At 38.5% G+C, this 144,179-nt stretch overlaps 3 protein-coding genes across 4 annotated transcripts in view; 2 read left to right on the forward strand and 1 right to left on the reverse strand.

The window, feature by feature from the left end:
- The first annotated feature begins 7,715 nt into the window (after positions 1 to 7,715).
- col11a1b (collagen, type XI, alpha 1b) lies at positions 7,716 to 89,524 on the forward strand. The gene is made up of 67 exons (XM_084911862.1): positions 7,716 to 8,129; positions 14,273 to 14,437; positions 17,818 to 18,031; positions 19,677 to 19,839; positions 27,758 to 27,886; positions 31,039 to 31,119; positions 31,492 to 31,590; positions 33,395 to 33,697; positions 34,815 to 34,880; positions 35,701 to 35,742; positions 36,103 to 36,165; positions 38,480 to 38,554; positions 38,930 to 39,013; positions 41,107 to 41,163; positions 41,613 to 41,666; positions 41,750 to 41,803; positions 42,182 to 42,235; positions 42,342 to 42,395; positions 43,114 to 43,167; positions 43,272 to 43,316; positions 44,056 to 44,109; positions 44,200 to 44,244; positions 45,220 to 45,273; positions 46,345 to 46,389; positions 46,580 to 46,633; positions 46,729 to 46,773; positions 47,420 to 47,473; positions 47,567 to 47,611; positions 48,509 to 48,562; positions 48,662 to 48,769; positions 49,717 to 49,770; positions 51,961 to 52,014; positions 52,940 to 52,984; positions 53,257 to 53,310; positions 53,854 to 53,898; positions 54,275 to 54,328; positions 54,465 to 54,518; positions 55,279 to 55,332; positions 55,599 to 55,706; positions 56,258 to 56,347; positions 60,313 to 60,366; positions 64,240 to 64,347; positions 64,438 to 64,545; positions 65,266 to 65,319; positions 65,824 to 65,877; positions 69,582 to 69,689; positions 72,977 to 73,030; positions 73,801 to 73,854; positions 73,990 to 74,043; positions 74,309 to 74,362; positions 75,510 to 75,617; positions 75,799 to 75,852; positions 76,127 to 76,180; positions 76,522 to 76,575; positions 78,661 to 78,714; positions 83,014 to 83,121; positions 83,248 to 83,301; positions 83,576 to 83,629; positions 84,203 to 84,310; positions 84,570 to 84,623; positions 84,711 to 84,746; positions 84,833 to 84,886; positions 85,241 to 85,496; positions 85,638 to 85,750; positions 86,021 to 86,089; positions 86,470 to 86,703; positions 87,935 to 89,524. Exons 1-67 carry the CDS (start codon positions 8,015 to 8,017, stop codon positions 88,079 to 88,081), a joined length of 5,454 nt encoding a protein of 1,817 aa, XP_084767988.1. The 5' UTR covers positions 7,716 to 8,014; the 3' UTR covers positions 88,082 to 89,524.
- Positions 89,525 to 98,017: 8,493 nt separating this feature from the next.
- LOC146367923 (noelin-3-like) lies at positions 98,018 to 108,070 on the forward strand. Its single transcript, XM_084913015.1, has 6 exons — positions 98,018 to 98,562; positions 101,229 to 101,372; positions 102,688 to 102,843; positions 103,725 to 103,944; positions 104,886 to 104,992; positions 106,265 to 108,070. Exons 1-6 carry the CDS (start codon positions 98,494 to 98,496, stop codon positions 106,940 to 106,942), a joined length of 1,374 nt encoding a protein of 457 aa, XP_084769141.1. The 5' UTR covers positions 98,018 to 98,493; the 3' UTR covers positions 106,943 to 108,070.
- A 22,019-nt stretch (positions 108,071 to 130,089) lies between these two features.
- The window catches only part of LOC146367924 (retinal-specific phospholipid-transporting ATPase ABCA4-like), a 47,755-nt gene continuing 33,665 nt past the window's right edge, over positions 130,090 to 144,179 (reverse strand). For both annotated transcript variants that reach the window (XM_084911312.1, XM_084911311.1), the window contains 19 exons: positions 143,257 to 143,538; positions 142,994 to 143,026; positions 142,754 to 142,859; positions 142,589 to 142,663; positions 142,133 to 142,302; positions 139,408 to 139,585; positions 139,170 to 139,285; positions 138,821 to 138,968; positions 136,141 to 136,264; positions 135,224 to 135,353; positions 134,964 to 135,084; positions 134,206 to 134,268; positions 133,820 to 133,926; positions 132,982 to 133,123; positions 132,560 to 132,694; positions 132,164 to 132,267; positions 131,872 to 131,964; positions 131,480 to 131,729; positions 130,090 to 131,004 (listed from right to left, as the gene is read on the reverse strand). In XM_084911312.1, coding sequence (XP_084767438.1) covers positions 130,888 to 131,004; positions 131,480 to 131,729; positions 131,872 to 131,964; positions 132,164 to 132,267; positions 132,560 to 132,694; positions 132,982 to 133,123; positions 133,820 to 133,926; positions 134,206 to 134,268; positions 134,964 to 135,084; positions 135,224 to 135,353; positions 136,141 to 136,264; positions 138,821 to 138,968; positions 139,170 to 139,285; positions 139,408 to 139,585; positions 142,133 to 142,302; positions 142,589 to 142,663; positions 142,754 to 142,859; positions 142,994 to 143,026; positions 143,257 to 143,538 — 2,494 coding nt within the window. In that variant the 3' untranslated portion in view covers positions 130,090 to 130,887. The remainder of the gene's footprint in view (positions 131,005 to 131,479; positions 131,730 to 131,871; positions 131,965 to 132,163; positions 132,268 to 132,559; positions 132,695 to 132,981; positions 133,124 to 133,819; positions 133,927 to 134,205; positions 134,269 to 134,963; positions 135,085 to 135,223; positions 135,354 to 136,140; positions 136,265 to 138,820; positions 138,969 to 139,169; positions 139,286 to 139,407; positions 139,586 to 142,132; positions 142,303 to 142,588; positions 142,664 to 142,753; positions 142,860 to 142,993; positions 143,027 to 143,256; positions 143,539 to 144,179) is intronic.

Below are 144,179 nucleotides of genomic sequence, written 5' to 3' on the forward strand. Positions count from 1 at the left end.
GGGGAGGGTCAAGTGCATAACAGAAAAGAATTGATATTTCTGGGCACTTTTGCATTTTCTTTTGGTGCTGTTTGGAATTGGCCACTTATATTTTCAGGGTTGGACCAATCTTTATCTTTCTAGGTGTAGGAATAACTGTGATGTTTAATATTAGCAATTATGCTACAGTAAACACCTTAATGCAAATATACAGAATTGGTGAATATATATACACATGTGATATGTACAACAGATTTGTAATGAATTATAAAGAGAGCACAAATAAACTGAAAACTATAAACAAAAACATTACAGTGCATTGACGCTGTTTTTTATAAATGTACCAAATACTTATTAGTATAAGTTTAAAGAATGCTGAATGTTGCTGATCTGCTGTTATATGCTTTGAAAGATTTATAGTGTATTCCCAGACCCCATCCCTCTCTAAAGACTGATCTACAATTGCAGACTGTTTATGAGAATAGTCTCAATCAAAACAGCTGCTATTGTAGAAATGTCAGAGTGAAACTGAATTCTGTAAATAAAAGTTTTAAGCAAAGGATCAAAGATGACTCGGAGATTTATGTTTGACCACAACAAACAAAAGTAATGAGAAACATTCATGGCCTATGAAAACAGCGACTCTAAGTGCTCTAAATCCAAAGAGATTCATGATTTCAAGCGTCTTCGTTGCACAAGCCATGTATGCACATGTGCCAAGTTCCCAGCATTGTCATTATTTTTGGCTCTTCTTATTTCTTTTACTTTATTTCTCTTGTCTTTTCTCATCTTTTTACAGCATCGTTTCAGTTATTTTTGAGTGTGTTATTGGTTGTAATGGCTTAGAAGTCTAAAAAGCCAAAAGTCAGTTGTTGCTAAATAAACTAAGCGTTCATATTTTTATTTTTTTTCCCTTGAAGTATAATAAAAAGACATGACTTAGCAGTACAGTAGAGTTTTTTTTTCATTGCCAAGCTACGATTATCAGCCTCTACATTCAGTGTCAGCCAGTTCCTCTCCTCTATCGCTTTTTACTGCTGTCAGCCAGAGAAAGGCCTCCAGGAGACTTTTACTCATGAAATGTGAGCCACTTCAGGCATGTTTAGATTATTGCAGACCTCTCCACTTAACTAGCCATAACACTCTGTTGACTGCTGAAAGCAGCAAAAGCATTCATCACATTTAGTTGACAAGAAACATGAAAATAGGATGGCCTCTGTAAATATCGAGTAAACTTGTAGGTTGACTTCTGCAATAACTGGATAAGTCTAGAGTGCAACCCTTTTATCATGGTTTTTCCCTTTATACAGTAGATTATGATGCACATTTAATATGAGCTGCAAAAGGGTCAGTTTTACCGTCTCAGCAACTATGACTGATATTTTGCACAGTCTGTTTGTGGTGCCCGGTGGGTGATTAGATTTTTTGCATAACACAACCAGCATTGTCTTATCTAGTAAAATGTCCTACATTCACTAGATTGGTACAAAAATGCACTTACACACATGAAAGCAAATATGTAAATGACACTGGTGTCCCACAGAGAATTCCTCTTTGCTAACAGAGAAACTGTTATTCTAGCCGTTCTTCTGTATGGTAATCATCCAGAAATCTGAAGATTTATTTTTAAGCATCATGTTTCTTCTCACAGTACTGCTGTACATTATCACCATGCAACTACAGCATAAAATTGCAACCTCAGCGTTTCTGCAGTAGACTTTTAAAATATTATTTTCGATTTGTACAGATGTTATGATCAGTATTGATGATCTCCTTTTTAAAAGGTTTGCAGTAAGAGACACTATTAGCCTGTAATGACTTTGCAGTTTAAAATAGGTAACTTTACAACATTGGAAACTGAAAGTACACCTTCCCACAACTTGACAATCTCCCACTAGGTGAAGCGATCTGAATGCCACATGAAATTATAATAAACATGCTCAGACAAACATACATTCCACTGAGTGGTTATGTGGTTTTCAGCATCTAGCATGCCTCCCCCTCCACCCCCATCCAGCCACAGAGGGCTTTCTAGCTGGATAATTTGTAGCAATGAGAGGCTTGACGTTACATCGACTTAGTCTGGTAGAGAAAATCTAAGATAGCTTCGTTCTTATTGCAGGTTTTGGCTTACTTATGAAGGCAACTGTGATTCAAAGCCTCCTTGTCACTCCAGGTGAAGTAACTCTGGGTACTCACTGAAGTTCTCCATGAACCAGGGTTGCTGACTGCAGAAGAAAATTAGAAGAGATTTCATTAGAAAATGTAGATGTATTTTTCAATCAGACATTTCCAGGACAGCACAAGATGTTTCATGCCTCCAAAGTGAAATTTGACTGTATGAAAGTATGTTAGGCCCTATTTAAATTGCTTTGTCATTAGATAGCTGTATGTTTATAATCAAATGAACAGTAAGAAAAAAGTAGGTCATGGGGGTCATTTGTGAGAAGGATTCCTTGGCCACGTTGGCTAGAAGTTACAGACTAGAGCTTTCATAAGAAAATAGTTCCAGAGAAAACTATAAACACTGCAATGTGTGAATTTGCTGTGCTACAAACTAAATTCCTTTCACAGGCATTGTTTTTGTAAAATTTCAGTTATATATCTTCTATTAAATCTACCTGTAGCTTTACAATGGTTCCAGTAACTTATAGGCTCTATATGATGTCTTACATCTTATCTAATTTTTTATTGACCCAAATTACCTTGTAAGTTCCATCAACCTAGTGGCTGCAAATATTTTTGTGATTAGTTAACAAAATTGTGAAATTACATCTAATAATCTACTGTATTTGACATGCGACTTAATGTGATTCTGTAGAGGTAACAATAAAAATAAAGTGCTCTGATTTAGGCTAAAATTATACATAAAATCACAATGGCATGTCAGAACACACTGTGATGCACATAGAACAGCATGTGGAATGTAGAAATGTTTGAGTTGAATTTGGAGAAAATGTATGCCATATCAAACTGCTAATGGTCATTTTATTGCAGTGTGTCATGGAGAGAACTTTGGCCCACGCCTTGGTTTCCTCACTCTGGGTATTTTCTTCAGGCTGAGAGCCCATGAAAAAGGAGCTATTTTCCAGCAGTGCAGGAGCCTTTGCAAATCACGTGTCCTGATCCTTCAGTGTGTGGGTCTACAGTTTTATACTTTATTAGTGAAGGTGTTGACAAACTTTGTGTTACCATAACTGGTACCACCTCATTTTGCATCATTTAAAAAGCGCATCTCGCATGACTGTTTTTGTGGTCTTCATTATCTGCAAACCAATTATGTGGAAATAACATTTTCCATCTTTAGTGTATGTTAGAGAATCCCCTCTAGTGCTCACTGCCAGTGTTGGTTCACCGATTTTTCCAACATTACAGAGATGGTTTGATCTGTGTCTCTAATATTCCAAACATCTCTAACAAAAGTGATGTTAATTTTTTTTGCAGTGTATTTTGCAGTCACTGAAATGTACATTTCTTCAAAAACATCTAAAATGAACACACTGTGTATTTGAAATAGCTTTGATTCTTAGACTAGAACTCACTGGCTGAATATCTACTCAGAGTGGCGTCTTTCCAATCCTATCTGTTTCTGGAAAGCAGAAAGAATAATTTGAGTTTGAAACTTGAAAGTACTCTGATTAAAAGCTGCTTTTGATAGAAAAACAAAGCCACAGGGGAACATTTTCAAGACATTTTTGTTTTTATAGCTGCGTTGGGCTGAACCATGCATAGAGTAGAGACTTATTATAGAATAATTATACAATGTCATCTTGGTACACACTGGTAGCAAATGCATCAGTTGTAATAATATGGTTCCAGCTACAAAGAGGCAGCTCTAAGGCTAGGCCTTTCTGAAAATTGTAGACTGCCCCAGAAACTAGGACATATAAGGAGCAACTGGACGTCTCTCAGTACATTTTGTCAGCTGGCCGAGCCAGTCTGTTTGAAAAGCGAAGCTGAAGACATTAGTTTTGGTTGTACATGTTTTCAGTTCCAGTGGAGGGCTACACGAATTAAACCAAACATTTTGGGCTAGAGTCCCAGGAAGCAACATGAACAAGAGGTTATAACATTCTCCACCAAACAAGTTGAAAGAAAAAAGCAAGAGGAAAAAAAGGGCCAGCCATCTGCCTGAAACAAATATGCATAGTTTAGCAGGCTGCTTTCAAATAGGTTTTCCACTGCTGAGCAAGCACAAGGTCACAAGGCTATCAAGCTGGGTTATATTAAAATACAGTTAGGTTCATATATATATATATATATACATGTATATATGGACACTGAAGTAAGGTTTTTTTTGGGGTTTCTTTTTTACCTGCTTACTTAAACAAATTCCAATTATAGTTATATAAAGGACATGGAAATTATGTGTAGTCTCTCAGCTTTCATTTTCTACAGTATCCACATTTAAACTGGATGAAGGGTTTAGCAGTTTCACCTCCCTAACATGTGCCACCCTCTTTTTAAAGGGACCAAAAGTAAATAACTCAGAGGCTATTTCCTGGGCAGGTGTGGGCAATTCCTCCATTATGTCATTATCAATTAAGCAGATAAAAGGCCTGTAGTTAATTTGAGGTTTGGTAGTTGCATTTGGATTATTTTTCCATAAACAGACAACATGCAGTCTAAAAGGCTCCCCTTGCAGGTGAAACAAGCCATCCTTAAGCTGTAAAAACAGAAAAAGCCCATCCGAGAAATTTCTACAATAGTAAGAATGGCAAAATTTACAGATTGTTACATCCTGAGAAAGAAAGAAAGCACTGGTGAACTCAGCAACACAAAAAAAGACTAGATGTCAATGGAAGACAACAGTGGTGGATGATCGCAGAATAATTTCAATGGCGACCCCCCTTCAACACAGCCAACCCAGTGAACAACACTCTCCATATCGATATCCAAGTCTACCATAAAGTGAAGACTGCATGAACGTAAATACAGAGCATTCACTGCAAGTTGCAGTCTACTGATAAGCTTTGAGAATAAAAAAGTCTACATTTGACTTTGGTAAAGAGTAAATAAATCAATAAAATAAAAAATAAAAAACAGGTCTGGAAAAAACATGCTTTGGACAGATGAAACCAATATCAACTTCTACCAAAATGATGGCAAGAAAAAAATGTGGAGAAGATGTGGAACAGCTCATGATCCAAAGCATATCACTTCATATATGGCCTCTGCTGTGTTTTACAAGCACTAGTGTTTGTTGATGATATGGCACAGCACAGAAGAGGTCGAATTAATTCTGAGGTGTTCAGAGACATACTGTCTGCTCAAATCCAGCTAAATGCTGCCAAATTGATTGGGTGGCATTTCATAATCTAGATGGACACTGACCCAAAACATACATAGAAAGCAATCCATGAGTTTATTAAAGCAAAGAAGTGGAATATTCTTGAATGGTCAAGTATTAATCCAACTGATGATGCATTTCACTTGTTGAAGACTAAACTTTGGAGTGAAAGGCCCACAAACATACAGCAGCTGAAAGCTGCTGCAGTAAAGGCCTAAAAAAAAGTAAAAACCCAGAATCTGACGCTGTCCATGAGTTCAAGACTTCAGGCAAGATGTCATTTCCCGCAAAGGATTTTCAAGTATTAGAAATGAACATTTTATTTTCAGTTATTTCATTTGTCCAATCCATTTTATGCTATCTTTTTGGCCAACCCACTAAATTAAAGTGAAAGTCTGCACTTCAACTGCATCTGAGGCGTTTCATTTAAAATTCATTGTGGTACAAAACCAAAATATAAAAAAGTTGTCTCTGTCCAAATGTTTATTTACTTATCTGTACCTACCACAAACAATTCAGACAGCATCTCATCACAAAATTAGCCACAGACCTAATTCAGTCAAATGTGACTGAATTAGGTATGTGGCTGTTTATATTTCTTTACTGCTTATATTTCATTCTTGTAGGATAAGATTTACATTTTATGAAGGCTGTTTCTAAGAATTTTCTTATTTTTTCATTCTTTAATTAATGGTTTATTTTCTAAATGTATACTTTCTTGTACATCGTGCATTGGCACTTTGTTGCAATGTGCTTCTGACGGCTTGACTAAGATATGGCAGAGTGATTTATCATGAAGTTTGTTATTACTGTTCAGAACTACATCAGGTGCATGTTTGATACATACTTTTAATATTAAATTCTGTCTCATATTTCCCAGAGCTTAATGACACTGTTGATTTTTTGACTTTCAGAGAAGTCAGCAAGGCTTTTTTCTTTTTTCATAAAATATTTCAGCATCAACTAGGCAGGCATGAAAATTTAACTGAACCTTTAGGTACCTCCATGGATTTGATATTTTTTATCCCAGTTTATTGTTTTGGTAATTGAAGGATTGCCATGGAATTTGGCACAGTAATTCCTGGGAACGTGAGGAAGAACTGGAATGATGTTACTAACCTTCCCAGTTTTTAATTGTGCCTTTTAAAAAAACTACAATGGTGGTAGTGTTGGCTTAGGGAACATCTTAAATGCAATGCACATTCAAACACAGGATCCAGAAGGCCATTCCATGTATGGATAGATGAATACTTTTTTAGGATCCAGAAGACAGGGGTCAGTGTAGAGTGGACAGGTATGTGAGTAACCCACAATTCCTTTTTTGCAAGAACAAAAAAGGCAGATGAGTCTGATCCAGAGGGAAAGCTCTTTGGCTGATAGGATGAAACTACTTGAAACCGAAAGAGATGATGTTGGCACAGGCAGCTTGCAAAATAACACAGACAAGCGCATTAGAGAGCCTGATTAGTGCAACCATAGACAACAAACTGGCAGAGAATAGTTGTTTGAGATGGTCTTTAAGTGCTGTTGAGTTATGATTAGATGAAAAACAGGTGCATCAGCTAAAGAGCAGAAAAACAGGTGGATCCAACAGCAGGCATAATCCAGGGTGGAGCCTGCCCACTCCCACCTGAGAGGAAAGGAAAGATCAAATATATGAGCAGAGAGGGCTCTTTGCCTTGATCGAGGTTAAAACAAGGTTGAACATTCTCGCCGATAGCTCTACTTCCTACATTGTGATAAGTAAATATTTGTGCTGACAAATGTTATAAAATGTGGTTTCTTCAAGAATGGTTTCCATTGTACTGTTAAATCTGTCTGGCACACAAGAAAAAACAAATCAGGAGGGAAACTATAGTTTCCACCTGTGCTCCCATTCCTTGTTCCAGTCATCGTTTGCCATTAATTATCAGGCAGCAGGAAAAAAAAAACCCCGAAAGAAAATCTAAGTGCTCCGGAGGAAACTCCTGGAGTCTGGAAAATATTCCATTTTGGCCACTGAAGCTTTTATATTAACCATTGGCCCATGCTGGAGCTATTCATACTCTTTTCACATTCTTTTGCTTTCAGGAAACGTCTAAAATAACAGCTCCACCCCACAGCTTCATTTGCATTTAGTGCATCCACTTCTGTATCTCCTACTCCTCTATCATTAATATAAACTCTTTTCTTTCAGGTTAAAATTTAGGAAATGAGGGAATTCTCCTTATTTGCCGCTTTTTCCCCCTTCTTTTTTTTCCATAACTCCATAAAGTACAGTGTTTAAGGATGGATGCTACTAAGACGGTCGGGCTGTAGTATCTCTAGGGCATGTACTGTCTCCTATAATTAGTTTGCACTGGGATGTAGTGATGCTCTACGTGCTGCTGTTTAGACCTCATCCAAAGCACAAGGGGCGGGCCCCGAGACAACTTTCCCAACTGGTGATTTGATGAAGGAAGGATTTTCCAATGTCAGTATCTCAGAGCCGGTTCAGGTTCAGTGTTGCGGCGTTAGTCCAGCCTCCTCACGGTGCACAACTCTCAGGGAACGAAGTGGCTTGCGCTTTTTTCATGAAAGCCCTTTGCCACCAGTGCGAGAGCTGGGCTAAAGGGGAATCGGATCTGAAGGGCCCAGTCTGGCTGTAAGAAGCATCCTTGTACTTTCCCACATGGCGCTGTAGTATAAGCACATTTTTGTGGACTGTCGACGGGATCAAATTGTAAAGAAAGTCGCCCGTTTTCCGTATAGCTGGGGGCGCTCACCATGGAGATGCAAAGATGGACCACCAGGTGGAAAACGAAAAGGTGGCTATGGGATTCAACGCTAATCGTTACGGTCACAGTTATTTTAATTCTCCAGGCTGCCAATGTCAGAGCAGGTAAGATGCTGTTCCTATACACCTCAGTCACTGTGCCGGGTCTAGGGCATCCCTGACAGTTTGAAAGCGCCTCATGCTGGCAGGCAGCCCAGATGCCAGTAGGCTTAGTCGGTAGCTATAAACGGTCTCAGCTTTCATTTCAATTAATGCCCGGGCGCCATCACTTAAACTCACCTTAACTCAGTTTATATACATTTTTAGTTGCCAAGTAAACATTTTCCATCTCGTTGCCTGTTTTGTTATTTGTTTGTTTTTGTCAAAGATATTATTTAAAAAACGTAAATACATTTGTCAGAAGTATCATAAGAATTCCAAAGATTCTTCTTTTCATAAGCATGCTGACACCAAAATGAAGCTGTATCATGTGACTTTCCAACATATTCAAGATTTCAGAATCTTTAAGGTGGTCTTCCCGGTCACATGTGTCTGAACTTTGTATAATTATCTAAAGCTACATATAGAGAGTTATATAGTTTTAGTGAAACGACTTTAAAGTCATCAACAAAGCTATATATCATTCAAGAGCGCAAGTGGTATAGAGTGGATTCTTGGCACAAATAGGCGAAGATGTCCCTTTCCTCTGAGTATGTGAGTGAGTGATGGATGCCATCCAGGTGTGGTCAGAGAGGGCTCTTAAATCCTTCTTCAGACAAAATAAACTGCAGGTTTTACGCAGAAATTTTACGCTCGACTTTAGGTAGTAATGACCAGGAGCCCACGGATAATGCTTTAAGTTTTTACAGCATAAATATGTAGCAAGAGTCCAATGCTTTAATCAAATCCACAAAATGGTTTAAATGTGTGAAAACTTTGGTTCTTTTGATTGATAAGCTGTAGCCTACCATGTTTATTTCACAGTCTGACCGCTGTCAACGGAGTTTACAGTAGCACAGTATAATTTTAAACATATAGGTTTTGTGATGGGTTTTGTAAGTTTATATAATAACTGGGCACGAGACTGTGGAAATCTGGGAGGGAGACTCATATTCTGGCCTGAAGGATCACCATCTTTCCACATTATCTGGGCTCCTAGTCCAAGGAGGGGGAAAAAGAAGAGGGAGGGGAGGGAGGTGGAAAAAAGAAAGGAGTATTTTTCTTTGTTTTGAAAATACATATGTGGGTCATAAAAACGATGAAATTGAAGATCAAATGAAATCACATAGGTATTCATAGTGAACTGTGGCTTTTGCCAAGATAAATTTGTGTGTGTTTCAGAACTATGCATCTGTTTGGGTAGACTTATTTAAACACTTGTATTATTTTGATACCAGATATGTGATTATTGATCCTTTCAGATGGCGACAGAAAATAAAAATGTGTCTTAAGTGGCTATATAAAAATGCTAATCAGAAGATGATATATTGTAACACGTAATTTTGGCTAATTTATGCTAACTGGACAAGCCCACCACTGTCTAAATCCATCATCATTCATCATTGTTTTTGTGTACTGTGATACACAACAAAGTGATTCAGCAGAGGGAAAATTGCAGAGAAGCAAAATGAAAAGATTATGAAAGCAAATATCTAAGTGGCACAGCTTTCGCACTGCCCATCTTCCTTCATTCTGACAGATATTTAAACTCACCATAATTGCATGATGTGCTAGCAAACATTTACAGGGTTTCCAGTGTACACTAATTGCTGCCTATGCTGCCAACTCTCAGTAGATGGCAGTGACACGAAAAAGACCGACAAGTCATCCCAAGATGCCGCTGCATGACCACAGAGCCACAAAAGACATTAAGTCAGAATGTCACAGATTAAGTTAATCACAAGTCTAAACTTAAACATCAAAATGTATTGCTCTGAGAAGTTTTGGGATGAGGAGAGTTGGACATTTTGCCAAAAAAATGTATTTCATAGTGTTAGAGTCTGCTGGTTAAAATGCTTTAATGAATGTAACAGAGGTTTTTCATGTTACTGCACGCTTTATTGCCTGAGGAAGAATCACCAAAGTTTGTTATGTTAGTAGATCGTTAACATGACAGATAGTATATCACAGGTCCCAGACAGCAAATAAGAAGATCTGTCATTAAAAATCATAGAGACCGACAAATTACCCCTCAGACTAGACTGTGGAGAGTCTGAAACTGCGTTGGTACCTTTAGCACGAGAGAACTGTCTTCTCTCTCTTGTGGTTTTACATCCTTATCATTAGAATATGGTTTATTTCTTTTTAGGGTGGAAAGATGGGAATCTTTTTTCAGTATACGCTATGTTGGCTCGACCTCCTTGGTAGGATGAAGCTGTGCCCACTCATTTGGGATCTTTAAGGGTTTTGGGATATTGCCCGTTTTTCAGGGCTTCTGTGAAAGAATGGTTGTGGAAGGAAAGGAGCTGAAAAGTTTGGGGGAGGACAGGGGGGTGATGGGATGCTGGTGGGTGGGTCTGTGGGGGGTTCCTGGCCAATTCAGCACATCTGGAATATATGAGGCCTTGAGGTATGCAGTAATGCAGAAAGGCATTCTGAAACTCACAAAGAGACCTTTAGTCCAAGCTTTACTTTTTTCAAGAACCAGTAGCTCTGTACTTGGGACAATACTCAGAAGAGCCACAGACTGTATTGCTTTTTATGAGGCATTTTTTGTGAGGTTTAAAACCTGGCAGTCAGTTCCTCTTTTTTTTTTTTTTTAAGTATGTCTGTGTTTGAGTCAGAAGTCGCTCTGTCTGTTAAAGTGCTTTTTGTGCAGTGTCAGCAAAAATAAAAAAAACTTAAAAAAAAATAGATTTTCAGTAGAGCAGCTTGCCTAACACATGCTCAACAAATGAAATTCAAGAATTGTGCACTATGGCACCAGATTATCTGGAGCAATATCAGCATAAATGCCTCGAGGAGCAGATCTGGAAAGCTTCGCGTGATCTAAAATTTCAGACCCGACCCCTGAGCATGAGCGAGTTGATTCTCCACTCAAGTTGTTATTTTTCTGGTCACGGGAGAAGTAGCTACAGGGATGGGGCCTTCTCACTTTAGTCTCGTGTATGTTTTAGTTAGGGGGGGCTACAGGGAGTGGTGCCAGTATAAAAAGCCATAATGGTTTCAGCATGTCGACTTATAGCACCACCCATTAGACCTTTTCTTGGTTCCTAAAAGTGAACAGGAGCTGCTACATCAGCACTTCCTGTCTTTTTGTGCCACATGACTAAAAAAATGGAAAATGTACAGCTGAATATTTATATAATAATTCCTTCAGCATTATGTTTTTATGTTTTGAGAAAAGCCACAATCTAAAGGTATGGTGAAAGGCCAATTCAAATTAGGCTGTGGTTTGCCTAAAAAATAATAAAAAAACAACAACAAATGGTTGTTTTTATGAAACTTTACATTAAAGTTATTGAAATATGATGTATGTGCTATTTTGAGCTTTACTTCATATGTTTTAACCAAATTTCCCTCCCATGTCATAGAGTTTAGCTGAGTAGTGTAAGTTCAATGAGGAGACTTTCGGCACTGTAAACTTCATGAAAGGCTTTTGTCTGATCCCCTTTAATAATTTTCCCACAAAGTTTTCTTGCCAGTATCAAACACATTAATCTAGGCTTTTTTCCTGGCAAGGGAGAGTTCCCTTTAAGCCTATTATCTCCCTTTCTTTAAAGTCCTTCTGGTCCCTGTGAGATTTTAAGCTGACCATTCAGACATTGTTTATCATTACTGGGCCTTTGAAGAGGACACATCCGTCTCCTTCACTCATTCAAAAGACAAATGTGTTGTGTGATATCTGGACACAGTTGTCCTGGTTTTTATTTCTGTGGTTTCTGTAGCTGTTAAAGGAAAGTGTATATACTTGGTTTGTAATGACCATTCAACTGTGCTGAACCTAAGTTTAAAGGGGACCTATTTTGCTTATTTCAACCTATGCGCTTTTATTCATAGAGTCTACCAACTATCAGTGCATGTTTCACAATTTGCTTAGTTTATTCAGTATCTGAAACAATCTGTTTGAGCTCCTAAATACTTCCTTAGACCAGCTATTCTTCGTCTGATTGGTTGGCCCTTCCAAGGTGTGTTCAGCAGAGGTTTGGGGCATCTGTGCTTACAGCAAAAAACTGTGCACCTGAAATGACCATATTAGGCAAATCTGCCCGGAGTAGAAAGAAAACCATATGAAATGGAGCTCCTGGAAGGTTGTGCTTTTGGCTCATAGGGATTACTTGCAAATACCTCATTGTAACACCCACTATAACAACACATACAAGACAGAAAATAAGCAAAAGCACGATAGTCCCCTTTGAAAATTAAATATCCACTTTTAATGTTTCATTAAGATTTGGTTAAAAACATGTTTCTCGCCAATACTGCAGAACATTTGTAGCGCTCAAGTTTTAATTTGTCTCAGCAAACTAACAATTACTGTGCAGAGATTATATAACATTTGGTGTGTGTCATTAAAAAAAGCTAAATTATGGGAAGTGTTTGATATTTAAATTTTTGTGAAATGCTTGCATATTATTAGCAACTAAAACTTCAAACGTAGCGCTAGCAAACATATGTTAAAAAATCAATCATAGCTTTATTACTGACTTCTTATATAAAGCCAGGCTATGTAACTTTTGAAAGAAAACAACATATTTAGGACTGAAACATTAAAGCTGTTCCACTACTTTCGGGGGTTTTGTTGTTGCTGGTATGGTATTACCAGTAGCTAATGTTAGCTAATATTACCTTCAAATAGCTTCTGTGTAACTGGTTGGCACCTGCATTTGAAATTTGAGCTGTCCATTACCAGCACAAGATTGATGAAGTCAGGGTGTGATGGTAAGGGTAATATTAGCTTTTTGTAGATACGTCTTGAGTTTTGTGTGTCAGTCTAAAATACACTATGTAAGCCAGCCTTAAAAACACATATCGTTGTTTTAATACGGTCAGAAAGTAATGTTGCAGTATTGAATGTCTGTAAAATGAATGGACTGCATTGGTGCTGATAGGCCTACACATTTCTTCCATTTACTTTCCCATGCAAGACAGCACTCATAATTATCTTTGAATGCTGACTTATTCTTACTGTATATTTTTCAGCAAATGCAGCCTCGGGCAGATATGCATTAATCCACAAATTACGTTCTTCTGGACGTCAACCCTTCCGTTTATACACAAACCTTAAAGATAGACTATTAGGCTACCTAAATCCCCTGTAATTACAGTGTAACTAATAATGTACCTCAAGATAGGGTTTTAAGAAGAAAAACAGTTTGAGAAGGAGACATGCGAAAAAAAAAGACTAGGCTGGAGTAAGCGTTTGATAATTGGAGGAGAGAGAGCAAATGGGAAATAGTTTTTATAGCTGTTCTGTGCAGTTTCACCTCTGACTTTCAGATCCATTGATAGAAAAGAGCTTAGTAGTGTTAAGAAGCTTGTAAAGCTACCCCTTGCTGTGTTCTCCTTATTCCAAAGACCCTGTGATCAGCAGCAATGATTTTTATCATCCCATAGATGCTGTGGCTTTTAGCTGTGGGGGTAACCGGGGAGGTAAGGAGGGGGGCAATTATGTCTGCTGGTTCCTAACATTTTTATTGCTCCTCTGCCAAGGCAGCTCATAAAGCAACAACTGGTTGAACTGACAGGTTTGGCCAAGAGTACTTGAAAAAGCAAGGGGTGTAATGGGTGTAAATGCTGATTTATCATCAAAATGCCAAGTTGAATTAGACTTTCTGTTAACTATGCTTATAGTGTACTGTAAAGTTACATGCAACATAGACACTAAAAACATAATAAAATAAAAATTCAATTAATCAATAAATCAGCTCAGCTTTCATTTTGTTCAACTGGTATTTTATGTAACTACTTATATTTACATAGCAGCAGCACTTAGTATAGGTTTAGCAATTGGCGATATGGTCATTCAGACTGGGGACTCACTTATTCACTCAACTTTTAAGAGTTGCAACTTTGTAACAGTATCTCATTTACAGGGTAGCTTCTCATCATGGAAGTAGTTTTATTTACAACTACTAAAATTTACAACTGTACATGAAAATCTGACATAGATTTTGAGTTTTATTTTCACATTGACATTTTAGAGTCTTAATAAAGTAATGATTTTATTTTTTGTGGTTGCAAAAATTGTGTTTTAGTGCATTACTAATTGTTGTATAAGAAAAATTGTTGATGATTTTTTATCAATTCATTGTTCTCTCTCTCTACAGCTGAACCAGTGGATGTACTGAAGGTGCTGGACTTTCAGAGCTCTCCTGAAGGAATAAGGAAAACAGCAGGCTTCTGCACAGTGCGGAGAGGATCCAAACCCGACGTAGCTTATCGAGTGGGAAAAAGGGCTCAGCTCAGTGCTCCGACTAAGCAGCTTTTCCCAGGTAAACTCCTCACTTCTCAGCATTTACACTGAAACTGAAACAGTAGTACAATAGTAGGTCTTCCATAAAGCAGATAAACAAACAAACACTCCCAATTTTAAATGCTAGAGACCATAGAATGATTATAAAATGAATCTTGAGGATTACACAAGTTGTTGAGAACTTTATTTTATTGATCATATATGTTTGTGGTAGTGTGGAATATACACTTTAATTTGACTGTTTTTACATAATTTGACCAGTTCATTTCAGATATTAGTAATGGAAATTGCCATCATATTGCATAAAACCTTTTAACAGAAACTTGTACAGAGAGGCACTTAAAATAGCCTTCCTGTCAGATAAGCTACAACTAACATTGTACAACAATACTAGATACTTTGTGAGGCTTTCTAGACAACTGCTAATATTTGCATTGTAAAATTATTGCAATTGAAGGCATCAGGTGATGTAAAGTGTAATGTAAAGTGTAATGTTAAGTAAGTAAGGTTGAGTAAGTAAGGTTGATTTAAAAAGTTTTGGTGCTTTTAGGTCAAAGGCATTGTAATTCTGACCCAATTTGGGGGTGAAATGTTGCCAAATTAGCAGTTTTTAGAATTCATCCAACGTGGAAAATAAATGAATGTATCATGGAATTTCATCCAATGCTGGCATAGAGATTTTAGCCGAGAAAAAAGTGTTAGGGTGGCAGATATCTGTGAAGCTATGGTGCTTGCATGGCTGCTCAAGGCAATTGTTGTTTTGATTAAACTATGATGATTAAGTTTTATTTTCTTGAACCACTGAATAACAAAGTTTTAAAAAAAGAGTTAAAGATGATTGTATTTCACAAAGAAATAACAAAGAATGATTTGATAAATGACTCATAAAACCCTTTAGTGTTAAAGTCTGTCATTTAAAATCCAGTGCAGACTTTCCAGAATCATTTTCTAGAGGATGCCAATGAATTTCAGTTTGCTCCAAGAACCCATAGGGGATGGTAATCTACAATGGTGTGTGTAAACACATGGCTAAAGTAAGTGGAGCAGCACCAGATTTTTGTTATTTGATATTTTGGTAAAACTGACAAATCTGTTACAAAAAAACCCAACAAAAGCATGTCTATTGTTTTGTACACTGATCTTGTCCAACAAAGTGTCTTTCCTCAAGTTTGATTGCTGGCAGATGCGGATGCTCAGTCTGTGGTTAAGGTAGTGAAATTTAGAAGGGTTTTTCATATTGTATGTGCATTTGGAGTGTGTTGCCCTTCTGTTTTTGAGAGGCCACATTTATTTTATTAGGAAGTAGATTTTAAACAAAAGTCGGCAAATCCCAATTTCAGTAATCAATTGCAGAGAACAAAACCTTTTGTCTACTACCAGAAGCAAATTTGCCAAATGTCAAATTTTTAGTTGATTTTTTAAGTCTGAAATATTAGAAAATCATGGTGTTCCTGTAAAACATAGGACAACCTATGGGAGAGAGAAGACAAAATGTATTCACATGCAGGAGTGACTTATAAAAGTATGGAGAGTGATAAGGGGAAGCGGAAATGCTCAGTGTATCATAGGAAGTTCCCCAGCAGCCTGAGCTTATAGCAGCAAAACTAATACGTGTGTTCTAGTTTCCCCATCTGCAGGTTTACTAGGCCTCTCTTGGGTCTGAGTGGCATAAATTTTGTCATCAGTTGGTGAACAGGAAGCTCTAAGCAGACATCCATGTGCCTGCCACTTTTTTGTAACCATATGGACTTGTTCAAAGAGACTTTACAATGCACCAACCTACACCCTGTCACAGGGAAGTGAAAGGAGTCAAATAGGAATGAATCTGGGCTAGGGCCACAGTGTCTGTTTCCACAATAGAGTATCTCCAATGAAGGGATCGTTCACTTGATTTAGACTTAACTATATCCTTTATCAAAAAGCAAAATTTAAACTGACTTTCAGAAGTAGGAAGTCTGTTTTTCAAACCCAAACTGGAAGCTTGGTGCAGGAGAACCATATGTTGAAGCATCTGCCTCCCAATCTACCTTTGCAAGCTTGAGGAACCACAAGTAGAGCTGCACACTGAGACCTCTGGATTTAACAGGGAGGCAGTGAGGAGAAGCTAATCTGGAAAAAAATATGAGATCTCTTTCTAGTCCCCCAAATTATAATATACCACTGCTGCTTGCATGGCTGCTCAAACAAATCATGCCTCCCTTTGCGGCCTGTTATTCATTTACTACTAGGGCAAAGTTTAGAAATGGTCCCCAGTTGCTTACTTACTCAAAATGGACTTCCAGCAAAGTGAGAGAAATTTATTAGGGATTCATTGCTGTGAAATGAAATGTCCCAGTCAGTGCAGTGTGTGTTACTCTTTTTGAATCTGGCTACATTTCAAAGAGCAAAAAGAAAGACTAAAATGCAGTAATTGAAGGAATTAGAAAATAAGCCTGTGTAATTTTTGGCTTAACTGGACAGCATGCTCATGTTCACTAATGGAAACTTGAGTAATATAAGTGAGCCTGAGAGGTGAGGTGTTGGAGGTGTCATGAAGTAAAGTGTCAAAATGTCCTCAGTCAGAATAATTGGACTTTTATTTGGCTAGTATTAGTTATTTTTTCATTGAACCAAACTATTATGTTCACAAAAAATATGACATTTGTTTGAGTTGCTGTATTTATAGCCCTTGTAAAGTTAATACGGCTGCATCACCACTACCAAGGCCTTTCAGGACATGCCAAGGTTTCGTTTAACTTCCCCAGTAAAACGGACTCGCGTCCAGTGGTCTAGACTCTGTGGGTTAATCTGAGGAGAGAAAGTTGGAGCAAAAGCAGTTCTCTCTACTCATTACAATACAATTGCCCTAGTTATAACATCAGAAGAAGGTTTGTAAGACAGGGCACAAGGTAAAAGGAAGTCTCCAGTAGCACAAATGCTTCTTAAGGGAGGACAGTTTGAAAGTTTTTAATTATTACTAGCAAAATACACACTCTTTGCCCATGAGCAAGTAAAAACACTGACATGTTTGTTAATTTATCATGTCCTTCTGTTTATGTTCATTATATCATTGTACACAGTGAGATGGCAAAAAGAAGTGTTGATAAACACCAAACAAATGAAATAATAAAGACATATATTGTTCTTCTTTGCCAGCTAGTCACTACACTTCATTTGATTCAGAAATGAAGAAAACCCTCCTGGCCAAAAGTTCCATAAGAGATATTTTTTATTAAACTATTAAAACTATCTTAGTTCTGCTATGTAGCTTTCATGTCTGCTGTTTTATCGTTACATTGCTCTTAATCAGAATATTGGTGTAAAACATGTTCATTTCAACAATTTTAGGACTATATAAACTCTATATTCATCTTTACTAATGTGACAGCCCACTATTTCTCTTACGTGTTCCACCTTTAGGGGGGGTATTCCCAGAGGATTTCTCTATAGTGTTTACCATCAAGCCCAAGGCTGGCCTCCAGTCCTTCCTGCTTTCTGTGTACAACCAGCAAGGCGTGCAGCAGCTTGGAGTAGAGGTGGGCCGTTCCCCTATCTTCCAATATGAGGACCAGCATGGCAAGCCTGTCCCAGACGAGTACCCTTTGTTCCGTTCTGTCAAACTTTCTGATGGCAAGTAAGTGACGGAGCGCTTTAACACACTAGAAGAGAAAATGTAGATGAAAGACTTTTGTGTCCCCTAAATAGTACCTTTTCTATGCCACGTGCAGTTATCCCATTATCTCAGCGATATCTCAGAATCTGGAGTTTGTTTGTTATGGAAATTGTGAGGTTAGCTCACAAGCAGTACATTTAGGGTAATTTTTTCTATTTTAAAAGATTCAGGTTATATTTTGTGCTAAGCAGAACCGCTCTGTTAAAACTATTTTCTCAGGCACTCTTGCATACTTAACTCTTCCAGCCTGGTAAACTGACACGCAGCTCTGCACATTTATTATCATCATATGTTGTTCAGTCATTAACACCATATGGAACAACTCAGACAGTAATGGCAAATAAATTGCTGGCAACAATTTAATGACAGCCTTTCTAAATTATTTACAGCTACACTGCTATACACTGATATGCAGCAAAGGACAGGATTCTCATAGCTGTCCAATGAAGCTGAAACAAATCATTGTTAAAAGTTGCCAGCAATCTTTCATATAAATGCCAACAGAAATGCCTTGCAGCGATTTCATGAGTTGTTCTTTGTTGATGATAAATAGTGAAAATATACAGCTCAATCAATGTGGATCAATTCGTAGGACTAGTCCAACTAGTTTGAAAATACTCACATGCTCTTCTGGCAAAAACTGAAGAATACTTTCATAGTTAACCAAAATCAACTTTTGCATGTACTTCTTGGAAATTTATGCATAGCTCTCCAGATGCCACAGGGCAAATAGCACTGTGCCAGTGCAAGCTGGTACATTGATGCCAGGCTAGCTGTTTTATCCTTCTACACATTAGACTAAGTTAAGCTAAGCTACATACGGTCATCGGCCACTTTGTTCAGTGGACCAGCTCAACTGCTTTTGAACTTCAGCTAATCCTGATAAGCTGTTGAAGTTTAAAATAAGCATAAGAATGGAGACGAAAGGCAGTGTGGTTGTAGGTACCAGATGGGCTGGTTTGAATATTTTAGCAACTGTTGATCTAGTGGTATTTCCCTATATACAATAATCTATAGGGTTTAGAGAGAATGGCCTGCTTTGATCTGATTGGAAGCAGCAGCATCATTTACAAGTGTTGTTGCTGACCATTAGTATCCCTTTATGATCAATGTGTATGCATCTTCTGATGGCTGCTTCTAGCAGGATAGTGTGTCACATCACAAAGTTCAAATAATCTCAAATGAGTTTCTTGAACAAGTGAATAAGTTCACTGTACTGACCTAAAGATCTTAGTCCGATAGAGCATGTTTGGGATGTAGTGAAATGTGAGATACATATGATGGATGCTGTCCTAGCAATATGGACCAAAATCTCTGTTTTCAGCACCTTGTCAAATTTGTGCCTCAAAAGAATTAAGGCAGTTTTGAAGGCAAACAGAGGTCTAAACCAGTACTAGCTTGATCTAGCTAATAAGTCCTGTGACTGTATTTACCAGTATAATCATATAGAGCTTCAAATCCAACTCCAGATGTGATAGCAAATACTGGTAAGCGTTCCCACTTCCTAAACTAAATGTTAACTATTCCCTTAGCCGTGGACTGAAGCAGTTTTCCTAAAACTCAGAGGGTCATTGTTGTATTTCTGATGTCCTTCTTTGTTAAACAGATGGCATCGCGTAGCTATCAGTGTGGAGAAGAAGAGCGTTACCATCATTGTGGACTGTAAGAAAAAGGTGACAAGACCACTCGCCAGAAGTGACCATGCCATTATCAGCACAGAGGGCATCACAGTCTTTGGCACCCGAATCCTAGATGAAGAGGTCTTTGAGGTATGACGGCCATATTGAATATCTTCTCACCTGAAGTATTTTCTCTGTGTGGTTGGTGGTGTTTATGTTGTGAAATGATTTAAAAGACCGTTGTCAAATTTGGGACTAATTTGTTTTACAGCAAGCTAGACGATAAGACAAGAGAAACTTATACCATGTGGTGTGTGAATAGCTGCAAGCCTGTTGCAGTCATATTGTTGCTTTAATGCTTTCCTAGGCTGGATCTGGGCAGAAGACTTGAGTACAGTTTTTTTTTATAGAGTATGATCATTTTTATCGAGTTATGGGTGTACAAAGTTTGCAAAAATTCAGTGCTATACAGGTAAAAACCTGCTTACACATAATTCCAACAGGAATGTCTTACATATGTGTAATGTAGACATTCACCAATAGATTGCATTCATTATGCCTTGAAACTATTACAGAAAACTGACCTAGATGCCAACAATTTCTCTTTTCTGTTTAAGCTTAATTGCACGCACATTGTGAGTATTATTCTCAATGATTTCCATTTAACGCTGTGACAATTTTAGTTTGTAATACTTAGAGTCCAAAAGCTTTAAGGCCAGACATTTTATTTGCCTTTCATTCTGTGTGCATATATATAATAGGGAATTTTATTGGCCAGAACAACAATATTGGCTTTGTATACTTGGCAAGAGCCATAGGCAATGTAATTGTGAAGGCTACTCGCACAGTGTGCTACTCAATGTGTTTTTTTTTCTCTCAGCACTAATTTGATTTGGATATTTAACTACAAAGGAAATAAAGGGGTCTGTTCGATGTCGACTGCCTAAATTATATTATGCTTTTTTATGAATTAATTGTGTCACAACTGATCAGTAACTGTGAGAAGCAGAATCAAAATTAAGAGGACAGTGATAAAATGGTTCTGGGAACTGGTAACTTTGTGCTCAGCAGCAGATGTGAAATAAATGATGGCATGAAACGCATTAGGCTTGCTTGAAGGCTAGCTGAATGTAGAATGCTTGCTAAGTTGGGCAGTCAGCAAAAAGTTTGCTTCTAGGTCAGAGATGCCTTTCCACAGTGAAACCACTTGAAATTGTGATGTTGCTTCTCTTCACTTATATTTTTTTCCCCATGTCAATTTACAGCTTTATTTTTATGCATATGTCATTAACTATAATGAAATAAATTAGTTTTAGGTCATAATGAATGAATGAATTCCAGAGTGATTTCTGGTTAATATAATTAAGGTGAATAAGATTAAAGGGGATAAAGTGAAAACTTACCACAGTCATTCTTTTCTGTTTTTAAGTCTGATTTAATAGTTCTCATTTGGCTTGTGTGAGTGTTCTTTGTTTCAAAATACAATAAGCTAAATGATATTAAATTACAGAGCAATTTAGGATGCGCTCTTTGTAAAACCTAGAAAGAAGAAAATGATTCCTTGTGTTCCAAGACGTTTTTTATGATTTGCAAGGTGTTTTTGATCAGTGCATCACACAGTAAGCTCCAGCTAGAATTGTATCTTAAGCTGTAATTATTTCCACTTCAAGTGTAATAACATAAGACGTGTTGATTTTAAAATTGCTACTTGTGGGCAAGCTGCACTGTTTTTGGAAAAAATTCTTACTGGCCACAAAGATGTTTGTTAGCATATTCCTATAGATAAAAGCGTGTTTGAAAGTATATGAAAGCCATGTGCTATGTTTAGAGTTTGCTCATTAAGTTGTGCATTGGGATTCTTTGTAAATTTACAGTTGTTATAGGCATATCACAGAATACCTTGTAGGCTGCGGAAACTTTAAGAAGACTTTCCGGACTATCTCGATAAATGTATTGTGAAAATTTGAAACAGCTTTGCAATCAGCAGACCAGTTCTTTCATAGTCTTTTATATATAAAATGTATTCATGTTAAAAATTTGTGGAGGTACACCAAATATGATGTTTTCACTCTAAAATGTTGAATTCATTTCAGTTGGATTTCTATCTGACTTGATTACATAGCTGGTGGAGAAGACGTGTTTTTTAAAAAATGCTTTCACTCTAAGAGGTGCCTGATAACATTCATGCCTGTATACTGAATACAGAGCTATGAGTCATTCACCTTAGTGTAGCGTGACGGCTGGGAGTAAGAGTTACGCCTGACTTGCTTTGAAGTTTTAAAGGATGCCTACCAAATCCTCTAAAGCTTCAGATATAGATAAATTCATTAATTAACTTTCTCGAAGTTGCTCCACGTGTTTTAAATAGATAATTTGTTCATAAAGAAACAGAATGTAATTTGTTTCCATTTATTTAAAGTTCTATTAAGCTATGGTGTCCACGTTTTGGTCTCACACTCACAAAAAGTGGACACCATAGACTCACACTTAGTTTACCTGCAGCAAACCTTCAGATAGGTTAACAGATTTGATAATGTGCAATTCTAAGAAACAATCTTCTTAGACTGAACAGTCTTCTTCAATCTAAAATACTAATTGTGGCTGTTGAGCAAAAAACGCTTGTGTTTATGTGTAATTACACTGGTGATGCTTTCTCATTCCAGTTACTGTGAGTAGGTTACCTTACTGCAGTAGATTGCATAAGCAGGTGTCAAAGCTGGAAGCGCACCGAAGAGTGAACGCTAGGGGAAAATATGATCAGTGTGTGCTTATTCTTGGCTAGGATTGCACAGCTGTTTAAGAGATATGCTCACTGACCGGGTCTCCAAATGCCTTTTCCCCCTCTCTCTTCTTTGAAATAAAAGCCACAAGATATTCAAAGTAAAATCATCTCCTCTTCTTGTTTTTACGCAAATCGACTTTTCAGACTTTAAAGGATTCTTTGTTTGTGCCAGATGTCTGTCTCCGTGTTTACGTTTGTGTTGTTTTGTGCGAAAAAGTGTGAGCGTTCATGTGTGTATGTCGGAGAGAGAGAGGCGGAGAGAGGTGGAGATGGTTTGTGTATGTGTCTGTCATTGCTGCACAGGGACAGTGTTTCATTCCAAAACACTGTCCCTCAAGCAGGACAGTCCTTGGCAGGGGAATATAACAAGAGTCTGATGTGCTCTTAGGCTTAAAGTGAATCATTGTTTATGACTGGCTTGAGAGAAGTTGAGCGCTGTGAGTGTTTCTCATCTACCTCAGTCATTTTCACCCTCTAATATCTGTCACAAAATGTTTTGGTAAAGATTGTGTAATAGGAATGTTCATATTTAATGTCAGGGTTGATGAGAATGTCATCAGTCACTGCTTATGTTTTTTGTTCACTGTGATTTGTAAATGAGAACATTTTTGTTCTGTAGCATTTTCCCTATAAATTAGCCCTAGTTACATATATAATTGCATATAGTTCAGTCCCACCATTTGTTACCTTTGTATTTTGAGCAAAGTAAAAAAAAAGAACTGCCTGATAGAAAAGAGCAGATCAAGGAAAAAGTGACAGAGAAAGAAGTGAGGAAAGTGTGGGCAGAAAGGCAAACAGATGGTTCAAATAGTTCAACAGTTTTGTGAGCTACTGGCAGGCAAAATGTTTTAATATTTGACGGGTGCAAGACATTTGTATGCCCCCAGTGCTTGAGAAGAAACATTATCCCTGCGCTGACCACAGTGGCTGCATTTGATGAAATACTGGAAGAAATCTGGAGAGTATTATACACTTTTCCTCCTTTGTGCTACTTGGTTAATTGTTGTACTTGTACAGTTTTGAAATTCCATTTGTGTATTTGCTCTTTCAAGATGTATTCCCTCCCCAGAGTTTGGAAAAATAGGCGTTGCATATGATCAGTATGTCAAGCTTGTTCCGAGGTATGTGTGAGAAGTTAAGTAAAGAAAATACTCGAGTGAATTACTGTGAGAAAAAATAAAATAATTATATGCAGTGTCTATTTAAAAAGCTTTTTTTAATTTAAAAAGATAAAACATCTGTAATAACACCTATGCACGATGGACATGGTGCCCTCAGAGGTTCAGCTGCTGTTTTATTGAAGTTTTATTTATTTTATTCTACAAAGTAATTCCAGTGAAAAGTTTTATTGGCTCAGTGAAATATTTGGAGCACCCCAAATGTTATGTTAAGTAAGGCTAGCTGTTAGCTTACATAGTGTTTTCATAACTATGTGTTCTCTGTGTATTAATTTTTCCTCCACAAGTCAAAACTACCTGGTATACCTGTCCACAGGCAGTAACATTTAGTGTCATATTTACCTACTTAGTTGCTGTCATAGAGGAAACTATGGATCATGTCTTAGCACGCTTACAAGGTCAAGTCTTTTTGTGTAAGTGATTGAGCATATGGTGGTAAACTCAATCCCAAAGACAAAGAAAAATAGCCTGTCGTTATATTGACTAATCAGAACAGATACCAGACTACATCACACTACATTCACATCTTTATAGGACAGGTCTTTTTCTCTGGCAATAACTCATAAATTAAGTTGAATTAAGTCTATGTTTTAGGATTGCAGTTCATTCTAGTTTTCATATTTTTAAATACTTTAAATACAAACAGATTTCTCTTAGAAACTGTGGACATCCACCTTGAATTTAATATCCTGCACAGCCTGACTCAATGTCATTTTATTTAACCAATTGCGGATATACACAGTCTGCAGGAACAAAAATCAAGGCAGTATTACGGTTAAGAGTAAAAGTCTTCACAGTCTTAAAAATATATGTGAAATGAGAAGGAATAATGTCTAAAAGGATGCACAATGAAATTAAATAAATAATGAATGTTGAGACTTATGGATGAAGAAATGCGTGCTAATTATCAAATATCATCAGAATCAACACCATACCTGTGTTAAAAACAACGTGCTTTATGAAAAAAGAGAAGATATTATACAAAAGAGTAACAGTTTAAAACTTCAAAGCAGGGTAAAACATTAACATAAACAATTAAAAAAAAAAAGATTTCTGAAGCAACGTAAAAGGGGCACACTGATTAAAAACATTTTAAATAATGCAGCTAATATTACAACTAATTGATACAAACCCATACAATAAATCTGAGGTTTAAAAGGGACTGGAAAGAGGCCAATCTTTAGCAGGAGATAATTCAAGATGTATCTGTAGCACCAAACTTTATGGGGAAATATAGGTGGGTGTCATCTGCATAGAAAAGAAAGTCAGTTTTAAGGGCTAACATTTCTAGGAAAAGTAAATATTTCATAACAAAAAAAAGTAAGGATGGGTTTTATAGATAAGAAACAAACCGTCCGCCTGCCTGTAATTTTCCATGTGCAGTTCTTTTTCCTTGTTAGCAAGGGCGACTACTTGAAGCAGATGTTAGAATTCCCTGGTCATAGACCCAAGGACATCTTAGAGTGTCTGTCTGCTGTTTTATCCCTCTTTGCTTAAAATCAAATGTGAAATGTGCACATTTAAGAAACAAAACAGCCCACATTTATTTTCCTTACTCTTGTGTAAATATTTAGTGAATTAAATGGTTTTCCTGTGCATTAAAGATAAATTTGCAGAGCTTTTCTTTGATTAGTGGCTCATCCTTTTTTAGTTTTCTTAGTGTCTTGTTATGTCCTGCTCTTTGGTTAAAGTTTGCTGTGAAAGCAGGAGATGACAGTTAACATGTGTCGATGCCGTTGTTTTACACACACATGCACATTGTCCGCGGATCCATTCATTGATTTATTCTAGTGTGGCTTAGACAGATGATTCATCCCATTATGTCCATGCCAACTCTGAGGAGATCCACACCATTGCTGTGGATCATTCCTATAACTCTGAGGAAGAACTAAAAAATGCCAGAGAGCTGTGCAATGCAATACAGACACTAACATCAACAAATGCACCAAGATGAAGACAAGGAATAAATCCAGGGTGGAGTAGAGCAGGAGGGCAAGGAATGAGAAGCTGATTGTGGAATTTGGGGGTGACTGAATCACTGTCAGGCTTCATAAATGGGCCAAGTGTGTGTGGTCTTTTGAAAATCCCTGGGTGACATTTTTGGACTCGTGCATATTTTCTTGTTATAGTAAATATATTGTTGCCTTGTCCAGTGCCATTTATTTTCCTTGTGATTAAACATACAAACTATGCTTAAGTGAAGGAACTGGGAAAGCATCAAATTGAAAAGTTGCTGTCTACTCATAGAAGAAAGAGAAAATAAGAAAGAAGTTCTGCTAAAATCAGTATGTCTGTGTTATTAACTGATTTTCTACCATTGAGTTTGGATACATTTGTAGTAAATTATAAAAAGAACAAGCGAGCAGCTAGAGTATTAGTTTGAGGGGGGACTTGTCATTGTAGCTTTTGTTGTTCCTTTCAGTCAGTGTTACAGCAGGTGCAGGTAAACTCTTTCTTTCCTATTGCTTTACCAACATTTACCACCAGCACCTTCTTTCTCTAGACAGGTTATCAGTCTTTACATGGGAAATCTATGTATGCATATGGAAAGATGGATTTTCAAATGAGTCATAGGCAAACATAATTATGATAATTGTAGAATAAATGGCACATATGCCATTAACATCCTTTCATTAAGCCATATGTCAAATTTATTTACGTATGTTAGTTGTTGTTTTGGTTGTTTAATAGGCTGTTGAAATATACTGGTCACATATGATGGGAGCACAGGGCGGATAGTCTCTAATGTGTTCCAGAGATCTAAGCTTATACAGATGTTGCCTCTTGTAATTTAATGCAATGTGCATGTATGTGCTTCCTCTTTAGGGGCCACCCTGTTTGTGGCCTCTCTTCACCTTCATGCAGCACTCAGGTTATGTTCCTTGTTTGTTTGTCCACTGTATTTCTTAGTCCATGTGGATTCTGAAAAAGTCAGCTGAGGTGCCCATATGGTAGATGGGTATAGATAGAATACTTCATATCAGTAGTAAAGCAGTTCCTGGTTTAGAAATTCCTTCGGAGACGATCATGGAAAAAGAGCCTTTGGCTGATGAAACAGTTGGGAGCGGGGATCTAATTTCCTTTTCCAAAAGCTCATGAAAAACAGACAGCCTTAGATAAGTACAGACCTTGGTTATTTATCTGCTGTGTAAGGGGACTTGCCGTCCCTCACGGCTGAGTTGGGGGGGAACTGTACAATAGCTCTTTTTAAAAGCTTACAGACTCCCCTAAAGCCTTGATTCATTCCATAAAGTTGCAGTTAATTAATAGTCAAGAGACTACTGCCTCTGGTACTGCACAACATCTGCCTTGTTGTTTTATTGTCACATTTTATTATCACTGTGCTGGTGTAAAGCTGAAGAAATAGGTGTATGCTACATGGGCGTTAACATTTGGTTTCTATTTGTAAATGTGGGGAAAAAAAGACAAGAGAAAGAAACGTTAGTGGTGTCTGCAAAGAAAACTCTCTGAAAGATTTGACATTAAATTTGTTTTTCTTTCCTTTTTTTCAATAAGCTTTATGTGATTGACAAAAACAAATGATTGAAAGAAAAGGGATTATTGATTGAAAAGGTCCAAGATGTAATCCTGCAATGGGAAACGTGTGAAAAGCAAAATCTTAAATGCAAACCCCATGGAACATTAATTTATTTAAATTCTCTTCTGTACTGTTTAGAGACCTGGACAATACAGTTAAACTTAGTGGGCTGGATTCTGGATTAAATGATGATAGAATAGGCTACTGTGCTAGGGCTTTTTGTTTCCAGCTGCAGATGGGAAGTGGTCTGTTCAGCTCTTTTTCATGCCCCTGACTAGCTTCTACTCAGCAGTGTCTGAGGCTTCCTGGTATTGGAGCAATTTGCCAAACCAAACTAGAAAAAAGCTGCTTTCGCAGAAACTACACTGAACTAAATAGCACTACTGGCCAACTCATATAGTATTGTGAATTATTCAACAGAACGTTTATGTTGAGGGACACACAGAATAAAACAAAAGTCTGGTAATTGAATTTGCAGCAGGGAAACGTGCATCCTAATTCGTGACTCTGTCGTCTTAAAACTTTGTTGACTTGTCTTTCGCTGAAAGTCTTCTTCTCCTTTATTTCCAGGGTGACATCCAGCAGCTGCTGATAGTGGCAGACCCCAGGGCAGCCTATGACTACTGTGAACACTACAGCCCCGACTGTGAAACCCCCAACCATCAAGACACCCCACAGGCTCAGGAACCTGAGTATGAGGTCAGTACTGGGGTAGCTTTAGAAACAGAGATCAGGTGGGAGCACTATCTCTTGCTTAACTGAAGCAAAAAAGAAAAAGAAAGCTGGGAGAGAAGAGGGGGAAGTAGGGAGGATTTTATAGAGAAGAGGCAGGCAGAGAGAAATATTTGTGGTAAGTGAAAGAATTAAGGAAACAGGAAGGGAGCAAATATGTTAGTAGTAGCAGGAATTTAGAAACAGGGTTTTATTCTTTGATGTTTTTAATAAGAGAGTCAAAGATGAGTTAAAAGGACAAAAAAGGAGACTGGGATAAATGACATTTAAATTTGTAAAATGGGAAGAATTGAAAGGCTGGGTGTAAGGTGTAATTACATACCAGGTGTCTGTGCAGTTTTGCATACTTGCCCTGGTTTAATGTAGCTCAGTTTCAGTCTCTGAGAAATAAACCAAAAAAAAAAATAATAATAATAATTTCAGCAATTTGTGTGGAAACTTTTTACAAACAGTCCTCCATGAATAAGAACGTACGTGCACGGGTTTCTGTGTCAACTCTAAATCTGTCATTTTCTCCACTTTGTGTTTTACTAGTGGAAACATGCTGACATATCAAAATACATGGTTTAGTTTGAAATGCAAGTTTTATTACCACTGGCTCCCAAATACCACTTGTTGTTTCTTTAGCCAGATTTCTTAATTGAAATACAGTGCTTTGTGTCAGGACTTCTTTTTTTTCCATATTCATTTTTTTGTTATTTTGCTAGTTCAAGCTGTTCTGCCGGCTGACATTTTCCTTCAGTATTTCACTAAATAACTGATGAGCTCACACTGGAAACCTTTCTTTTTTCTCTGCCACAAAGTCTGAGCCCACTTTGGAGTGGCCCCGTGATTTATATCACTAACGAGTTCTGCAGGCTCTGCCCAAACTCCCAGGGAAATTTAAGCTATCCCTTCCCCAGCTAGACTTCCAGTACCTGGAAAAGTCGACTTTAGATTCTTGGTTTTTAAGAAAAAAAAATCAGGAGCTGATTCTCTATTCAGAAATATTGGGTCTTGGGTCTTGGAAAATGTTGCTTCATCATCAGGTTAGTTCTCAGCAGCAACACAAGGAGCTTGTCAATTCAAATAGACAGCAGGGAATGTTTTGGCTTTAAGAACCTTGTAAATCTGGTTTATTCATTGTTGGTTTCTGTACAGTTATAACAAGAATGTTCTTCGTTCATTCCAGATCAGTATTTAAAAAAAGTTATGTACTCATGCACAACTGAAAAACATTTCCTGAAAATGACAAATCACTGTTGAAAAGGATATTTTTGTGATCTTTTAGCCCAAACTGTTACATTTACCTTTGTTAGGTGAAATGATTTTGTCCTGAAGCAAGTGGTCATGAACCACATGTTACCAGCTTGGTTAAAAGAGCAAGCGGAGTGATGGAGAAGGAAGCTGGGGGGAGTGCTCTTTTTTTATAAGCACCCCTTAGTATTTATGTCTTTCATCCATGCCTGTGGTGAAGGCCTTCAGCTCAGCCAAGCACTTCAACACCATAAATCTTTATAAATTATTTCTTCATTCTCTATCTCTATCTCTCCCTCTTTCTCTCTCTCCCTATTTCCATCTAACCCTGTGCTCTCTCTCTCTCTCTCTCTCTCTCTCTCTCTCTCTCTCTCTCTCTCTCTCTCTCTCTCTCTCTCTCTCTTTCTCTGTCATTTCAGTCAGTCTGGCCAGAACTTCTCTCTTCTGTGACCTCTCCCTCTCTGGGCCGCTGAACGGACGCCAGGCCAGCCTTGCAGCAGGCCGTGGCTCTTTTATTGTTTTTATGAGCTTAGCAGTTGTCCAGGGACTAATATTTATTCCTGCGCATAGAGTGTAGCATTAGGGGCTGGTCTGGTAACTTAATCTACCTTGCCTCTGTTTTGACAGTGTTAGGACAACTAAAAGTTTTCTTTTTTTTTCTTTTAAAGGACTACAGTGACTAATTTGCACAACACTTTGTTGGTTATGGGCAGTATCACAATAAATGCCCATTAAATGGTGATTTTAAGTATTTAAACATATAATACACATCTGCTTTCTTTTGTCTAGCGTTAGATGAGAAGAAGCTAGAAGTAGATAGAAGTCTGCTGTTTTTACTGTAAATATGAAGTTAAAGCCAAAAGATGATGAGCATAATACATTTTAACGATAATTTAGACCATATGATTTATTGATTTGTCTTAAGTCGGCCAAGATAAAATGTTTCCTTGTTCCTTTAGTGTTTCTCCTAAGCTAAGGCAATTTTCTCCAGGCTGCAGCTTGATATTTAATGACAAGCTGTAAGAGTGGCGCTCATCTGCTCCTCTACCTCATCTTAAGGAGAATAAGATAAATTTGACTCAGTCTTGCAGAGTGTATATTATGATATTTCCTCAGGTTCAGGTCAGGGCAGGTTGAATTAATGTTTAAAATGTATATAAACAGCAACATAATGCACACATCACCATTATCACCATCTGAAGTTGATGAGTACACATTGTTCAGATAAATGCATTGTTTTCACGTGGACTATTCCAATACCCCAGTGGGTGTGTGAGTGTTTTTCTTTTTATAGGAGTCAGGTTTTAAAATAGAGGAACAATGGTTTTATCCCCTGCTGCTCTATCCTGTATGCTCCCCATAATTTACCGTCTTGCGGTGATTCTGTACAGCTTGAGTTTTGTCTTTTAAAGAGCCACTAATGAAAGCCGCCAGCAATTGTTGGCATTCAAATTAAGCAGCAGAAACAGATACGTTTTCACTGGCATTGCATTAACCCATTAACCTCCTGTCAGCAGCAAACAGGAATTTTAATTGTTGTTTGCTTGGTTATGTGCAGGAGGGTCTCTCAGAGGAAGGGGAAGGATAAAGGAATGTTCCATTCATCCATGTGCTAAAGGATTTCATTTCCTCATATGGATGTAAAATCTCCCCCAACATCAACCAGCCATTGCTATTTTTAAAATAGCAAGAAGCTATATATTTAATGTTTTGTGTGGTTTAAGTTTGGATTTTAACCAGTTTTGAGAAGCATGAACGCTTACTTGCCATGTAAATGAAGTACATTGTCTGTAAATGAAGACATCGTGCTGCTTTATTTACATGATCACACCAACTAATTGATTGTGGATGCCTCTTCTTTTTCCTTTTTTTTTTTTTTACAGTACCCTAACTATGATGTCTATGACTACAGTGAGGGAGAGATAACCACTGACCCTTCCCCTACTGAAGCAGCCAAAACTCAGGTAAAACTTGACGAGCAGTTATTATGGGTGTCACCAAGAACGACATATATGTATGGTTTCCTTTTTTCCCTTATTTTTAGTTTTTCAGTCTCTGTTGGTCGTATTTCTTGGCTACATTTCTTTTATTGGAGCAATTGTTAGTTGCTTTTATTGCTCATTATGACACATATTCTGGATATACTTAATTCTGTAACAATAATTTCCACGAGTCTATTACAATCATAATTATAAAATTAGCTCTCTTTGTGTTTCTTTGTTTGAGAAAGGATGTGCTAGAGGCAGATGAAGACATCTACATCATCAAGATTGGCGATAATTACTGTATTTTACCCGTTACAAACCTTCCCTGTGTTGTTCTTGCTCCAATTTCAGACAAATGTGGGTGGAGACTATTATACAGGTGAGTATGACTACACCGTAGTGGATGGAAGTCAACCTGAAAATCCCACTGATACTGCAGGACAAGGCGAGGTAACTTTTTAAAACTGCTTATTTTTAAAATCCTGAGATTTTAACAATAATGTTTGATAACTAAGCTACGGGAAAAAGTCCTGAGGTCTATATCTTATAAAATTACTTTAATTCTATAACCATGTTTGATCACCATCAGGAGGTACAGGCACAGTGAAAGTTATTTCTGGTTACACACATGTCAAATATGGTCATTCCACACAATATGATGCTAGTTATGCAAAATGTTTATTGTGCTGTACTTTTTGCTTTTAAGAGCAATCAGCAGGTTTTAATGAGGAACCTTGGAAAGATTACCATAGATTGTGGTGAAGAGCTATTAGAAACTTCTGGGAACTATCACAGATTTCTACGTAAACTTGTTTGTGACTGTACATAATTAGTGGTTGGTTGATAATCTCATTAGGATATTAAATTTAGTATTACCTTAAATTTTGGTTTTATTAAATTAGATCAATTTCATAACCATGAAAGTGTTTGTTAAAATAAGCCCTGCAGGATAAACTTCCTCTGAATGTAGAAAATTATCTGTGTGTCATTGATTTGAAATTTAACATCTGGATTCCAGTTTTGTTTCAGTTCCTGGTAAATGGGTTTAAAATGAAACGTTAGTAAAACCGTAAGGCATCACTGGCAACAAGACAGATTTTTATGATCGTCTTTGGAGGTCACGATCCAACACGGCATCATTAACATCAAACAGCCTACTCCACTACTTGATTTCCATGAGAAACAGCCTCCATCAAACAGAGTTTGAATAAAGACAAAAGCAGGAGAAGTTTGTCATTTAATGAACCGTAACCAATGGAAAATCACTACACAGGCACATCCCCTATATTTCTTCCATAGTCTGAATTTGGCAGATCCTGTTTTAATTTGTGCTAAACCATCACACAAAACACAAGATAATGAGGAACATTTGGGGGTTCAACCAAAACAATATGATACTGTTCTCTGGCAGCCAAATGATCGCTGATTGCTTTGTGTGTACCTTAACATAGACAATGCAGCTTCAATTCGCTCAGGACTCAGGTTAATTTAAAATGATGGGATAGTGGAGTATCCGAGGGAAAAAAAAATATTTTGTAGGAATGCATGCCTAAATACTGAGGACAGCGGTGTAGTCGACAGACAATGCTAAAGTACGAAAGAGTATTGGTGGAAACTCCTGTGCTTATGAGATGCTTGGATATTTTCCCATTGTGTTTGACTGTGACTGACATCAGTGCAGTGCTTCAGTTTCTGCGCTTACATTACTTTTTACTGTTTTAGTCCTGAGTTATTCTTCATCGGACCAAAGTTCTTCAAAATATTTGTATATACGCATTTGCATTATTATTATTGGATTAAATTATTGTTGTTGTTGTCTAAATTACCCCCTTTTTTCACGATGTTTCAGCTTTTAGTTTGAATCATACGGTGCCTATTTTAAGTGATTGGTTTTTAAAAAAATATATCAGTTTGAAATTACTCCAGCTGTTTTGCAAGGAATAAATAATTGCTATATTGATGATATATAATGTAAAATATTGGTATATTGATGTGATTACAGATGTTAATCTTAGTAACATTGCTTACTAACAATACACATGTGGATTTGTACATTTAGCTGTACCAAATTAGACATGTGTGTAGAACTAACTAGAAAATTAGTTGCCATATAGTACTTTTGCATAAACAGAGTGCTTATTACTACTGTTTTGACTTTGTAAAACACATGAATCATTGTCATTGGTCACATGGTTTAATTTCACTAACCAAACCTTGTTGTTCCTTCTGTTTACATTGCCTTGAATGATCCCAGGCGTACGTAGAGGAAATAGTGGATGATTACATCACTGGTGTGGAACAGGTCGGGGTGGATCCCACTACTGGTGTGGAAACTGCTGCCCCAGTGGACACCCAGGAGAAGGTGGATCCAGGGACTGACGTGTATGAGTTTAAGGAATACGACCTGAATGCATATGGCGACAAAGAGTTTACAGAGAAGCAATATAATTATGAAAGCTATGATGAATTCGACTACAACGCCAAGCCTACATCTGTACCACATGAGGAACATGTTGGCCCTGGTGCTCCAGCTGAAACAGATATCAAAGAGAGCAGTGTAAGTGCTGGACTGCTTGGGAGTCACGCTGAGAGGGATGGGGGTCGGGCATGGAGGGGGTAGAGGTGGTGTTCAGGAATGTGGAAAGATGGAGAACATGTTGATAGCATTTGTTTGATGGAGTATTCTCGGTGCCCTTTGTGTTTGTTGTTTCTAATGTTAGCTTGGATCGTTCTGCCTACTCAGGGACAAAACTCAAATACACAAGTAGAGCACAAACACACACCTTGTCTTCTACACATAAGCAGATGTTGACCTTCTATGACCTCTTGAACTCAGTGACCTTGAATGTTTACCAAAGATACTTTACACTAGTTGTCACACCAATTTTGATTTTGGATCATACTGTGTAGTCAGTCAAAATCTACAAATACGTCTTTTCTTCATTAAATCCGTCTAGTTCAAACTATAAAGCCAGACAGAAATTGCTGACCTAGTGTCTATTGTTACTTGTTTCCAGCCCTCTACTTTGCCTCAGGATTCTCAGTATCAGGAAGTGACACAGGCTCTGTCTGGATCTTGGCTTGAGAGCTGTCTCCTTAGGTTCAGTCTTAACTGCTCAGTTTGTGCTTTCCACTGCACAGTCTCAGCCTTTCTCTATGACTTTCTCATTAAGTACTGGTTTCCTCTTTAGGTTAAACTGTACAATCTTGTGGGTTTTGGAAACACTGTGGTTGTTTCTTTGTGAATTCTTCTCATGTTAAGTCATTGTATGGATAGTGTCAGTTAACGACCTCTACATTCATGCTCAGTAGGGTCTTTTTTGGCAGTTCCTGGCTTTTGGGATAACTAATAAGTAGTAGTCAGACCATATCCTAAATTATAGCTTCTTGCAAAATGACATTTGATATTTTTTTTCCAGTAGAAAAAACACCTTTTTTTGCCATGAAAAATATGCAGGACACTAGTCATCATTTTGGTAAAGTTTTACTTTTTATGGGCAATTTTGTCACTATTTTAAGTATAGGAGGCTTCAGGCAAGACATCTGCTGTTCATTGATATCACAATTTGCATTTTTGTTCTTTAAACCACTGATGGTCGGTCTTTAGAAACAAAAAGTCAAGCTTTTGTTTCTATTTTGTAAAGAAATTGACCTGGTATGTCCTATATCTTTAGGTGCATGGAGGTCAAAGGTACCTGGGAGAAAAAGGAGAGAAGGGCGAACCTGCTGTCATAGAGCCCGTAAGTGAAAATTCTTTCTCATCTTTCTCTTATTGAGAATAAACCTTTCCATTAAAGGTTCAAGTTAAATAAATAGGTACATACTAACTGAGTAAAATATTTAAGAAACAAACATATTGCTAAGAATAATTTAATTGTAGAGATCCTAATACTCTAATTCTCTACTCTGGTATGTGTCTGGTACACTATATTTTCTTTGTTATTCTAACCAACATATTTTTCAGACAAGTAGCACATTTTCATAGTTATTCTCAGCCCACTTTCATATCTATTCACTATGTTACTTGCACGCAGTGATTTATATGTCACAATCAAATTCTTTTGCATATTTTTTTAATTGTTTTAGAGGAATTTCATCAGATCACAAACACCTTTCAGACTTGATTTACTCTTGTCTGTGTCTTAATTTACTTCAGTGCAAAGTAACTTTAGCTGTTTGATTTTACTTAGGGCAGTGGCAGCCATGGGTAGCTTGCCTTCTGGAGAGATTCAACTTTTATTTTACATATAGGCTGTATACACAACCACAGTCTTCACATAAAGAAGTCCCTCAACCTATACAGTTTGCCACTACAGGCTAAACAGTGTCCAAAATAGCAGCAGTAGTTAACATCTCTCTTCCCATACTGTTTGTACCACCACAGGCTCCCATTCAAGTATTTTGACCACACACACACATTTAGAAGTATCAGATAACTAGAGCACTGGTCATTTAGCTATGAGTAAGATCCTCAACATCAAACAAGCATGTCTCTTATTTTTTGCTTCACTCTCCATTGCCTGTGGGCAACAACTTACAAGATGCTTTTTCCTTTTTCAGGGGATGCTTGTAGAAGGACCCCCAGGAGCCCCTGGCCCAGCAGTGAGTATCACATTCTCCCACACTCCTGTCTGGCTTCCACAGATGGAGAACAGCTAAAGAAGGAAAAAATGTCTTTATGGAAAGAGCGTCAGTCCTGATCGCCAGTGAAGCTTGAGCTGGGAGAGACTGTCAGAATGTGTACTTGTGCATGAATGTGTGTATGTCTGTGTCTGTGAAATGCAAGGGGAGGAAGGGGGTATGAGGCTGTTTCATTTTGAGGCTTATGTCTTTCAAACCAGTGTCTTTGCTTCTGTCTTTGTTGGCTTATACATATAAAGTGTTGGATAGACTGACTGTGGTGGGAATGCTGGTTAGCAGTAGCTTGGATAAAATGCTAAGTGTATCCACGTCTGGTTTCAGGGTGTTACTGGTAACCCAGGATTGCAAGGTTCCCCAGGTCCACCAGGAGACCCTGGTCAGAGGGTGAGTGAAGGTTGCAATAATTGTACAACTAATTAAAGATGTATTTGAAAAGCTTTTGTTTTCTCCTTGTTATAAAAGCTTAAAATACACTTGTTTTTAAATTAAAGATAACATATCTGCACCTTTGACTAGTTATTTACAGAGATGTTGTTATAAAATATTTAAATTTATTACTTTATGTATGTTAAATTGTGATAATATGGTAATCTAAGCTCTAGATAGCCATTAATTCTTCATGCGGGATAATTGTTCAGTAAAATAAAAAATGTCCCTGTCCTTCTCTGTTCTTCTCTACTGGAAAGCTGTGGAGCATAGTTTCAGTGCCATGGAATGAATAATACAATTGGACACAGCTTGCTACTGCGGCAGTAGGAGGGATTAGTGAGGAGTGGTGCAGGGAAATGAGATGCCCATAAACTGTCAATATAGCAACAAAGAAAGGTTCTGAGAAGTAGGCCCGGTATGCTTAAGGATTGGTGAGAAATGCAAGGAATTGGCTGTAAAATATGTAGAAGCATAAATTGTCCCCAAACATTTCTTTTCTCAGCCATATGGCTCATTTATTTGATTGATTGGCTGCAACATAATAAGTGTCCGTCCCCTCCAGAAAGCTGGAGCTCAGCTTGCATTTTTCCAAATGTGATGATTGCTCTGCAGCCCCCCTTTCATCTGCCTTTTAGCACATCTACTCTCTCACTAGAGATTAACCATATAATTGTCAACATAAAAATACACCAACACGCCTCCGTCAGTATGGCCAGTACAAAAAGGCCTTTTGTTCCATTGACTAACAGTGATCAAAAATATTTTGTTAGTCCAGAAGTCCTGTCCCCCTCCCTTAACAACCCCATGAGAAACGGTCTTGCTTAAGATTGACGGGGGCATTAAAAGTGACTTGTTTCTTAAGTCTGGTGGTTTTCCGTTGCGTAGGATCTGCCTGCACTCAGCGTTTGATCTGCTCATTTTTTTCATGATCACCACCTCCCTAATTTCCACTGAAACATTTTCCCAGCCATATAGGACTTTCATTAACACTAGAGGCCACTATGCTTACAATAATGGTAATGGATGAAGCATATTCACAGGAACTGAGAAAATGCAGATCAGAGCACGGGGAACACATGGCATCAATTTAAGTAGTCTGAGATTGTCGTGCATGACTAGACTGCAAAGTCGATGCTGGTTTCCTGAGAAGCAGGAGATACTATTTAGGCTTGATCTTATTTTAGATTATGTCTTTGTTTTTGTTTTTCTTTCATCAAAAATATGTAAAAAATTGACACTTCTGTTCATACTGTTATCTTTTATGCCGATATTTTTATTTTTACATATTGTGTTTGCAATGCAGAAAAATTTGGCACAGATGCTGACAAATCTTAATCAAATTTATAGTGACAATAGTAGTGATTTTGCAAGCTTACACCATAACTTTCCATGCTTGTCGATGGCATCTGAATATAGCAAGGTAGGAGTATTACAATGCAAAGCTGAAGTGTGCATGTTGGTGCCTAAGCTGAAGCAGACAGTATGTGGATATGAAAGAGATGGAGCTAAAGGCTGACCAAACTCAGTCTTAAATTAACAATGTCCGTTTGGCCAATGGCATTAAAAGAATCTATCCCTTTCGAATTATGTATTTCCTCAGATCCTACCCGTTGGCCACAAATATTCTTTCTCTCTTGGGGTGAACTTTAAGATTAGCAAAACACTCTCCATTTTTCATTCAATGAAGGAATTTTAAATCCCTCTAATTTAATGAGCCTTATTTCCTCTCAAGGCCACGACTGTGGATATTTAGTCTTGGTAAAGTCATATAATAATAGTAAATAAATACTTTAGGTGTGGTTGAATTAATCTTAGTAGGATTAGTCAGTTTTTGTTTTCAGAATAAAGAACAACAATACAGAAAAAAGACTTTGGCTTTGAAGTGATTGTTGGAGATAAACAGGGGTTTACTGTGAACAGAGATTGCTTTAGTTTCTGCCTTGTAATTATTGCAGATGTTATTTATTAGGAGTTTTCTCTTATTGTTGTTTGGACTTTGCTTCAGCCCCTTCAGGATATGGGATTAACTTTGGGATAAGTAAAGTACTGTATATCTTATCTTAACCATATATTAATTATTCATAACAATGTTACATGCTTGCTTACAAGTTAACTGAAGCACTGGCTGATTTGAATTCAATAATTTGGGGGGTGTTAGTTAACTGGACTCCTGTATATTAAAATCTTTTGAATTACAGTTTTGCAGTTAATTGGTATTCTGTTACTTTAGCTTGATTGTTGATTTCTCCTCTCTCGTGTGGTTCTCCAGGGCTCTCCTGGGCGTCCTGGTATTCCTGGTTCAGATGGTGTTCCTGGGCCTCCAGGGACAATTCTGATGCTTCCAGTAAGTCTTCCTGCTTTCAGAGCTGGTCATATTGCACTCCTTTCATCTCAGGCACTAGCCTGTGAACTTGCTCCATTTAGTAAGTTTACCTCATTGCATCACCAGTAGGCCAAAGGATTGCAGCCTTATTTTCTTTGGGTTACAAATCACCTACCTTGTAAATGTCAGCCAGTGCAATGGAGTAGAACCAGTGACTGAGGCCATAAAGGCTAGGCGACAGATATTTGACTGTGGTGTGTGTAAGAAGTTTTACCAGAACACAGTGCAGATTTGAACACACTCACCGGGGATGACCATTGGACGTGTCACACTGTAAAAACAACATAAGTCAGTTTGTTTTTAATCATGTTGCTTTCTTCCTTTTGTGGCTAACAGTTCCGCGCAGGTGGTGAAGCACACAAAGGACCTGTGATTACAGCCCAGGAAGCTCAGGCTCAAGCCATTCTGTCTCAGGCTAGGGTGAGTATCATTGGTAAATATGAGCCCAGAGTTACTAAAATTAACTTGAAAAAAATATTTAGAAGGAAAGGAAAAACTTATGAGCTGTGATATACTGCACCATCTAGCCAACATGATGGAGACAAAGTTATAGCAAACTTTGCCGCGGCTGCCACTGCTTCTTGGCTAGTAGTGATTTTTGATGATGTCACTGCTGATAGAAGTAGTAAGATGAATACTGAAATGTACAGGGCTAAAGCCTCTGCACAGACCAAATATGACCCAAAGTATCCTGCAAAAGCAGTCCAAGAGTTTCTCTAAGCAAAGAAATGAAGTATTCTTCATTTACTAAGTCAGTCACCTGATCTCAGCACAATACAGCATCATTCGTAGTTACTAAAAAGAGAATTGGAGGCAGAAAGACCCATAAACAAGGAGCAGCTGCAGTGAAGACCTAGCAGAGTTGCAGAGTATCTCAAGGGTGAAGTATTTAGTGATGTCCATGCCGTCTAGACTTTACTGACTTGCTTCACTGATTCTAGACTTTGGACTTGAATGAAGGATTTTCATTCAACAATTAAAAACAATCCTTGTATTTATAATCATTTTATTATGTTTAGTTATTTTTGAGCATCTGAAAATAGGGCACTATGTATAAAAATGGCTGTAATAGCTAAACAGTTAGTCCAATAATTTTGTTAAATGTGAAAGTCTGCACTCCAATCACACCTTGATTGGTTGATATTGTGAATGAAGTAGCTTATAGGTGTATGTATGGGTCAACTGGAAGGGCACTGACTGTTGTGGCAAACGGTATGTTTTCAAGGATGACAGAAGTAGGTTACATAGAACTGATACAGTAACGTCATGTAGACCATCATATTTTTATAGTTATGTATCTGTTTATGGGGATGAGTTTTGACATTAGGCAGATGTAGTTTAGAGCGTTGGGAGTTTGGGTCAGGCTTAACCTGATCTCATCTGATTTTAAGCCTTTAGACCTATTCTAGTAGAATCCCTAATATGAAATCACTAACCTGAAAATGACCATTAAATAACAGAAATTATAGTAAAAAATACCAGAAGGAATCATTATTCATAAATCTTGAACTCCAAGATATGGACCTGTGTCATGTTTGGTAGTATATAAATCCAGCACAGATGTTCACACCCACTCAGGGATCCAGACAACCATAACACTGTTGAAAAACAGGTTGAACACATGGAGTTCATTAAGTATTGCACAAATACTATATATTAACACATTCTGTGGAGTTGGAGGGCTACCAACACTGGAGTTTAGTAATGTCTAGAAGGCACTTGTCACCTTTCTATATTTGTCTATTATGCCAAAGGTTTGGTCTGATGGAGGAAATAAACAAAAAGGCACAGAATGTTCTGAGCGTGAATTATTTTCACAAATTTTAATTATTCAGGGCCGATTCTTAACCCTCTCAGGCTCAAATTAAGTTTTTTGTTGCTAATGCGCAACCAAGTCCTGCAGTGGTACTTCTGAGTAAAAAAAACTCATAAAATATGTATGTGGGGTAATCAGGTTGTTAGTTTTTAACTGTTGCAAATCGGCAACGTCTCCCTTGAGAGGGTTAAACGTGAAGTGCTCTTCAGTGCTTCTGTATTTAGTTGTTTTCCTGAAAATACACATAAGTTAACAAATTTCGATGATTCAGTCTTGGTATAGCATGCTAGTATAGCTAGCATTCTTTAAATTAGCAATTTATTTCATTCAGTAGTCACACTGCAAATAAACTCCAGACATCATTTTTGGCAGTACAATGCTGTGGTCAACCATGAGCAGAGTGGCAAACCATGAATGAGAATAAAGTAAAGTTTGCACTCTGTAAGGTTCCATGTCCGACAGAGGCTAAAAGAAAGAGTTCTTATTAGCGTTTTCTTTAATAGTTGCAGAACTGTTATGGTGCCAAGATAAATTCACTAGTACAGGTATTTTTTTGCATGCAAAGCCGATTCAATATAAATATTTGAAACAAAGCACTTCAAGCTCTTCTAGATAGATAAATAGACAGATGTGGATGCAAGAGTGCCTCTGCAGTTGGTGACAAGCTGTTTATAGGTTGCTTCTGTCTGATCCACAGCTGACAATGAGAGGTCCTCCAGGGCCAGTGGGCATGGCAGGAAGATCTGGGCCTGTGGTAAGTGCTGTTTAACACACATTTGCACATTTTAAGCTTGAAAAATACAATCAATAATTTGAACTTCTTATTGTCTACCATTCTCCTTAAATCCTTTATTGCTTCCTTCCACACTCGCCGATAATGTATCCACTCACTCATACCCACACACTACCACCAGTTTTGATTTGATTTCATTGATCTTTATCCATTTTAAATTATTGCAAATGACTTGCTTGTGATTTTTTTTATGTCTTGGTTGTGTCTCGGATACGACCAGTGCTGTCATCCAGATGTTACATTTTGTGTGTACATCCACATTAGTTTCCATTCCAACCTGGATTATACTGATTTCCCAGTGAAATAATGAAATGACAAAATGTCTGGCGTCACTGAAGATGTGTTCATTCACTAAAACAATCTTGGTGTGTGTTTTTGTATCTGTATTTTTTATTTTTCATTCTAAATAGGGTGGACCTGGTGCTCCTGGACTTAAAGGTGACAGTGGTGATACTGGGCCACAGGTAGGATGAAAATGCTTTGTTATATTATCTTTTCTTTAATTTTGTTATTGCTTGATTGAAATATTTATATATCTTTTCCATAGGGACCCAGAGGTCTACAAGGCTCAACTGGTCCACCAGGAAAATCAGGAAAAAGGGTAAGAGTACTTTTCCTAAGGTCTTAGGTCTCTATACTGTCAAGTTTTTAATGGTTGATCTCCTCCAGAACAATGTTGCTTTACAATAGAAGAATATTTATTATTTAAATTCCTCATATTTAATAAAATATGAACAGCACATACAGTTTCCAGAGAGAAAAGTCTGTTTCGTTTCAGGCATGGCTCCATTTCAAATAATTCAGCTGCACCCAATAATTGTCTGTGTTTAAACTCAAAGTTGTGTTTATTTAAGCATGAAGTAGTTAAAAAATTTAAAGCATCATCACTTTGTTTATTTTCAGCAAATATCTGCAGTAACTGAATATTTTTCGAATAAGATTTCTGTAGAACTTTACGTGATATCTGCATGTTCTCCAGGGTCGAAATGGAGCTGATGGTGCACGAGGAATGCCAGGAGAAGCGGGAGGCAAGGTAAACTGGCTACGTTTGAAGCATTGTTTGGGGTTCGCTGTGTCTTCAAAGTGATACCTGTCATACTGATTGATACGCATTACCAATTCTTGCCGTGCCTTTTCAGGGCGATCGAGGTTTTGATGGTCTCCCTGGTCTTCCCGGAGAGAAGGGACATAGAGTAAGTATCAAAGGAGCAAATCTGTCTCTTGTTAAATGCATAAAGTCAGAGGACAGACATCACAGAAGACTTATATCTGGCTCCAAAAACAAAAATCCCAGAGTCCTAAAGTCATCTTTAGGCCCAAACACTTATTGCCCTTGAACGACACATCAGTGCTGATTTGTCATTTAATGGCCACTCCATCCAAGTCATGTGCACCCCAGTGCTGACAGACATAACTTCTGAACCAGTGGAACTCATTAGGGCGTTTGACCCAGTTATGAAAGATGGGGTTAACTCAAAAACCACTTGGGCTGACTTTAACCCGGCCTGGTGGTAGATGAAGACTGCTGATTTTAGTGTTTGTGTAACGTGGGCTATATGGAGAGCGCCGAAAGAAAGGACAAAGATCACAGAGAGGTATTTCTAGACAGGGTTTCATGTCTTATCCTATACTAAGTAATTACAAGGCCAATCCCTTAACAGTATATAAATAGTGCAAACCATATAGGTCCATGCCAGTTGTGGTAACCGTGCTTACTGTAGATTAAAGGCAGTTTTGTTGCTGATTTTTTTTTTTTAGAGCATTTTCTGTGTTTTCTCAATTTTTGGCTCGTGTTACACCTTTTTAATTAAAGGATTGTATTTTTTTTTTTTTCTTAGTTACAGAGATTCTTTCTTGACCCTAACATCCTAATGTTTTTTGATATCTCTCTTCTGTGATTGTTTTCTCCAGGGAGAACAGGGCTCGACAGGTCCTCCAGGACCCCCAGGAGAAGATGGCCCAAGAGTAAGACTAGCACTTTATTCAAAATCTAGCTAGTCATGTTGACATTTTTCTTCAAAATTACATAACATCTGTTAATAATCTACTATTTTCTTTTCTGACAAAAGGGTGAAGATGGCCAGGTTGGACAGAGAGGTGTGGCTGGAGAGATGGTAAGTGCATTTATTAGCTGTTAAAACAAGATTAAACCACCATGTCAAACATCAGAATTTGCTGAAAATATAACCATGTGCTCAATTTTCATACTAACACAGGTCTCATTCATCAGCTTTCTTCTTTTCTTTTCTTTTTTTAACTGATATAAACCTATAGCTCTGCAATCCTCTCTTTACTCCAGCTATAATGACATTCTTCTCTGGGAAGGACCATTACCATTGTATTCTCGACCTTGCCAAGGCAGAAAGGCTTTGCATAACAGATCAGAAAATAGGACCATGAATGTGTTTTTCAGTCATTACTTTCCAGAAACTGACATATTCTGCCCAGTGCTCTTTAAATGGAGCATAGAGTTGCAATAGAAATAGTTTGCTCCCTGGTATACCCAAAAATAGCACAATCTTTTTAAAGGGCCAGTTGTGCAGAATTTCATCATCCACTGTCAATAAGATGAAAGACTAAGTGCGCTGATTCTAAGTGTATAATTTTAGGCTTTTGACATGAGAAATTGCTCTCGTGCGTATTCTGTGCAGTAGTTTTCATAGATGACCACATGAGGTCAGCATTTCACATGTGTGGGAAATCGTAGAACATTGATGCCATAATTCAAGCATTTAATCTGCACAGATACACCGGAAATGCAAAAGCAAACAAATAAACAATCAGTATAAGAACTTTGTGTTTATGCATTAGCTTATACAGTTTTCTTCAGCTTATATTTGTCTTAAAATACAGGGTCCTAGAGGTTTGCTTGGCCCCAGAGGGTCTTCTGGCCCCGCAGGACAGCGTGTAAGTATAGTAAATCCTCATCACTTAATCTTCAAACTGTTTATCGTGTCCTGTTTCTTCTTAAACAACATCAAAAACTGATCTCTTTAGGGTCTTCCTGGTCTTGATGGGCAACCTGGTCCTAAAGGAAATATGGTAAGAAATGTTTTCTTCATATTAAAGATCAATGAATATGTACAATATGTATGTTTTTTTTTTTCTTTTTCTGCTGTATAACACATCATTGGCTTTTAACCCCTGTTTACTCTAACAGGAATCAGTCCCTTTTAGTCATCAGATAATAGTCAAATCATGCTCCTCAGAGTTTCTGCCGTACTTTCTGTGCACTCAAGGGTTTAAATGGAAAAGTCTGTATGTCAATGGTCCCATCATGGATTTATCTTCCTGTAGGGTCTCAGTGGGATGTGTGAGTGAGGTTTGCAGATCAATGGTCAAGACAGTGAAACAAGCCCACATACTGTCTGTGGTCACTGAGTCAGCAAGGCAAAGAAACAACCAGCTGAAGAGGAGTATAGAACAATAGGCATTCAGTGTGTTTCTCATTAACGTCTTGAAAGTTGGTGTTGAGCTCAACATTCCAAAAAACAAGAAACCTGAAATTACCACTACGATAGGACTTCCAGGAGGGTTTCTAAACAATTATGGCACACACAAAATTCTCCACCATATGGGTGTTTTTAGAGCACCTTTTACTGGAGGAACATAAGAACAGTGGGTGAATCTATTTAAATGCCCTGTCAGGGAACCTGGAACACTGTGAATAGAGCCTCTTTATTGTGTTTGTTGTAACAGCTGGAGTAGATTTCACATGGGTCTCTTCTTTTGTTTTTTATGTATTTGCGTTGTGACATACTGAATCCCAACAGAAATGCCAAACAACTCATCACCATTCCGATTAGTCTTATACCTCATCACTCTGTCTCGTACTTTGAGTGAATCAGATTGTTGTTTGACTGTTTTTAATCTGAAGTATCCAATTTCCCCTGGAGTAATGTTATTCTTCCATTGATAGTCGTGCATAAAAAAGGATACAGTTGGAAAAAAAAATGCATTCATTGCAATCACTGGAGATATTTGCAACTTCATTTTTGTTTTCTTTCTTAAATGCAGGGTCCACAAGGAGAGGCAGGGCCTCCTGGGCAACAGGGTATGCCTGGTCCAAATGTAAGTTTTTTTTCTTTGCTTTCTTGTTTTCTGTATCTGCCTTTATTTAAAACTTTACTGATCAGTCAGTCTCTCTGACTGCTTCTCCAACTGTCTCCTTTTTTCTCTCTCATCCTCCTTTTGCTCCCTTCCTTTTAATGCTCTATCCTCTCTCTGCCATATCCACTGTGCAGCAGGGAACCCGATGACCTCAAATGATCAGTTGCACCTCTGCTTTTTCAATCAAAAGTCCATAGATGTGTTTTTTTCTTTTCCTTCCTCTCGCTTCTCCCTATATGACGTTCATTTCTTTAGCTGCTGTAATTCTGTCAGAAAACTCGCACTGAGGAAGAGTGAAAGATTTCCAATAACACTGTTTTGTTATTTCCACAAAAAAGAGCATCTCTTGTGTCTAGTTAAGATTGGACATATTGTACTCATTTGACAGAACTTAACCTAATTACAATGTCCAGTTGGTGAAAAATATTCCATTATTGAGTCATATTTAATACAAAACAGTGCTCCTGGTATTTTATCCAGGGCTAAATGGCCACTGCCAGGTAAGATTTTCAGTCCTGCTGACACTTGCAGCCTGAAAAGGATGACGTCATTCTCTTGGAAAGTATTAGTAGGAACCTGTCCTGATGGTATACAGGTTGAATAAATAACTCTTTCTTTTTAGTTAATACCTGGCTAAAGTCAAACTGATGCCTTCCAGCCAAAGCATTGGCCCCTTGAAAAATAACACAGCTTGCTTCTAAGAAAAACTGCTATTAACATTTTATTCTTTGCTGGTTGAATTATCAAGAAGTCTCCAAGAAGTGTGGCTTTAAAATCACTGCAGAAAATAATAAACCATTTATAGAGCTGAATGAATAGGTCTGAACTTGTTGGAAAAGGTAAAATGATTGGAATAATGAAAGGGAAAAAAGCAAATCTGTTACAACCAAGCAAGTGACGCATAGCACACCATAAAATAGGGTATATGTTTCCCCAAATGGACATATCAGGTGTTTGTTTTTATTCAAAATGAATCACTTCTTTTCCCACATCATTTAAGCCTTCTTAAATATGATCTGCATTACCTTTCAGGGTCTTATTGGTCCTCAAGGTCCAATCGGGCCTCCTGGTGAAAAAGTAAGTAAAGCCAGTTCCCTCTTAGTCCTCCCCCACAACTGCAAATGTTTCAGTCAGGACCTCTTAAGTGATTTTGCAGACATACTGCTGAGCTATAGGCCATACTCGCCTCTCTGAAAGTAGCTATCTGTGTGTCTGTATCTCCCCCTCTATCTGTTTCTCTTTCTATCTGTTTCCTTTCTCTTTGCAGGGACCTCAAGGGAAGCAAGGTCTGCATGGCCTAGCTGGTGCCGATGGCCCTCCTGTGAGTAACACATCTGATTACTTTTTCATTTTTTCTGTCATCTTGACAAAATCCTAAAGACCAACTGTTGAAAATCTCTAAACATCCTTCCGTAGGGTCACCCAGGCAAAGAGGGTCCTCCAGGCGAGAAAGGAGCAGCTGTAAGTATGATGCAAGTTGGTGCTAATTTAGTGTTACAGAGAAGTGTCTCATTACAGCTGTTCCTAAAATGTATCAAAAGTAGCACAACAAAGGAAGGGGTGGGGGGGAGGTCTGGCAGTCTTGTCAGATGCAGTTTAGTCTGCATAGTGCGCCTCAAGGTTAAATGTAGGCAGGCAATTCAGATGCTATCAGGTAAATTGCCTCTGAAAATACCAGACCCACACATAGTGGCTTGTGATTAGTCACTTTATTCTGTGTTACAAACCACAGTAAGCTGGCATTAACATACTCAGAGTTTTTATTGAGTGAGTAAAGAGGTTTTACAATATTATTTCATGGATTTTTAAACACTAAATAATCTCATTTTAGATAGTATGATAAAAACTGAATAAAAGACTGAATAAAAGTTACAGTATTACTATTCTTTATTAGTATTGATAATAGTGTAATATGTTAATAATGCGGTATTATCAGTGTTAATATTGAAATTGTGCTATTATATGCAATTTGCAGTTTAACTTGTGAAATGTCTTTTCTTTCCTGTCCTGTCAAATTGGCATTGTTAGCTTTTATTTATTAACCTAAATATCTACAGAGTTACAGAATTTTCTCATTTTTTTCTGTTTTATTTCTTTAAATTGTTAGGGTCATCCAGGTCCTATGGGATCTATCGGCTACCCTGGGCCTCGCGGTGTGAAAGTACGTGCCATTGCAGACATACAATACCACTCTGCCATGAAAAGTTTCCCTAAAATTTTCCCTAAACTTCTTTTTTTTTTTCACTTTTTTCAGGGCGCTGAGGGAATTCGAGGCCTTAAAGGTGACAAAGGAGAAAAGGTAAACACTGCTCCAGCCTCTTTTTTACCCGCCCTTGTTGACAGATGTCATTCTTTTGAAAATGGACCCATCAGAGTAGTAATTTCTTCCCAAATGAGGCTTTCTTCGAATCCAGCAAGTGGAAAACTCTTAAAGGCCCATCACACTGGCAGTTAAACCCTCGTGCCACTGAGCTGTAATGGAGTGTGGAACATTAAACTAGAATGAGGCTGCTTTGTAGAGCGGTCTCAGTGCAGATGGATCTGTTTCCATTCTTTCCTGAGATTGCATTGGTTGAACTTATCCCATTGCTCGCTCTGTGTAAGTTTTAGGGTCTTTTGTCAGATTATTAAATCCCATTTTCACATCACTTTAAAATTCATAGCATGTTCTTAGAACATCATCTACTTTCATGCTTCTGCCTTAATAAAATCCAGTGGCATAGCTCTTTTTACCCATGCAAAGTTACGATTTGACTTAGTTGTGATTTATTAGTATTTGGTTTAGTGGTTTCATGCATCGTGATATCTGTGAATACTGACATCAGTAGCGGAAGCAAAAAATAAAACGACAAAATATTGAAAACTGCTTTCTCAACTTGAACCACCAGGTGTCAGCAAAATAACTTCAAAACTCCCTGTGTGAATGCTTCATTTAAATGACCACTAGATGTCACTATAAATCTTTCTTATAGAGCCCTGACACTCTTCAATATGTAACTTCCACAGTACACAAAGCCTTTTGTGGTAAACTGTCACTGTGATTTTGTCACTTAAATAACAATACAGCTAAGTGGGTTTTTTTCCACTATACATATCTTAGCTACTTATAGCTAACATATGATATATTATATTTGATCAATTTTGTCTCTTAAACTCTTAGTTTTAAACATCAGTGCTTGGCGTCTTTTGTCTTTAGGGAGAAGATGGATTTCCAGGATTTAAAGGTGACATGGGGCTCAAAGGAGACAAGGTAAACCATCATCTCCAAAATGACAGTTGAGGTTTGCAGTTAAAGAGTCTGACAGGACAATTAAAAAACATTTTTTACTTTTCTTTTGGCTGTCTTTAGGGTGAAAATGGCGTACTAGGGCTCAGAGGAGAGGATGGCCCTGAGGGTCCTAAGGGAAAGTCAGGACCCACTGGGGAGTCTGGCCCTATGGGGTCAGCTGGAGAGAAGGTAAAGAAGCAATACCTACAGGAACTGAAATATAAAATCTCAGATTCCTGTTTAATGTTTTTTGTTGTGCTGAAGTTGAAGTTCATCTATAACTGTGTAAGATAAAGTTGTGCGAGTGCAATTTTATAACTTTTCATTATAACACATATTACATAAATACTTTATTATCCAGTCTTCAGACTTTTAAAATTACTTTGCAGCCACCTGTCTTCAGCACTAGAACAGTCCTATCCATGTGTAGCTAACTTTCTTCATGGAGCTGTCATCTTTCTTACGTCATACTTTAGTCTAACACACTCTTATTGACATAACAAGTAAATAACACTATAACTAGACTATAACTATAACAAGATTTACATCACAGTTGTGTATCCTAAAGTAGGTGGGCAGTGATCACTCTTTTATTCTAGCCATATTCTAATGAAAAATACAGTAATAAACTTGATCAAGAGCTTATCTGTAAATATTAATATTAAGTTATCTTAACCTCCTAGGACCTGGCGTCCACATATGTGGACATCACATTTTGGGTTATTTAGACCAAAATACTCAATTTTGCACTACAAGGGCCTGATATCCACTTACGAGGACATTATACTGCTACTGCTATATTGAAATTTGAAACAAATATCCTCATATGTGGCTCTCACTTTTCTTAGAAACAAAAATTAGGTTAAAATTTTTTTTTAAAAGCATGTGGGATAGTTGCATCAGATTCTGTGTAAATCTTAATGACCATACACCATCCCAGATGGCCAAATTGGACCAAAGTGAATTCACAATTAGCAGAAAAGCCTCTGCATGGATGATGTCAGTTTCATAAATGTGGGATTGAAAACCTTCACACGCCAGAAATAAAATTTTATATTTTACAGTGCTTCTGTGAATTTCAATCAAGTTTACAGGTCTGACTGCCAGTGTCTGTTGTTTTTTCTTCTTTTTTTTAGGGAAAACTTGGAGTTCCTGGATTGCCTGGTTACCCTGGAAGACAAGGGCCAAAGGTGTGTGACATATATTTTCCCTTTTTATCCAATACTGAAGATAATTTCCAGCTGTAGGTGTTCAGTGTCTTGGTCAAGGGCAGTGTAGATGGTTGACAACACAGCATGACTGTCACTGTGTTTACTCACTATTCAGCTTCAGTATCAAGCTGTTTGTATTTGTGTATCTGTGCACAGACTCCATGTGTTTACATATATGAATGTACAGAAATCTATATTGATTTTCTCTATGACTTCACAACATTTTGTTGGCTGATCAGCACTGACCCATATCTAAACCTCTTACCACGTGCCTTTCAAAAACCTGATGACTCACACATTCATAAACACAGATCCAAGCAGACACCTACTGTACACTCTCCAGGCCTCTTTTAGAAGCCGTAACTGGCACGGTCACCTGCTGTAGTCATCAGCTGTCCTCCCTCCTTAAAATCCAGGAATACTCCAACAGCTGACCATTGTGCCACGGCATCACTATCACAATGTGCTGCTGCAGCTGGTTCCTCTCTGCTGCTGTCAGCACTGACACCCTCGCACTGATAAGATGGGTCAGATACAACTTGTCTTAGAGCATCCATTTAGGAACTGCTCTGTTAATGTCAGCAAAATGTGAGCTGTGGATATTCCTGAAATTGAGTAAGCTACAAAATACATTTGAAATGGTTACATTTCTAAACTGTATATTTCAGTAATTTGTATTTACTTTTTTAAATCATTTACTGCCTATGCTAACTAGAATGGAGCTTTTCAAGGTTTGACATTTTACAATTATGTAATAGACAGAGTACAGTAAAGGTTATTCAGTGCTAGTAATCATAGCAAAACCAACAAATATAGTCTTCAAAGGATAATAAAGACATCCTGACTTTTCAAATACATAGACTAAATATTTTTTAATATTTTTTTAATATATATTTGTCTGGAACCCAACCATCCTTTTTGGACTTCCATAGTTCCCAAAAAGTAAATTCTGTTCCCAAAATAGATCATGTGCTGTATGAGACAGAACCTGCTCGTCCCATGTTTCCATTGCAAAGTATCAACAGTGTTATAAAATGTCAAATCGTCCTCAGGAGTATGTTCAGGGTCAAAGTCTTGGCCCATTAACAGCCTTTATCCCCCTCAATCAGCCTGTGCATGAATCCCTCCAATGGCTGTGTTTTTGGCTGCTGCACCCCATCACTCTCTGTTAACAGCTTTCCCACACTGTTAATTCTGGATGCCATTTGCAAGAGCTTCAGTAGTCTTATCTCCATGGTGCAAGTCGTGCTTGTCCAGTACCAGCTCTCCTTTCAGTTTACCATAACTGCACCTCTGTGAAAAACAAATTAAGCAGCATAGATGTCCCTTTCCTGCTGTCTCCACAATGTTGAGCTGTTTACTTCTTGCGTTTCTGCCCACGCTGACCTGTTGTGGCACCCTTGCCTATACTGCACAGAATTATTCCTTGTATACATATGCATGTGTGCAATAATGAGCACTATGGATACCACATAGCGCATCATACTGTGCATCAGAGAGCGTTTTAAACTCAACACACCCATATATGCCCGTGACCTTGGAGCACAGCTGGGTCAGAGAAATGTTTAACTTAAATTGGTTGAACGTATAATTATGCTGCCTAATTCTGCATGAAGGGAAGCTATATTGGTAAGCTGCTTGGTACTCCTGTTAATTCATCCAACAGTGATTACCCTCCTAGTATTTGTTTGACTGGCACCATTCTCATTATCAGACAGCACAGCCTGCAAAAGTCCACTAACTAAATTGCTGATGGGTAACAAAGGGAATCCACCGTTTCCGTTTTCTTTGTCTTTATTTACTCACACTGCCAGTTTTATCTTCCTCCTCACTAGACACTTTGCTAACAACCTAACAACACCTTTGTCTGTCTGTCTGTGTGTCAGAAAGTGTCAAAGTGACCGGGTTCTTTTGATGCCTTAAAAAGAAGGTGTTCATTTTTCTAAGGGGATGACAAACTATAAACTGCACACCCACTGATATGAATCGGCTGGCAAGTTAGTCTTTTATGTGGAAGGACTGTACAGTTTCTTATTAATTAGCCCTGTTCAGTAAAGTGCTAAAGGACTGCTGCAGAGTGTTATTTTATGCTCTCGAATATGTGAATGTATTTCTCCTTTTGCTCACTCAGTCCTTCTCTCTGACTTTTTTTCTCTACTTGCCCTGCAGGGCTCCAATGGCTTTCCTGGATTCCCTGGGGCAAACGGCGAGAAAGGAACAAGGGTGAGGAAAAAAAATTATTAAATGCATGCATACAGAGTCACTCAGCTTTCCTAGTGATCAAGGGGCATCTTACATCTTAAAAGGAGACACATACGATTAAACTTTGACACTACAAGCTTGGATCTGGTTGAAAACAAATAAATAGATCTGCCTACTCTACTGTGTGTGTTAAAAAAAATCTCAACTTGATTCCAAACAGTATACTGTGATTGCATACATTCAAATTAACTCTGAAATTTGTACAAAAATATGTACATGACCATCGACTTCCAAAACAATGAATCTGCTGCTGTAAGAGACAGTACATTTGCACAATAACTGAACCTAGCCTACCAAAGGGTCTGATTTTGACCCTTATAGCAATTTACTTTCTTTTAGCCACAGGATCAGTGAGGACTGTCATCCTATTTTATAACAAAGCTGTTGGAATGTGTTTGAGGTCAAGGCTCAGTGCAGGCTTTCAACACTAACTCTGTCGCGCTACAAAGGCCGTACCCAGAAGGCTGCTGTAAAGATGTACTGTAGGTCTTCATGGAGGACTGACAACTATATTCAGCTGTGTGAATGAAACTAGTGAGTGTTTGAGCCAAAGGGATGAGAGTGAGGGTTTCAGAATGGAGCTGGTTATTATTGACAAGACAAACTGCGCTCGTACAGACATTGAGAAGCAGACATGCTCGGCCCCAGCCTGCTAGAACCGACAGCTAGTTCAAACTGTCGAGTGCCTATGGGTAACCACTTACAGCATCAATTTGATTATTTATTTTGTCCTTAAGTGCTGTTTCCCTGACTCAAACTCCCGGAACAGTTGCTTCTGTCTGATGATGGCTCAGCTAAAACTTCCCAAAAAGGATATTAAGAAGTATTAAATTAGGTGATGCGTGATTTTTGTCCTAAATCAAAACTTTTGTTTTTCTGTTTTCAGGGAATTGCTGGCAAATCTGGCCCTAGAGGGCAACGTGGCCCAACGGTAGGCAATTCATCTGTCTGCCAGCTCAGCCCGAGCTCTCCACATAAATGATGTATTGTGTTTAAATGAAAATCTCATCCTTTAAAGGGTTGTCTATGGGGTTTATGTGTTTTTTGTTTTCTGAAAAAGATATGCAGTAGGTAGAGAATTTTAGAGAGGGGCAGGGATGGCAATTGCCCTTAAATAAAATTATTCTTAGGATTTGCTTCTTATTGTTTTACGCTTTCTAAAACTGAACTTATTATTTCTGTAAATATATTTAATGAATTTAGGGTCCACGCGGTGGCCGTGGTGCTAGAGGACCAACAGGAAAGCCAGGTGCTAAGGTAAATGCCCATTTCAGGTTTTTAATGGCAGTTTGACTGATATAAAATATATCTTTATGTTTATATTTTTGTATGGAGCATGATTAAAATCAGTAGTTTGGTACAGCTGCTATGTGAAATACATGTTACTGTGCTCACGTATTATACATAAGTTATTATACATAGTACTGTATCTGTGTGTCTGTTGAAAGTCTTACATAAATATAGAGCTACCTAAATATAAAATTATAGTGTATCGATATTATAAAATGGTAAATGGCCTGCATTTGTGTAGCGCTTTACTCAGTCCCTAAGGACCCCAAAGCGCTTTACACTACATTCAGTCATTCACCCATTCACACACACATTCACACACTGGCAATGGTAAGCTAAAACATAGTTCCCCTTTGGTAAATCATGCAGGGAAATAAATGTGCATGCATGCACACCTTGACTTGGTGTGTAACCTCGGTATCAATGATTTGCATGAATTTGATTCATATTTCACACTACCTGTGTTGATGAAGTTCACAAAATTGCTCTGTACCCTGTCTATCTCCTCAGGGCAACTCAGGCAATGATGGACCTCCCGGCCTGCCAGGGGAGCGGGTTAGTATTGGGTTTTGTTTGATCAGCCACTCTTGTTTTGCACACAAACTCTGTGACACCAAAAGTATATCAGTTGGATTGAACTTAAACTTGAACTCAGAGTGAATTGTAGCTTTTTGTAATTTCAGTGAAGCACTTAGATTTTAAATCCTTTGGCTAGTTAATTTTAAATGAGCAACCTTATACTTATTTGTGTAACCTAATTTGTGTCACAAAAAGCCAGCAAATTCATAATGAACGAGGCAGTGCTATATATTTCTTAACTGCAACAGTGAAACAGCTAGGTTTCTCAGTGTGAATCTAATTATATTCCATTTACATGTTGTGGTTGTCATTCGCTATTCTGACTGCTTGATTTATTTTATTTTCATTTCAGGGACCTCAAGGACCACAGGGACCTGTCGGTTTCCCTGGACCCAAAGGACCTAATGTAAGTAGCTGCTGTCAAACTGTCAGTGAGCTGGCACCATTCACAACCATGTTGATGCTTTTCATGCAAGATTTTCAAATATTAATACACACCTGATATCTTGATCCTTATGAACTATCCACCTGTTCACCTCCAGGGCCCACCAGGGAAAGACGGGCTACCCGGTCATCCTGGACAGCGGGGAGAAACGGTTAGTGGGTAGTTTTGTACATTAACACCTTGTGTTGTGATGTTGTGAAGTCACGTATTGCGTCTTTCAGCCTCTCAAATAGCTACAGTTAGTGTATTTCAATGATGTTGAAGTAAAGATTGGGGTTTTTTTTACTTTTAATGAATACTTTTTTAAATGTTTTTTTTACAAAAGGTAAACAAGTAACATCGCTAGGAGTAGAAGAAATAGGATATAGGCATGACAACGAGCTGATTAAGTGCGTCATCTGTAATGCTGAAGTCTACTCATTATCTGTTCTTGCTTCTTTAGTGGTGTACAGTCCTATAATGTCTAATTGGTTTTGTGTTTACAGCTCCATAATTTGCTGTAAGCATTAAGCATTACATTTTGTATGCATAAGGACTTCTTCTGCTTCTGAAGAAAGAACAACCAAACTTGGATCGTGTTTACTGCACAGGTTTTACAGGCACTTCATACTGAAAAAGCAAGCGACTGTCTATGTGTGTTTTTTTTTTTTAATACCACTGTAAAAGTGCAAGCACTTTTACAGTGGTATTAAAAAGGTTTGAAAAACATTTAACTTGCTTATACCTGCAGGTGCCAGATTTAGGGTGTGAGAAATATTTTGTCAGCTTAACGATACATTACAGTGTAGTGTAGTTAAAACTGACTTTCTTTATGACCTAATGTTTACCTATTGTACAACACAAAGATGTCAGTAAATCAAATATCAAAATTTGTCCAGTAATATCTTTGATATCTCTGACATCTTCCTCAGGGCTTCCAAGGGAAGACTGGACCTCCGGGGCCTGGAGGAGTGGTTGGACCACAGGTAGATATTCAGCGAATGTCACCATTACCTCCTCTGTTGTGCACATATATTCTGTGTCTCTAGTTTAGGAGTTATGGAGTACAGAAATCTAGGTATATATCAGTAATAATAGCTTATCCTTAAAATAGTAATTAGAATGCATTAGATGGTTTTCAAATAATCAGTGTCGCTGATCATCAATTTGGAGTTACTATGAAGACCCCGGAATTATAGCAATTATATTTTATAGTTGATTAACCTTAATGTGTCGTGTTTGTCCTTGAAAGGGACCAACTGGAGAGACAGGACCAAGTGGAGAGCGAGGACACCCTGGCTCTCCTGGTCCACCTGGTGAACAAGGTCTACCTGGAGCTGCTGGAAAAGAGGGTGGAAAGGTAAATGACCATGCATTCAAATTCAGATAAATATAGGTCAAAACTTCTTTGATTATACAGAAAGCCTTGTTAAACAGTGCATCTGTCTACTTTAGTGTTATTTAAAATTATTGTTCTTTTAGCAACTTACAGAATTCATTTTTGTTCTTAACATGCTTTTTTCACCCCAGTTTAACAGCTTTGTAACCGACATATATTGGTATAATAGTGTGTAGGTAAACTGAAATACACTGATAAAAATATTTAACAACCACATGTTTCTTTTTTTGGGGTGGGGGGGGTGTTGTTCAATATCCAGTCTGTGCTAGTCTTAATTATTCTTTGGATAGCTCTATGTTTACTGGCCTACATTTTCTTTTTTTGCCATTACATTTTAATCACTTGCTATTGTTCCCGCATAATTACGTATAATTTTAGCTGTTATCACGAGATCAATCTTTTTTTTCTGTCATTCTCACAGATTGAGCTCTTCTTTGTTTTCACATAAAGGAACTCTGCCTTTCATGATTACCCAATGTCAGTTAACTGACTTATTCTCTTTCCCTCTGTAGGGTGATCCAGGTCTTCAGGGTCCTAGCGGCAAGCCAGGACCTGCTGGCCTGAGAGGTTTCCAAGGTGCAAGAGGTCTTCCAGGGGCCATGGTAACACAGAGACCTCCCACAGATTAATACATTAACGCAAACATACTTAACATGTCCACATGAAACTGTGCCATCCCACATCCTGAGCATCCACCCAGCTGAATTTAGCTCCAAACTCCAATTACCAGGCTAACAACCTGCTGTTAAACCAAATGTCACACTTGGCAGTGGACCTGACTGAACGTTACAGAATGGGCTTTCATAGAACTGAGAAGATTCAGTAATACACAGATTGATATATTTTATCATTACTGGTGTCAGCAATTTTAAAAATGTGTTTTGTTTTGTTTTTTTCCAATGTGGCTATGACATAAAGAATGTCCCTCTAATCAGCACTATGCTGCATGTCGTAGGCGTGAATTTCCTCATTTAGAATTGCACTAGTGGAGCCTATAAGGAATTCGTGTTTAGTTTTCTATCGAAGAATGAGTCAGATCCCTTTGATTCTGATTCAAACCCACAACTTACTGACTGCATCTCATGCACTCTAGCCTTCTGCATAACCTGAATTAATTCTCAATAAGAGTGGGTGTGAGTGAGAAAAAGTTCAAGGTCAGGGAGGATGCTGACTGAGGATCAACTTGGGGAACTGTGGTTGAAGCTCATTTCAAGGCTGACCATTAAGGGAGCACATGACAGCACTGCTCAGACTTATTGCAGCCGTTATGTTTGCCCCATGTGTGCTAAGGAATGGCTTTCCTTTTATAACGGGAGTACACATATACTGTGTGAAAAAAACTCACACAACCTCCCACTCTGTCAAAGTGATTTCATCCACACACAGAAACAGACACACATGGATATGTGCACTTCTTGTATTAGTGAAAATAAAAGCATAAATCTTCAATTCAGTTCAGTTTTATTTATATAGTGTTAAACCACATCAACAGTTGCCTCAAGGCACTTTATATTGTAAGGTAAAGATCCTACAATAATACACAGAAAACAGAGAAAACCCCAGCAATCATATGACCCCCTATTAGTTAGCATCAGTGGGAAGGAAAAACTCCCTTTTAACAGGAAGAAACCTCCAGAAGAACCAGGCTCAGGGATGGGCGGCATCATCCGCGACTGGTTGGAAGTGAGGGGAGGAAGACAGGAGAAAGGCATGCTGTGGAAGAGAGCCAGAGATTAATAATAACTAATAATTAAATGCAGAGAGGTGTATAAATGCATAGTGAGTCAAAAAGGTGACTGAAGAAGAAACACCCAGTGCATCATGGGAATCCCCCAGCAGCCTACACCTATTGGAGCACAAAAGGAAGGATTCAGGGTTACCTGATCCAACGCTAACTATATGATTTATCAAAAAGGAAAGTTTGAAGCCTAATATTAAAAGTAGAGAGGGTGTCTGTCTCTTGAATCCTAACTGGAAGCTGGTTCCACAGAAGAGGGGCCTGAAAGCTGAAAGCTTTGCCTCCCATTATACTTTTAAATACTCTAGGAACCCCAAGTAAGACTGCAGTCTGAAAGTGTAGTGCTCTAATGGGGTGATGCGGTACTATAAAGTCATTAAGATAAAATGGGGCCTGATTATTCAAAACCTTGTATTTGAGGAGCAGGATTTTAAATTTGATTCTGGATTTAATAGGGAGCCAATTAAGGGAAGCCAATATAGGAGCAATATGCTCTCTTTTTCTAGTCCCTGTCAGTACTCCTGCCACAGATAAACTCAAGGCTTTTCAGGAAGTTTTTTTTTAGGACATCCTAATAATAATGAATTACAGTAGTCCAGCCTAGAAGTAATAAATGCATGAACTAGTTTTTCAGCGTCATTCTGAGACATGACATATCATTTCTCAATATTGTACAATATTGTACAAAAGCAATCCTACATATTTATTTAATATGCACATTGAAGGACATATTCTTATCAAAAACGACTCCAAGGTTCCTCACAATGTTACAAGAGGCAAAGATAATGCCATCCAGAGTAAGCATCTGGTTAGATACCATATTTGTAAGACTTTTTGGACAGAGTACAATAACCTCAATTTTATCTGAATTTAGAAACATAAAATTAGAGGTAATCCAGGTCTTTATGTCCGTAAGAAATTCCAAGTTTACCTAATTGGTGTGTGTTATCTGGCTTAATAGGAAGATAAAGTTGTGTCATCTGCATAGTAGGGAAAATTATGCTATACCTTCTGATGCCTAAGAGAAGCATGTATAATGTAAACACAATTGGTCCTAGCACATAACCCTGTGGAACTCCAAAATTAACCTCAGCGTGTAAAGAGGACTCTCCATTTATATGAATAAATTGGAGCCTATTAGATAGATATGATTCAAACCACTGCAGTGCAGTACCTTTAATACCTACAGGATGCTCTAATGCTCTAAAATGTTATGGTCAACAATGCTGAACGGTGCACTGAGGTCTAGCAGGACAAGCACTGAGATGTGTCCACTGTGAGAGGCCATAAAAAGATCATATGTAACCTTCACATACTGTTTTACAGCTAGTTTTTCAAGAATTTTTGAGATAAAAGGAAGGTTGGAGATTGGCCTATAATTACCTAAGACAGCTGGGTGAAGCGATAGCTTTTTAAGTAACGGTTTAAGTATTGCCAGCTTGAAGGCCTCTGGTACATTAGAGATAGGTTGATCATTTTTAAGACTGAAACATTTGTTATTGGTAGGACCTCTTTGAAATGACTGAAATTAACTCAGAAAGATCCGTTTGAGAAAAAGAGTTTAAATCTTTTTCCTTTTGCAGAGTAAGTGTAGACAGACACACACCCACACACACGCGCACACACATACAAATATACATATTGCCACTGAGCACACACAGTTTATTTTTCTTTTTTTATGGGCATAGAGAGACACACACACACTCTTCATCACATCGCTCAGTCTTAAAGAAAGGCATAGTGACGATATATGAGCCAATAAATAACTTTTTGTCTGTCCAGCAAAGAAAGATCCTTCCAGTCTTCTAATGCACCGTGGTGAAATGTGGAAGTGGAGAGCCTGCTTGGCAGCCTCTGCACCCCCTGGCTCTGTTGAAGCTTGTAAATTAGTTATTATAATGAAAGTCTTTACAGCCTCTGGTGAACTGTGTTTTCCATAAGCAGTCTCAGCCTCCTGGCGCTGTGATTCAGCACAGGATTTGACATTCAAGGACCAAGATCTTGAAGAGATGACAAAATGCCAGAGATAAATGGACTATACCTGAACTTGTAGCCCACCTTGGGCTTCGTTTTTTTTCTCTTTTTCATTTTCTCTGATGCTTCTTGAAATTATTCCTGTTATATTAATAATGTAAATATGCCTACAGAAGAAGCTGTATCACGAATTATTAACTAAGAGATACATTTTCTCTGGTGGAGAACTGAACTTAAGTAAAAGTTTCGTGCTATAATGAATTAATTTAATCAGTTCCTTTTTTTAGCATGGATTTCAGGCAAATCTCCTCACTAACTGTTACTCCTTCCAAATAATCATTAACAGGATGTAAATTACCACCAGGCTGAAAATGCCCTTTCTGATTGAAGTTTCATACCACTTTTACTGAGTGATTAAGTTTTGTTTTTTCACGGGTATTCATTTGCTTTATTACAGCTTTTTAAAAGAAAACCTTTAAAAGACTTTAAAATTGAGGATTAAAAACATGCACAATTAGCCAAAACTGGCTACTATTTGGTAGTCAATTCAATCAAAGCATCCCATAACTAAAATGTACAAACAGATACTAAATTAGTAAATAGTTGTTTCATCCTTACTTGATTATTTATGATTCAATTTTTCTAATTGCCAGTTATGCTATGATTTTCTAGAGCCAAGCCCTCCTTATGTGCGTGCTCATACACAGTTCAAGCATGCGTATCTACTTACATGCATACATCCACACAGTAATGTTCAGAAGCCCATTTGACAGCTGTGATTACTGCTCTTTGAATAGCATTGAGTGGCAGCCTGCAGTGAGTGAGATCTAACCCTCTCCTGTCCTCTGCTTTCAGGGTCCAGGTGGCTTAAAGGGAGGAGAAGGGCCTCAGGGTCCTCCTGGCCCCATCGTAAGTAGCCTGTTACTATGGTTACCTCATCTCTCTTGCCACAGAGATTGCAGCGAAAAGTAGCTGGTGCTATTGGAGAATGGAGTCACACATGCTGTGCACAGCTCCGTACTTTGGTCATCCAGCAGCACGTGCTATATAAGCTGCAGTGTGGAGGGTGGTAGAACCAAGTGGGGTGGTACGATCGAATTCTGTGACATCATTGCTTAAATCATGGCGTTCAATATGAATATGTACTTCAATATTCAGGGCCAAATGGCATTTTTAATTTCTGTTTTCTTTGTTTAGTTTATTTTATGGCTAAGAAAGAAGTAAAGCTACTTCTTTTGTCATAAACTGGATGGTAAAAAGTCTCTGTCCTAAGTTACGCTATAGAGTATGCATGTCTTTGCTAATGCTGTTCTTTCTTCTCACTGCATTTCACGCCTCAGACTGGTGTTTATTGTTCAGTATAAAAATAATAATTTTCAGCTGTTAAATTTATGTAGCATATAAATGTCTGTACCACAGTTTGAGTAAAAAAAACTCTGCTTGATTTATAGTGCTTTGTCCAACACCTTTGCTTGAATAATGATCTAACCATTGCCTAATTGCTTAATCGAACAGCAAGTCATCCCTGTTACTCGATTGGTCACAAATGTCTCCCTCTAATACTTATTTGTTACTATAGCAACTGCCATTGCACAGTTTTCACTCAAATGACAATTCCAAGAAAAGAAACAAAGTTTATCTTTCTGTAATGAACTCATTGTTTCATTCAGCATCGATCACAGTAAAGAATCATATACACTATAGCAGGAATGTCATCACACTTGCTCATACATACTTTGTGGCCCTGAAAAGAAGCAAAATTGGGTGGGTAATCTAAAAAAAAAAGTAGGGCACTTTTACTCTGCCTTTGTCTCTAAGCCCCTCAGTTTGCGATATATGCAATGAAAAGCCTCAGGAGCTCCAGCGGTGATTTTGTACAGAAAGCTGACTGACAGGCTGCTTTGAACTGGCTGACATTTTGTTCAAGCGTTAAACGTGGGCTCCCGATAATTGCCCCTGCTCACCAGCGACAGAGCAACACCAGATTAGATGACAGCGGATATGCAGAGCACTGATGAAAAGATGATGAAAGTGAGAAGAGGGGCGTTCTCTGAAGGAGTGAAACCATTTCCACAGCGAAATGAGATAGTTTTCTTAAATTGGCTTGAAAGCAAGCCATTGGATGGAAACGTGTGATAGAGTGTTTTGGTAGATTTCAAAAAAACTCCTTAAAAGGAGTCCGGTGTGTAATGCCCACGCACACAAGAGATGTGATATTTTCCTTCATCGATTTCCTGCCAGAGTTTGAGCTGCTGTTGTTCTGTGGGAAAGTGTGTGAGTTCTGTGTGTGCGTTTCTTTTCTCGTCTGTGTATTTGAAAGAGACTGATCAGGAAAGAATAGCACAGGAAAAAAAGAAAGGATGAATGCGACAAGTCACAAACTTTACGAGAAAAACATGGGTGAAATGAAAGGGCGGGAAACGGACTGAAAAAGTATAAAGTTATTTGATTCAAAGGAATGTGTGTGTGCTTGTTTGCGCATGTGTGTCATCGTGGCCAAGTTGGCAGGCTGTGCATGACAGTTTGGAGCTTGGTGTGTGTCACCAGCAATGTCTGTCATGAAACGGGCCAGGCATATGAGTGCCAGGTGGCATCTCACATCAGCAGCTGAATCAGAGTGTGTGTTTTTCGTGTGAATCAGTCTGAAGCTTTGGCCTGTACACATGCACATTTCATTTTATTTGAAAGCGGCTCTACCCAGACCTTCCCTGGGTAAGGGAATGCCAAAAAGACCTCGTGATCAACAATGTAGTTGCAGTTCATGTGATCTGGGGTACCTACACAGTGATGAGCACCCACCTGGGAATAGTGAAGAGCAGGGTAATAAGGCATGCTGATGTGGGGGAAATGGTGAGACCTTCCAAAAGGCCTTGGCTGGGGAAAGCAGCTCCAGCCTATTAAATAGATAAGCGTGTTCATCAGTGACTCCTTTCATAGGTAAGCTTTGAGGCTGTCAGCAGGGTCAGTGTAATTTTAGAATGGTTATCAGTTAATGGCTATATTTCTAGCATGTCACAGCTTATAGTAATGCTGCGCTTAGTTACTGTGGTTAGTACTTCTAACAATGAAATATTTTGCATATATTTTATTTTGCACCAGACTGCAAATGCTACCATCGTCTTGAGGGAAAACTTAGTTGTTGTATGTGCACAGATAATAGGCTTTTATGTTTGTGATGTTTTTCATTCAAATCTACTTCACATTATCGTGACAATATTCTCCGGGAATCCTATTCCTTCAAAATTTCTTTAAAGTAAACTGACAGGCTAGAGCTAATCCAGTTAAAAAAAACATGGCGTTTAAATGTCTTGACTCTTTTTTGTCATTTGTGGGTCTCGTAATAGGGACAGAAAGCGACAATAATATAATCGGCAACTGTGAAATGGCTGTAACGTAATCTGACAGAGGAGTCCAGCAGGCTGAGATTGTTATTCTAAGTGTCTGAGATTGCTTTTTGACATTATCCTGTCATGCACGACATGCATGACATGCATGTCATGCATGTCGCATATACTGATGCCAGGTCAACAAAATAGCTTTAGCTAATAATATTATCTCTACTCTGTCTACAAAGGGTCTCTTTATTCTTAGAACCAAATGTGTTTTTGTTGGAGTTTTTTTATTTTACTTTTTTTCGCCTGTTTGACAGGTAGTAATCATTTCAGTCAAAATGGTCATAGTGGTCTACTAGTCCCAGGGTTGTCAGATAGGAATGTTTCCATCCATTTGTCCATCCACAAGTAGACACAAGTGAAAACCTTAAAATATATTGGGAATCAGTATATTGCCAACCACGCACAAACATGAACTGTGATTTAACATTTTTAATATCTATCTGTCACAACTGGGGCAGCAGTCGTGTGATGAATAAATGAGGACCCAAAATGCAGACGGTGATGGAGATGCGAGTGGAGGTTTATTTACAGTGAAAATAACGGAAGTGAGGGCAGGACTGAACATAAACCTAAACTGGGTGAAACTAACAAACAAACCTGGAACATAAGGTCGCGACAAGGAGCACAGGCAGACACGCAGTATAAATACACACGCAAGGTAATTAGGAAATGGCAGACAGGCGGGGACACAGCTGGAACTAATGGACATAACGAGACACAAACCTACAAAGTAAAACAGGAAACACACAGACTGTTTTACACAACCAACTGGGGACACGAACAGAACACAGAGGAGAGACACAACTCAAACCCTAAGAACAAATACAAAATCAGAATAAACTAGAAAAATTATAATAATAAACTTGAAGCGCTGGGTCACCGACCCAGGACCATGACACTATCTATCTCACATAACACACATAAGATTTCTTTTTGCTCTCTAACTCTATAACAGAACTCTAACTGTCTTATTTAGACAGCTCTCTCAAACTATCACTTGGGTTTACACCATTGTCTTCCTGTAGCAATTAGCCTCTTACAATATTTCTGATGCCTGACTCTGAAGGAGTCCCTTACATTCTGCTTTTAGAGAACAGTCTAAACATGTCTTATATGGAGCCAATCCAGTCAAAAGTATTGTCTTTTTTCCTTAATAAGAGACAGATTTCAAGTATTGCTCTCTTTGATACTTTAGACATGAAAATGTGCCTTGAAGTTTAAAATACCAGAATTTTCTTTCTAGGCAGACTTTCAAATCAATTTACCCTTTTTAAGCTTAAGTCTAGACAAAACACACTTGCTTTTTGCTTAACTGTTTCTTAGCTTTACTGTACGCAAATTGCGTTTTTGAGTAAGACAGCAGTGACTGATGAGTGTTTGTTTACAGGGTTCTCCTGGAGAGAGAGGTCCTGCTGGCTCCGGAGGTCCCATTGGTCCCACAGGACGCAATGGTCCTCAAGGACCACCTGGCCCTGCTGGAGAAAAAGGGGGTCCTGTGAGTTTTTTTTCTAAATTTTACTTGGTGAAATACCTATTTAAGTTCAATATGTCAAGATTTTACAATATTGTGCAAATTATGTTTTAGGGAGAGAAAGGTCCCATGGGTCCTGCTGGCCGTGATGGCATTCAAGGTCCTATTGGTCTTCCTGGTCCAGCTGGTCCACAGGGTCCTCCTGGTGAAGATGGTGACAAGGTGGAGCAAAGTTTTAATACCTTAAAACCTAGAGTTGATTGATTTTTATATTTGCTACAGGGAGTTATAATGTTTTGTTTGTTAAAAACAAAAGCTTTTAAGTTCTTGGTTAAAGATAAAAACAGAGAAATGAAAAAAAAAAAACCATTATTTTATAACCTCAAAGAGAGCTGTCAGCTTCAACTATGAACTCCTCTTTATTCTAAAGTATTCTTGTATCAATGTACTTAACTGCAAGCTTGTTATGACAGCAATTACTCCCGATAGAATCTTACATTAAGTAAACAAAATAAGCACACACTAACGGCTTTAGAAATCTTCTTAAATGCAAATAGACAAACAAATCCATGTACTGAAATAGCCAGTTGTTTACACATCCTGTGTACCCTGAGGCCAGCAAATCCCACATCCACACTTGATACACTGAACCAGAAATTTGCATTTTTATTTTTGTAACCATGACACCCTCTTCAATCCCAGTCACGTCTTTGGCCACAGCATTTTGTCAATCATAGAGCCAATGGGGTTAGACAGGGAGCCAATCAATTAATTACAAACACTCACCCAAGGTCTTTGTGGGCCAATCAAATTAGATTCTCTTGAGAAATATTTACTGCCTAATCATGGTAAAGGTGACACTTTAAGATATTAGACTTTGACTAAACATGGAGGAGAGAGATTTGAGCTCTGCTTTGTCTGTATGTGCTTGTTACACTGCAGGGAGAAGTTGGTGGACCTGGACAGAAAGGAAGTAAAGGAGACAAGGGTGAACTTGTGAGTCTTTTTCTTCCCCTCTCGCTCTCTTTTAATGAAGTTTTATGTCACAGATTCATTCAAATCAGTGAGTTTTATTACAATTCATGTTAAATAACTAAAGATGCTGATTTCACCACTGAATTGAGTAGAACAAAAGGAATAGATTGCTAGAAAATGTTTCTTATTTTGCCCTTAAAAGTCTGCAGCATATAAAATACTAGCTGAAGTGCTGCTATGTTTACAAAATGGTTACTTAGTTTGTAATAAGAATTGCAGCGTGTTCTGTCCTCATCTTAAACGCTTGTATTTTTTCAGTTGACTTTTGTTTGTCCTCACACGCATCACGTCAAATACATTCCAGATTGAATTAGATTTTTCTTGCCGGTACAAATGTCATTATTCCAGGTAGACAGTGTGTGATGGAGATCAGGTTTAGCATGCAACTGCCCTATATTTCATTGCTCGATTCAGATGGCGTGTCTATCATGTACATCTTAATAATCAGCTTCCTCCTGTTTGTAGGGTCCACCAGGCCCAACTGGTCTCCAGGGTGTAGTTGGAGCTCCTGGTCCAGCTGTGAGTATCTCATCCTCTGACCATCTAATGTCAAAGTTTATTCTCTGAAGTATTTTCATACACCGATAAGAATGTAATCCTAAAACATTAAAAGTTACATGAATACCCGTTTATACTGTACTAAAATCCACTCTGAATATTGCTTTCTGTTTTCACAAAACTTTCCAACCTTTATTTCACCTTTCCTGAATTTTTAAAGACTTTCTTTCCATCATTTGTGATGCCTACAAAAGTAAGTGCTGTCTTCTTAATGTCATGTCTTCATTACCATACTGGCTTCTGGGTAAGAACAGTGAAATGGGAAATCAGATTTTAAAAACATTTTTTTTCCAAAACAAGCCCCCATGAAGACAGGGAGGGTGTAATAAGACCAAAAGGCTGCCGGCTGAAACTTGTTATCTCCAGACCTGCAGTCCAATAATGACGTGCCATTGAATCGTGTCTCGTTTTGAAGGACGACACCTTTTTATTGATTCATCATCAGCCACACTCTGATATGAGCAAAAGTTACTCTATGCAGGTTTTTGCTTAGCCATTTCTTGCTGATTGTATATAATCAGTTAAATGGGTTGTTTAAGTGTTTAGATATATTTAAAAACTGGACACTTGAGTCATAATTGTGCTTGCTTGGAGACCCTTAGTTTAATAAACAATATTTCATTTCCCAGATGGACAGAAATTAACAACTGTTCAGGCAGGTCAGGGCCATATTATGCAAGCACTATTGCTTTTTTACTCTTGCCTCTGCAGTCCAAAAACCTTTGGCTACAGTCCCTGTTCATTTTAAAATTCCCCATCCTTTTATCATTGTAATGCTGCACAAAATTCCTTTTAATTACAACTTTTAGTTGTGGTCCTGTATTAGTATCGGGGTACCAAAAAGACTTTTTCTTAAAAGCTTTTATCCCCCATCAATTAAAATGCAATTACAAATTTGGTATTTGTTATCCTGGAAACTCATGCAAAGCATTACGTTTGTGACCTTGCGCTTACAAAACAGGCTTACACGCAGCAATAATGTGCCAGTCAGTGCGCCAGTCATTTCCTTACATTAGGTTCTATGGCACTAGCTTAGAATACTGCCTTGTATGGTGCAGAACATCCTCTACTCTTCCATCTCATTAACACAACAGGGAAAGTCCTGTTTCTACAATAGCTGATGGCCCGAGGGCAACTAACAGCTCATTGCTGTAAATTATCAGGCCTTAACAACCATTCTAGCACAAATCCAGCATCTGCAGGGCTCTGTGGGGGCTAGAATAGACCTGGTGAGACGGATTGCCGTGAGCAGGTAGTGCTCCCGAGCTGCATAACAAATTATTTAATAGTTGTTTGTCCTGGTGAGTCAGTCTGCTCATGTGTATTCATATCTTCATAACTGAGTCCTGACTCGTGCTGTGTAGTTTTAACATCATCTGCTCTGTTTTTATTATTGCATGTCTGAATGCTGTTATCACTTGTGGCTACACTATGTACCCCACTTCTCAATCCTGGAAAAATGCTTGTGTATGCTGGCAAAATGAACGATCCAATTTCCTTCTCTGCTAAGGCTTAACAAGATTTACAGCAGCTCAGTCACCGGTGCTGTTGTCTTCAAGATGCAACTGAGGTCAAGCATTCGTAATGAAAGTCTATGGCAAAGCAGTATTGATCTTCATCAGGATGTGGTGAACATCCTGTCCTACAAATGTGCTCTTGTTTAGCAGCGGCTTATAAAAAGACAAAAAAATGAAGTTGACAAGAGCAATCTTGGAAATGTCACTTTTGAGAGGACAACACATTTTTAAGATATGAAAAAGCTTATTTCTAACATAATGTAAGGAAAACAAAAACCCCACAAGAGCCACTTAGATTTATTCATTTTTTCATGAACAATCTAAACATAAATTTTGCGAGATCCATTTCAGGTATGTCATAAATTACACCTCCCCGAGCATGCGTTTGGTGCCTGCAGATCTAAGCACAACCACAAGTAACTATGCTGAATCATATCTCATTCAATTGCACCAGCTACACTTTTTACATTTAAACAGATCTATGCAAAAATTAGTACGGAGTCTTAAAAATATAAATGCTCTCAGCTAGCAGTTTTAGAGCACGTAATTATGCACCGACTTGTGCTGATTAAAGTCCTACCAAAGCATTTTTCTAATTAGGACTTCAGTGTGAACTGAAAATTTCAAGTTGTTTCTGACTGAGATCTTTAATTCAGAGAGCAGAGAGCAGTATGTAAGTTATGCTAAACATACTGTTACAGTTCATAGTTAGCTTTTGCATTTCTTTTCATAAATTACACTTCAAATAAAACTTTATTTATATACTAATTAATTAAGACTAGATGAAGGTCAATCCAAGGTAAAAGATGGACAGTACTTAATGTGTCTCTGCAGAACTTATATCTACTGACCTTTTTTTTTTATAGCCCAGTTTTTCTGTTTAACTGGAAGGAAAAGTGCAGAGTTTCAACATAATATAGTATTCAGTAAAGGTTTATACTTGTTTTTATACTTGTATTAAGTACAATTGTACCCAAAAATTGCCATTTGTTTCATTGCTCATGATGAATTGACATAAGAAATTCACCAGTGTTTCATACTTAGATGGTGAGCTGTTATTGCGTTTTCTATCTGTTTTGGCAGGTCCGGATAGTTTCTTCCAGCAAAAGCCTCTATTGCTCTGTTTCAAGGGCAAGGATGGTGCCAACACATATACGGAGGTTGCAGGCTGTGCATGCAGTGTTACAATGAATAACAAATTATGTAGCAGTTGAGGTCAAGCACTCGACATAGAGACACAATTCTTTTCTAGTCTCCCCGAGGAGATGTTCAGACAGTTAGATTTGTGACTTTTTTTTTCATGAAGTCGCTTTAACTTTAGTCCACCTCCTTGTAATCACCTAACATTTCCTTCTAAACTGTTCTGCATTCAGTACCATAGCCTGAAGTGTCGTACATGTCCCAGGGCTCAGTAAGAGCTCCTCAAGCACTTTCAAGTGCTGACATGCGTTTGAACTGAAAACTCCCAGTCTGTCAGCACTTCACTCTTTCCCAACAGTCTCTTATTTCCATCCTCCGTAGCTCTGTGCACCTCTGGCTTCAGAGATGAAGTCAGCATCTTTCACATACGCTGTTTACCATAACCCTTTGGCTATACTGTACTCCATCCTGCATTCCCTGATGAGAAGCTTTGGTAGGATGGCTGCTCCCCTGGTAGACCAGCAGCACAATGTATCAGTGTTTAGAACTGTTGTCTCTCTCTGGTCCATTCCTGTCTCAAGTTTAATTTTCCTCCTCACACAGTCCTCTGAAAAACCGAACAATCAAACTTCCACATGTTGGTTGACTGTGCATTTTAAATAGCCTGTGAGTGAAGTGAGATAGACCGTTGACCTGTCATGGGTGCATTCTAATCACTCCAAGAACCCTGGGGAACAATATGTTGGTTCTCAGCATTGATGGATTGATAAAACTGCAGTAAAATGTCCTTCAGAAAACCATTCAAGTACTGTAACTGTCCATCCTAATCTGTGATTGAATGTGCGCATCGACCCACCATCTCCCGTCTGAGCTTGGATATACTCTGTAACCATGAAATTGATTAGAAGAATGAGAAAAAAATCCCACTTAGTGATTGTAGAATTGTCACTTGCTCAGTGGGAGTGAGAGTAAAGGTGTTTGCATGTCTTGCACTTTAACCTCTAACAGGGCAGTGATGGTGAAGCTGGGCCGAGAGGACAGCAGGGTATGTTTGGCCAGAAAGGAGATGAAGGACCAAGAGGATTCCCAGGTTTACCCGGACCCATTGGACTGCAGGTATTCCCAAAATCTGAGGAAATCTGAAACTTTTATATCTATATTTTGACTGTCTAACTCTTGTTCTCTAAACGCATGACAACCAGGTCACGTTGAACAGTGCCTCATTGGTATGTTCATTTCTTTCCCTTGTCAAAGCCATCCAGAGCAGAATGACTTCCTCCACACCCCTAAAACCGACAACATTTCATCTCTCCTTACATCATTTACATTACATCAAAACAAAGCATAATTTATTAATGCAGCCTTGACTCCTAATAGCACTTTGTATTGCTCCTGGGCAAATAATGCTTTTTCCCCTTCAAGGACTTTTCTTAGCATAGACTGTGCTAAAAAATCCATCACCATTGTGAACATTTTTGCATTTGGCATTTTGCCGCAACATTAGTGGTGGAGGAGAGACTGCCATTGGTTTTTCCACTCAGGCTACATTATTATCATGCAGTAAACCGCTCCCCTCTAGTACTCTCAGGTCTAAGTAAGAGACCAGCTGCTGTGGTATTTGACCAAGTATTTAAATCAATGTACAGTAAATCCATTTATCTTTTGCAGATGTTTTTTTAATGGGAATATTACAGTAAAGATAAAATATTCGGTCCTTAGAAGATTCAGAAAAAAAGGACAGCAACTTGCTTTCAATGAGAATGTCAGGGGTGTTGTACAAACCAGGACTTAGACCAGGGGGTTAAACATAAGGCCCGGGGACAGATGCAGCCCAGCAAAGACACCGGTCCAGCTAATTGGACAGTATGGATGTTTTTTGCAGTGGGTTCATAGAGAAAAAAAGACAATTTGCACTTACTGACTGTAAACTTTATATTTTATAATTATGGGACACAGTGAACAATGAACTACCAGAACTTTTATTATGTAGTGTCACTGGTCTGGCCCGCTTAAGATGAAAGTAGCCAAAATGTGGCTCACAATGTAAAATGAGTTTGAATTGACACACTTCTTGTTTTGGATATATAACAAGTGACCTTACAAATTACTGGTGTGTCTGAAAATTGCTTTATAAAACTGGACTGGCATATTAAATATACTTATACATGACAGTAATATTTTAGGGCTTTTGTCAATAAGTAACCTTCATTTTTGGTTCCACCTCCATGCACATTTACCTATGTCTACTTCTATTTTAAATTTAAAGCACAACCAACAAATTGCACCATTATTTGGTTTGATATGATCAGAAGTGATTAATGTTAGCTCAATTTATTTGGATATTGCACATGTGGATAGTTTAGTTTAGGCTAATTTGGTTTATTCAGAAGGTTAGCGTTAAGGTTACCTTATCTTTTTAGTGGAAAACTTTAAGGGAACCATCAAGCTAGTTATAACTAAACATCGCGAGAAAAACATAACAAACCTGATCATTTTGAAGGCATTCGTCTCCGAGCATGCACTTCTTATTTATTAAATTACCAACAGCAAGTCTCACAAATAGCACCATGGTTATAAGCCCTTATAGCAAAATAGCAGGTAAAAATATCAGCATATCACTTATAAAACATCATACAAATATGAAATAGTATAGTAATCAAGGATATAGCAATCCTTCATTATTGGTTGTTGTGCATTAAATTCTGTTTTAAAAAAAAACTTGGTCTTGTTAGTGTTGTAGCTGTAGATGAAGTCAACGCTGTTTGTGGCTGAGGCACAAGAGCCCTAATTACATTTTACCATAACAAGTAAACTTAAAAGTGAAGAAGTTTGCCCCATACATAACTGAGAGTTTGTAAGATCAAGAGTGTTCATGTTACTGTTGCACTGCTCTATTCAGTCCTCCCTTACTCAGAACTCCACAGAGTCAAAGGAAGGGCGAAGGGGTCAAGCGTTCGCTCATTTAACCCAGTGAACCGAAGTTTTGGAAACTTGCTTTGGTGGCAATGAATAAAGAAACGGCACACTTCAGAATAACTCAAAGTCAATTATCCAAGGACTCACCGAGGATGAAATTAGAGCAAAACCCTGCTGATCAATAGGGCCAGATAACGTTGTTATTAAGTGCAATTGGCTTTTAATTGAGCATAATGCACTTGATCTCAACTCTTTTAATTATGTTTGGCTAAGCTGCCCTTCAATAGATGGCAGCAGCTGCTGCGAGCTCAGCTCTTCAATGCAATTATCTGTAGCATTAATTATTTTTGACTATGGGGAATGAATGGCTCCAGTCTGAAAGCCCTCCATCATTTGGGGCCATGTTTGCCGTGGAATATTGGAGTCCTCACTGAGCGCAAGAAATCTTCAGATTAAGAGGTTAAGGTGGGAACATAGAGGAGAGTAAATATCAGATTTGATCACACCAGAGTGTGCTCATAGCTCAGGGCTAGTGTGGAAAATAAAAGGAAATGGCAGTTATAAGTAAATATTTATTGATTACATGTGTTTGAATGATGCTTGTTAATTCAATCCGTGCACCTATTTTGATATCAGTTCGAATATACAGTTTAGAAACAAGCCTGAAAGTCCGATATTGATCGACGCCTGTCACTTCAAAGCATTAGACATGAAATTGTTTGATGCTTGATTCATTTTCCCATTTGTACAACCCCTATGCTTTATTACCATGTCTAAATCCCAGTCACACTCTGTAATAAATAAGCCTTTCCTGTCATTACAAAGGTACAGTAAATCAACAAAATGGACTGAAACTACACGTATGTTTTCGCAGTGATCGATATGCATGTCATTTTCATTTTAGAGTAACTTATCATTACCGCTGCTTTCCACCCACCTTATGATTATGCATGCTCCATCACCGGAGTTAAACCAACACAACACATAATATCCATAATTATGCCAATACACAATAAGCTACAACAGCAAGTGAGAGCTTCTTCATTTCTGTTATAGATCCTCCTTCCCAAGGTGTATTCATACTGTTTCAGTCAAGCATGATTGAATCCCAGAACTGGATAATACGCATCGCCTCGGCTGTCCCCTTTGTTTCCACTTTCCTGTGGACGTAGATGGATGGCGTTTCCACCCTGCAATTTACACAGGCTGATTATACCCAAGCCTCCAATACCCTTTAATTACAATAGGTGTCCTTTTTGACTAATTGTGTGTTTACTCGCTGGGGTTCTGCTTGTATTAATGCATTCTCCATTGCGTTGCACACTACAACCCCACTATTCAATACACATCATCTGAAAGTACCTGTTAATGAGCAGCAAAATTGTATGTGTCTTTACGTTAGTGGATTTTCGAATGTGCAGTTTTGCCTTGAGTGCTGCCTCGCATGACCTTTTCTCTGAGTTTTGAAAAATTTGTCTGCTTTCCAGGGTTTGCCCGGCCCTCCTGGTGAAAAGGGAGAGAATGGAGACGTCGGACCAATGGTGAGTGCAGCTCTCTTTCGTATTGTTTTCACGAATAAGCCAGTGAAGTGAGAAATTGTGCTGATTGTTTAGAAGTTCTGGCTTGTAGCTGAGTCTGGTGACTCCACCAGCTGTATAGCAGATGTAAAAGAACCGAACATAAGCATTCCAAATATTTAAATTTGCGTGTGGTCTGTTTCTGTGCACTGTGTTTTGCATCATGTTTTATCATGTATTATTTGTTCACTGTTTTAAGAGTCAGAACAAACAAGCTTTTGCATGAAGGGTTGTTTTAATCTCACACCAGCACTTACACACGATAAACACAGATGCAGAGCAGCTTAGTTTTTTCTCTCCCTGTCTGTGTCTGACACTGACAAGGCACAATAAAAAATGTGGTAAACTACAACAGTGGGTCTGACATGTCTGTTGATGTTGTTGCTACTGCATCTACAAGTAAGACAGCAGCTATGACAATGCTATTATTAAAGTTACATACTATAAAAGAAGAAAACAATGTCTTAGAGTGAAGAAGTGATCACTGAAGGGGGCCGTTTATCCTTATTTTTAACTCCATATTTTTTATGTTTATTCTCCGAGAGTAGCTTTTACCTCAGTGCAGCCTCTCACTTCATACTCTTTTTGAAACAACGCGTTTTAATGCCCTTCTCTTGGGACACTCTTTCTTTCTTCTGATTGGTTGCCTCTCACCAACAAAAGGTTTGAACAGCAGTCGTATGCCCCAAGTTTACCTAATAAAGGACATACGCTCTCTCCTCGCCTTTTGACAGGGTCCACCTGGTCCTCCTGGCCCCAGAGGTCCTCAGGGTTCCGGTGGAGCCAGTGTAAGTTGATATTTGTTTTCTTTGTCCTCTATTAGGCTTCAGTTACAGTTAGCTTTTTTAAAAATTACAGCTTGTTAAATAATTTCTTTTTATAAGATTCTTGTACTCACTGCTGTCTCTGTGATTTATCTGCAGGGTGCACAAGGTCCTCCTGGGAGTATTGGTACAATGGGAGGTGTGGGTGAAAAGGTAAGAACCAAATATTGCTCATATCTTTTTCAGCTCCTAGAAATAAAATTATATCTTTTTCTTTGGTAAGTTTTGCCTCAAATTATGTTCGTTATATTTGCTGTTTCTCTTTCCACTTCTCAAGGACACTGCTATTAAAACACAAACTGAAAAAACACCGAGTTGTCAGTTGATACGCTAATTAGCTGATAAAGCTGGACTGTTTGATGTCAGTGTGATAATAAACTTTTCACAAACTAATTCACATATCACTGTAACATCACAGGGAGAAACCGGCGAGGCTGGCAACCCAGGACCACCTGGGGAGCCTGGTATCGGAGTAAGTGCTCTTTCTTGTTTCAATCTAGACAGCGTTTTTAACATCAAAGCCATGAGAACTGACTACTTATACACATCTAAACAGAGATTGCCACACAGTCTAGCACTCTGCGTTCTTGTGCAACTGGGACTGTTTTAACAATCAACCTATAAATATTGCTTAGCACAGCTAATTAAGTTGTGTAATTAGATGACACTTCAGCTGTCAGCTGTTCTACGGTCCCTCTAAGTATTTTTTACCTCTGATTAATCTAGTTCAATGTGTAGATATGCTAGCAACCTGAGGGCTTTTAAGCAGATAATTAGCTCAGCCGTATTTGCTACGCTCCACCCTTGATTGTGTCATTCATCTACCATCACGTGTTAGGCTGCAATAAGGGTAAAATTCTGAATATCTTATGTTCTGTGACAAAAGTATAACGTTTGTTGATTAAATTTTTATGGTGATTTCGTTTACATAATATGCATAAAATGTGTTCTATGATGCAGCACCTTGTGTTTGCCTGCCAACAAGGTCTCAGCTTTCCTTTCTTACGGTATAAAAAAGGAAAAGTTTTCACAGTAGTCAACCCGAACATCTTAGATCAGAGCTTTGCCATCAATCCAGACTAAGCCACTGCTTCTGTAAAGCAAGGGACACCTCACCTTGAGTCTGTCAGGATGTATTGACGTATCCGGTTGCTGCCTCGCTTCTGTGTACAGTGACAGATAGACTCCAGCGCTGCACGTCACAATGAGGTCAACTTTAAAGATGCCATGCTGGTATTCGCTCCAGCATTGCTCAGCTCTAGTGGACCAGTTAATGATTCTGGGCTTGTAATTATGCTTCAACTGCTGCTCTGAGTCATAGCCAATGTTTAAAGATTGCTATTACTACAGTCAGACACTATGCTGGACTAATTTGCTTCATCATTTGCTGGATAAAATAGAAATTTTCATTTGAAATAGATGCTCAAAGTTCAGTCAGTTGGGCTTTTTTCAGTTTTCTCCTCTTCTGGGCAGTTTTGTGAAAGTTTTGATGGTAGTTGGAGTGACAGCTTCAATAACATATTTGACTTGTTCCATATTTAGTATCCTATTGTCAAAGTAGTATGGATGGCTCTTATGTGGTCTTCATGGTGACAAGACATTGATTTATATTTCCTTAGGGCCCGAAAGGAGAAACGGGTGAGAAGGGAGAAACTGGGCCCCCGGGAGCTGCTGGACCCGCCGGTGCACGTGGACCCCCTGGAGATGATGGTCCCAAGGGTAACCCTGTATGTCATCTGCCCAAAAACACACACACGCATCCATGACTGATGCACTATTAGAGCTGCCAGCGACAGCGTCATTGTGTCATATTTCTCAGTCGAGCTTTCTTCTGCCACAGCTGTTGTTGACACAATGTCAAATATGTGAAGCAAGCTCACTTTTTTCAATGCCTCGATCTGTCTGCAGGGTCCTGTCGGCTTCCCAGGAGACTCTGGCCCCCCTGGTGAGCCTGGTGCTGCTGTAAGTGCTGCATTTATCCCTCAATCAGTCGCTTCATGTTTGCAGTATCACAGAATTTGATGTACATGCATCATAATAATTATGGTTATGAGTTAGTGGATTTTAATGATAGTCAGTTAACTCGAAAACAAAGAAAATATGATCAGTTTTTCAGTATTATACCTTTACCTTTTCTTTTTATCTGTGAAAATTATTTTTGATATTATAATGTTGTGTCTCAGGACTATAATTGATTAATGGTGTTTTGTCTGCCTCATTTGTGTATTTTGTTTAGGGTCTGGATGGTTTACCTGGAGACAGAGGAGATGATGGAGAGGCTGGGCAACCAGTAAGTCCAACATTATCATATTACTGTAAATGTGAGAGAACGGACCAGGATTTACTCTTTCATTAGTTGAAAATAACAGTAATGGAAAAATGAAGATAAAATTTCTAATAGTGCCTATTACAAACAATTTCAATTTACTACTGCTGTAATATATACAGTTTACAATGAGGAAGCTCTAGTAATAACACAGTGAAGTGAGTGTAAAAGAGACCAAAAAACTGTTTCATATCCATCCTTTAAAATTGGGTATCTCTTTTTACAGATGTAGAGATATCTCATTATGTAACATCACCCTCCATTTTTATGAAGTGGAGTTAAGTGTTCTGTCTATTCTACTTTAGGGCCCTCCAGGTCCATCTGGTGAAGCTGGAGTACCAGGACCTCCTGGCAAAAGGGTGAGTACATTTCAAAAATGATGCATGCGATGATACTTTGATTCGAGACATTTTTAGATTCACAACATTCTTAACATGCTTAGTGCTACTTTACTATCCACGGCACGGTGATACATATTTATGATCACATACTCGGGTCTTTAATTGATCCATGGTTTCACAGGAAATTTGTTCCGTTAGTTAAATCCTAGAATAACCAGTAATTTCCATGAGCAGTCATACTGCAGGACAGTATTGGCGTATTGTGAATTTGACTGGCAGCAAGAGTGAAAGAGTAGGACTGCTGCTGCTGCTAATGTCAGGAAATGAACTTGTCACTATAATTTCAGGCACTCTGCACCTTTTCATTCACACCAGACTTCAGCTGAGATTATTTCATTTCACTTGGGCTGCTTTTTTTATGATGCCTTTCAATTACGGTAATAATGTTTTACAATTATCAATAAAGCATGTTGTTAATGTACCATATCAAAAGCTGCCACAGCGTGACAAGAGAGAAGGACACTTTCATATTTCAAGTTCTTTGGGGTTTTTTGTTTGGTTTTTTGCCAGCAGTGTGGTGCCAGTGAATATGCCCAATCAAGCACCGATTCCACACATTTCCGATTCAATTTTATTTATAAAGCACCAAATCACAAGGCACTTTATACTGTGAGGTACAGACCCTATAATGATACAGAGAAAACGCCAAAACTCATATGATAGAGCATTTGGCATAAAAATATTGTGACACCACAAAATTGACTCCCTCAAAGCTGTAACAACTGACCTCAGTGCCGACGAGATGGGCTGTAGGACAAAATATACCGATGATTAGGAGATAGCACTTGTTTTTATGGAAATTTCCAAAATGTTTCATAGTAATGTTACATAATATTTGTCAGGTGGTTCTGAAAAAGGCACCAAGTCAGGACTAATTGAATGCCAGCATCACCACTGGCACAGATTAGTGGCAGAAAAAAGTATATTTAGATATACAGCTACGGACCTTGAGGAATAACTTTTGCTTTAAAATGAGCAGTCTGATATTGTCACAGGGGAGAAACATATTTCAGTGCCATTTTTCTGTACTCTTCTTTGAGCAGTATTTTGACTACAGGGATTGTGATTAAAAAGGTCTGATGTGGCTTAAACACATTCATTTCTCAGTCCTATCAGCAACAAAGTGCTTGTGTGGAGATATTGTACAGCCCTGTGGGTTCTTGGACAGATCACTGGATAGATATTGCAGCATTATCTGAGATTGAGGGTTCCAAAAACTATATCTGCCTGTGGTGGTGCTTTACTGCTAGAAATGTTATTCGTTAGGCATCGGGCGCAGTAGTTTGGATGTTTTAGATGCGATTCTGTGTCTTGGGATAAAATGCAGGCTCGGATGGATGCGCATGCATTTTAAAAACGTTGGCCTGGTAAACATTTTTTATCCAGAGAATTTGTATTCAAAGGGGTAGTTTGGTGGTGGCAGAGGCTGGAGAACAAATTAGACCCCAGTTGCATGTCCATATTAATAGACTTAGCGATATGATTTTTCATCCTTCTCCAAGGTAATTCTGCGTTAGTTTCTTGCCCAATATCTCCTTGAAATTGACTCAGGTTCGGTGCTCATTGATGCATGTGGCTGCTTGCCTACATTAGCACACATACGCACGGGTGCGCACACACACGGCCGCATCCACACACAGTCAGGCACACATTCACTAATGCACATACGCAGTTGCCAGTGCTTGTAACCTACATTGAGGACTGGTGGCTTTTGTTTGGTCTATTTGATTATGGGTTGTAATGGCAAATGTCAGCCCACTTACAAGGTTTTGACCAGAGGCTGTTTGGTGAAAATGCTGATGCATTTTTATCTCAGTATGTTTGGAATGTAGGACAATTTGCTTGCAATGATGTTGCCTGGTCCTGCGTAACTCAAGGTCAGAGCATGCTTCAGCTAAATAATTAGTATGTATATGAAACTGCTGTGTGTTTTGCAAATGTTGGATCATTTTACTTTTAGCATTTTAGCAGGTTTTACAATGATTTGTTTTCCAAATATGTGCTTACAAAATCCTCATATTGTTTAAACTTTGTTTTTACCAGGGACCCGCTGGACCAGCAGGTCAGGCAGGCAGACAAGGAGAAAAGGGATCTAAGGTAAGTTAGAGAAACTAGGATTTTGTAAATTATAATCGTGTTTTGAACGGTGTTAATATATACTGTTTAATTTTTTTTTTTTAAAGTTTGGGTAATTATAACTATATTACAGCATTTAACCTAACTTATGAATATAATAAACGTGTTGATCTTATGAAGTATGAAAGCTATTTATCTTACTGATGAACAACGATTTGTCATCTGAATCTTCAGCTTCAGCTTATATAGTGATTTTCAACTTTTTTGAGTACAGTAATTTGATTATATTAATATGTCAAAATGTTAGCATGATTTCAGTTGATTTCACTAAAAAAGGCTAAAAAAATCCATTGTTCACGACCACATGGCAGATAGACAAAGCTACTGAATAGCTACTGAACATAGTGGACCATTTAAAGAGTAAGATATTTCAGTCAGAATTTGGCAGAGACCAAAAACAGCCAAGGGATTTGCTAGTATAAAAAAGGACTCCACATGAGTAATAAGGCTGCTCCAAAACTGCTGGATGTGTCATAAGCAACTGTGAGCCAACAAGATTGTCATAACTCCTTAATGTCTTTCTTTGCATGTTGAAATAAAATGCCAAATTTTTCAAATATTTGCAAAAATGTTTTCCAGCAAAAAGAAATGTCTAGAAATTCTGGAAAGAACAAGCTACATACAACGTCAACAGATTTGATTGTTTTGTTAAAGTACACAATTTTCTGCACAATCAAAGATAATGATTGAAAGAGTTTAAAAATCATTGAAAGTTTTAAATTGTGTTGGGTTTTTTTGTACACAAATCACATGGTTTAAAGAATTGCACAAACAGAAAACATGACAAATATCACTTCTTTTGTATTTTTGTCAGTCTCCAGCTCTGACTTATTTTCAACACACGCACACACTCACAGACGGACATATGGACAAAGTGCACATTCTATCCACACTGAGGTAAAGGATTACACTTGATTTGACGGAGACAAGCCAAAGCCTGCGTGGTGATCCTTGAGTGTCAAATACAGGCCTAATTAGTTGTCAGAACAATCTAATCCGCTCCTCCTATCATCCTAGTCAATATGACATCTCTGGAACTTCAATACATAAAAACCTGTCGTTCCTGCTCAGAGACAGCATATCTGACCTGGTAACATTTGGTCTGTTTTGACCTCGCAAATCCTCAAATCCCTCCACTCTAAGCTTTTGCAGCAGAAAACATTCAGAATATCGAAATGTATGACTTTGAGATACAGGATTAGTTTAATTATCAAGTTGGATAGAGGTCATATAGTGTTGGTACCACAGGATTTTGCGATTTTGCGTGTGGGCGATATGACCAAAAATATTTATCACGATATACATTTGAAAATTTGCGATAACGATATAACTGATGGATATAATTGACACTGGACAAAATACTTTACAACTCCTCAACTTTATTAGTGCAAAAAAAAAAAAAAAACCATCAATGTATTTTCACTTAAACAAGCAGCTTTTTTTAAGTGCATTAAAGTTATATAAAAAAATTAACAGTGCAAATCCAAATTCCTTGCTGACAGTTTAACCAAAAGGCATTTCCAGTGGAAATTGGCCGACATATCCTCAGCATAACCATGTATAATATCCACAAAACTTAAAAAGAGGTTAAACACTAGTGATGTGCGGATCGATACTGAAATATCAATTCCTCCGATACCAGTCATTTATGTTCTAGAATCGATTCTCACATTAAAATATCGATATTTTAGTAATTTAGGGTAAATTTGTAGTTTATCATTAATAGGAACACAGTAGAAATAACCTATTTCATTCGGATTGTCTACAATTGGAAGGAACTACTTCCTCTTCCGCCTTTCATAGTCATGTGCGAAATATGGCTGTATAAATGTGGCAGCCCCTTGGCGTGCACACTCACAACAATGGCTGAGCGTAATTGGAGTTATGTACGGACGTATTTTACATCCACAAACAGCCGAGACATGGTTTGCGATACATGTGGCAAGAAAGTGAGGTTGTGGTAACACCATAAATTTGTCAAACACCCCAGAGTAAATCATATCACAGAATATGACGAGCGTATGTTGAGGCGAACTGAAGAGGAGGACAGGGACAGGTGCTGCTAGGGCGAGACAGACGTCTCTCACGGAGTCCTTTAGTGCTGCAGGCAGGCAAGGTGTTCAAATAGCGCACAACTTAAGGTTTTTTATTTCTATATGATGAACTCTGCATTATTAAGTGATAAGAACAAGTAATCTGATGTCCTGTAATCATTATGACACTATAATTTGAGATACAATAAATAAAATACGTTTTTGTACAAAGTATCGGTATCGGATCAGTATCGTCGATACCACCCTGAATTTTACTTGGTATTCGATCGGAAAGGAAATCAGTGGTATGGCACATCACTATTATACACACACACAATACGGTAATATTATGTTGAAGCACAGTACGTATCAATCCGTGAGGCGCCTGCCTACGGTAGCCGTAATGCTCCGACAATCCATCAAGCGGTGCGGCTTCGTAGCTTAGCAAAGTCGTACTGAAACATTTGACAGATTTTCCAGCGCCGTGTACGACACAAAATCGTTTACTGACACAATTCTGGTTGTGTCAGTAAACACAACCAGAATTCATACATAAGACCAGAGATGGGCAGTAACGCGTTACTTGTAACGCGTTACTGTAAACTGATTACTTTTTTCAAGTAACGAGTAAAGTAAGGGATTACTATTGCAAAAACGGTAATTAGATTACCGTTACTTTCCCGTAGGAACGCTGCGTTACTGCGTTACTAAAACCGTGATTTTTTTGCAAGAATGTCTCATGACAGTGACGTAAGCGAGTGCGACGTTTGTGACAACAGCTGTGTGCAGATCAACAAGGGAGTGCAGGAGAGAGTATGAGCGTGCAGCGTTTAAAGCGTGGAAGTACTGACCTTATTTTGAGTTTGATTCCATAAAAAGTGACAAAAACATTAGCATCCGTTGTGCGTGGGAAGAAAACTTCTTTTTACAGCGAAAAAAACCCCTAAGCTTCCAAGCAAGCACCGAGTGCGCTATGAGGTAATGGGAAATTCACAGAGAAACTCGCGGATTCGTCCACTGACCGCTGCGGCACACCTGCACCAGGGTAAACCTCCGCCTACCCTGCTCCTGTTTTACAGGTGAAAATAGAGCAACAGGACCGCTAGTCTGTGACTTTATTTATTTTCTGCTGTGTTTTACTTGCATCTATTTGAAAGAGTGAGTGTAAACACACACAAAAAAATATTTTATGTGCTGGAATGTGCAGAAAATAGGTTTAAATGTTAAACTAATTTATTCAAGTCAGAGAATGTTGCATATAATTAAATTTTTGCTTGATGCATAAAGTTAAAAGATTAAAATTAATAAAACAAGTTTTAAAAAGGGACTTTTCCATTTGATTACATTTTGTGATGGATTATGCAGAAAAAGTAGAATTAGCCTGACAGATCTATCGCTTTATTACCTATTCAGGTTGTAAATCGTGTTTTTAAAAAGTAACTAAGTAATTAATTACTTTTGAAAATAAGTAATCAGTAAAGTAACGGGATTACTTTTTTGGGTAAGTAATCAGTAATTAGTTACTGATTACTTTTTTCAAGTAACTTGACCAACACTGCATAAGACACACAGGATTATAAGGGGCACTGTCGATTTTCAGAAAAATCAAAGGATTGATTTTAACTGTGCCGTATTTTCCAAACAACACGGTAATAACGACTGCCCGCTAGCATGCTCTACCCAACTAGTGCTTTGTTGTGTATCTGACGGATGAAAGCTAAACCAGTTCCACACCACTGAAGTTGCAGCATTTTTACAAACCAATTCTGGTTCATCCGTTTCATTTAACGATCCGCTTTCGCTCTTCTCATTCTGCGTCGCCACCATGTGCGTATGTAAACAAAGGCACTGCGCACTGCATTTTACCATATTCTATCGCGATATTTCATTTTCTTATTGATGCCCAACATTACACCGGTATTACCGTGAACGGTATGATATAGCCTATTGCCTGTATTGCAAAGCAAAGGTCCCTGCAAAGTTTTGACAATCGCCAGAATAAATATGTGGGTTCTTGTTTTGTTTGGATCTGCTACCCATGGCTGTATATAAGTGTGCATAATATCCAAAGACCATCTGTTTTATACATTTGATGAGAAAGTTAAATACAGTTAACATGGAATTGTTTGTTTTCTTTTTATTTTCTTTTTTTGCCTACAGAAGTTTGCTTTTCAAATGGTACACTACTCGTGAATGACATAAGGACTAATGTTACTTTGTTTTACAGGGAGAAGCTGGAGCAGAAGGACCTGTTGGGAAAACTGGACCTGTGGGACCCCAAGGTCCCCCTGGAAAGTCTGGTGCTGAGGGTCTTCGTGGAATCCCAGGCCCTGTTGTGAGTGGATCTTTGATAATCACATTTTCTGCACCATTATACATTTTATAAGCAAGTATTACTGGCAAACCTCCTAATAATTGTTTTATTTAATTATAAAAAAATACAATTTTTTCTTATTTTCAGGGTGAGCAAGGACTCTCTGGTGCTTCCGGTCAAGATGGCCCTCCTGGTCCTATTGTAAGACATTTCCTTGCACCGCCCCCATATAATACTTTAATATCTGGAATATGAACTGCTTTCTAGTCATAAGCGTATTTATAAATCAGCCATTTTCAACAGGATTGTTATGACACAATAAAGTTTTTGGTGTGATCGTTGGTTTTGTAGCTCTGCAAAGAGATATTAAATAGTAAACACAAATGCAGAGATCAGTGTCGGCTGTCATTGTAAGACAGTGTGAATTCATTTCACACTGACAGTTAGACTTGACAACCTGATTCTCTCTCCACAGGGACCCCCTGGACTTCCTGGTATGAAAGGTGACTCTGGATCCAAGGGAGAGAAGGCAAGACATTATTACGATGCTAATCTCAAATTGCTTTATTTTATATTTCTCGTGTCTGCTTATGCACCTTATCTGAAGCTTCCCAAGTAAGCAAATATCTTGGCCTGTCTCTTTGTTCACACTCCCAGTGAGAAAAAGAAAGGCTCTGATTTGTGAGGAGTCTTTCACACAGTGATTTAATGCAGTGAATGAATATGTATAAGCCCAATAATATCATCTTCGTAATGGTCATTGGTTTAATGCCAGCATGCAGTAGTCAGAAGCAGATGGTCATAACATTGCTCACCAGCAGGTGCTGAGACAGACCACCATTGTTAAATATGATGACTGCAATAAACACACTAATTATTTATATGCAGAAATAAGACAGCGCTGAGGCCATCTTGCCAGTCATTGTGAATAAACTCACATATGAATTAGCATATTTACTTTTCTTGTTGGTCGTAAATGTACAGACATTAAAATATTGCCGATATGAAAATGATGTAACATAATTAGTAAAAATATTTTCTTTTTGAATTGATTTCGTGCCCCTTTAATATATTTTGATTTGGCTTCTTCTTCTGGCTCTAGGGTCACCCAGGTCTAATTGGTCTAATTGGACCTCCTGGTGAACCTGGAGAGAAGGGAGACAGAGGTCTTCCTGGACCCCAGGGAACTGCAGGTGGCAAGGGAGAGTCTGTAAGTATCCCATAGAGTCATTAAATTAGCTTATACAGTAAATGTGAAGCCTGTTAAGTTACACTGAACATCAGTTTGTTTGTGTTCTAATAATTATTCTTATACTGCCACTTTGTGGCAAATAATCAATAATGAAAATGGGTTATCTGTCACTGCCTTTACTGCAAGACATTTTGAGTTGAATAGATATGATTTCATATCTTATTTTACACATCTATTCACTACATGTTGATTGACATCATTTATTTTAAATTTTCAGGGCATTAATGGTCAATCGGGTCCTCTTGGCCCTCCTGGTCCTCCTGGAATTTCTGTAAGTTACAAATCTTGCTGAACAAACATGTTTTCCATCTTCGATTCAGTGTTGTTCACCTGTTAATATTGCCTTAATTCCCTTCAGGGTCCTCAAGGACAAAAGGGCGCAAAAGGATCAACTGTAAGTTATAATCTTTCTTCTGCATTGTTTTTAAAAGAAGAGGCTTCCTTTAAATAAAATAAATCAATGATAACTTTTGTTTTCAGGGTTCAACTGGTCAGAAGGGAGACCCTGGATTGATTGGGCCACCCGGACCACCTGTGAGTTACCAGTTTATTGTCGTTAAATTATACATTGTACATAATGCTCATTAACATTACATTACATTAACAATAAGACTGTTACTGAGTTGCTGGCTTAGTAAATCATGGGGATTAATCAGCAAATATTTTTCCAGTCTATTAATTACTGGTAATTTCTAAATAAAGCATGATGGCATGGTTCCGGCTCCTTAATTGTAATTATTATTGTGAATGAAGTACTTTGGTTTTGAACAGTTGCCCACAGGTCATTTCTTCACCTTGTGATTTGTGAACTTTTTAGTCTTTTGTACTGTTAGACAGAAAAGTGTAGTTTACAAAAATTCCACTTGACCTTTAACCTCTGTGCTGCAGGGTCCACCTGCTGATATCATCCAGCCCCTGCCTATCCAGCAGTCTGCCCGAAAGACCAGAAGGCAAGCTGAGATGCAGGAAGATGAGCCACTGGCAGACTACGGCGTTGATGGCGTGGAGGGAATGGAGGATGTTTTTGGATCTCTCAACAACCTCAAACAGGACATTGAGCGCATGAAGTTCCCAATGGGCACCCAAGATAACCCAGCCAGGACCTGCAATGACCTGCATCTTAGCCAGCCTGATTTCCCAGATGGTAAAATTTAGATTTTAACATTTAGTTATATATTAGAAGTGACTTACAGTAGAAAAAATGTGTATTTCTACATAGTTAAGCAGTCTTTTTCAAGCTGTTCATTGTACCACCTCCTTATGTATGTCTCTGTTTCTCTCTTAGGTGAATACTGGATTGATCCAAACCAGGGCTGTATAGGAGACACCATCAAAGTGTTCTGTAACTTCACAGCAGGTGGAGAAACCTGCATCTACCCAGACAAGAAATCCACAGGGGCAAGTGACATTGACACCTGATTATATACAGTTGAAGCCAACATATTGTCCTTTTGTCGCAGTCAATCAACAATTGATCTGCTTTATATAATAATAATAATAGTAATCATAATAATAACACATTATAATTACATAGCCCTGTTCAGTAGGGTATTGACAAAGATTAGTGCTATTTGCAGTTATTTGTTAAAGGTCTGTTTACAGCAGTGGCAATACTAGCACTTTATTAGTTTGGTAATTCATTTAATTAATGTGTGATATTTATTGCAGGCTAGAATATCTAACTGGCCTAAGGAGTCTCCAGGTTCATGGTTCAGTGAATTTAAGCGTGGCAAAATCGTGAGTCAACCCGCACAGCTCTTATTTTGTTTTCTATTACCTCCCAGTAGACATTCGCATCCTTTTCAGATAAGTTTTTCAATTTTGCTCCTTTATCATTTTGTCTTTCTTACAGTTACTCTTTCCCACCAACATCTCTCCTTTCTTCCCCTGTTATACATCTCCCTCTCATATGCTTTGCATTTTACCTTTCCTCAATTTCCTTTTGTTCCTCCACTTGTTTCCTGCTACTTAATTTTTTCATTCCTGTCTCATACTATTTTTCAGCTTCACTCACCTCACTCCATCTCTCATTACCATAATTATATTTCTTCTTTCCAACTTTTACCACATCCTTTCTCCCTCTCTCAGTTTTTTTCATTCTCTCCATGTTTCCCCAGTTAAGCTACGTTGATGCAGCAGACAACGCCATCAACCCAGTGCAGATGACCTTCCTGAAGCTGCTAAGCTCCTCAGCTCGGCAGAACTTCACCTACATTTGCCATCAGTCTGTGGCCTGGCACGATATAGATGCTGACAGCTATGACAAGGCACTGCGCTTCCTGGGCTCCAACGACGAGGAAATGTCTTATGACAATAATCCCTTCATCAGGCCGCTGATGGACGGCTGCTCGGTAAACGCTAATTTTCTAACTTTCAGTTTGTAATTAAACTTTTTTTCTAAATGAAATCCTATTAATCCTCACAAATATGTAGACTGCTGTAGAGAAATCTTAAGTAATTTTTATCCTGGAGAGAATAGTAAGAGTGAGATCAAGTGCAAGGTTAATAGACTCAATGAGGGCATTTAAAAGTAGATACATGCTATAACTGGATCAGTTAGCACTGATCTTAAACTAAAACGAGAGCCTGTTTCAAAAATGGTGATCAGTTTAACTGGATCCAATGAATTAATTCTTAGTGAAACACATTTTGCTGTGTGTACAGGAGGTCTACGGAGTGTCAGAGGCTACAGCATACATTGCTTAACAAATTTATTAGACCACTGTCACAGAAACAGAAAAACACAACTATTTTACAAATCTGTCAAAAACTAAAGATCAGAGAGTTCACAGCGTACCGTTTTTATAGCATAAGTTCAACCACCAAAACAGATTAATAAACTTTAACTCGGCATCTTGATCAAAACGTAAACATAAAAATTGATTTCGGTAATTACTGATATTGTTAATTTGGGACATAAACCTTACATTGGGTTAAATTTGGTAAGCACTGTATAAATATGTATTACACTAAAAGGCAAATGTCACTTTAGGTTTCACTGGATGTAATCGATACTATAATTATAGAATTCAGTACGTGGGTATGAATTTTTGTAATATTACATGTAATGTGTTAGCTATTACAATTTAAACTATACTTTTTCCACTATTTTGGAGTTGCATTAATTTAATAAGGTTTTTATCAGGTAGCTTGAAGACTAGTTTGTTGATGTTGTATTTTTTGTTGTTGTTTGTTTTTTCGCAATGTTTGACTAATAGACTAATTAGCTATGAAATTATTATTTGTTTGTTATTTAATCAGTCAGTTGTTTCAGGAGTATTGTGTGCCAAAACCAAAGAGTGCTCTTTTCAGACAGCCAAGATATTGAATAGTATTATCCCTGTCCATCTATCCATCTCTACTCTCTCTTGCCTTGTTTTTCCATTTCCAAAAATTTTAAACATATCTATATTTTAAATGTTATATTATTTAGTACCTTGTGCTATCATTCAATTCAATTCAATAAAACTTTATTGATCCTGAAGGTTGACCCCGAAGGAAATTGGGTTAACATGGTTAGAACTTTACTTGAACCACCTTAACAAAATATCTGCCTCCCTATGTGCCCTTTTGTGTTTGTAGGCGAAGCAGGGCTATTCAAAGACGGTGTTGGAGATCAACACTCCCCGCATCGACCAGTTGCCCATCATTGACGTCATGCTGAATGACTTTGGGAAATCCAACCAGAGGTTTGGCTTTGAGGTCGGACCTGTGTGTTTCCTTGGCTAGACACACCCCTGCTCCCCGCTGAAGGACAGGGTCAGAGGGTATATATTAACACCCACATGCTGAGATCTGACAACCTTCATCTTCTCTCCCCGCGAAGCGAAAGCCTGTCTTTTCTTTTGTTGCCAAGAAAATCCACTCCAGCAAGGAGAAGAAGAGTCCCCCAGGCCCTGTCATGAAAGCGCTGACCAGGGGAAACTGCTCCTCGCCCTTGTAGGGCCAGAATCACATGACTTTAACTTACTAATGGGAATGACATCAGGAAAAGGACATTTGATGCCATGGTGGACGGTGGCACACTTACAGCAGCAGAGAGAGGCTCCACTCCCCCTAAGCCCAATCCTCCCTCGTCCTTCCCCTACAACCACGCCTCCCTCTCTTGATGCTCCCGGTGCTGCTCTGAATACAACCACAGATGTGCTTTTGTGCAGAATCACAAAACACTCAAGGTGCTACAAATTTTTTTTTGATTAAACTGTAATTATTATTATTATTATTATTTGTACAATACTGTTCCTTTATGAATCCACTCTAAAAACCTGCATGTGCCCCGCCTCTGAAATTTTCAATAAATATTTGGTAAACAGCATTAGAATAAAACCTATTTAATGTCTGTTAAGAACAAATTTGATGAGAATTATTTTTATTTTATATTTGACAAGAACAATTTGTAAGTATGACGTAATCTTTTTGTAAATAACACAACTTTCGGAACTTTTATGAGATTAAAAAGAAACTGGGACACCCAACACAAACACCATTTTTTATTTTTTTGTTTATTGAAACTCAGTTTGGAAACCAAGCCATTAAAAACAATTAAACGGGAATATAAATATTACAAAAAATGGCTTATTCTTTAAGACAGAATTTATTCAGTTAGATGCCTCTGTTACAAATGTGGACACATTTGGCTCTTCAGCCTTGTTTATAATCAAGTTTGAACACTTGATTGTGGTTTCTAACTTTTACAAAGAAATAATTCCAAGAAAAGCCTTGTTCATGTTTTCTTTGTAACAATGGACAAAATGTTTTCATGTGCCTTGAATTGTTCATTTAAAAATATTAAAACTGGATTCTCAAAAATGTCTGTGTTGCTATTTGGGTGAAGAAATAAGTAGCGATCTTGTTGTGATTCTGCGCTGCCTTCTACATACTACCTTAACTTGGCCATTATAATTTAAGATTAGTGAGGATTAGTGGTTCCAAGTGTTTGGGTTCATGTGATTGATTCTGCCGAGCCCAGGCGCTGTGATCTCTTCCAGCTTTTCTCTCTGACTCAGATTTGACTTTGATCAAGATCTGTTTGCCTCTCCACATCGTTAGCTTAAAGCTATGATAGCAAAAACTTCAGAACCGCTTTGAAACCTGTGTAATGGCAGTATGTTTACAACCTATGTACAACTGAAATAAATGTCTGGTGCTTTGCCAAATTCATGTTGCAATCATTTGGATCCACTTACAGATAAAACGTCATTTATAGAAAAATGAATTTATTAATTAATCCAACCAGTGTGTGTTGCTAAAATCCACGATTTTGCAGTGCATAAAATCGGAGATCTTGTCAACATTGAATGACAGTAGTTTCCTAATTGTACCACTGGCATCTATAGTAAACACTGAGGAAATGTTAAACACCAAAACGTTACAATACTTACCTAAAAAACAACATGCTGAGTCATACCTTTAACCTCTTAAAACGGGCAGCAGATATGTTTTGAGAGTTTGATATTTTCATTTCTTATTTTTACTGTAAAATAAAACGCTCACAGAGATCACAAGGCTGCAATTTACAGCACAATCCGCATAATGTCGACATAATAATAGCTCAGGACTGCGTGCTGCTAAAGTGTCTACAACAAATGCAAATTGGCGATAATTATCTTTTCTTCCCAGGGAGTTTGTCATTTTAGCAGTGGTGAGTATGAAAGAACAGATTACATTTATGATAATGAAACACCTAAACCATTGAATACAGACCAAATATGACTTCCTATCTCACAGAAAACAGGAACAACAACACAAATGCAGTATGTTGTGCAGCTTCCCAAGTGGAAGGGTTCATTACTAAAAGCGGTGCAGGTTAAGGTTGTGAAGTTACAGCACTGTAAAGAGGCAAAAACAGAATGATCTCATTTGTGATTTCAATTGTTTGCATTGGGCTGGGTTTTTTTTTATTATTATTATTATTCACTTTATGACAGACTCACAACAACTCTGGCACAACACATGTCCCTATTTATTTAAATGGCGTCTAAATGTTACTTCTGCTAAAGTATATGCAAGCCATGTCAGCCATTTTTCCCTCTAAAGTAATTGGACACACTAACAAAAGACATTTTTATTTTTAAGTGTGATTAAAATTCCTTTGTAGTCAGTGACAGCCTGAAGTCTGGGACTGATGAATATTGCCAAATGCTGAGTTTCTTCTTTTAAGAAGCTTTGCCAGGCCTTTACAGCAGCTGCCTTCAATTACTGCTTGTTTGTAGACATTTCTGCCTTCAACTTTATCTTCAGTAAGGAAAAAAAAATTATACTCAACTGGGTTAGAGTCAGTGGGGTTTGCCATTTCATTTCTTTTCCTTGTCTTTCTTTTCCTCTTTGATTGCTTTCACTGTTTTCTGCCAGTGCCCATCTGTCCTGTTCTGCAGCATTTGATTGAACAGAAAATGTGCTATAAACTCCACCATGTATTGTTGATGTAACTATTTCTAAAATTTCTCTCTGTAAAATCATTGGGGGGGGGGTCAGCCTAATCACACCCTTCTTCCCTCGCATTGTCACCTTTTTGAACCTCATATTGAGAAGTCTAATGAACAGCTACCAAATGCAACAATTGAAATCAACTCAGAACCATTCGCCTCTGTAATTTGTCATGAAATAATGAGGGAACCAGCTACACCTGGAACTGAAGTTACTTATCAGTCACTTTTCCAATTACCTTTGAGCATGGGGAAATGAAGGGACCTTGTAAAAAGTGGCAGTAATTTCTGCACTTCAGTCACGTCTTGACTGCTTCATTCCAAGTTCATTCTCAGAGACAAAAGTATGAAAACAAGAAAGGTGAAAGGAGTTAGGGTTAGGAAAAAATACTTAGTTGATCAGCTGGTTGAGATTTTACTCTTTAATCAGTCATGTGGAGAATAAAGAATCTAAAATCCACTTATCTTTTCTTAGTACACAAACTTCTTCCCCACAACATTGTCATCCCACATTTCAAAGTATTGTTTTTAACCATACAGAAAAGCTACAACACTTTTTAGAGGCCTGTTTTCGTTCTGCTGTGTGAATCATCAAATCTGTTTACAGAGCTTTCTGTGTACTTCTCAAATCTGAATGGCAAGTGGAAGCGCATATGGTGATGAGTCATCACCAAGTTTGTTTTCCTGACAATTTCACTTAGCTAATCATTTCACATTTTTTAAAAAACAATATAGGGTCACCTATTTTCCATTTTTAAACATATTTTCCTGTGAACTTCAAATGTCCAGTCAGAAAACTGTAGGCTGTTGCTGGGGTATGTGGGCTACTTAATCCCCCTGCCAAAGCCAGCTAGTCACAGCCAATATGTTAGGATACCTACAGTGTAACGGTCAACATGCTGAAAACGTTCTGTCCAGACTCCAGAGCTGCTGTGGCCCTACGGTCATATTTGAAGAGGGAGAATGATGGAAGTGAATAAAGGAAAGGGATGTGTTGTCTATTCTGAGGAGGTGTTAAATTTTCCACCCACTATTCTTGCACATCCTCTCAGCCCATTTAATCCTTTCCAGGGTCATGAACAGCTGGACCTTATCACAGCATGAATTAAGCCTGAGGACAAGAAAAATTCTGCTCTGTCTGAGGACTAACACGGTGAGACACGCAGTCACATTTGAGGCAATTGACAAGTCAGAATCTCTGATTCACCTTAATTGTCTGGTTTAAAAAGAGAGAGAACAGCTCCAACAGACACAGACGCAAAAAACAAAAGAGTACACTCTGAGCCACATCAACACACTTATTATTGTTGCTGGTATATTTACTAACACAGCAGTGATGGTAACCTTAGTGTGCTTCAGTAATTCAATACAAGTAGTTTATTCTAGTGTATAGATTTAGTTTTCCCCAACACTTTCATTTCCTAAAATACTGAATGTTTAAATCCAGAATCACTTAAAATCACGTCCTTTAATTAATGAGTTTGATACTATTTCAAGAAATCATCTAAGAAAGGATACATCTGAAACTACTCTAGCTAGAAGACAGCTGTCTAAGTATTAGGTTAGTTACAGGACGAGTTGATTTCTCTCCATTAAATGATTTAATAATACTGGTGATTTTTCACATGTGGGACAATAAAATTATGATCTTATAAATACAACAATTTAGTAAAGTACCGTATTTAATTGATAAATATCACAAATAAATACTGAAGACAGCTATCAGTGACAGACAAGAGTAGCTACATATCATCCTACTGCAACTCCTTACCAAAGCATTTAAGATCCAACTGCTTTAGCAGAAAAACTAAGTTGTACTAAAAAAAGATACTCTGTGTAAAAGTTTAGAAGGAAAAGGGAAAAACAAAAAATAACAAGTGTGGACTTCACTGAATAAAGAGAGATAAAGCTGACTTGCTTAAAGTAGCTCACTCTGTGTAATTTTCAGCTTTTTGGAGCAGGAACGCTAGAAAAGCCTGTATCGACTGGTGTCTCTTTTATAGCAAGTTAATTGCTTGTTTTCTCTGTTGATATTTTCTTGAAAGGCAGAATTCCTAAAGAAAGTAAATCTGCTGTGGTAATAGCATTAGCATTTTCAGTAGTCTATGGATTTCCCCCTCCTACTTCTGTATATACTCTGAGACAATTCTGAAAGTCTATTTGAAGTGAAAAAGCTACCCTGGGCTCATCAAATGTCAAAAGCAATTTGAACTGAATTGAGCCACAAAGTAAGCAGCAGCCACTGTTAATGCTGGAGAGAAACTCATCAGAAATGCAGGTCAGGACTTACAAAACCCCTTTGTTCAAGTGTGCCAAGAAACATCTGTCTATTTCTCCTGTCAGAGACACTTGAGTATTCCCTGTTCAAACAGTTTGACTAGGAAACACTCCAACAATACTGTGCTTCATTGCCCAACCCATCAACTCATTCCAACCTCCTGCTGACTGGCGATCTGAAAAGGGCCTGGAGACTCCCCTACTCCTCACATCTGCAGTTTATAGTGGCCGCTCTTACATCAGTATTTACTGGAGCACCTAGGAAAAAAAACTGTAAAGCCAACCACCGCATCCTTTTGTGAAACCAAAAGTGTGTCTCAACACTTCTAGCATAAGATAACTTGGTACTGGCATAAATTTGCATTTGAGACCTTGTGTCTCTTTCAAACTGTCTATATTCCTTAAAAAGGAGGAAACACCAGTTGGCATGCAAAACTTGAAGTCTTCTTAGAAGGTTGAAGGTGACTCCTGCTGTCAAGGACATGCGCTTGTTGCAGACTGTGAACGGCTTCTGGGGGAAGTCTTGAGCGGCATTCAAAGAACAGAAGATATGGCACAAGTCAAATATTATCTGAGGGAAATGTTTTCAGTATACTAGATGCAAAATAATTGCTATCATCTGTCTAGACGTTTTCAAATTGAAGGTGGGCCTCCCGATGGTGGTGGGAGTGTTGAAAGAAATGCATGAGGCAAAGATACTGTATGAGGGAGAAGCTCGTGAGTTAAAGCTGCTGTGTTCTTATCGTATGTTGATCATGAATTTGTCACTCTAACGTACATAGTCAGGCTGTTACAGTTGCAACACAACTGTAACATATAGCACTTTGAACATATGAAGTCATTTAATTAGTTTAAACATATACCAAAGCAATGGGGAACTGCTTAACACATGCACGCCAAGGAAAAGGTTGCTGGTTTGATATCTAGCAAACTCTCATTGGTCCTCTGATTGTCATGAAATTGATGAACCCATATAGTTGTGTAGCAGCCACAAACTAATTTCTTTAAATGCTGCATAGAACATAGTACATGGTTTAGCAAATATGGAGAAAGAACAGGCAAGATGATAAATGATAAATGAAAGCAGCCTGAAGGCCTATAAAAGAAAATATAAACATACCCTATTTAAGTCTAACTTCAAAACAACAAATGTCTGAAGGTTTATTTACGCCAATGCGCTCTTCCACTTCTCAATTTAGGGGAATCAGCTTGAGCACAGAAGCCAAAGGAAAAAACACCCCAACTGTGTGAAGTAGTCATGCCTGTGAACTCTATTTGTGTGCATAAAGAATGCCCAAAGCATTATTTAATGGATTAATTGAAAAACAATGTGTCATGTGAAGGCATATGAGAGACAAAGAGAGAGAGATGTCATGATAGTACTGTGTCAAAATAAAATAGTAATATTACATATTTGAAGTTAATAGTACACACACACACACACACATACAGGGAGTGCAGAATTATTAGGCAAATGAGTATTTTGTCCACATCATCCTCTTCATGCATGTTGTCTTACTCCAAGCTGTATAGGCTCGAAAGCCTACTACCAATTAAGCATATTAGGTGATGTGCATCCCTGTAATGAGAACAAGTAGACTGCATTTTCCTCTTCCATTTCTTTTTTGTTTTTCTTTTTAGTGCATGGAGAAATTTTGGGGAAGTCATGTGTAGAGAAATAAATTGCTTTTTAAAGATTTTTGTAAATATAATGAAACCATGTAATTAGTCAATGACATCAACACCCTATATCAGGTGTGCATAATTATTAGGCAACGTCCTTTCCTTTGGCAAAATGGGTCAAAAGAAGGACTTGACAGGCTCAGAAAAGTCAAAAATAGTGAGATATCTTCCAGAGGGATGCAGCAGTCTCAAAATTGCAAAGCTTCTGAAGCGTGATCATCGAACAATCAAGCGTTTCATTCAAAATAGTCAACAGGGTCGCAAGAAGCGTGTGGAAAAACCAAGGCGCAAAATAACTGCCCATGAACTGAGAAAAGTCAAGCGTGCAGCTGCCAAGATGCCACTTGCCACCAGTTTGGCCATATTTCAGAGCTGCAACATCACTGGAGTGCCCAAAAGCACAAGGTGTGCAATACTCAGAGACATGGCCAAGGTAAGAAAGGCTGAAAGACGACCACCACTGAACAAGACACACAAGCTGAAACGTCAAGACTGGGCCAAGAAATATCTCAAGACTGATTTTTCTAATGTTTTATGGACTGATGAAATGAGAGTGAGTCTTGATGGGCCAGATGGATGGGCCCGTGGCTGGATTGGTAAAGGGCAGAGAGCTCCAGTCCGACTCAGACGCCAGCAAGGTGGAGTACTGGTTTGGGCTGGTATCATCAAAGATGAGCTTGTGGGGCCTTTTCGGGTTGAGGATGGAGTCAAGCTCAACTCCCAGTCCTACTGCCAGTTTCTGGAAGACACCTTCTTCAAGCAGTGGTACAGGAAGAAGTCTGCATCCTTCAAGAAAAACATGATTTTCATGCAGGACAATGCTCCATCACACGCGTCCAAGTACTCCACAGCGTGGCTGGCAAGAAAGGGTATAAAAGAAGAAAAACTAATGACATGGCCTCCTTGTTCACCTGATCTGAACCCCATTGACAACCTGTGGTCCATCATCAAATGTGAGATTTACAAGGAGGGAAAACAGTACACCTCTCTGAACAGTGTCTGGGAGGCTGTGGTTGCTGCTGCACGCAATGTTGATGGTGAACAGATCAAAACACTGACAGAATCCATGGATGGCAGGCTTTTGAGTGTCCTTGCAAAGAAAAGTGGCTATATTGGTCGCTGATTTGTTTTTGTTTTGTTTTTGAATGTCAGAAACGTATATTTGTGAATGTGGAGATGTTATATTGGTTTCACTGGTAAAAATAAATCATTGAAATGGGTATATATATTTGTTTTTTGTTAAGTTGCCTAATAATTATGCACAGTAATAGTCACCTGCACACACAGATATCCCCCTAAAATAGCTAAAACTAAAAACTACTTCCAAAAACATTCAGCTTTGATATTAATGAGTTTTTTGGGTTCATTGAGAACATGGTTGTTGTTCAATAATAAAATTATTCCTCAAAAATACAACTTGCCTAATAATTCTGCACTCCCTGTGTGTGTGTGTATATATATATGTGTATATGTATATATGTGTGTGTGTGTGTGTGTGTGTGTGTGTGTGTATATATATATATATATATATATATATGACTGAAGGACAGCACGGAAGCACTAATCATGGCAGCACAGGAACAAGCACTAAGCACAAGATCCATAGAGGCTGGGGTCTATCACACCAGGCAAGACCCCAGGTGCAGACTGTGTAAAGATGCCCCTGAGACAATCCAGCACATAACAGCAGGGTGCAAGATGCTAGCAGGCAAGGCATACATGGAACGCCATAACCAAGTGGCCGGCATAGTATACAGAAACATCTGTGCCGACTATAACCTGGAAGTCCCGAGGTCAAAATGGGAGACACCCCCAAGGGTGGTGGAGAATGACCGAGCTAAGATCCTGTGGGACTTCCAGATACAGACGGACAAAATGGTGGTGGCTAACCAACCGGACATAGTGGTGGTAGACAAACATGAGAAGACGGCCGTAGTGATCGATGTAGCGGTTCCGAATGACAGCAACACCAGGAAGAAGGAACACGAGAAGCTGGAGAAATACCAAGGGCTCAGAGAAGAGCTCGAGAGGATGTGGAGGGTGAAGGTAACGGTGGTCCCAGTGGTAATCGGAGCACTAGGTGCGGTGACTCCCAAGCTAGGCGAGTGGCTCCAGCAGATCCCGGGAACAATATCGGAGATCTCTGTCCAGAAGAGCGCAGTCCTGGGAACAGCTAAGATACTGCGCAGGACCCTCAAGCTCCCAGGCCTCTGGTAGAGGACCCGAGCTTGAAGGATTGACCGCCCGCAGGGGCGAGTGGGGAATTTTATATATATATATATATATATATATATATATATATATATATATATATATATATATATATATATATATATATATACATATATATATATATATATCACCCTATTAGAGCACTTCGCTCTCACACTGCAGGCCTACTTGTTGTTCCTAGAGTATTTAAAAGTAGAATGGGAGGGAGAGCCTTCAGTTTTCAGGCCCCTCTTCTATGGAACCAGCTTCCAGTTTGGATTCGGGAGACAGACATTAGCTCTACTTTTAAGATTAAAACCTAAAACTTTCCTTTTCGCTAAAGCATATAGTTAGGACTGGACCAGGTGACCCTGAATCCTCCCTTAGTTATGCTGCAATAGACGTAGGCTGCCGGGGGATTCCCATGATGCATGGAGTTTTTCGTTTTCAGTCACCTTTCTCTCTCACTATGTGTTAATAAACCTTTCTGATTTGAATCGTACCTGTTATTAATCTCTGTCTCTCTTCCACAGCATGTCTTTATCCTGTTTTCCTTCTCTCACCCCAGCAGATGGCCCCGCCCCTCCCTGAGCCTGGTTCTGCCAGAGGTTTCTTCCTGTTAAAAGGGTTTTTTCCTTCCCACTGATGCCAAAGTGCTTGCTCATAGGGGGTTATATGGTTGTTGGTTTTTCTCTGTATCTATTATTGTAGGATTTAGTGTACAATATAAAGCGCCTTGAGACGACTGTTGTTGTGATTTGGTGCTATATAAATAAAATTGAATGAAATCGAATTATATATATATATATATATATATATATATATATATATATATATATATATATATATATATATATATATATATAGTGCTAGTTAATGGGCGTAAATGGGCTTCCATACAAACGGCCTCAAATTGATGATCAAATTGGGTAGTAAAACAATCGCTTTATTCTATATCGATCTGACGCTTAAAGCAGCTATCAGTGCTTTATCAGATCTTGTTTGCTCCGTGATTTTTTTTTAGTAAACAGGGTCTAGCCTTCAGTATGTTTCTCTGCTGCTCTCATAGTACCGTCTGGCGCGCCTTCTCTCTGCAGTGACAAAAACGCAGCAGCAGCTCTGATCTCTGCCTTCTTATTTTCTGTTAAATACTGCCAGCTGCAACTTTTGTCACCTCACAGCTGCCGGTGGTTCCTTCTCACACACGAGCTCATTAAAAGTCAAGAGAGACGTTTGGATGATGTCATATCCGTGAACAAGGATCCCTTTGACCAAACCGCAGCTCGGCTTTTCGCAGCTTGCGTGCCCACAAACTTTTTTCCTCCTTGCAGTGACGAGGTTTCTCCCCGCTGTCCATATGGCATGCGTAACGGGGAGCAGTGGATGGATGTGCCCCCCTCTTCTACGGGAAGCCGCGGTTATTACCAGAGCGTAGTGGACGTGGTGGCCTGAGCACTCAAACAAAAACTTGCGTGATTTTTTTTTCTTCATCTTCTTGTGGGCGCGGAGGAGGTGGAGGAGGGAAACGTTGTAGCAGCCGACAGAATGTGGTCTCTGTCCGTGGTCCTGAATCCGCTGCTGTTTCTGCTGCTGTTCGGATACTGCCCTACGGTGGTGAGTTTCCAACACAACTGCCTCTCGTATTTCTACCAGGAACAGCACAATAAACTTGGGCATGAGCTCGTACTGTCATGTAATGCTGAGTTCAAGTGATTTGAGGTGTATTTAACGTGTGTGCTGAAAACACAATAACATAAACAAATTTGCAGTTTTCTGCCATAATTGCGTGTTTGGCTGGTTCTTTGCTATTGTTAGCATACACATACATACCATACACGCTCGAGCACTGGCAGGGGATTTACATTTACACGCAGACCTAATGTGTGGACAAAATGCTATTTTATTTTTAAAAACAAAACATATTCCAAGTGGTGGCAGAAGTAGAACCACCCTCATAGCACTTTGTTTATTGCTTACATCAACAATAGAGTATGGATATTGATCCTGGAATATTGTCAGGCTTATAACTCACTTTTAAGGGAGAGTTCTGTCTTTGTTGAAAAAAATGGTGCTGTGTCTAAACTCATATTTTGCTGGTAGCGTTTTTCTGTAACAATCACGCTTAATCTAAATGTATCCATCAAATGGTCATGCAGTCATTTAAGGACATAGTCGGGTTTGGGAGTATTGTAACAAATTAGGAGGAGCAGCTTGCAGACCAGCAAGCCAGTTGGACAAGAACAATGGTCGATTAGGTTCATCCCACCCATGCAGAGTACAGTCCCCTTGCCAATGTCTTGATTGCAAAGCAGTGCCCTCACATAACACCTTGCCACGATTGAGAGTGGTGTACAGAAATAACGATGCTTTAAAAAAAACAGGAAATTTTGTTGCCCAGGAAATACTCAAAATTACCTTCTTAACAGTAATAATGAAAAAGAAAAGTCTAAATGCCCCAAACAAAAGCGGAAGCAGCTGTCTGAATTATTTAATGAAAGAAAAAATTCTTTGTGCAGAGTTCCTCATAAAAAAAAGCCTAATTGGAGAGTGCATCTGGCTTGGCTGAGCAACAGAATCATTTTAATATGAGGAAATGTGAGAGTGAGAAGAGTGGAAAGGATGTGCGTCACTCAAGAGATAGGAGGAAGACCATTTTAACAGATTAGTCAAACTAGCTTCTTTTCAGGGGCCTTTCAAAGCAAAATAAGGAGAAGAAGAGCTGAGGGTGTTTTTTTTCTGACTCTTTTATCCCATTCAGCTATGATATACAGAGAGAGAGACAGTCATGGTTTACTATGCTATTTGGAATCTCTAATAATTTTCAGGCTGTGGCAATGTATCTCACATGAACTCAAGATATTCCATTGCACTTGTTTCATGTTCCTGCTGATGCTTTTCACCGTGGTTTTGTTTTTTCATGAAATGCACACTGACCATAACAGGAAGAAGAAAATATTGTGGGTTATGAGATCATATCAGGGCCAACGTAGCATCAGAACACGGGCACAATTCACAGGGTTTAATTCCTAAATCACAAACTTTACAAATAACCAGTAGCAAATGTTAAAGGGAAACATTATTAAAAAATGTTAAAGGGAAAGATTTTGCTGAGGAGTGAGGATGCAAATTTTACAAACAGAAATTGTGATGGAATGTAAACTGCAAAGGCAGATAATAGACCGCCTTATCGATTATTTCTTAAACAGCATGACTTTGCATGGTAGTAACAGATTACAAACTGACAAAAAGCGGCTTCTCTGTAGGTGAAAATGATGAGTCAAAGTCTGAGCTTTCTCCTTAGTGTGACGTTTTCGCCTGCTCAGAGGGGACATGATCTTTCATGGATGATTCAAAATGCTCTTTAAACTGCTTAGGATGACAGGAAGGGATGGATGGGAAAAGGAATGGATGCCTGCACTTTAAAAACAGGGCACTTCACCTTTTAGCCATACACTTCAGAGTCTGGTGGAATTCACATGTTTCACATGTTGTTCTCCATCCAGCTGTAGTTTTTGAATGTAAAAACAAAATCCAAATAACAATCGGCCGTCTGCCAAAGAGGCAGAAAAATTTCCCTTACACAATCGAGGGTTGCCAGTATTTGGCTGCCAGTCCTGTGTTAATTTCCCATGCAGAGAATAAACAGGAAATACGGATCCCTTTTTTGTGTCTGATAACTATCAACTTTTCCAGCACTTCAGAAGAGTTTGATCAAAGTTTGGAGTAAAAGCTACTTTTTTTTTACTGTGCACACTCCAACTTTAGTTGACGGTTTTAAATTTCTGCTTCGGCTTATGATGCATAACATTATGTTCTTTGAGCCTTATATGCCAGCGCCGTGGAACATATTGACTGTAATAAAGAGCAGGACAAGCTCCCACAAATCAGGTTTATCTGTGTCGTTCAGCAGGCCTTTCAGTTAGAGCACTGGAAGGCCTAGTAAGGAGAAACGGAGGAATTTCATCTCTCGGGTTATTCATCAAGGCCAGGAAACACTATTTATTGTTGAAGAGGAAATTCACCGGAGACCATACACAGTGAGCAGAGGAATATCTTACAGCAAAAGCACTTTGTTCTTTCAAAGCAGCGACTTTTTCTAAGTCAGTGGAATTGGTTGGTGTCGCAGCTTTGGGGCAGAAGGCAGAAGAATGGATGACCTATAATAAACAAAATTACAAAACATAACAGCTGTGTGCTGCGATGTCAGAGTCGTGACATCAACTGCACGTCTGTAGAAATGTGTGCTGTGTATTTATGGCTGCATGTGTCTCTCTGAGCAGACCATCAGGCCAAAGGAAGGGTGGCAAGTGTACAGCTCGGCTCAGGATGCAGATGGGCGTTGTATCTGCACAGTGGTGGCTCCTGAACAGAATCTCTGCTCCAGAGATGCCAAAGGCAGGCAGCTCCGCCAGCTCCTGGAGAAGGTGCATTCCACACAGACACACACGCTTCTGTATAAGTGACAATGCACGCACATGCTCATTCTTCACCGTATGTGTTTGCTTTAACAAAAGAGCACACTTGAATTCAAAGACATATGGCATCAATTTCAATCATTATTCATGCTTCTTTGCTGCCCTAATCCTTTGAGAGATTGCACCAGCCAGGTCCATAACCCTGTTTTCCACTTCTGCATATATAACATGAATGACATCAGTTGAATGACTACTTGGGAAGATGAGAACACATTCCATCCCACCTTAATAGAACTCGAGCACCCCTTTATTGCGCATCAAATCAATCAAGGACATTTTTAAGGTTTCAGATTTCAGAAGGCTTTAAGTATTTGACCAGGATTGTTATCTGTAAAAAAGAAAAAGTAAAATGAAATTGTTATCACTTATTTTTTCCTTTACATCTGCTACCATAGACGTTTTTTTGTAAAAGTGTGGATTTCATCTTGATTACCTGAAATGATTTTGGAACACGACAGCCATCATTGTGAATTGAAGTGGAAATCTCGAATGTAATTCCAAATGTTATTTTTGCCCCATGCCTGTCACGATTTAAATGCATTATCTACAAGCGAAAAAATAGCACAGCCCTGGAATCACTTTCCTCAATGACTATGTCACATGAGAAAACATGGCTGTAGCCTACATTTTAATGTTGTATGCCAAAGGGTGTTCTCTGTCATTCACTGGGCCCTCTGACACTAATGTACTAAGCTGCCTCAGGCCATCAGTGAGGCCATTTCAGGATTCCTCTACCAGAGCCAGACAAGTATGCAGAACACAATGTATGAGCCCCGCGCCGCTTTACTGGGGTTGTGCACCAGTACTGTTGGTTCATTATAAGTTGAGTTAAAGAGAAGAAAGAAGGGAAGCTATCTCTTCCTCCTTCACATTCCCCATAAATGTAGCTTTTGTTCAACCACCAAGACACACTGTAAGGTCTCTACATTAAGTGTTTGCTCCTAATATGTCATTAAAATCCATCAGATTCAGTAGTTTGTCTATGACATTTGAAAAACACTTGAATTAAATATGTCAAAATGGAACCTAAATTTAAAAACGGAGGAAAAACTGCTATGTGATAGTACTGTGCCTCTGAAAAAAAATCATCTGAAGCTCTACTCAGCTGAATTGTTAAAAGACAATCACTTTGGAGGTCAAAATGTTGATTTGTTCTTTGGGAAGTTAGAGCATGGCATCCTACCGAAAGGCTGAACATGGGGGACATTTTAATCTTGTGGTGGATGGAAAAATCAATGCAGCGCTGTTTCATTCTTTTCAAAAGGTGCAGAACATGTCACAGTCAATCGAGGTGCTGAACCTGCGGACGCAGAGGGACTTTCAGTATATCATGAGAATGGAGAGCCAGATCAAAGGACTGCGGTCAAAGTTCCGGCAGATCGAAGCGGATAGGAAGACGCTCGTCAACAAAAACTTTCAGGTATATTTTTGTTTGATGTTTAACTTTGTGAGAAACATCACAGGGAAGCCTGGGAAGGGACCTCTTCCAAGGATACCTGAGTTGCATCCGAATTAATCAACTTTCATTCCTGATAAGATCAATACAGGTCCACCACTGACCAGCCAAGGGCAACCCTATCATAAAAGCAAGACAAAATCTGAAGGCGGCTCCCAGGATGGATACAGAAAGATAACAAATATCCTAACAGCAGCATTATAGATAAACATTTATCCATTTGTTTGGCATGTAAAACCGCTCTTTTTGGAGCCTTGACTGAGAAAAACAGTTGGAATGAGCAGAACTGTGGTGAGTTAATGTCTTCCTTGCCACCACTATAATTCAAAAGTTTGCACCCACCAGTTGTTAATACATACCAGGATACATACCATACTAGGATTTTGTTTCCATAAAGATAAAGATTCTAACTCTCAGATATTGATTAAAAAACTGATTGTAAAGAGTACTAAATCTGTCTTCACAGTGACAGGATTTCCATTAAATTATTAGTAGTAGTGATATCCATTAGTGGAATTTGTTTGGTTCCGGCTAGAGCGTGTCCCTGCTTCTATATTTGTTTAAGTTCCCTCACAACAGAAAGTTTGATATGGGCAAACATTCTTGTAAATATTAGATTTGTATTCCTCATTGTTGTGTTGTTTTTAATTATTATTATGCTGTTTTTCCTGGACTCAACAATAAGAAGTGAATCTGCATTTTGTGTAAAACAAAACAGTAAGTATTGATACAAAACAATAAGAAGATGCAGGTATTGCTGTACTTATGTGCTGAAAAACTGAGAGATTTGTTGAGACTAGTATTTCTAAAGTCCAAATACCTGTTCTGTTACTTATCTGTTGCAGGAGCTAAAGGGAAAGATGGAATCCTTGCAGCCGCTGATTCCAGTCCTGGAGCAGTACAAGACAGATGCCAAGCTCATCTCACAGTTCAAAGAGGAGATCAGAAACCTGTCTGGTGTGTTGATGGGCATTCAGGAGGAGATGGGGGCCTATGACTATGAGGAGTTGCAACAAAGGGTCCTAAACCTGGAAAATAGGCTTCGGAACTGTATGAGTAAACTCAGTAAGTCCAGCGATGGGGATAAAAAAAAGGCATTCGTGCACAGTGAGATTGGATTATACAGTGGCAAAGGGATCATAGGCACATTTCTTGCAGCTACTAGGAGGCTGGCATTTTAGATCCAAAGCAGTGGACAGACAAGAACCGCTACTGGGGGCTAACAAACCCCAAAGTGAAAGAACATTCTCCCAAGCTAAAGATGAATGTAAAGCTTTGTACTCTGATTTTAAGTGAAAAAATTCAACTCAGGCTCACTTAAAGTGATGATTGATCATTTTAACTTATAAATTCCTTCTTGTGTCTTGTTTGCCATTCGCACTTATACAAAATTTGTGGTTACACTGCTCCACCCATTGAGGTTTGATTCATCTAATAAGATCAGTTTTGCCCCCAGAGCAGCTTTGCCTTTGATAAAGGTTTGAATAACTAAAGCTCCAATTTGCCAACTGCCAGGTTATCAACAGTGATGGCTCCTGTCAAAGTGTCAACATAAATAGCTAACAGGGGAATGCTAATAGGATGTGGCTGGAAATCTGTCGGAGCCGGAGATGATTGCTTAAGCATTCATTGTGCGTGAGCTTTGATTGATTGGGTAAAATAGCACTTCAATACTTAACAGGGAACTTCAAAGTTTGTGTGCAAGTGATAGCCTACTGTCATTTGGCACCATTAAAGCCTGGCAAGATCATTTAAGTGTAATCCAAGTACTCTGAGCATTAAAATATATGGGTAAGTGTTCTCCCAGCTTAGACACATTATAAGTTGTTGTTCTGTGGCACATTTCTTCTTATTCAGTCTACTTTATATCTTTAATAGCTGAAAAAAGTACAGCTGTGTCCAGATGCTGCACACAAGCTGTCCAGAACCTACTTAGCAGTCCAGCACTTGGAGATAAACTCCAGTCATATAACATATGTGACCACAGCTGTATGGTGTGTTTTCAGCATGTGGCAAGCTTATGAAGATTACTGGACCACTGACAGTGAAAACTTCGGGCACCAGATTCGGAGCCTGGATGACCGACCCACAGGCGTCTCCCAAAAACAACAGGGTGAGTTTATGTGCATCTCTTTGGGTTGTAAGTCTATGAAACAACACTGAGCAGTTTAATAATTTATATGTGGCGGCTTCCCTCCTTTTGTTCAAAGGGGAGAGATGTTGAAATACAGCATCGCACCTACTAAAAGCTTTCTGCACACTTGACTGCTGAGTTCAGACATTAAACTTAATGTTGCTTGCGCTCCTGTTTGATATACAGTAGCTGAAGCTGTTTAGATGGTTGCTTTATTCCAGCAGAAGTGGAAAATGTTGCACTTTGTTCACTACTGCTGTTCAAGACTGCAGAGACTGTCATGACTAGACACATTAATTGCTAATCTTACACATTAAAAGACAGAAATATTCAAAACAAAAGTACACAAAAAAACTGCATGTCAGTGTTTTAACACTGACACTAAAAGATTAGAGTTACTGAGAAAAGGGGAGGACAGACTTTTGGAATTCCCATACTTAACAATCAGTGTCTGTCCCAAAATGCATTTTGTGCATCCTTGTCAAATGTGTTGAAGTGTAAAAACTTAGCAAAGTCAGTTTTGAACATACAAAAAAACTGCAGAGGTGGACAGTTTCCCATAGTGTAAATGCAAAATAAAATAAAATGTCATTTCATTCATCCATAACATCGCAAACCAGCTTTTTAGTATCACTAAAAAAAGTGAAGCAAAAAAATTTCTTTTAGAAATACACTTTTCATACTGAAAAACGATTAAAAAGTGGAAGTGCTGCAAGGCTCTTACAAATATCCTAAAGAGGTGTAGGGCGATATGGCTCAAAAAAATAAAGAAAATTTGTATGTAAGTAAAAATATTTTTAAGAAGTCAGCAAGGACAAGCTATATATATCGACTAAAAAGTCTTCATCATTTTTCTAGCTAGCTGCCTTCTTCTTTGCCTTTTTCTGACGTTTGTCATGCATTTTCCTATTTAGCATATCTATTAAGACAACAGCATGAAGCACTTTGAACTGCTACAGATACAGACTGGCCTATTCAACAAAGCACTGCTCATGTGACTAGTCTTACAAAATTTTCATTGGGTGCTTGCAGTCACTCTGCCTTGGTTCTGGTTTGACCTTATTAGTGTATCATCGACCATCTGGCTAATAAAAAATTACTGGCCATGGCTGCTTTCTATCTTTCCTTTCATAGAGTTCATGTGTTCTGTGATTTCTTTATTTTGCTAAAAAAATAATTTCTATCACAATTTTAAATACAAACCACTGACCAATTACAATTCATTATCATCTCTATGTTTTTGTCCCCCAGGTGTGGTACATGGACAGCTACACCAACAACAAGATAGTAAAAGAGTTTAAGTCCATCACTGATTTTGTCGCAGGAGTTGAATCCAGAACCTACAATCTGCCTTTCAAATGGGCTGGAACAAACCACGTAGTATACAACGGCTCTTTGTACTACAACAAAATGCAGAGTAACATCATCGTGAGGTACAGCTTTGAGACAGGTCGCGTGGTCACGCAGAGGGCTTTGGAGTCGGCAGGCTTCCACAATGTGTACCCCTACACCTGGGGAGGCTTCTCAGACATCGACCTGATGGCAGACGAGCTGGGACTGTGGGCCGTGTATGCAACCAACCAAAATGCTGGCAACATTGTCATCAGCCAGCTGAATCCAGACACGCTCCAGATCATCAACACATGGAACACAGAATATTCAAAGAGGAATGCCGGAGAGTCTTTTATGATCTGCGGGACTCTATACATCACTAATTCCCACCTGACTGGAGCCAAGGTGTACTATGCCTACTCCACTAAAACCTCCACTTATGAGTATACAGACATACCCTTTCATAACCAGTATTTCCACATGTCTATGTTGGACTACAATGCCAGGGACCGTGCTCTCTACGGCTGGAACAATGGCCACCAGGTCCTGTTTAACGTTACACTTTTCCACATCATTAAAACTGAGGATGACTCTTAGAGGCGGGGAGCGTACTGTACGTATAAAAGATTAAAATATGGAAATTTAAAGGTTGTGCCTGAATGTCAAAATAAATGTTATTTATTTATTAAATTACTAAATTCTCCTAATAAGCTTTGCCTTTTTTCTTGCATTTATTTCCTGACATGAAGCTGTTTACCTGTTTTTTCAGAGTTAATTGAGTAAGATATTGTCTAATTGAAAATGTCACACTGCCTATAAAATAAATGACAGCACAAAATGAACAAATTCAGTGCATTATGAAGCATCCTGAAAACATTTTGGATTTAATAATGGCACTTGAAACTCTGAAACACTTAACAATGAACTTAAAGTAATTTCTCATGCCCTTTTCACTCCGAAATGAAAGCTTTTCCAAAATGAAGTCTTCATATTTATAATGGTTTTCTCCGTTCAGTATTACATTTATTCAGGCCCTCTAATTTATTCATTTTTGACTGTGTTCGTTAATTGTTAGTTTTGTTTCCATCCTTTCTTTGCCATTTATTCATCATGATCTGCTAATTTATTCCTGCTTTTCACTGCCTGCATTTCGCTTTCAGTTGGTCTTTGTACTTGTACTTTAAAACTTTTGCACTTGACCTCGTTCAAGACAATGAGAAATGTGGTGAACCATAATGCACCTGTACAGTTAATGTTGGCTTTTTTTTAGCTAATACTGGCTTTTTTGTGTCTATGAAAATCCTCAGACATTCAGGTCTTATGACATCTTGAAGTACTAAGTCAAAGTACTTAACGCAACCCAAAGTCTAGTTGCCTTTAACTTAGTACTCTGAGACAGCAGCTTTTTTGTAACTTCAGCAACAGTTTGTATGCCTTATTCAGTGCAGTATATTCTGTGAGCCCGATGGTAACAGCTCTCATGCATGAATGCTGGTTGTCGTAAAAGCATTCTTACTGTAACTGTTTGTGTATTTTGCATTTGCAAAACGCTCCATTCTCCTCTCTGACTATGTTAATGGTAAATGGTAAATGGCCTGTATTTGTATAGCGCTTTACTAGTCCCTGGTAAAGAACCATTTATACAGAAGTAGAAAACTTTAACAAGGATTCATGTGTGTAAATAAGAAGTTATACATAACCCAAATAAAGTATTGTTTTCATTAAGTCATAGTTCTGTGCATTTCCTTTTCTGCTGTAAGGGTTTGATTGTTTCTTCTTTATTCCCTACACCACTGTACTCATTTAAAATCACTGTATTCTTGATAAGAGCTTTGTAACTTTACTGTTACTTGAATACTTCATAAGCAACAGGGCAACATGTTTGAGCTGTAAATATCACTTTGTACTTGGTGGCAACAGCTTGCAAAAGCTTCACGGTCTGAATTGTATCCGGACTTTAGTGGTTCTATAAACTGATTTAAACTCCCATTTTTCATGAGTGACATCCATGTGTTGTATACTATGTTATGTTAGACCTGTGTGCAATACTATATGTCTGATCACTTTAGCTGACAACAAAATCATAGTATGGTATGTCTGTGTCTATAAAGAATATAGTTTAATGTTCACAGTGGACTTTCTTGGGAGTTATTAAAGAAGAAATAAAACTAAATAAATACAAATATCTGTGGCTTTTCAGAGCTATTTTCATCTTCAAAAAGATATTGAGATTTATTTAATGAGCATTTGCTGTGTTCTGTTAACTAAGAAGATTCAAACAAGGAAAGTACAGACACCTGAAAAGCAGAGAATATGCATAAAACCTGATTTTTGCCCCTCCCCATTTTCTTTCAGCAACAGTCATGCGGGTCATCAGAGAACTGGCTGCACCTGAGAGGGGTGAGAGGCTTAGGGTATAAAGCCTGCTTTTTCAGCTCCTCTGTCAGTTAGCGGCAGCTTCCCCTTGCTCGTGGTTTGTTTTTTGATTTGTTCTTGCATCCTGTTGAAGATTCAGCTAAGAGAAAAAACACAGTAAAGGTTTGTGGATGTAAGAAGAGGATGGTAGGGATAGGATGAGATGTAGGAAAATGATCTGCTGCGAGGCCTCCTAGGGGGAGAAAAAGAAGAAAAAGCAGAAGAATGCTTACCATCTTATATAACATGCATTACTGCTAGCCAACACTTTCACACCTCACTACATGTTTGTGTTAAATATACAGACAGGCAATCAAACTTTAAGTGTGAATGCTTCTTGTGGTTTTTTGTTTTTAGGCTGAACTAGTCTTAAGTGGATAAGTGTGCTGATTATGATAGAACCTGTTGTTTTCTCCCTAAAATTCTGGATTTTTTTTTTTTACTGACATACCTTGCCAAATAGTGGGGCAGCATAGTGGTTAACACTGTTGCCTCAAAGCAAGACTTGAGTTTGCATGTTCTCCCTGTGTCTTCAACAACCCAAAAGACATGCAGTTAATCAGGTTAGGTTAACTGGTGTTTTTAAAGTACCCATAGGATGTGTACATGCACACAAATGGTTGTCTGTGTCTCTGTGTTAATGCCTCTCACTCTATGGTAGTTGGGATGGGCTCCAGCCCCCCTGTGACCTTAAACTGGCTAAGTGGAAGATAATGGATGGATGGATGGACATTGTGAGATTGCTTTGGTATTAATGCCTCATGCAGTTCATGATGTATATATGAAAAAGATAAAGAGTATAATTAGTGCAAACAAGTTATATGCAGTGACTTTTACAGAAAGCCGAGCAGAGATGCTGTGCGCCCCCTTTGTACTGCTTATCTTGTATTCTTTTATATGAGTCTGGTGCCTCTTGCTACATTTCTCCTGGACATCTTCACTTGCAGTCCTTCCTGGCTAAATTCTGAAATCTATTCCATAGTTATCAAAATGCTTACCCCAAAAAACTGCATTATTGGTAAATTAAACATAAAGTATTAAAAGTAAAAGTACTTAATCTGCAGAAAAATACTTCCCATCAGTATTATATGGATTGATATTACTACTGCAGATCGACCACTCATGCTTGTACTTATAACTTTATACTCAATGTTCAATCCCCAGTGATGCATTGTCTTCTATAAAATCATGTTTGTAGTGCAGCTGTCCTGTGTGGACCATGTAGCTCTAAAAGGCTGTTAATCATATCAGAAAAACAGGGACACACATCGATTTAAAAATAAATAAATAAATATATAACCAACCACCAAAAAAAATCACAGCTGAATCAAAATGCCTGAGTGTAATGTGACATTAACAGTAAATATAAACAATGAAATAAAAATAAAAAATCACTAAAAATTGATGTTAAAAAGTGCATTCAGTCAACCAAGCGATTTCTCAGTAATGTTAAACTAAAAGTGTTGGTGCAGCCTTCAGCTGTTCAATTTGCCTGTTTTATTAAACCAGACATGAAAGGCATTAACGACTGCAATGTGAGCAAAGTCAACCAGGGTCGAGCCTGCTTCCAGGGTCACCTGAGACCACACGATGGTAGTAATTTAAATGATGGATGCAAACAGGTGAGAAGCTTCATGACACTGTTGTATGAGATTAAAATAAAGAGAGACTTTACTTACTTTCATGGTTATTTTAACTGTTGACTATTTTTAGATTTCACTGGGCAAGCACTGGTTGCCTTGCTTGCCCTGATGGAACGTCGCTGGTGCAAACTCATAAGACAGGAAAAACCCACCCACTGCTCATAAGACCATTAAACACAGGAACCCAGGCTCCACACTACAAGTTACATTTTTAATGGCCAACCTTTCAAGAATGGAGCAACCTCTTAGCTGACATGGATAAAGACTGAAAAGTTTGTAACTCGAGGACACAGCTTTTCAAGATTCCAGAAATTCATCTTGACCAGCCAAACCAATCAAGCTGCACTACTGAGACAAGTGGTTTCTTATCAGAATTAATTTGTTCCAAAATAAAGATAAGGAATGTAAGATGAAGAGATTAGTAAGATGGGAACCAGATAAATATTGGGTGGTAAACAATCTCAAATGGCATTTTGTAGAGGAAAGAAACAATAAATCAAGAATAGAAGATAATTATGAAGCAAACACAATCTTCATCAAATCTTGTAAGGTTAATGACGGGGGAAGTGCATTTCCACAAGTTTAAAGAAGTTTCAAAGTAAATAATTGTTTTCACGTCACAATCTTGTTTTGATATGCGTCATATCATACGAATAATGTAACACAAGTGAGAACACTGAAAAATCTTCTACCACGGTACAGCAATTACACTTTTTTACAACTTCCCTTCACACCTCGTGTGCTGCTCTTTTCACTCATACAGCATGAACATGGGCTCATTAGGGATCCTTTATGCAGTCAGGAGATATGATGCTCTCTTTCTCTTCTGCTGCCAGGGTAACATCCCTACACTACATACACATAGCACACACAATTACAGGACACACAGTAGCATACACTGTGAGAATGCTGACCACCCACAGAGATTCTGAGTAAACTCTCCCCCAGGTCAGATTAATACAGGTCAGCCGCAAAGAAGGAAGCATCCACATTGAGTTCATGTTCTCTTGAGTTATCGATCCCTTGAGTGCAATGTCAAGCAAGTTCCTGTGTGTCAGCTTATGGTTCTGTCGGTATCTCGAAGCACTGAATTCTAAATTCAGATAACTAACCTTAAGTCAGGGTCTGGTACAGCTATGTACCGCCCGTGAAGGACTCCTTCTGGCAAGACCTCAATAAACTATAAACTCTGCCAACTTTGCCGCTGGCTAAAGTTCTTTTCTTTCTTTTATTAGTGTGCTCAGTTTAGTGAAGCATACTCACATACTCAGGTTTTGATTTTTTATTAGTTCTTTTTTTTTTTTAAGTTTAGTGCACTGTGTCCCGTGCTCCACCTTACAACTTCACCAACTAACAATCAACGACCTTGAACTAGACTGCAGCTCTAAAAGCTGAATATTACAACAGTTACTATATATATTATATTTATACTAAACTTTCGTACCAAGCAAAATATGTTTTTCTGTGATTTAAAGTGATTCGCTTTCATATTTTGATTCTTGAATGACGTTTAAAGAGCTACAGTCTGCAGCTGTTCTGTTCCTGAAGTAACTTTATTTATTCTTCCACGTAACCCAGCTTTTAAACCAACATTTTAGCTTTTCATGGATTAAGAACATGAAATATAACTCTGGAAGACCATGTAGGCTGATTTTATTACCATAAGTCAGAGGCAGGCAAGCTGTTTCCTCCTGATTCCAGTTGTTTTGCTAAGCTAAGCTAGCAGCTGCTTGTTGTACCTTCATATTTGGCGAAGTGAGAGTGGTATTGATCTTCTTTCATTTCTCATGTATTTTTTCCACGCTTTTGTTTTTACTTGTCACCTCAAATGAAATTAAATTGAACATTTATGTGGGACGTTAGTGACTTAATACCTCCAGTTCAAAGCAAACAACACAAAAACACTAAAAAGGGCACAAATACAGTGTGAACACTGAGGATTATCCTCTTCCTTTATTGTGAATATGTTGCTAGGTAACAGCTTCCTGTCAGTGATTGATTTCAACACACAGTTTACAGGAAATGAACCCCAACCAGACCAATTTATGAGACATAATATGGAGTAGTCTGTAGATATGAATTAACAAACAGTCCAACTTTTTTATATATATATATACTGAAAGCCATTACCATCAGCCGATGAGAAATGTAACTTCTGTGGTCCAACCAATCCTATTTGATGAGATTCCAGTGGGAGCCTGTGTTTACAATTATGACAGTGTAGACATTAACATCTGCTGATCAACAGTGTGAATTACTTTAGCTGTCAGCTCAGCTTTGCCAACACAAAGGATCTGAAACAAATCATGTGTTTATCTCTATAGGAAGTGTGAAATATCCTTTAAGCAGAAATAAAAACTGTTTGTGTGATTGAGAAAATCATAGCATATGCTGTAGCAAATCATTCTGACAGCTGTGGGCAAATAGTTAGAGAGGAAATCATTGCTGTGTCACCTTATCACTGTGTCTGAAAATGCAACTGTTCAGTGCTGTAGTTATAGGCGTGGAATCAGCAGAGACAATAATAAAAAGCATGGAAAGAGATTTTTCCATTTTAAGATGGATATGGCATATTTTAGAAAAACAGAAAAATACAACACAAACAAAGAATGTGTGTTTTCAGATAGTTTTTTTTTTTCAGTTCCCATCCTCGTTTCCCACCTAAATGAGTGAAGAAGCTGCTTCTATAAAACATCAGTTTTCATTGCATCGGGTGTTCTCACTTACATTCAAGGTGTGTTTGAGGGCAACGGAAAACCGTTTGAGTTCAAGATTGAGCTGCAGATTAATGTGTCTAAAACAAGTCAGCTGTGATGATTGAAGCCATTAAAGTTAACAGCTATTGGTGGCAGAGAACACTTAGATTTCACATTTAAAGTAGAGCTATAACAAGATTTCCAAAGTTACCCATCTGGAAAAAACATAATTATAAGGTGTTATATATAAAAAGATGCCTTTAACGGAGGCAAAATCTTGTCTTGTTATAGCCTCCGTTAAAGGCCTCTTTTTGTATATAACACCTTATAATTATGTTTTTTCCAGATGGGTAACTTTGGAAATTGTGCTTTGTTGCTGTGATGCTTTACAAATTACATTGCAGTTTTCAGGTTGCAAAAGATACAACTCTCTACTTTAGTGTGATGCATTTGTATCATTAACACTTATTAAAATATTTTTAAAACATAAAGATAAAGTCAGTAAAGTATATATATATACACACACACACACACACACACACATATATATATATATACATACACATATATAATCATGGCAGCACAAGAACGAGCTCTGAGTACAAGATCCATAGAGGCTGGGGTCTATCACACCAGGCAAGAACCCAGGTGCAGGCTGTGTAAAGATGCCCCAGAGACAATCCAGCACATAACAGCAGGGTGCAAGATGCTAGCAGGCAAGGCATACATGGAACGCCATAACCAAGTGGCCGGCATAGTGTACAGGAACATCTGTGCCGACTATAACCTGGAAGTCCCGAGGTCAAAATGGGAGACACCCCCAAGGGTGGTGGAGAATGACCGAGCTAAGATCCTGTGGGACTTCCAGATACAGACGGACAAAATGGTGGTGGCTAACCAACCGGACATAGTGGTGGTAGACAAACATGAGAAGACAGCCGTAGTGATCGATGTAGCGGTTACGAATGACAGCAACATCAGGAAGAAGGAACACGAGAAGCTGGAGAAATACCAAGGGCTCAGAGAAGAGCTCGAGAGGATGTGGAGGGTGAAGGTAACGGTGGTCCCAGTGGTAATCGGAGCACTAGGTGCGGTGACTCCCAAGCTAGGCGAGTGGCTCCAGCAGATCCCGGGAACAATATCGGAGATCTCTGTCCAGAAGAGCGCAGTCCTGGGAACAGCTAAGATACTGCGCAGGACCCTCAAGCTCCCAGGCCTCTGGTAGAGGACCCAAGCTTGAAGGATTGACCGCCCACAGGGGTGAGCTGGGTGTTGTGTGTGTTTTTTTGTTTTTTTATGAATACCTCTGATGGAAGTAATTCCTACATTTGTTGACTTCTTTTCTATATACACATATTGCTGTGCCATATGACCTCAGAATGAAACAGCAGTTGCCATTCCACATATTCACAGCTCAGTTGTCTCCAGTTATAGAGTACTTTAGCTGTCACCTTAAGACACTATCAAAACAACCTGTGAGCTGAATACACTTTCAGATGCAAGTTAATAAACTGCAAGATGCAAACCACACATGCTACTGTGTGGTTTGCACCATACATCCCTACTTTTGTAGGGACGTATGGTGCACTATAGAATACCTCAAAAGGTGTAAACAGAGCACATTACAGCCAAGTTGATATTTTTTCTTGACTCTTTACAGTCTTGAAGATGCAAACTTCTCTATCCCTCAGTAATAAGGATTTACAAGCTTTTTTTACACTGTTGGTGAGAAATATGTTAAGTATACATGTGCCGTGTCTCCAGGAATTGTTTTTTATATAGTTGTGTACTAATAAGATTAGTGAATTTCACTGTTCCTGCAAAGCCTGATTCCTGGGAGAGAGGGAGTAGCTGGGAAAAAGATCATTTTTAAAGGCTTGTTCATGCACCACTAATTGGTCAGGAGCAGTTGATTGATCTTCCTCAAAATAAGCATAACAGGCAGGTACACAGACATACTAGCAGAACATCACCACAGTGCTCATGCGCCTGTTAACTCTACAAGATGTTAATAATCTTACAACTGGTAAAAACTTTGTTAATAATGGTTTCGTGCGTGATATAAATTGAGAATAGCATTGCATCTGGTGCTTTAGCCTGTACACAGCTGCTGCTGCCTCGGCAAGCCACTTTGCAACCCATCTTTGCACCGCGCTTCCATAGTTTTCATATGAAGGAGAATGAGGCCCCAAATGCTTACTCACAAGGAGGGTTAATTAAAAGCTGACTTTTAATGGTGGAATAGGCCAGTCCAAAGAGCCAGTGAAATTCCAAAAATAAACAGAATCCGATCAGAAAACAGCAAAGATCGTCATAATTCTGGGTTTTGTACCCAGCATTTTCTTTTTGAGACTCACTTTTGTGTTTGATTTTTTTTTTCATTTAACTTTGTTGTAGTTTTCAGTTTTAATATTACTTTTCCCTTGGTTAGGTTTTCATTCTGATTTTGTATTCATTATTTTCTTTGGTATTCTCAAGCACTCTTATGTTCCCCATGCCTAGTCTATGTTTCTGTTATAGCTTTCGTGTTTAGTCAGTTTTGTCTTTGTGTTTACTTTGGTCTTTCAAGTTTATGGATTTTAGTCTCAATCTTACTGTTAGTTTCCTGTTTTATTTTGATCGTCCGTGTGTGTGTGTGTGTGTGTTCACCTGCGCCTTGTTTTCCCCAGCTGTGTCTCTTTCCCTGATTACCTCATGTCTATTTAAGTCCTCAGTTTCCCTCTGTTCCTTGTCATGTCATTATCTCCTTATGTTTTGCGTTTGCGCCTGTCTGTTAGTCAGTATTTGCATTTCAGCAGTTTGCTCCAGCTTAGTTTTGCTGGATATTTTTTCCGTCAGTCTTCTACCTGCAATAAAGCACTTTTCAGTTCAGCCAGTGTGCCAAGTCCTGCATTTTGGGACCTCTCTCTGCCTGCCACACCACATTCAAAGACAGGACAACAGAAGGCAACAGTAAACAAAAACAGTACACAACAAAGAAATACGCCAAACTGAGGCTTTAAATACAAACAGACACACTGAGGGCTAATAGAAAATGAGACACACCTAGGGAACTAAACTACACTACAGACAAAGAGACTTCACAACAGGTCTTGACAACAGCCAGAGGCATTTTTTGCCTACTCTACATAAAGGTTATTGTAAATTGTTCCTTTTGCAAAGAGTTTTCAGGATGCAAGATATACATCAACATTATTAATATTCTATTTAAAAGTGGTCTTATTTGAAGCAGTATCTAGAATGTTTAGCACTATTACCTCACAGATTGAAGACTCTGGGTTTGAACCTGCTAGTTCACTGGGACCTTTCTATGTCTAGTTTGCATGTTTTCCCATGCTTGTAGGAGTTTCGTCCAGCTCAGATAGTCTCCAGTCCCCCTTTACTCCTAGGATAAATTGCATGGATGGATGGATTATACTTATTTTTATAGGTCAATCCAAGGAAAAAAAAGATCTTTATACGATCTATCTTGGCTGAGTCTACCATAACTTTGTAATAGGTGATATATTTAGGTTAGATTCAACATGTCATGAAGTTAAACCTCCTTCTGGCTAACCCAAGAGATGAGACAAGTGGGGTGCAGTAGACTGTATTGAATATGAGATGGATTCAGCTCTGAATACTGTACTGCTTCAAAGCACAATCAAGAAAAGAGTTTATCAAGTGCAGGTCAAGTGCACTGTGGAGGATTTTTTTCTCGCCTACAACCTGTTGCATGGAAGTGCTCATGAGTGCATGTGTGGATACTAGGAGAGACACATTCATGCATGGAGGCCCCCCTACATAATGTGCCATTCAGAAGCAATTAGCATGAAGTGGGAATGGGTTATAAAATACAGTGTGTGGTATCTTCTAACTCTACATCTGAGATGAAGGAAACCTAGAGAGCTTGAATTTCAAGTGTCTTTTCAACAAAAAAAATTTCTTTAATAAAAAGTGAATGTACTTTTACACAAAAAATTAACAGATGCCAAAAGTTCTTGAAACAGATGCACAGTTTCCCAAATAAGGTACTTTTACACCGTTGATGTTTACACTGCAGAAACCGCCCTTTAGAACCTTTTGTAATATTATTTTAGGAGAGAAAAAGAGGTAGGTGTATTTATACCCTGCCGGATAATTAAAAGCACCGTCGACATCTGTGACTGTGGGAGGGCAGAGGAAGAAGGAAAAGTGTGCTGGTGACAGACAGATTTTGCAACATGACACACCAACTGTGGGGTCTGCAAAGCTGCATCTGGACTGCATTTTCTTTGCAAAGAGCCCCAGCTCTCTTCATTTCCCCAGATTCACATAAAGATGTGAATTAGACTCCCTGAGCTGACTGGGAGCAATAGGAATATGAGCACTTACGCAAGTCTTGCCTGTGCCACGCAAATGCAAAAATTCTGCATAACAAGAAGAGTCATATCATTAATTCAGTTTACTTACTGAGTGTGTAGGTGCACAGCTGTATTTCTACTTAACATTAGTCATCATAAAGTTTTTAGTCACTGCAGATCAAATAATACATTTTTATTAGTAAGCAGAGGACTACATAATTTCTAATCTTCCAAAAGATGCACAGTTTGGTTTTAATGTTATTACCCATCTGCCTTTTAATGTTTTTATTTTAGTTTTATGTCCTAAATTTTCTACACACAGCACGAATACTGTTCATCACTGGTGCAGTCCTAATCCAAATTCACGCAGTCAGTTTTGAGCATGCTTGTCAACAACCTTCAAAAATACTGCTTTAAAATATTAATGCTTTGTATGTATCTGGACCTCAGGCCAGTCCTCTTTGTATAAACAATGATTAATGTAGATTAAAAATGTCAGCACTAAATTCTTCATTGACCTTGTTTTAATGGGCTTGTAATAGTTAGAGACAGGTATATCCTCTGAGACAAAATTGTTTATAATGTATTATGCATGATTCACCATAATGGGAATCAGTTTGCTAGCCCTTGGTCTTCAAATATAAATAGTACAAGGAAAAAAAACACTTTTTGGAGATATAAGGAACAAATATGAAAAGTGAAACACCATCAGCAACATTGCTGTGTAATCTGCCAGCACCTCCCCTTATTTCTTCAAAACATAGCTCTCTGATCCCCCCAATGGCAATTATTGACAAAAAAGATGTACATGTGAGCAGCATAAATGTCACATTCCCTCAAGCTGTTATGAATGATCAAAGCTACTATGAAGATTGGTTTGTCTGTCCACCAAACCAAGTTACTGAACCCAGAGGCAGCAATTGTCATATGAGAGTTTAAGACATTTCACGGCTGGAGATAAGGTAGAGGAAATGGGAGGAAGCTACTTTGTCACGTTTTTGTACAGCAACTTTAATGAGTTGTTGCTTTGTAGCGATAGATGGAAAGAGATGCAGATAAAGAGAGAGAGATGGAGACAAAGTTTAATTTGTTTTTGTCCTTCACACTGTTGCTTCATAAGAATGCTCATTTTAGTTGTCACTTGTTTTTAGGTTTGCATTTGTGTGTTCTGCTGCACCCCTTTGCAATCACTCCTTATCTGTGTGCACAGCAGCTAAGGGTTTGTCTTTCTGAATGAATAAGCTCAATAAAACTGTCACAACCCAGACTTGTTGACTCTGTACCTACTCAGGTTAAAGGAATCCATCCTTTTGATTAGCCTCCGTTTGGCTACAGATTTGCACTATGATGTTCTGCCCACACATGACAATAGTATTAAAACGCAAAGTCGCTTGATACAAGTTGATGTTCCCTTGATTTTGTTGCTTTCACTGTGTTTAAGATAAACATCATAACTATATACTCTATAAATGCATATCACTTTTAATATAGAAGTGATTCTTATGATGTATGGCATAGTCAGTGATGCCTGAGGCCTGTGAAGTTATTTTAAGGCATCTGTGTACAATATGCAGAATATATGCACCGTACTCCTACACGTGAAAACAAGTAACAAATAGGTGTGTGTGTGTGTGTGTGTGTGATTACTGTTTTCAAGTAACTTGACCAACACTGCTTGCAGCTGCTCTATTCCCATGTTGTTGCAGTATATTAATGACTAACCTCGTAGTGTAGAAGGATTATCTCAGTTGTTCTCCTGACTGAAGTTTGGTCTGTTTACAGCATTCTGACATGCAATTGCATTTTTCCCTAACCATCCTGAACTCTCCCGTTAACTTTTATCAAGCGGAAAACAGTTAGCGTTCATCCTCCAGCTTCACTGTGTTTATGTTATGCTAACATAGCTGTGTCGCTAGCGATCACGTAGCACATTGTTATAAACCAGCTAGTCCAACTTCAGTAACCCTACAAACATCACTGCTGATTAGTTTCTAAACAGTTGGAAGTGATAGCAGAGCTGTACGTTTTCATTTTCAGAAATATCTCAATCAGAACATGTTATATCATGTCTAGGTGGAAACTAGCGAATTAACTTCCTGCTAACTTCAAACTCCATTAAATTTAATATATTCTGTTTTCATGGATGCCTGGATGTTAAACTTAATTGTTACACCTGGTAAAGCAGCAATGCTGAACATTTTACTATAGATGAAAGAATTTAGACAGTTTTTACCTCTCAGTGACGCCACAGTGTTTTTTTGACTTTGGGAACTTGAAGCAGACGGAGGTTTGAACCCAGATTGCTCCGCGAGGCTCCTGACTACGGTAGCCATAATGCTTCAACAATCCATCAAGCGGTGCGGCTTCGTAGCTTACCAAAGTCGTACTAAAACATTTTTTGACAGATTTTTGAGCACCATGTACCACATAAAATCGCTTCGAGGTCAGTAAGCACAACCAGAATTCATACATAAGGTGCACCAGATTATAAGGCGCACTGTTGATTTTTGAGAAAATTTAAGGATTTTAAGTGTGCCTTATAGTGCGAAAAATACGGTATATATGAATACAGTACTCAGTACAGTACTCCATTATCTGCCATCTAAATGTCTTCAATATATAATCCACAGCAGACAAAATGGGCAAACTTATTTTTTTCTGAATTAAAAATTTTTCTTTTTTTTGGCTAGAATTGTTGATAAAGTTAGATGGTAGTCATCTAACTGGTCCTGGGAGGGCTCTTTGGGAAGTAAGCTTCTACAGCTGTCAGGACAGGTGCACTGAGATCTTTGACTGACAGCTGAGCATGTCAGGGCATAGACAAACAGGCCCTTCTCCCAGATTAACTTTCAAGCCAGAGAGATTGATCTGCGCCAGCGACTGCCAAGGCCTTCGTGTGGGTATTGTAAAAAGAGATTGGATCTGTTCTTTCAAGGAAAGAGCTCCCGGGGTTGTGAGAGAAGGAGCATGATAAAAGAAATATGGCAGTTTTATTAAATCACTTGCAATCACTGCCTGAAATTTGCCCTCTCTCTATCACACACACACACACACACTTCGAAGTGTGTGTCCATATATATATATATATATATATATATATATAGCTGGAAAAGTTCTGAAGCACAATATGAATTAAGTGCAGCAAAGATCACAGTCTTTCTCATATTGACATCTGTTCAAAAATATTATTTTCTTTATCTTTATTTAAACTGAAAATTGAATGAAACATCAGATGCTATCTAGTTGTATTTCTTGTAGATGAACAGAGAATTTTCCTGTTTCTATCACCTAAAACTAAAGGCGTTCATTGTTTTTGGTGTTTGTAGTGTTATCAGTTGGATCTTGCTATTTCAAGTAATGAATTGTATCCTCCTGCAGCTGTATTCTCAATGCCAGCTGTGACCTTTCAAACACACTCAAAGAACTTTTATACTACAAACCAAATTGCCTGGTTCTCACACAAATTCATACAATTTATTCTATAAAATCTCTCTTTCTAAACACACACACACACACACACACACAATTAAGATGCCGACTGGGTGAGTCAGGCATCAAACCTTTGGGTTTCTAGTATCCCCCCCACACACACCATTAGCATGGGTTAGACTAGACTCAGAGATTAAACTCACACTGTGAAGCATTTTTTTAAAGCATTGCAGCCACGAACTGAATCTTGGATTCATGAACCCAGCAGTGACCATGTTTTGATGATAGTGTGGAGTGCTAAGTTATCAGCTCATGATAACGAGCATGATTAGCAATGTGCAAAGCGAGTGCATTGGACACAGATACCTAATTAGCAGAAACTAAGAAAGATACAAATAAAATTGTAAAATTTCACTCAACAAAACTGAGCTAGACACTGCTTGAATCTTCTGTTAGTACAGTTAACCACACATTAAGACATGCTAACCTTTGGATAATTGCATTAAAATGCTCCATCCATAAATCTGAATATATTCTAACGACCACTACTACAGTGTTTGCTTTTCAATGTTAATAAGTTAAAACAAAACGGCTTTCACAGTTCTCACACACTGGTTATTAAATTCAGACATTTTCTTAGTTCATGTTTGAGATATATCTTTAGTTCCAATAAAAAGCATAGCAGTCTGCTGTGAGAGGAGCAGTGTTTACACAGACTTGTCTAATATTTGATGAAACAGGAGCAACATGCTGAACATAGTCAAGAGAAACTGAAACTAAAGTGCTGACACTAACTAACTAGGACTTATCCGACACCAATACCAATACTGTTATTGACACTGACCATACCTGGCTTTATTTGACCACTGGAGGTTGCGACTTGATTAGCACAGACTGAAGTTAGGGAGCAGCAGTCAGCTGGACTTTCTCTTGAGTTTAATAAAAAGATCACAAATTATTTATGTTTCAAACAGTATGTGTTTAATCCACTCACAAACAAATAAAATAAACAGTTTTATATGTGCAGCTCCAGTGTTTACAGTGTTTATGCCAAGTTAGCTTCCATTATACTTTATCCATCAACTTTAAGCAAGAAAGCAACCAAAAAAAAACCTGTTTATATCCGAAGTATGATGGCACCCTGTTAGCCTTATTGTCTCTGACATTAGAAGACTAATTGCATCATCCTCGTTATGCTCAGCTACTACAGAAGGTTAGGAGGGACAGATTTTATGAGCCTGCTCTGTATTAGGACAGACTGAAGCCAACTGTGAATGTTTACATCTGCTATTTCTAAAAGCTGTCACTCAGCGACTATCACAAGCCTGTTATGTAAATGTTAGACTAGACTCAAAAACTACAATCAACATGTGCCATTTAGTGGACATACCACTTTTTTTTTTGTTAGCAAAAACTGACTTGTTCTGACTTTCTCATTATTTAATGGGCTAAGCTTAAATCAATTAGGCATTCACAAGAGATTCACATGTATTCCCCAGGCAAATGAATTAATTATGTTCCGTAAATGAGGTTTGAGTGACCTTTAACAGGGAACTATTCATAGTTCAGTTTCCACAATTGAATCTATGGTTGAGCTAACCTATTATGCACTTTGTGGAATATCTAATAGAGCATTCAAAATCTGAATATTTCAGAGCGTCCGGTGACAACACAGTCTGCGAGATTGACCTAATTACTGTCAATAATACTATATCATACAGTAGCTGATAGTGCAAGTTGTTCCATCCATTGTGGAGCCTTTGAGCTATTAGCCAAATGAAAGGGTATGTTTGACTGGCAGCTCACCATTTTACCCCGGATAGATCTTGCTTCTTCATTTATTTTCTATCTTGCTTAAAAAGGAAGTTTAACTCTTGAGATTAAAAAAAAAAATTAAAAGTCTTTTGCAAGAATCACCTTACCAAGACCTCCTGAAGCTCCTGGAGAAAACTCCTAGGACCCTCTTGATGTGAGGCTACAGTGCTAACCAGTAAAAATATAAAATAAAATTGGAAACAAATGGAAAAAAAAAACAATGGCTAATGGCCTACCTCCACCAATACTCTCCCACACCCCTTTGTTTAATTACAGTAAACAGGAAATGGTCAGCACATACACACTACCTTTTAACACACGCTCACACTTCAATGGCCACCCACTCTACCAGCTGAGCCACAGCTGCTTCAGCCCATTTTTCCATTTGTATGACGGTGCCTCCCTTCAGATTTAACTGAATCATCCTTACAAAGACTTGTTTAAAAATACTTCCTTGTGTAATGCTTGCCAAAATATGGCACGAGTGAAAGCAAATTTAGTGTCTTATCAACATTCTGAAGAATCATTACAGTATTAAACAACCAAGGAAGCTTGGTAGGTAGGTAGACCTATAACAACACAGATGAATCATTTTGCACACAGTAATATAGTGCATACAGAAGTTTTGAGAAAATTCTCCATTTTTTATGACCTTTTTATGACACCCCCCCCCCCCCCCCCCCACACACACACACACACACACACACACACACACACACTTTCTGAGATTTTTCATAATCAATAGGCCAAGAACAGCACTTGAAGGTAGCTCTTCCAGATCCATCTTTTTCAGTCATCTTCTATTACCCCTGCGGTCAATACCTCTACCTTTTGGAGGCAACAACAACTTCAACCCGCGGGAGTAACAGCATGGAGCTGAGGTGCTGTGAGGAAGCTAATGAATGTATTTGTCATATCTCTAATGGCTCACTATATCACTACGGCACCTTGGCTAGAGATTTATGGTAATCATGGCTGCAGAGAAGCAAACGCATTCTGTCTCAGGATTTTGAGTTTCTGTGTGCCGAGCTGAGCTGATGAGACACCTTGGGAGAACATTAAACTGATGGCACCAAAGTGTTTCCTGAGCCACAGTTGTGAAAATGTTGACAGTGTGCCACAGTAAATGATAGCCTAAACACACAGAGTTTTGAAATTGGTATTCACATCAGCGAGAGTGCAAGAATGGCAAACTAATGATGAGCCAACTCTACTATTGATTAAAGCTGGCTTATTTTTGTCCCTGTGGATGACACAAGCGCACACACCCAGACCAACATTATCTCGCATGCTGACAAGGCGCCTTTAACGATACAAACTCCAGAAACTTCTTTTTTTCTGTCCCTATTTCGCCTAACAAACCCAATCCATCAGCATAGCTTCATGTTCTTCTGTCAGTCCCACGAGTCCTAAGTGACTTCACTTTGAGACTGTTTTTTATCTACGGTGTGCATTCTGAATGCTAATGCCCTCGTGTTTTGGATTTTTGTGAGTGAAGGGCACACCTAAAGAACTTGACAAGATCAAGTTTTCACAAAAATATGTTATGACTGATTACGAATAATAAAAGTAATTCACAAAAGCATAATTTTCGCAATTATTTCTGTGATAATCATCCACCAGAGCTAAAATTCGAACAACATAAGTTACATTTTATGCAACATGAAAAATATTTAATGTGGGGCAGCTGTGGGAGGGTTAGAGAGAAATATTTGCTCAAGATCTCTCAAGAGCAGCTCCTGCAGCTGAGACAAAAACACACATATAGGCAAGAAGATGCAAGCTGGCTGCACAGTGCTGATGTACTTTAAAAGCACACTTGATCAGCAATTCCTTCTATGAGCCCACACATCCCTCAGACTTCAAAAGACACCTCCTGAAGGTTCGGGGCACAGAACTGAGTCAATAACAGTGGGATGCCTCAGAAGAAATACTTCACTTTGTTGACATAAGACACTGGTAGGATATTTTCATAAAATTATTGCCGTCGTGTGGTTGATTACAGGGCACATTTTTGACAAAAGCATCTTCAAAAACCATGTAAAACTTTCACAGCAGTCACTGAGTTCTCAGAAATATAATACAGAGTACTCATCACTTGCTGCATTCTGGAATATGTCTCGTTCCAAACGTTTGACTCGGTCAGTACAGTCACAGATTGATTATTCCTGCCTTCTAGGTGGAAACGCCATGATTGGGCTAATTTAGGAAACAGCTGAGCTTTTTCTCAGACTGTATTGATGAATGTGTTCCTCCTCACTTGTCTGATTCTGGTCCAATACACTGAAGGTATAAATAGTTTATTGTAAAGGCTGATTTATGTGCTGCTTTCTTTATCTTGCTGTGTTGCTCTGTATAATTAAAGCGTGTAAATGTAAGTCTATTCACTCTGTTTTAGGTCTTTACCATCTCACCACTATGTTTGGCCATCAGATACTGAGTCTGCAATTAAGCAACTGGAGCTTCTGGTGTAGTAGCCAGAATATGGATTGCAGATGACAGAAATCCAGTTTGGTGATTATGGAAAAACGCAATTATAGCAGCTTTAAATTTTAGCTGAAGAATCAGTCAAAATGCAATAACTAGAACAAAACTAGAATGACTACACTGGACAACATTTGATGACTACATTTGATGGCTACAAATGACTACATTTGCAACATTTAAAGTTCTTTATATGTAAAGTTGAATTATTGATTCAAATTAAAGCTCGACTAGTTGAGATAAAAGCAAAAAATGCAAATAAACTGAAGGATCTCCGTTAAAGTGAGTTTAAGTTCTAGCTTGGAAAATACATGAATTCTGTTTCAATGTGAAAGATGTGAAATACTTTTTGATTCAAAGGTAAAGACCTTATGCTTGAGAGCAGCTGAGATATCTGAGACATCACCTGGATTACCACCTAAAGCTGATGATCACTCAGTTTAAGGAATGAAGGCAATGAAAATGCCACTGGATGTGTAAATGCTGACAAACACGGAGTACGTAGAGTCAGATGAAAACTGTTGAAATGTCAGCTATGGAGTAAATGATAAATACAACTGACATGTCGGTGAGCAAAAAAAATATACTGTCAAATCCAAAAATGCAACACCTGACATTTTATCCACTTACTTTAGGTACAGATGGTTAACCAAGTGTTGCAACACTATATCTGTTATATATGCAAATTCCGCATACCAACCAAGAAGAAGGTGGAAAAGAAAAAGAAGACAAAAACTTTGCAGAGCTGAGTAAACATAATTGAAATCATTCCAAGATTGCAAAATGTTTCAATATTGTCTTTGCTTTCCATACTTTTCATCATGCCAAATATCCTTGGGCAAGATACTAACCCCATTTGCCTACTGGTGGTGGTCAGAGGGCCCGGTGGCGCCAGTGTCCGCCTCACCTCTGTCAGTGCGCCCCAGGGCAGCTGTGGTTACAATGTAGCTTGCCATCACCAGTGTGTGTGTGAATGGGTGAATGACTGAATGTAGTGTAAAGCGCTTTGGGGTCCTTAGGGACTGAGTAAAGCGCCATTTACCATCTGTCACACAGCAACGTCTACATGTCAGAGGATTGTGCTGCTCAACACAGATAGTTGCTATCATATATACACTGTAAAGGAACACTTTGAAAGCAAATTAAAAGAGTGGGAAAAATTGGAAGATGCTAATCCAAAAAAGAGGGGGAGAAAAAGAAAAACTAGTCAGTAAAACTAACTAACTAAGGTCCTTTTGTCCACAGAACTCAAGCCAACTATTTCCTCCTGTAGGAAGCTGGATCAGGTGAATCAATCAGACTCTTGCAGTCCACACGCCAAAGTATTCTTGGGGAAGATACTCACCCCACATTGCCCCCATTGCATTTCTGTGAATATCAGAATGTGCTTAGGCATAGACAAAAGTGCTGTAGGAATATTTGTGTGTAGGAATTACTCACTTGTAGTAGAAAGTGTGGAATTTGAGTGGAAAGGTGCTGTATAAGTATCAGTCCAATGTCTGGCTCTCCTTTTCCAATTCCTAACTCTCTCACCAACTTCGATACACAATTTTCATCAGCTTAACCTCAGACGGAAGCGCCGTCTTTCATCTAGAAGTTTATTCACTCCCCTCTCTGAACACAGATACACCACTAACCTTCTCCGAGTCCATCCTTCAACTATGCTCCCAATTAAACTTGTGACAGAAAATATCTGCCGCTCTGACCCACAAGTTTAAAAAAAGAAAGAAAGAAAAGATTAAAAAATAGCATTAAACTCAAAAGGACCCCTTGTCCACTGCATGCAGTGAGACATGATTTAAGCTTTGCATGCAAATTACAAATCATCAATGGATCACTAAAATATGCTCACTAAAACAATCTGAACGCATGCAGAAGAGATTTAAACACTCTTTCCTACACCTTCTATAATCCTAATGGTCACTGTAGCACATTTGAAAACGTCCATTTCATTCCAGGTCCACAGCAGCAGCATGTAACAGCATGTAACAGTGGCTTCTCTTACTCTTAACTTTCTCAAAGTATCCACTGAAGTGGCAAAGCTCCCTAAGACCCACAGCAGCCACGATACTCACATTTCCACAGGCACAGTAACACCCCCTGTGACTAGTTAACTAACATTTCAAATTGTTGTTGAGCCCTTTTTCATTTAAAGTGCGTCAGTGCTCCTGATTGCATCACACCGCAGGCAGCTTGAACATCTAAAGATGCCATTTCTACATGTTTTAATGATGCTGTTTGAGAAGGTCTTGATAAGTTCGTCACTGTGTATTTGTCTGACACCAAAGGGTGTCAAAGAGAAATCAGTATCAGATAGTAAGCCTTGTCAGATTTGTGTATTTATTACCATGGCGTGTTTCACACAAGAGTATTTATCTTTGTTGCGGAAAATCTTGCGTGGCTGCTGGTGCACATACACAACACTTTGCAAAAATATCTGATAATCAGACGTAAGCATCACATGGATTGAGAGATTTTTTACTGGAAATAACAGTAAAACCTCTTTTTCAAGGGCTTGAAAGACTATTAAATTCCAGTTTTAGGCAATTGGCTGACAGGCATGATGGAAAAGAGACAAATTAAAACAAGCATCAAGAAGTTTGACATTAACAACAGCTCCAGTAGAGTGATTTTCTTTCCACAAGATCAGAAAATAGGGCTTTAAATAAGAGAACAACTATTGCATGACCTAATGGTTGATCTGATCACAAAAGAGGACATTTCAATTATGTAACATGTTTAATTTCTTGTAACTCAGTATAATGCTCCCAATTCAATATGCTGCTATGGAAAATAAAGTATTTGCTACTACATCATATGAAAAAAAAATTTGTGAAACACAGTTTATGTTACCCAACATGACAGAAAGAGGTGTCTGTGACAGATTGGAAAACTGTACCCTGTCTCTTGGCCTGTGACAGCTGGGATAAGATGATAAGATAAGATTTCTGGTCTTGAGTTGCAGTGTCAAAAAATGAAGATAAATGAATAAAATGAAAGTTAAAATGTAATAATACAGGTTTAAGTTTTCCACGCTGTTCTGTATATTCAAAATGTGGCTTCTTGATTCAGCTGCACTGAAGATAATGTCAATGTTTAAGTCGGCCTCATTCAGGATTCAACAACAGGCATCCAGAAAGTATTCACAGCACTTCATTTGATCCATATGTTGTCATATTAACACCTTGTTCCAAAATTCATTTTTTTTTACCTTGAAAGTCTACACACAATACCTCACCATGACAAAGTGAAAACATTTTAGCTTGAAATTCTCTACAAATTTGTAAAACATAAGATAAGATAAGACTTTGTTGATCCCACGGTGGGAAAATTCTTACGTTACCTCACCTCAGGTACTGATAGCAGAAGGAAAATACCTCATGAACTCCATCAAGTTTAATGGGTGGCTTTAGTACACAGCCATTATCAGATCTGTCCAGAGAGTCGTGCTGAAGTTACTCCTTTGTTATCTTGGCTGGGTGCTTAGAGTCATTGTCCTGTTTGAAGATGAACCTTTGTCCCAGTTCAAGGTCCTGAGCACTCTGCACTTTCATCAAGAATATATCTGTATATTGCTACATTCATCTTTGCCTTGAGCCTAACTAAGGGCTTTCAACCCCAATCGCTCAGCCTTAGTTCTGGGAAGAGTCCTGGTGGTTCCAAAATTTGGTTCGGTGTAAAGATGATGAAGGCCACTGTATTCTTCTGTAGATCTGTACGTCAATATAATCTTGTCTCTGATGTACAGACAATTGTCTGTAGACAGGATTGAACTTCATGGCTTGGTTTGTGCTTTGACATGCACTGTGAACTATCTTATGTCGACAGATATGTGCTTTCCTAAATTTTGTCAAGTCACCTGACTTTCCCACAGGTGTACTCCAATCAGGTTGTAGGAACATCTGACAGATGATCATTTGTCATTTTATGTCTTTTATTTGTAATATCCATCCATACATCCATTCAGGGTTGCAGGGGGGGCTGGAGCAGATCTCAACTACCATAGGGTGAAAGGCAGAGTACACCGTGGATAGGCCGCCAGTCTGCTGCAGGGCAAACACAGAGACATTTGCACTCGCATCCACAACTATGGACAATTTAGAATCACCAATTAACCTAACCCCACTAGGTGCATGTCTTTAGACTGCAAACACGGGGAGAACCTGCAAATTCCACACACAAAGGCCCCGGCCAGATGGTGGATTTGAACCCAGGATCTTCTTACTGTGAGACAGTATTAACCATCGTACTATATTTGCAAGAATTTCGAGCAAACCTTTTTTTTTTCACTTTGTCATTGTGGGCTGTTGTATGTAGAATTTTGAAGTGAAAAATGAATTGAATCCGTTTTGGAATAAGGCTATAACATCATAAAATGTGGAACAAGTGAAGTGCTGTGAATACTTTCCGGACACACTGTTGATGCATGACTTGTTTGTTCTCACACAGCGTGCTACTCATGCTCATCAGCCTCATCCAGATGACCATATGGGCAGAGAGTGAGCATCAGATCCCCACCAGAGAATTCATTAGCAGCCTTGAAATTGCACAGTGCCATCATCCTTCTGTTTCTTTGAGGTAGCCAATGGAATTCAGACTTATGGGCAGCCTGAGGCAATGACACCACCACTCACTGAAGGAGAACAGTAATTGGACTATGTGTCAGAAAAATCCAGGTTGTGACAAGCCACTCAGCACAGTGTCGCCTTGGCCCCCGATGCAAAGCCGTCTCGTAGCCACTGACTCAACTGATCTGCGTAGTTGCTTCCTTAGCTTTAGAATGGAGGTCAGTGGAGTCACTGTAGGTCAGCAATGTGAAAAGCCTTTCAGTTCCTCTTTTTGAGCATCCCACCATAACACCAAGGAGCTTTGAAAGAAGCACGGGAAGGCTGAAATATTTAATAGGAAATACAGCACTTCACATTTACATTACACCACACTTCATATGAAACTCCTTTATTTGTGACTGATGGAAGTGCAAATCAGCTAGAAGGGACTGCACAGAGCATGTGGAAAGCATGTTAAACAGATGTCAGTTGCAAAATAGATTCCCTCTTCAGCCTTGCTATGCTTCTTTATACGTTTTTTTTTCCAAGAGGAAAACATTGTGTTATTTTGTACTGACACGAGGAGACAAAGCACGTAGATGTAAAAGACAGCAGAAAAAAGTAATAAAATTACAACAAAAAAATACTGACAAGAACAGAAGCAATCGTAAACATGTTTTGCATTTAGACAGTTCAACAATACATTGCATGAGTCTTCATTTAAATATTATATATAAAAGTGACAGGTGTTCATTATAATAGACAATAAAAATAATGCTTAACAGGGTATTTGTTAGTGTATTCATTAAACATACAATATGTACACTTTTATACAAGCCAGTCAGTCTATGCAGAAAAAACTCAATTTTTTCCAGAAGAATATTTTGTTTAGCTTGATGTTTAAAGTAATTCGGAAAGTGTCAGGTCAAAGCAATGTGTCAGACATTATTGATTTTTAAAAGTTATGTAAGATGAATCTCCACTTGCAGCCAAGAGCTTGTCAAGTTTGACTGTAGCTCGAGAAGCGAACTCTTCCACAGGTCAGTTTGGCATGGAGCTGGTCACATTCACCTCTATTCTAAAAAAAAACAGCTGGCTAGCAAAACATTTAAAGTTGTTGAATTTCGGTGTGTGGCTTTACAGTATATTACTGCCCTGCGGAGTAACACCTCTACATTTGCACGACTTTTTTCATGTTTTCCTCTTCACCGGTGAGACCTTGATGTCTTTTCTTCCACCTGCCGTTCGTCTATGTAGCGTTAACTCCTCGTCCTCTCCAGCCTGTTGCTTAGCAAAGTTGACAAACACCTGAAAAACCGAAAGTGCGCCAACATTTTAATGCAAGTGATAAATTATAATGCATAGGATTGAATCATAATTTATTTATATCCAGCAATACATAAGTGATATTTAAATGTCAGGCTTACAACAGCAGTTATTAGCAGATTATGAATATATTTATCAACAACTATAATCTCTCCTATGGAGGGGAAGACACAGATGATGTTTAAATAAACCACGCTATTATATGAAATATGTTTTCATAAGAGAAGTTCTAGCTGTTCATGGTAAAACTCCATTACATGCATAATATGTTTAGTTATTTATGTACTCTTTATAAATGACAAAAATTGCAACCTAAAGATTGAATATTTTCATCTATGAATGCAGCGTGTTATTATGTCCGGAGGAAACTGACAGTTATTGCCTCCTTGTCATGGGACAAATAGCCTTCCGTTTTATTAACACAGTGTCATTTCTCATTGTTGTATGTCATCCAAACCTGATCCAGTGTTGTCTGGGAAACAGAGTAGTCTTCGATGCTGAGCCTGTCTTTATTGGCCACCACCAGCTGAAATATCCTCGCTAGGGAGGATGAGGCGATCTCGTACTGCAGCGTGTTGTAGTGCTTCTCCCGCTGAACGCAGCCAGGGAAACTGGCCTCCATAAAGCTCTCGACAGGCTCCAGCTCCGGGGACAAGCCTGCTTTAGCTGGCTTGATTTTCATCGTGACCACGTAGCCATCACCAAATCTAAATGAAGGAAACACAGCATCAAAACATTCAACATGTTTCCTTATGTGCTCTTATCATTAGTTGATATTAGCTAGAAATTGCCACTGTGACTAAATGACCACTTATATATTTAAATAGTAACAGTCAAAATATGTCTTACTTGTATTTGAGATGCTGAATGGTACCCAGACACTTGAAGGTTCCATTGACCATGATGGCCAGTCGAGTGCACAGAGCCTCACACTCCTCCATGCTGGTAAAAAAACAACAATAATCCATCTTTATTTTTACTGCTGCTGTTTCATGTTTGAGCAATGCATCATCATTTCATGGACCTCTGTGGCGAAATCAAGTGAATGCAAATGTAGCCATGATTTCATCAACAGTTAACCGTTTGGTCAGCTGGTGCAGCAAATGTGTCCAGAGGATTTTAATTTCATTATTAGGCGAACCTGTGTGATGTTAGCACCACGGCCCTGCCATCCCGAATCACACTCATGATGGCATTCCACAGGAAGCGTCGAGAGTGGGGATCCATCCCTGTCGTGGGTTCGTCCTAAACGCACAGAGCCAGAAACAGTCAACTTGAATCTCCGAGCACATAATTCCATACAAACAGAGACCAAAACCTTTTCTTTATCAGCATATGGCAAAGATCTCAGATTTATGCCAATTTGAACTGATCTACACAGTTGCTTGCCAGTGTATAAAACATTCGAGGCCAGGCTTGACTGAACCCATATGGCTTCCCATCTGGATTCATAGAGCATTTCATTGATAAATCCCTGCATAAAAATTTAAAATCCCAAACAATGGGCTCATGAGCTTTTCGTCACTGGCTAACTCACCAGCAGCACCAGGGCCGGGCAACCAATCATTGCGATAGCTGTGGAGAGTTTGCGTTTGTTGCCTCCACTGTAAGTCCCTGCACAGCGGCCTGCATATTCTGACAGACCCAACTTCTGAATGCCCCACTCTGCAACCTAGATGGGGCAAAAGATTCATCTTTAGTGGCTACTTAAATCCAAAACAGCGATCTTTTATAATGGACAACCCACCCGTTAAGATAGCATTTCATAAAATATCATAAAATGCATGAGCAAAATTAGTACAGAAAAGAAGAATGGGCAAATATTTAAAAAAAGAGAACAAAACCATTATGAACAAAGCAGATTTCTACTGCTTTGCTGAACTAAAGTGTCACTGGATTAGCCGAGTGAAAAACATCCTTAGCCTGTTCGATATGTAAAGCAGCTGGAGTCCAACTCACTCTGGGGATCTCTGACTCGGGCACCCCTCTGAGACGAGCGTAAAGGTAGAGATGTTCCCTGCCAGTAAGAAGCTCATCGATGGCATCAAACTGAGGGCAGTAGCCCATGTTCTGGTGCACATCCAGAATCTCTGTCAAGATGCTACAAAACAGGACAAACAATGCAATTCAGTGCAGTGGGCTGACGGAGCACCTAACATGGTAGGAATAACAAAACATCAATCAATTCCAGAAGGGACAGATCTATAGTGATTATTTAAGAAAGCTATCCGAGGAAGCTCAGAAGCTGATTCCTCTCACTAGAAAGGGACTAAAACATTGCTTACCTAATCTTCTTGTCAAGTGTATTTAATTTAATGCCCATATTTGTCAGACAATAATTACTATCATTTGACACATCAGTGCTTCACATTCTTTGAATCCCTAGATTTTTGTTCAAAGACATTTTCCACTTAACTGACAAGGTATTCTGAGGGGAAAACTGTGAATTTTCAAATAACTGGCATGAAACTCCTTGACAAAATGAGAATTTAGACTTTGAAGTCTAATTGCTATTCAAGCCCTCCTAGGCTGCGTTTTTTCCCCAAATCAGAGTATCACAGTGATGAGTTTAATAGTCTGATGGTGTTAACACACAGGTAATGTCAGGTTGACCTTCCCGTATTCAAACTGTCTTATTCAGTGAACTGTTTCTGGTTTTCACTCATCTGGAACTGTGTGCAGGATAAACCAAGAGCAAAGTTTTCTCTTTTTCGAATAAATTCCATCTGATGCAGGCCTGAACAGATTTTGTGTTCTATTATCCAGGGACCATTTTTTTTGAATAAACTTTATGTACCTGTAACCAGCCACAGAAGCCTCTCCAGAGGTGACATCAGTGTCACCAGTCAGCATTTTGAAGGTTGTCGTCTTCCCAGCTCCATTTACTCCCAAGAGACCAAAGCACTAACAGGAAAAAACGCAAACAGGCTTATGAATGCACTTAAATAAACTCCCATTTATATAGAATGAAACTCATATTCCATGATATTCGATCAAGCTTGATTAGACTAACTAGAAGAGATAAATATCGAACTGCAAATTGCGAGGCGTGTTACCATGCCACTGTAAGGCTCTAATGCCAAATCAGTTTGTCAGTTTATTTGAAGAGATGCAGAAAGAGAAAACTGACAGCAAATAGAAAAGAGTAGTAGGTCTCAATATAAATGTCCTCAGTGACTTTACCTCTCCTGCAGGGACTCCCACACAAATCCGGTCCACAGCTGCCCTCTTCCTGTCCACATACGTCTGTGCAGAGAAGGCAGGGAGACATTTAAGTTGTGTAGTGCTGCTCGAACAATAAGAATTTATGTTTAGAAAAGGTGGTGGATTTTTTGGGAAAATAGTTAAATTCATGTTTAGCACTGCATTAAGTTTGCTATCCAGTATTTATTAAGAAAAGTTCTATGATTCTGGTATCAGGAAAGCACTCTCGCGTTACTTGAGACACAAACAAAAACAAAACAACTCCCAGCTTCTTTCCTGCTCCGTCTCCATAGAGGGATTTACTTATGTTATTTGTGGGCCGTTTTGCATTATAATCTGAATTTTACAACTTTGATTTCTTTTTCAGGTACTTGCATGATGAGACCTGTAGCTGGTAGAAACATTGCTAATGAAATTAAAGGGAGCTGTAATTCCAATGTGTGGCGACCTTTTCTGTATTCAGTACTTATCCCACTGGAGTTTTTCTGAATGTTCCCACGAATACTAACCTTTAGTGCCTTCCCTTCTGTTTTTAATTTTTCATTTAACTGGATGCTGATGTGAATACAAATGAAAGGATGTCTGGAAATAAATTTTATTCTGAAACTGAAAATGAAATTAACAAAACTGGCCTGGAAGAAACCTTGAAACTTCTATTTCATACAGTCTTATAATCCAAAATGCGCAATGAAATATCACAATAAATATGAAATTAGTCATTTGATTAAAATGTATACCTTAGAGAGGTCCCTGATCTGCAGAATGTCAGCCTTGTTCCCTCCATCGTAAATCCTCTGCCTCTCTGCTGCAACATCATCATCCTCGTCTTGTGCAGGACTCTGCTTGTAGTCTGACAACCTGGGAGGTTTGGAAAAAAATCATCAGCACTGAAGCTTCTAGTGCAAAAGAGCTCCTCTGCTCTAAATTCTAACCCTATGGTTAAGTTACTGATGTTTATTTAAATTTTAAGCTAGTGTGCTTTTAGCTGTGTTCTTACCAGTGGTCCAGGAAGAATCTGTACTGGATCAGAAGATTAAGAATAAAATAAACAAAGCCTTCCACTGCCATGAAAGCAATATTTTTCCCCACAAAGTCCCATCGGAAAGGGTCCAATGTGTAATCTTCACCTGGAAACAGACGAGGTCCAAACTCAAAATTTACTACAATTTTCAGTGAGTGAAAGGGTACTTTATGCATAGACAGTACAGATGGTACAACACTATGCTTAATCTAGCCTAGAAGATCTACATGTCATGGTCCTGGGTCGGTGACCCAGCATTTTGTTGTTGTTATTGTTATTATTATTATTATCTCATGTTTGGGGGTATTCTGATTATGTATTTGGGGTTGGATGTTTCAGTTCTTTGGTTACGGGTTATGCTCCCGGTCAGTTTCGTGTTCTTTGTTCCGTCAGTGTATACTTCCTGTTTTACTTTGTAGATCCATGTGTGACTTCACTGTGTTCAGCTTGTGTCTTCCTATCATTATGTGAATTAGGATAGGCTGTGCTTCCCTCCTGTGGTCATGTCATCTGTGTAACTCTGTGTTTTCTCTGTGTCTCTCTGCCCGGTTCATCACTCCACGTTCTTATGGTTTCAGGATAGTTCTTTAGTTTTCCCCAGTTTAGGTTTTGTTAACTCTCCATTCTGCTCTTCCTGTTTTTGCCACTTTGTCACTCGTGTAAATAAAGTTCACTCGCATCACAGTCTATGCCTGCATCTTGGGTCCTCCTTCTCAACACCACACGTCTGCTACCCCAGCCGTGACACTACAGTGTGGTATTAAGAGTACAAACTACTAGAAACTACGAGGACCCAAATTAGCAATTTTGTAAAAGTTTGCTTGAATATTTTCACAAATCACACAGTATGAAATTTTATCAGCTAAAATGATGGATAGGTACACAGTACATACCAAAGCGGGCATACACATCAGTAACAGCCTGGTTCATGGCCATGTCTATCAGCCCCCGTCCCAGGCAGAAGTGAGGGAACACCAGCAGGACTTTCTTCAGCCCCTCATTGAACACGAGCAAAGACTGGCCACACAAAAACACACATATACACATTGAGTTTAAGTTACCTCAAACATCTAAATATAAAAATATATCACATAATTGCAACATCTTTTCTAAAAAATTTTGAAATGCATCAGATGTTCTAAGAATGAACAGCTCATATAAATGACCAGGAAATGCAAATATTCTACTTTGGTTTTGAGGGAAAGTTGAGAACCTAAAATATATTCATCCACTTATCCAGGTCATGGGGGCAGAACTGTCCAGGCCTCCCTCTCCTCAGTCATCTCCTCCAGCTTTTCAAGCCAAGAGACATCTCTCTAGCATGTCCTGTGTCTATTCTAGGTTCTCCTCCCAAAACACCTCATATAAGTGATAATCAGCTGACATTTCACCCTCTTTTCACCTGAGTTCACACAACATACAGCCAGAGATTGATGATTACAAAATCAATCATCTATCCTGGTTTCAAGTGCACTTCCGAACAGTGGAATCCACAGATGGGGTACAAAGAAGGCCCAATAAGGTCCACAAGCTAAGGTCTGGCTGCCACTCATCCAGGCCGAGGTTCTGGTATCCATAGTCCAGGTGAGGTTCATTTGTTTCTTTTTTCTGTCTTTCTAGGGGTTGTCTGAATTGCTAGGTCTGCGCCTGGACCAATTTAACTTGGGAGACATAACCAGGGGCTCCCAAATCAAATTGGTATAAACATAGTTTCTCCTTGTTAAACTTTAAAAAGTTGCTGAAATTTTCTTCAAAGTAGACCCACCACCCAGTCATGCTTAACACTGGAGCAGATGTCTTTTGTTATGTTAATTGCACATTTGATATAAGAACAGCCTTCCTCAGCTGTTTCCTATTTTTCTCCCAAAGAACAAGACTCTAGAAATGAAGAAAGCGATACTTCCTTTCAGCTGAAATAAAACCTCTTTCTTTCCAGTGATCATTTTTATGTCTTGCTTTGCCTACACAGATAAGTCTAAAATATAGCAATTAATTTTTTAATGGGTTTTAAATGTATTCATGTATAAAGCAAACAGTTTTTTCACCATAGAAATTCACAAATTCTCTGAAATCCTTGGAAATATCAGGCAACAAAAATATAGCCCATTTGACCTTCAGCTTCTCTCATGACTCATATGTCATGAGAGAAGCTGTGTACAGATGTGCATTGGACAGAACCATCTGGAGGGAAGGACAATCTCCATTTTTTTTTTTTTTTTGAGCAGGCAGTCACCTGTCACGATGAGAGCACATCTGCACATATGTGCCCTTTCCCTCCAACTTCAGTTTCCTTCTGCTTCTCTTTTTCCTTTATTTTCCACTTGCCAGCATAGGTGTTGGCAGTTGTTGTGGTCGACTTACATGTTCACACCAAATTGTCAATCAGGAGTCTAAAAGCCCTGCAGTTATTAGTTATCCCCTGCCCTGCAGACCAGCAGCTTAACTTCCCTCATGCTTCCCCAGCTGTGCCAAACAATTGATCAGCTTTTGTGTGAGCACCTACTATATAGCTGTTTTATAAAAGAGAAATTCCACTTAACTGCTTCAGTGTAAGGCTTCTAGTGCCAGCTAACTGTCACATTGACCTGACTTAGTATAGATCTGCACCTAATGTCATGAGTAACACCTGTGCTTTCCTGCTATGGTGCTAAAAAGCCATATACTCTCCAACAGCACTCCCCTGACTCTAATCCTAATTCTGATCATTCTGTCCCTGCTGGTAAACATCAGCTGCCGTGTGTTCAAATCCTTTGGGAGCAGCCATGTATTTAAAAAATATGGTTAAAAACATATATTACTCATTCAGCCATCAGGGAGCAAGAATAAAATGACCATAATATTTACTCAATGATATTACAATACATATAATAATATTATATAGTAGATATTATGACACCATAATATTGCTGTATTATAATATTTTAGAATATAAACAGTCACTGTTACAAAATACTGTTTGGTGACAGTTTTATCACTGTATTGTTTTATGAAAAAGCTTTTGTGTGAGTTTAATAAGGAACATTTGTGTTCTCATGTCTTTCTGTATTCATGTTCTTGCTCTTCTATTTATCTCCTTTCCCACTGAAGAATTCTGATCCAATCTTACTTCCAATTTTCAAACTCAAATCACCTCAGTCTTTGATCCCCAATCAAACCATCACCTGCCGTTTCATCCAACTCATCCTCCAGTGTCTAGACTTTACAGGTCTTGTCCTGTTTCCTATCTTCTTCATTCAGAATCCTGTTTTGCTACTTCATCAAACCACCATCTATTAACTCTTCATGAATTATTCAGTTTATTTCACAAAAATTATATTCTTTGCTTTCAAATGTTCTCTCACTATTGTGAAACATTTGTAATGTTTTATAAATGTATGCGATTCAGCTGTGGCTGCTTCATTCCAAAAGTAATAGCACTGAAAATGTTGCCCTGTAGTTACTGGTGAAGCTGAACTGGAATGTGAGTATAACTGTGCAAATGCAAAACATAATGTAAGATGTAATGATTAATTCAAATAAGCATTAAGTACAGTGAAATGTTAGAAGGCTACATGATTTTTAATCAGTACATACCCGATTGTTTTCAAACAGCTCCAGGATGAAAGTGATGGCACTGCTGTTGATGCCTATGAACAGGTTGATGCAGGACAGAGACACATATGCTGTACTCGGGATGTTGAATATATAGGACAAGGGATACATCATGGGTGTCACTGACCACCTAAAGGCAAGAGATTAAAAGACAAAAACCAACATATTTTTAAAAATTCTCAATTAAAAATATTTTTTTCTTTGTTTGTACTTTTAATTGTAACTTTTCTATTAACTTTTTGTCAATTATTTAGTTATTCGGTTATTGTCTTGTTATACCATAGCAACAGAACAACAAAACTGAACCGAATTAAAGTAAACAACAGCTTACCCATAGAGCAAAAGGAGTGATATTAGTGCTGGCAGGTTGGATGGTGATGTGTAACACTTTTTGTCAAAAGCCATGAAAATGCCAACTACCATTGCAGAGCTGAGAGTGTAGTTCATCTAGATAAACATGAAGAGTGAGTAAGAAGACAGAAATCCAATATTATGAAAAATAACTCTGATATAGGATATATTAACATACAGTTATTACATTTCACTTAAGCCAGTCTAGCTTCACTTACCATGTCCCAAAAGAAGTTGGTCACCCAGTAAACTACAGGGCTGACCCCACTGACAAACTGCAGGTGCTTGGCTTTGGTCACGCGCTCCTGTATGAGGTAGAGGACGAAGCTAGCAGGGATGAAGGACATGGCAAAAATAACACAGATTGCCACCACGGCGTCGACTGAAGTGGTCAGCCTGATGGAGGAAGCAGATGAAGTCAGTTCTGTATATTCTGGGGTTTGTTATTAAGAGACTCAAAACAATGCTGAATCCATGCTAAATCACAAATGGTTTGAGGCTTTAGGTTATCTCAGAATTAATAATGAGCTAATTAAAAATAAAAGCATTTTTTGGCCATAAATATATCTTTATAGTACTGTGCCAAAGTCTTGAGCCACACCACATTTCTCCTTTTTTCTGGAGAAGTGGAGGATGATCTTTGAATCAACAATAAGTTGAATCTTTGGGATTCAACTTATTGGTGCAACAATATGTTTTCATGTCTGTCAAACTCTGTTTTCTTTGGCATTTTTACAGATTGAACTAAAGAAATGGGAACAAATTATGTGTTTTTTGTGACAGGCTGCTAGTAACAAAGTGCTAAAAGATACAACTTAAAATTGGTTCTTTGCCAATATTCCTTCATCCCTTGAATAAGGTGCATTTTTTATGATTTAATGTTTCATAAGTCAGTGTTAAGTGGTTAAAAAATATATTCCTCTGAAAATGGTCAGTTACAAAGTCTGAACTGAAAATGATTGAAAAAGGAAATCTTTCAAAGGCCGTCAGAAAGCTTCAGAACGCATTGCTCAAGATCACTTTTAAAATAACTTCTGGCTCATTGGAAACAAAATATAAAGAAATGAAAGGTGGCTTGAAACCTTTGCCCAGTACTTGAACTTACTAGATATGTTAAACCTACCGAAAAGACAGCCCATGTATATTAAGCTAAATCCAAATAATGTAATACTTCACAGCTTAACATAAGAAACACAGACAGTAACTTGCGCCTTTACAGGGAGTGCAGAATTATTAGGCAAATGAGTATTTTGTCCACACCATTCTCTTCATGCATGTTGTCTTACTCCAAGCTGTATAGGCTCGAAAGCCTACTACCAATTAAGCATATTAGGTGATGTGCATCTCTGTAATGAGAAGGGGTGTGGTCTAATGACATCAACACCCTATATCAGGTGTGCATAATTATTAGGCAACTTCCTTTCCTTTGGCAAAATGGGTCAAAAGAAGGACTTGACAGGCTCAGAAAAGTCAAAAATAGTGAGATATCTTCCAGAGGGATGCAGCAGTCTCAAAATTGCAAAGCTTCTGAAGCGTGATCATCGAACAATCAAGCGTTTCATTCAAAATAGTCAACAGGGTCGCAAGAAGCGTGTGGAAAAACCAAGGCGCAAAATAACTGCCCATGAACTGAGAAAAGTCAAGCGTGCAGCTGCCAAGATGCCACTTGCCACCAGTTTGGCCATATTTCAGAGCTGCAACATCACTGGAGTGCCCAAAAGCACAAGGTGTGCAATACTCAGAGACATGGCCAAGGTAAGAAAGGCTGAAAGACGACCACCACTGAACAAGACACACAAGCTGAAACGTCAAGACTGGGCCAAGAAATATCTCAAGACTGATTTTTCTAAGGTTTTATGGACTGATGAAATGAGAGTGAGTCTTGATGGGCCAGATGGATGGGCCCGTGGCTGGATTGGTAAAGGGCAGAGAGCTCCAGTCCGACTCAGACGCCAGCAAGGTGGAGGTGGAGTACTGGTTTGGGCTGGTATCATCAAAGATGAGCTTGTGGGGCCTTTTCGGGTTGAGGATGGAGTCAAGCTCAACTCCCAGTCCTACTGCCAGTTTCTGGAAGACACCTTCTTCAAGCAGTGGTACAGGAAGAAGTCTGCATCCTTCAAGAAAAACATGATTTTCATGCAGGACAATGCTCCATCACACGCGTCCAAGTACTCCACAGCGTGGCTGGCAAGAAAGGGTATAAAAGAAGAAAAACTAATGACATGGCCACCTTGTTCACCTGATCTGAACCCCATTGACAACCTGTGGTCCATCATCAAATGTGAGATTTACAAGGAGGGAAAACAGTACACCTCTCTGAACAGTGTCTGGGAGGCTGTGGTTGCTGCTGCACGCAATGTTGATGGTGAACAGATCAAAACACTGACAGAATCCATGGATGGCAGGCTTTTGAGTGTCCTTGCAAAGAAAGGTGGCTATATTGGTCGCTGATTTGTTTTTGTTTTGTTTTTGAATGTCAGAAACGTATATTTGTGAATGTGGAGATGTTATATTGGTTTCACTGGTAAAAATAAATCATTGAAATGGGTATATATTTGTTTTTTGTTAAGTTGCCTAATAATTATTCACAGTAATAGTCACCTGCACACACAGATATCCCCCTAAAATAGCTAAAACTAAAAACTACTTCCAAAAACATTCAGCTTTGATATTAATGAGTTTTTTGGGTTCATTGAGAACATGGTTGTTGTTCAATAATAAAATTATTCCTCAAAAATACAACTTGCCTAATAATTCTGCACTCCCTGTATAGGCAACCAGTCTTCTTTTTGCATTTCACTTTGTGGATCATTAGAAAAGATCACAGGTTTAAGGCACTTCCCCACAGATTTCTACTAAGTCCATCTTTTATACAGTCTATGGTTGATTTACAGACTACATTTAAACACAGCTAAAAAAGAAAAAACTACAGTTATTACTCACACAGTGACTTCAGAAAGCTGCTCTTTAGTGAGGTTTAGTGGGTGGTTGATGGCAGTGATCCCGAACTCTACAGGGTTGGCATTTGTGGGTAGGAAGGCTCGCAGAATAGCATTATTAGCCACATTGATGAAGGCCACCATGGCGTGCCAGCCTTTGTTATTATACCACACCTGGCAGAGAAGAACAGAACTAATTGAACACATCTCGCAACTGTGTGATCAGCCTGTTATAGGACATAGAGGATCTGCAAATGTAGTCTTCAGAATAAATTTACAAGTGGAAAACATTTAAACTAACTTACAGGAATCAATCAATGACATGACAGACAATCAGAAAGTGAAAGGTTTGTAAAACAGAAGCAAAGTATTAGACTGTCAAACTGCTTGTGTTTACAGTCATTTCTGCCACTTTGCTATTTGTGGAAAAACCCACTCTTCTATCAAGCTGCACACCTACCTTTATATTGAATTCACTTTCCATATATCGTAAGAAAGTGCCAATGTCCCTCAGGGCAAGTCTGCTATAGTAACCCTGCAGACAGCAGTTCATTATTATTAATTTTTATTGACCTATTTCAAACTTGCACACTCGATCTGTAAATCATAACACAAGAATCATCACCCCAGTGATGTTGAGCATCCGTCCCAGCTGATGAAAAACGTTCCGGATATCTTTAGGGTCCACATCCAGGATGGGGAGTTGCCCTCCAACTGACAAACCTCCATATCTGAGGACAGAAGATATTCACTCACATCACAGTTCCTCACATCAGCATGTCTTTAACACATTGCTGTGTCGTTGTAACAAACGACAAAAAAAATGGGAAAAATAAAACATTAAACAAAGAAATAAAATTGTTACCTTTGTTCATTCACCCAGTACTTGCTTTTCAAACTGTGAAAAGAAATGTAGTTTTCATTAAGGAGAATGATCATTAATATTTGCTATTTGCCTTTCTTTTTTTAGCTCTTTGTTTTTTCTTTTGCCTTAAACCTTTTCTCCTTTTATTTTCCTTTAGGGCATATTTTCCAGCTCTGTGAGGGTTTTTAACACACTTGTATTTCTTCTTTAAATCCACCTGGTTTTACCTTTTGAGTACAGCTTACAACTACATTCAAACTCACCTAGTTCTAATAAGGCTGGGGTAGGTTTTGACCAAGTAGTCAGAGATGTTCCTGTCAGTCAGATCCAGCATTGTGTCTTCCGTTGGCTCCAGTCGCTGGCGAGGGGGCAGACCTCCTGCACCATCTGGACAGATGGGCATCATGGTCAGTTTGTTACTTGTGCTGCACTGGCAGGAAGGTGATGGGTTTCTCTGGTTCCATGCAGGACTTTGTAAGATGTTGCTAACCGCTGGGGAGACATCAGGATACTCCCACTCTGGGGTCCTGTTACTGCAGGGAACTCTGGAGGGAGAGGAGTGAAGAAATTAAACTGCAAAGGTAAAATCACTCATGCGGTAAAGCTACTATCTACGTACTGTATATACTTAGCTGTAGTTTTAACCATCCACTGTATATAATTCAGCCACTGGATTATTCTTTTTTAATGAAGCTTTTTTTTTGCTTTTTGCAGTTCTCCAATAAATAATTTAAATGAAGTTAAAGCAAGAGTTCAATAAGGTTCTTTTGCTGCCCTAAATTCTTCATTATTTCATTTTTGTCAAAAGTCTAAATTTTAATTTTGCAGCTCTTGTCCACTTTACTTTTGCTCTCCAAAACTTTCCTGCTTTTCAAATTCATTGTAATATCTCACTGTGCCTTTCATCCCTCCTCCTCCCTACACCCAGCTCATTCGGACTGTCCTTGGAGTCTCATCCGAAGTCTCCATCAGCCATCTGCTCACTCTATTTCAACGCCAGCAGCATCTAGAGATTGAGTGGTCTAGTCACTACTTCCCACCTTTATTCGGGACTCCCCTGTATAATGCTACTTGTTATTGTACTGAAAAAAAAAAGTTCTGTTCTCACTGCTTTTGCTTTTTTTTTTCCTTCCAAACTTCTTGGAGCTGACTGTTATGATTTTGAGTCTTTTGGATTAATAAGTCA

The sequence above is a fragment of the Perissodus microlepis genome, chromosome 18, assembly GCF_051167445.1.
Source record: "Perissodus microlepis isolate ML-2025 ecotype Zambia chromosome 18, ASM5116744v1, whole genome shotgun sequence".
Taxonomy (NCBI): domain Eukaryota; kingdom Metazoa; phylum Chordata; class Actinopteri; order Cichliformes; family Cichlidae; genus Perissodus; species Perissodus microlepis.

Coding starts and splice junctions, on each gene's coding strand:
- LOC146367923 (XM_084913015.1), top strand. CDS start 98,494: ATGTGGTCTCTGTCCGTGGTCCTGAATCCGCTGCTGTTTCTGCTGCTG. Junction 98,563..101,228: donor TCGGATACTGCCCTACGGTG/GTGAGTTTCCAA, acceptor CTCTCTGAGCAG/ACCATCAGGCCAAAGGAAGG. Junction 104,993..106,264: donor CGTCTCCCAAAAACAACAGG/GTGAGTTTATGT, acceptor TTTGTCCCCCAG/GTGTGGTACATGGACAGCTA.
- col11a1b (XM_084911862.1), top strand. CDS start 8,015: ATGGAGATGCAAAGATGGACCACCAGGTGGAAAACGAAAAGGTGGCTA. Junction 39,014..41,106: donor CCATTCTGTCTCAGGCTAGG/GTGAGTATCATT, acceptor TCTGATCCACAG/CTGACAATGAGAGGTCCTCC. Junction 73,031..73,800: donor ATGGAGACGTCGGACCAATG/GTGAGTGCAGCT, acceptor GCCTTTTGACAG/GGTCCACCTGGTCCTCCTGG.